The 121,896-nt window shown below is 40.3% G+C and overlaps 1 protein-coding gene across 1 annotated transcript; it reads left to right on the top strand.

Annotated features, from left to right (window-relative positions):
- Nucleotides 1-375: 375 nt before the first annotated feature.
- Nucleotides 376-56,809, top strand: LOC124606319 (transient receptor potential cation channel protein painless-like). Its single transcript, XM_047138301.1, has 5 exons — nucleotides 376-586; nucleotides 11,007-11,256; nucleotides 42,250-42,531; nucleotides 48,863-49,219; nucleotides 53,978-56,809. The coding sequence occupies exons 1-5, from the start codon at nucleotides 376-378 to the stop codon at nucleotides 56,349-56,351; spliced, it is 3,474 nt and encodes a 1,157-aa protein (XP_046994257.1). The 3' UTR covers nucleotides 56,352-56,809.
- The last annotated feature ends 65,087 nt before the right edge of the window (nucleotides 56,810-121,896 follow it).

Below are 121,896 nucleotides of genomic sequence, written 5' to 3'. Positions count from 1 at the left end.
CAAACACCACGTGTAAGCCACTAGAAGTACAATATGTGACTTATCAAACGCACAGCAGCACAAAAAGGATTGTTACGATTCTGACTAAAAAGTTGGATTTTACAATATGTTTAACTGTCAGTTTGTCTAGTTATTTACATTTCCAGGGATAAATCCATCTCTCGGATCACAGCCACTGCATTATTCCCACAGCAATAAAATCATGTTTTACATAGACAATTAATAATAATTATGGTTGATTAGTTTTAATGGCTGATTTTGTCAGTAAGCTGCAACTGCACTAATGGGTTTGATGTTTTTTACTTCCAGAACGCGGTCTATCTCTATATGATTTATGTAACAGCCTACAATTAAAAAGCATACTGACAGAAGAAAATGGTAGGGGGAGGAGAACAAGGAAGCAGTAATGCAGTCACTGAAGAGGGCGTTGCAGAGACGCCGCATGAAGACGCACAGCGGCAACCCGACAACCAGAAGACTCGCGCGGACCACAAGCGGGACAAGAAGCGGCGGGAACTCGCACGTTCCTCACATTCCGTGGACCAAGCCGTGAAGGGGGACCTGCCAGGCTATGGAGCGAGTCCAGGTACACAGTTGTTAAAAACTCCATTGAAAATTAACTATAGTTAAAATTGCTACCAACAATTTGTGCATATTCGTCAAAAATTTAACATACGTATCAAAAAAATTAAATTTGCGTAAGGCATATTTGGCCGAGAGTGTCCTACTGGGGAGTTTTGGTCGCCTTGGTGTTAAGTCATTTTATGTGACGCGACGTCTGCGACTTGCTTGTCGATGGTGATGAAATGATGATGAGGACGGCACTCACAAACCCAGTCACGAGTGAAGAAAATCGCGCCCCTGCCAGGAATCGAACCCGGGATCCCATGATCGAAAGTCAACAATGCTAATCACAAGACGATGAGCTACTGACTAACATATCAAAACTCTCAGAATAAAACAACTTTCAAAAACTATTATATTAACCTTCCTAGTACCACTGGTATCAATATGATCCCAAAAGCATTTTGGAAATATATTTCATCCTTTTTAATTTTTACAACACCATAAGACTTCGATATTGCAGTGTGCGTGTTGTTAAGAAGAACGATGGAATGTTCCTTCGGACATGAATGCATGTCCCAAAGAACAGGCACTGGGGCGACAGGATCCAATATGAAATACACTCCTGGAAATGGAAAAAAGAACACATTGACACCGGTGTGTCAGACCCACCATACTTGCTCTGGACACTGCGAGAGGGCTGTACAAGCAATGATCACACACACGGCACAGCGGACACACCAGGAACCGCGGTGTTGGCCGTCGAATGGCGCTAGCTGCGCAGCATTTGTGCACCGCCGCCGTCAGTGTCAGCCAGTTTGCCGTGGCATACGGAGCTCCATCGCAGTCTTTAACACTGGTAGCATGCCGCGACAGCGTGGACGTGAACCGTATGTGCAGTTGACGGACTTTGAGCGAGGGCGTATAGTGGGCATGCGGGAGGCCGGGTGAACGTACCGCCGAATTGCTCAACACGTGGGGCGTGAGGTCTCCACAGTACATCGATGTTGTCACCAGTGGTCGGCGGAAGGTGCACGTGCCGTCGACCTGGGACCGGACCGCAGCGACGCACGGATGCACGCCAAGACCGTAGGATCCTACGCAGTGCCGTAGGGGACCGCACCGCCACTTCCCAGCAAATTAGGGACACTGTTGCTCCTGGGGTATCGGCGAGGACCATTCGCAACCGTCTCCATGAAGCTGGGCTACGGTCCCGCACACCGTTAGGCCGTCTTCCGCTCACGCCCCAACATCGTGCAGCCCGCCTCCAGTGGTGTCGCGACAGGCGTGAATGGAGGGACGACTGGAGACGTGTCGTCTTCAGCGATGAGAGTCGCTTCTGCCTTGGTGCCAATGATGGTCGTATGCATCTTTGGCGCCGTGCAGGTGAGCGCCACAATCAGGACTGCATACGACCGAGGCACACAGGGCCAACACCCGGCATCATGGTGTGGGGAGCGATCTCCTACACTGGCCGTACACCACTGGTGATCGTCGAGGGGACACTGAATAGTGCACGGTACATCCAAACCGTCATCGAACCCATCGTTCTACCATTCCTAGACCGGCAAGGGAACTTGCTGTTCCAACAGGACAATGCACGTCCGCATGTATCCCGTGCCACCCAACGTGCTCTAGAAGGTGTAAGTCAACTACCCTGGCCAGCAAGATCTCCGGATCTGTCCCCCATTGAGCATGTTTGGGACTGGATGAAGCGTCGTCTCACGCGGTCTGCACGTCCAGCACGAACGCTGGTCCAACTGAGGCACCAGGTGGAAATGGCATGGCAAGCCGTTCCACAGGACTACATCCAGCATCTCTACGATCGTCTCCATGGGAGAATAGCAGCCTGCATTTCTGCGAAAGGTGGATATACACTGTACTAGTGCCGACATTGTGCATGCTCTGTTGCCTGTGTCTATGTGCCTGTGGTTCTGTCAGTGTGATCATGTAATGTATCTGATCCCAGGAATGTGTCATAAAGTTTCCCCTTCCTGTCACAACTAGTACTTGTAGACACGTTTGTGCACAGATAGCCGAAGCGGTTAAGGCTCGCGTGAAGCGAGAAATTCAGGTTCGAGGCCTGGTCCGGCACAATGTTGCCATTCCCTTATACAGCTGATGGTAGTTCGTATTTGTAACTGCATATACATTTCATGTACATTAAAAGTTATTCATGTTTTTGCACCGAGTACCGCTGGGGTCAATATGACTCCAGCTTAAACTCTTCGATTGTTTCTTGGATGTAACATTTATGAAAATAGAATGATAAATGTTATGTCGGACAGCTGCTAATTTCTGTAAACAGTTGTTAGGGTTTCTTGCATCAGCTGTTGTGATCTTCCTGATACCACCGGAGACATTATGAACCCGTAAGTACATTGGAAAATCATACCTCCCACCTTTTCAAAGCTGTTTTTTTTAATTATATGACTTTCTCTCTCTGAGTGAATTGTATCCAATGACGTTTTGTCCAGTTTTCTATTTACAACACTTTAAAATTTATTCGTGGTTTTTAGCAATGAGTACCACTGGCATCAATATCACCCCAATCTAATTTACTTTTTTTTTCTTGAACGTAGTACTTCTGAGAATAGAATAATTACTGTTATATTAACCAACTGTAATGTGTGTTCTTATGTTTGTTCACCAAAATACTGACAATATTTCCGGTGTAAATTACTTGGGGTCTGTATGACTCCAGCGGTACTCAGTGAGACAAAAAACAATCCTGATAGTAGGAAGGTTAAATAACTCTCCACTATTTTCTATTTTAAGCTAAAACTTTCATGACCTATTTAGCTTTTACTACTGAACAATTTGTTGTTTATGTCCATTTAGAATACATCCCTGCTTACAGTGAAATTTGCTACAGAAGATGGAGCAAAGAGCCATCGTAAGTTGTTCATTCAGTCCACAGAGTCATTTGATGCAGCTCTCCACCCTAGCCTATCATGTGCTAGCCCCTTCCTCTCTGCATCACTGCTCCACTCTACATCAATTTTGCACTTTACTACTGTTTGCGACTTAGAAATTTTTTCGCCGTCTATAATTTTACTTGTCTGTTTGTTGCTGAAAAACTCACTTCCGGTTGCACAATCGCACTGATAAGGACTTTTGGTACCCTTATCTTGCAGTTCTTAAAATAGATCTTATCTAATCTCCCATCTCTGCGCAACACAGACCTACTGTAGTCAAACCTCGGTCTCCGTCCTCTATTCCTCCCTCCATAACCAAACTGACCATTCCTTGACGCCATAGACTGTGTGCTATCAGCCGATTGTTTCTTTGGGTCAAACTGCACCATGTATTTCTTTTATCTCCCGAATTAGATTCATCACCTATTTGTTTGTTATCTTATCTACCCATACAATCTTTAGCATTCTCCTGTAACACATTTCAAAAGTTTCTGTTTTCTTCTTGTACTAAACTGTTTATTATCCACGACTCACTTCCGTACAAGGCTACACATCACACAAATAACTGCAGAAAGCATTTTCGCATACTTAAATTTACTTTGATGTTAAAACACATTTTCTTGTTGACATACTCTACCCTTGCTATTCACAGTCTGTATTTTACACGAACCGCTTCCTGCAGAAAGGCAACGTGTCCATATATCCTACTTCTACAGTATGGAGGGAAAACTGAGTAAAACCGGTTTAATGTAATTTATCTCCTGACTTATATTTCTGATTTCTAGATGCATGTATACTTGCTTATTATACACATGTTAAAGTCAAATATGACGTAAGAGAAAAAAGGAGGATGACTTCGTAGGTCGACATGTTCCCTTTCTGCAGTACGCTGTGTTTTCAAATTAATTTGAGGGTTAAGTTACTTGTTTTGAAACAGAATTGTGCTTATAAACGTCTTTGTTGTAATAAACATTGTTTGTTGCATGTATTTCAGAATAATATTCTTAGTTACCTTCAACGGTATCGCGAAATGCTGTTCTTGTCGGCCATGATGTGACTAAATCCCCAACACTGCACCTAGTCTTGAAGGATATAGATGAAAGACGTCTTGGTGTCGTCCATTTTCTTGTTCTTTATAGGCTACACAGATCGTAGGCTTTCTTTCAAGGGAGACCCTGAGAACCCTTTTCAGGTGTCTACGAACGACTCTATCACAAGGATCGTCGTTCAACCAAGAATTGTACTAAACAAAAGAATCCACTTTCATTTGAACAATAGAAAACTTGCCATCATTTCTTGAGGAATGTTTTATGAGTTCAACAACGGCATCCAACACCATGTTCCGAACTAGTTCCCTATCTGTAGTAACCGAAAAACTGACGCCATTCCTAGACTCTTCCTTTTTATGGTAAACAATACATTCATCCACTCACAACCATAATCGTCAAAAAACGGATATTTATAAATTTCGGACTAGTTGCCTTTCTGCAGTAAGCCATTCAATTATACTTCCTGTTTCTGACAGCGTCACTTCTTTCGCTGTCCATCGAAAACTTTTGTTAGTGTTTGTCTTATAACCTCTTTTTCAAGGCATTAAACATGGAGGTCCACTGTTCTTCCAAGCACTTTGCCGCCTATGATAGAACTTAATGTCATCTTCATACCTTAACGATTTATTTCGTCTTCCTAAAATTGAACTCTTTTTGCAAATTTCTCTTTGAATTCTTTCACTAGTTGCTCAGCAAACACATTGAATAACGTCGGGGATAGGCGACAACCCTGTCTCACAACATTCTCAAGCAATGGTTCCCTTCTACGTTCTTCGATTTTTACGACTGCAGTTTGGTTTCTCATCAAGTTGTAGATTCCCTTTCGCTCCCTGGGTTTTATCCTCTTCTAGCTTCAGATCTTCTAAAAGTAGATTGCAGTCAACACTGACAAAAACTTTCACTAAATCAGCAAGTGCTATAAACGGAAGTTTCCCTTTCCTTAGTCTGCTTCTAAGATAATTGGTAGATTCATTATTGACTCGTATGTTCCTCGCGTGTTTCTCTGGGACCCACACTGATCTCCGAGGTCGTCTTAGCCCTACACTGCAACACTAGGAGTGACACCGCTGAGCCTCAGCAAAACATTGGAAGAAGGGGACCTCTCCCCATGTCACGGTCATATTAGCTGACGATGATTGCTCAGGGCTCAGGGGAGTGCAGAACCACGATGCATCACTGAACGCAATGGAACGTCGTTCATCAGTAGTCCACGTTTCGTCGTCACGGCACCAATCCAAACACAGCTATCAGTTTTAAACACGACTGTCTCTCAGCAAGCGTATATAAATTTCAACATAGGAAACACACAGCTAACAGTTTGGAAATAACTGTCTGGTACATTAACCTAGGTTTAGATACCTCTAAGGATTTCTTCATCAGAATGAAATATTAAGAAATTTTACTGTTACATTGCAAGAAACAATGGTCAAAGATTCAAGTAGTTACGCTCAACTCAAAACTTAAAGTTGAACACGTTCCAGCCTTTGACACGTATGCCTTGCTGGAAGCATCAGGCAATTCTGATGAAGATATCCTTAGAGGTGTCGAAACCTAGGCCAATGTACCAAACAGTTATTTACAACCGGTCGGCTGTGTGATTCCTATGCTGAGACAGCTATCAGTGTTCTGGTGTTAACGATTGCCTACACATGGGATGGTAAATTCGCTAGCCCAGCTGCTACTGGACTAGGTGTGGGATGCGCAGAATGTTGCAGGAAGTGCATTAACTGTTTTCAGATGGCAGGCGCAGATGTGAAGGAATTATGATGTTCTTGGTGCACGTAGCGGCGATCCTCCCTTCTGGTGATAGGACGCGCTGGACCGGAACCTTGACGAAGAAAACAGCTGCCCTCAGATTCCCATATAGTTCAACATCGGGCCACTGTCATATCCGAATGCCGCTCAACTGTGGGTATTGCAAGTTTCGACCACCTGGTCAAATGGGGACCCTCAATGGGATAGTGAGGTGCTGATAACGTTGTCTCTTTCGAGTACGCAACGTACCCGTGCCCTTCAGAAGGTTCGCTTTACATCTGACGCTGTTCGAACCATTTCCTTATCTAGCCAACCCTGGTAAAAACATTAAACACTCTGGTGGTCGTCCTAGCAGTCACTTGCAAATCGAATAATTTACATACCGCCGAAGGCGTGTGTGTGTGTGTGTGTGTGTGTGTGTGTGTGTGTGTGAGATTACGTTAACATCCGACTGTGTCTTCTGGATGCTTTTTTTTTAAATTTTTTTTTCAGGCAGTTTAACTTCCTTTTGCAACTTTGCGAGTAACTTGCACCAGAATACAAAAATCCAATAGGAACCCATGACTAGGAGGCAAAGGTTCCCCAATCCTGAATGTAGTTCGTAGTCGACAGTCGATGTGACCTACTGCTTTCTGTTATAAAGGGAAGCCTCCACGAATTTGATCTTCCAAGTAGAATTTTATGACCCACATAATCCTAAGCCCTGAAACCGTCACAGAACAAAGCTGCGAAGAACGAGTCCATTTTCCATGGCAGACTACATTTCTGGAATTTCTGAAAAGGTTGTCATGAGTAAAATATTTCTTAAACTAGACGTAAAATACTTATCTCCATTTTTATAGTTGGACGTCAATGTCGCCTGTTTAAGTCTGTCACGAAGTATCCCTCGCGGCAGTGACTACAGTGGTAACTCAGCAGGAGTTTTATCGCGGCAACACAGGACTTTAATACTCTGCCAGACACACCTTCAAACCCAGAAGAGATTTCACTCTTCAGATACTTCTGTTGCCTCTCAAAGGGTGCATACTTTAAATCAATGTCTGCACATGGTTCAAAAAGAGTATGCCTATTTAATTCCAGATAATGTGTATTGGTTGCTCTTTAGCAACCGCAATGTCTGCCACTCTCGTCAATGAAATTGGTTGCTAGTGGTTTCAGTGCGCCAATATTTCTGTTGTAGTTATTAACTAAGACTTTAATTTTATTTTTGTCACTTCTTTTGTTTTTTCTTCTGCTTACTAGTATTCCCAATCATTTCTGCATTTTTCATGGCAAGCTTCAATTTTCTGTATATTGTGCATGAGTTTTTTTCTTTTTGATACCAAACAGAAGCATCTAACAAAACTAGTTATAATAGAGTTTTAATGGCCTTGTCACGCTGGATGCACTGGTTCTCGAAAGATCACGGACGTTAAGCAACGTCGCTTCCCGTTAGTACTTGGACGGGTGACCGCCTGGGAACATAGGGTGCCGTTGGCTGAGGGACACGCAAGTCGCCGAAGTAGCGTCCAATTGAAAGATGTTCACCATGCTATTGAGCAATACATTATTACTATTATTGTTATTGTTATTATTATTACTTGTACTGTAAATGTATAAAGGTTTCCGTTCTTCATACAATGATTTTAATCACACATAGCCATCACTCTCAGCCATTTTATACCCACTGACCTCCTCTAGATTTCACGACGAATTACAGGCCCCAACTATAAGCATCCACGTATCTCTTGTATATTTTCTAATGTCACCCCTTATCTCCTGGAATCAATCAGTAAAATTCATTGGCTCGCGTACTGTCCATTCACTTAACTGCATGTCACACCCTCCTTCACTTCATTGTCAGTGCATTCATAATTACGTCGTCTACTCCACTTGTTTCCCTTACCTCTTCATTGTTCACTGAATACTCCTGAGTTTTAAATGGTTTTCATATTAGAGGTCTATATTCACTCCCATGAATCAAATTACTGATTCTAGACCTTACGTTTCAAACATACTGCGTGGTTCACTTTGAAATCCTTTCTTATTCTTCCAACAGCAGTACCTGATCACTTTTACTCTGCTTCTTTCTTTTGGTGCCCATCCAGTTGTACTCTTTATTCGCCTCATCTGTCCTCTCCTGCTTCTAGTAAGTTTTACCCTCATCAGTCTTAGAAGAAAACTGGACACAAAGTGATGGAGGAATAAGTTTAAGAAACAACACTGTTTTTCAGATTTCTTACCAGATTTCTTCCAGTAATATTTATTTAAACACTATAGTAATTGGTTAAGTTTCTGTGATACTTCATTTTTTTAACTTCTTGTTGTGTTTTATCGTCATCACTTGATAATTTGCTTTTACATCTCATTCACTGAAGAAATTTGGGTCTATGAATAAAATGGCTCTTGCACTATATCCTTCGATCCTTGTTGGGAATTTAACTATAGGAAATAATCCAAAGCTACACATCAACAACGTTAAGTGTCCTCTGTCACTGCTAATAAAGAGAATATCAGTATTAACGAAGCCGCAAATAATGATTTTCCAGCTAAGCTGGTGTAATGTTATTAATACGCTCTGTAAACGTCCAATGAAATTCAAGGTGTTTCCGCTGGTGGCTTCTTATCTATTGATGTACCTTGACCACTGTTACGATACAGCATTCGAACATCTGTTGAACACAACATTTACTAATCTCTGGTGCCTGGATCTCGACACCAGTTTTTGTAAATGTATCCATTCCCTCTTTTCATTTATTCGTCTTAAAATAACGTTAGTATCCATATGGAAATATCCAGATTAATTGTTCTGCAGATGCACATGAGACTTCTGTTTACATTCCATTTGCGCTTTCATTTCCCAGGACTTATAAGAGAAATGCTCCTTTTTACGTATAATGGTCTTACGTTTTGTTGGAAGACACTACAAGTCTTCTCTCAGATCCACATATTCTGCCAAGCAGCAGAATTTTGCTTTGCAAATAGTTGTTTCAACTGTATCCATATTTTTTACTCTGCAGCTCTATGATTCGGGATAATTTATCCTGAAAAGCGACCAAATTAAAATGTGTGAATTCAGTGGGGTAGGATGAACACTCTCTGATAAATCTTTTCATGTTTCTAGCAATTAATAGCGTAAGCAAGTAGCCGTTTACGTAAATCATTCGAATGAAGATCAGGTGGCTTTTTTTTTTCGATCTCTGTGAGAGGTTGTTGAGTGTATCACTCAAAGAGTGATACACTCTTCGGAGATACGTATCTGGCACCTCGATTGTGTAATTCATGTTATGATCACAACTGCTGCCTGTATCTCCGAAGTCAGTTACATGATCGTCTACATAAATGCGTTTCCTTTAATCACAGCTTGAATCATCGAGTCTTGCACTTACCTTGAAAATACGACAAACCTGCTAATTTTCACGCGAGTTCTCTACTACATGGCCCAGACGCAATCATGTGACCATCAGCTACGTTCGATGTCAACGTGCAATAACCATTCTCACACGGCAGATCTAGCACTAGCAGTGGAGGGTGTATAAAGCGTGCCGGGGGGACGCGAAAAACAGTGCCATCGGCTGAAGACCATTAAAGCAATCAAATTAAATTTTTCTGCAGCCTATAATGCCATCGGCGTTGTAATGCAAAAACGGAGTGATTTACATGACGTCAAAAAGGGCATGATCATTGGCTTTTGGACCAAGGGTGGGAGCATTTACGAAACACCTTGCATGGCTAAATGACCCTATCCAAAACCGGCTTGAAGCAACTGTGGCGCACCATGGACCATAGATGATAGGGGTGAATGACGGCTGCAGAGACTAGTACGGGCGAATAGACATGCAACTGTTGAGCAACTGACGGCCCAGATGAACCAAAGAGCTACCAACAGTGTCTCCTCAACGATCGTTCAGCGAACATTGCTGTGTGCGGGCCTCGCAGCAGGCGCTTGGTTCATGCCCCCGTGCCGACTGCTGTTCATCAGTGATGAAGGCAGGGATTTGAGCTCCAAAATACAACTGGTCGTCCTCCTTGACCTTTTCAAGTGAATCACGTTTTATGCTCCACTGGACGCAAGACCATTGGTGTGTACAGCCCTGTAAGAATCGTCCAAGCTGTAGGAGGGGCTTCATGGATTGGGGAAAGTTATCGTCGCGTTCCCTGAGTGGTCTCGTCATTGAAGAAGGCGCAATGGATGATCGCATCTATACTTGGGGACCCATGTCGTTACCTACATGTAGTTTGTTTTTTCCTCGGCACGATGGCATCTACCAGAAGGACAACGCAAAGTGTCACACAACTCGCAGTGTATGTGAGTACTCGAAGAACACCAGGCTGAGTTCGGCGTACTTCCCTGGCCACCAAGCATCCCGAATTTAAACCCAGTCGATAATATATAGGACGACCTCGAACGCACTGTTTGCCCCACGGATCCTCAACCGAAAAACCTGGTGCAGCTAGACGAGGTATTGGAGGGGTCATGTCACACTCCTGTCAATACCCTCCAGAACGTTACTGACTCTCTTCCTCCACGTCCGCGCTGCTAAAGGTGGTTATTCAGGCTTTCCACAGGTAGTCACATTATCGCGACTGGACCGTCTAGTTCTAGTTCTGATATTCCGCTCTAGAGACTGCTCTCCAGTAACAAGATCTCCTTGTAGCTCTTAAGTCTTTATTTTCTAGCCTTTGCTTGCACCTTATATCCTCTGCTGTTACACTGTTTCTGAACAACTTGGATCGCCAGAAAATGACCAGCAACGGCGTCTCCTGGAGGCGCTAGAGACGGGGGACCTGCCGGCGTTCCAGGAGCTGCTGAAGTCTGGAACCGTGGACCCCATCTTCCGCTATAAGCCTCCTTTCTTCAAGAAATTCGGCACCTGCCTCGAGATAGCCTGCCGCACCGATGGCCGAGCAGCTTTCGTCCAGGCACTGCTGAATAATGGAGTGCGGCCCAACAACATCATTCTGCCAGAGCCCATACACTATGCAGCCAAGTGAGTCGCTACGTAATTGTATTTGGTTCTGTAACCATAAAAACACTTTCTGTATCATTTGTTTTAGTCATTTGCAGATGGGCACTGGGCATACGAAAATTGATTTACCGATATAATGTAATCGATGTAGTCTACATCGTCAGCACTGTGGCTGCGTTTGATGTGATAGATCACTTATCGTCAACCGAGGAAACGGCAGAACAATAGTGTCCACAACCCACCTTCGTCAGATACATGCAAAATACTAGTATATTAGAATACCTGAAAGTTCTATCACGCCAATTTAAGAAGCAGGAGATTTCTAGTTTTGCTTTGATTGGTGTGGTTTTGGAATCCTACATTGGTATGGTTGTGGAATCCTTCGTAATAGAGTTTCACATTCTTTTATATATTATCACTCTACAGTTTTGTCGAAGCGACTTCCGTCAAACAAAATATTGGAATATACTATTATCAGCAATGATAAGATCCGCTGCAGTTTTAATCCTTTTATTTTCTAAAAGAAAACCACAGTTCGGTTTCTGACCTGTATGTGTCCCATCATCAGATGCATTAAAAATGTGAGTCCATAAAAGTGGAAAAGTCGAATAACGGAAGTTAAATTATGTTACAACAGTGTATCCTTTGTAGATGACATAAAACTGGAGGCCTTCTCAATTACCAGGCCAGCTACAAACCTGCTCATAGTGTAGGACAAAAGTTCGGGCTTAAGGATGTGACAAGCAAGTATTAACATAAAGTTTTGTTGTTGATCTTCCAAACACAGTGCTGCACACCCACCCTTCAGGCCTGTGCCAAGCACACACCAAAAGTTGAAATGCCGGCGAGAATGGCCATGTAGCGATAACGTAAGTAATTGATTTTAACCGTCAGTTGGGGCCATCAGTGAACTCGCTTACGTTGTGGCTACAGGACCTCTCCCACAGGCGTTTCAACTTTTGGTGTGTGCTTGGCACGGGTGTGTGAGTGTGTATCCAGCACTGTGTTGGAAAGACAGGCTAACTTCATGCAGATCTTTTGTTTGGCACGCCCTTAAAGCTCAGACTTTTGTCCTGCGCCGGCCGTTGTGGCCGTGCGGTTCTAGGCGCTTCAGTCTGGAACCGCGTGACCGCTACTGTCGTAGGTTCGAATCCTGCCTCGGGCATGGATGTGTGTGATGTCCTTAGGTTAGTTAGGTTTAATTAGTTCTAAGTTCTAGGCGACTGATGACCTCGGAAGTTAAGTCGCATAGTGCTCAGAGCCTTTTGAACCTTTTTGTCCTGCTCTGCGAGAGGCTTTCCGGCTGGCCTAGGAATAGAGATGGTCTCGTGTTTTATGCCATGTACTAGGGATGCATTATTTTAACCTAATTTAACCTCTGTTATTCGACTTTTATGGACTCACATTTTATATGCACTAGAAAATGGGACACTGTTCCCGAAACCGAGTTATGCTTTGCTTTAAGAAAATAAAAATTTTTACGACTGTAGCGGATCTTATCATCGATGATGAATATCAACAGCTATGGATGTCCCTTAAAGGGAAATATATTATTAGTTTTTGCATGTCTACATATTTTACTTTCCAGTAGAATGCTTTTTAATTGAAGCTAGTTCGGTGGCTTGTGTGGCAGTTGTATTAAGCACGACTATCTCGAATAGGAGGTAATGATGAATGCACAGAGTAGTATCGTGTTTGTGTAGTTCCTGACTAGAGAAACGTGAGGATGAAACCGGATGCCGGCACATAGCATACTCTCCTCGAAAAGCGCCAAGATTATAGTTGCCATTCGTGATCACCACCTGCAGTGTCACGTACCATTTCTCTTTGAAAATCTGCGAAATCGTTTAGAATTTAACCTAGAACATCGATATACAGACTGGCGATCATAAATGTGCATTTAACTTCTACTCTTTTTGCCAGCCAAATATCGATAAGAAAATTTTATCATCTGGATCCAAACAGTCTATTACCACAAAATGATACCGATCTTGGTTACGAGGAGATTAAATTCCACGGCATGCATTACACTATTCTACCACATATGTCCATCGACAACCGTAAGAAGAATTAACATGCGGCCAGTGTGTGTGGATTTCTGATTCTGATATCAGTCGCCTTCTATTAAGTCATTGAGATAGTCGGTTCGGAAAGGTCACCGATAAGATAGTTCATTTCATCCTTCGGTAGTAATCCCAGTGAGTCAACGTTCATTCGAACATTGGTCCGAAGTTTTCATGCCAAGCATCAACGATTTCTCGATGTGTTCAGTGATTGTCGTGGCTATGATATTCCGTTCGATTGCGTTTTTTTATGGTGGGGTAATGCGGTGGTTACTAGAAAGACTCGCGAATCTTGCTTTGCTAGTTCCGTCTGAACGAAAGTTGCGCACGAAAGACACGACTCCCTGTTAGAGTTGCTGTTAGAAGTTGTTGTTAGAAGTAATTTATCTTGTCGCGAAATTGAAGTAGATAGTCCCTGTGAGTTAGTGTGGGCAGAGATCATTGAAACCAACCGGAATAAAATAATAATTGGATCCTTTTATTGACCTCCCAATTCAGATGATGCAGTTGCTGAAAGGTTCAAAGAAAACTTGAGTTTGATTTCAAACGCGTACCCCACTCATACGATTATAGTTGGTGGTGACTTTAATTTACCCTCCATATGTTGGCGAAATACATGTTTAATTCCAGAGGTACGCATAAAATATCATCTACATCTACATCCACACTCCGCAAGCCACCTGACGGTGTGTGCCGGAAATTGTGCCAAACGCATTCTCTGAAAATTATTTCGAGCAGTTAGTTCATGAGCCCACGCGAATAGTAAATGGTTGTGAAAACACACTTGACCTCTTAGCAACAAATAATCCTGAGCTAATAACGGGCATCGAAACGGATACAGAGATTAGTGAACACAGGTTTGTCGAAGCGAGACTGTATATTGTACCCTCCAAATCCTCCAAATATAAACGAAAAATATACAAATTCAAAATATCAGATAAAAATTCACTTGATTCCTTCCTGAGAGACAATCTCCACTCCTTCCAAATTAATAATATGTGTGTAGACTAGATGTGGCTTGAATTCAGAGAAATAGCATCGGTAGCAATTGAGAGATTTATACCAAATAAATTAACAAACGACGGAGCTGATCCTCCTTGGTACACAAAAAGGGGCCGGAACACTGTTGCAGAAACAACGAAACATACACGCCAAATTTAAACAGACGCAAAATCCCCAAGATTGGCGACCTTTTACAGAAGCTCGAAATTTAGCGCGGACTTCAAAGCGAGATGCTTATAACAGTTTTCAAAACGAAGTTTTGTCTCGAAACCTGGCAGAAAATCCAAAGAGATTCTGGTCGTATGTGAAGTATGTTAGCGGCAAGAAACAATCAATGCCTTCTCTGCGCGATAGCAATGGAGATACTATCGAAGACAGTGTTGTAAAAGCAGAGTTACTAAACATAGCTTTCCGAAATGCCTTCACAAAAGAAGACGAAGTAAATATTCCAGAATTCGAACCAAGAACAGCTGCCAACATGAGTAACGTAGATCTAAATATCCTCTGAGTAATGAAGCAACTTCAGTCACTTTATAAAAGCAAGTCTTCTGGTCCAGACTGTGTACCAATTAGATTCCTTTCAGAGTATGCTGATGCATTATCTCTGTGCTTAACAATCATATACAACCTTCGCTCGATGAAAGATCCATACCCAAAGACTGGAAAGTTGCGCAAGTCACACCAGTATTCAAGAAAGGTAGTAGGAGTAATCCACTTAATTAGAGGCCCATATCATTAACATCGATATGCAGCAGGATTTTAGAATATATATTGTGTTAGAATATTATGAATTACCTCGAAGAAAACGGTCTATTGACACACAGTCAACATGGGTTTAGAAAACATCGTTCTTGTGAAACACAGCTAGCTCTTTATTCGCATGAAGTGTTGATTCCCATTGACAAGGTATTTCACATAGATTCCGTATTTCTGGATTTCCGGAAGACTTTTAACACTGTATCACACAATCGGCTTGTAGCGAAAATGTGTGCTTAAGGAATTTTGTCTCAGTTATGTGACTAGATCTGTGATTTCCTGCCAGAGAGGTCACTGTTAGTAGTAATTGACGGAAAGTCCTCGAGTAAAACAGAAGCGATTTCTGGCGTTCCCCAAGATAGTGTTACAGACCCTTTGCTGTTCCTTATCTATATAAATGATTCAGGAGACAATCTGAGCAGCCGTCTTAGTTGTTGACACATGAAGCTCTCGTTTATCGACTAATTAAGTCTTCAGAAGATCAAAACAAACTGCAAAACGATTTAGAAAAGATATCTGAATGGTGCGAAAATTGGCAGTCGACCCTAAATAATGAAAAGCGTGAGGTCATTCACATAAGTGCTAAAAGAAATTTGGTAAACTTCGGTATCATGATAAATCAGTCAAATGCAAAGGCCGTAAATTCAACTAAATACCTAGGAATTACAATTACGAGCAACATAAATTGGAAGGAACACATAGAAAATGTTGCGAGGAAGGCTAACCGAAGACTGCGTTTTATTGGAAGGACATTTAGAAAATGTAACAGATCTAGTAAGGAGACTGCCTACACTACGCTTGTCCGTCCTCTTTTATAATACTACTGCGCGGTCTGGGATCCTTACCAAACAGGACTGATGGAGTACACCGAAAAAGTTCAAAGAAGGGCAGCACGTTTTGTATTATCGCCAAATATGGGAGAGAGTGTTTTTCTTTGACTGCTCCTAACCAGTTTAGGTGTCTTCCTTGCAATCCATCCCTAATATTACAACATGTCTGCGTTCTTTCTCTTATTACTTCATTTCTTGCGTGAAGCCGGGAATTTCTATATGTTCTTAAGTGGTCCATTTCTGAAGGTCTAAGTCTTTTCTTTTATTTCTTTCTCTGTGTTCGAAGCATTCACTCCCATAGGTTGCTACTGGTACCACGATGGATTTGCACAAACGCATTTTAATCTTTAAACTCATTTTTGATGACTGAAGTACAGGATGTGTAGTTCCTGGATAGTCGCCCTTCTCTGTTTGATCCGTTGTTGGTTATATGTCACATCTTCCATCACGTATGGGATTCTAAGCAAGTACTTAAACTCTTTACACACGTTAATATTATATACTCAAAACTCCAGGCTACTTCCCTCCTTACCGCAACATAGATATTCTGTCTTTTCAAAATTAATTTTCAAACCCCACTCTTCATACTCTCCAAACAACGTCCTAAGCACACATATATCCCGACCTTATCATCAACGACCTTATCATCATCATAGAGAAGTGTGTATATACCCTGGTTCTCTACTTCCGTCCCTATGACCAAGCAATTCCTTCGCAATAGATGCGGTGTCTTTTGCACATACATCTTAAAGAGTGTGAGAGACAGACAGAATCCTTGTTTCAGTACTTTAGTTATTCTGTAGGCCTCTCCAGAAATTTCTTTCCCCACTTTAATGAAACATCCTGCCGAGTTGTAGAGGTTTATGATACTTCTTACATAATTTTTTGTCAGTTCCTCTAACCACAGCACCTCGAACAATACCTTGAGTGGCACTGTGCCGTATGCTTTTTTTCAAAATCTATGTAGACTAGATGAAGGGTTAGATTCCTTTCCAATCTCTTCTCCATTTTCTGTCCTAGGTAAAGATGTTATCTACACATGACCTGCCTCTTTGTTCTTCCATTTCGTTTGTAGACTTCTCCACTCCTGATTTTAACATCCTCTCTGGCAGCATGCCAATTGAACTTGTGATACTTAAACCATGATAATTACTATATGTTTTCTTGCTTCTTTTTTATGTTTGGGGCTTTGAGTCGTTAATATCCACTCTGCTTGGATTTCCTCCCTGTAACATATACATTTATCAAATAACTTGTTTAGATATTTATACAGTATGCTTGGGCCATACCTAAATAATTCTACAGGAACATTTAGAGGACCTGGTAATTTCGCAATTTTCATTCGTGTATCCGTCTTCTGTATCTCTTTGGTGGTTATTTCCTCCACCATCCTAGTTCCCCCGTACTTCCCAGTTTATTTCCTTGTGCTGTGTCCTTTCTTCTGTTAGAGGCCTTTATAATGCTTCTCCAACTCTACAACAGACTTATAACCAGCAGATTTCTCTTCCTTTTACTTTTCTCCTCAGCCCTGCAGCCATTTTCCATGCTGCCGCCACTTTTGTCCTCCACATGCATCGATCGCCTTTGTGTTTCATTTTTCCTTTTGCTAATGTCCTTTTTATTTCTCTACTCATTTAACATACAAGACTCTATAGTGTTTGTCTCTTGATGTCAACCAATTATTATAGAACGTCTTTTTTAGGTTTAATTTTCTTTCATTGCTTTGGGTCCATCGTTGTGGGAGCTGATCTCTTTCTTCTTATTACGGCCGTAGTGCTTCAAATGCTGCTTCTTGAATGTATTGTTTTAATTCCTTTGTACTTATGGTCCACCGTACTTTCTTCTCAGTGTCTCACTTTGTCTAACAATCGTACTGTATAAAGAAAATGTACACTCTTGTTTGAAGCTATCTAAAAAAACTATGGGAAACGATTGGCTTTAAAGGATATGTATACAAGATTAGTTTCGTTGGAAGGCTACATGCTGGTCATTTACAAATACCCAAAAGACATATTTGTATAAATTTAACATTAATGAACAAATAATTCTCTAGTGCTACTGAGGCTCCTACACTTAAAATTACGATTTTTTACAGGCTACCAATATTTAAATAGAATTTCTTTCATAACATAGGAGATGTACAGAAGAAATGATTTTAGTTTATATTTAAAACTTGTTTTTTATATTATTGGGCAAATTTTTGTTGATGCATAATGAATCATTTCTGGGACCCTGATAGCTTTCATAATGACTAGCAAAGTTTATTTAACAGTATGGCAAAATAGTACCTTGTTATCATAGAGATTACCAAGTCCATGTCATGACGAGATGGACTGCGTCAAAAATTACGAAATAGATATACACAGAGTATGAAACAATAAAAATAAATTTTAAAATATTAACCAATTTCATATATATATATATATATATATATATATATATATATATATATATATATATAATGTACTACTGAAACCTGAGTTCCCTGAAAGACTCCCTAGTTTTGGAGAAAGGTCAGTAAACCCATTCACTTTCTTCAAAGTAAAAAATTCCTGGATGATCAAGAGCGGACGTAGTTTCAAATTTCTTGAAAATCTGTTCCACAACCTCTCCAGTGGCAAAACTTACATTTCTGGGTAGTGATCCGAACGTTCTCAGGGGAATGTCTGGAAAGCTATCTCTTGTTTTGGACAGTCAACGGGTTGGTATAATTATGGTCTCTTTCTTGCAGGTGTTGTGATCATGTATGTCATGCCTCTTCCTCTAGATTTTTCTTAATGTGAAAAAGGCACAAAAATACATAACTACTTTAAACAGCCATTATTCCCAATTTTGTGAATAATGGTCTGAAGTGCTCCTGTCTCCTATTTGATGATACGATCCTTATTGCCTTTCTTTTGGAGTAGTAATACTTTCTTGCAGCCTATAGAGTGACCCCACAGTAACAGGCCATAGCTGAAATGACTGTGATACAATAATAATATACTGTTAGGAGATACTGATCAATTATTATATGCTTCAGTTTTCTCAGGAGGTATATAACTCATAGCAGTTTGTCACACAGGTGTTGTGTGGTCTTGCCAAGTGAGTTTGCTGTCGACCTTGAACCTCAGAAATTTCAAAACCCCCACACTGTTTAGGCATCCTTTGTCACTGAGGCTACATATCAATTTCGCATTTTTTCTTTATTTATTTTCATTTTGTATATAGTAAACGATTCGTTTGTCACAACAAACAAGGCACCTGCTTCTTCTTAAGCCTTACTGATACTGATGTCTTTCGAGTACAAAGTTCTGTCTTCCACAAATCGCAAGAACTGTCCTTGAGAGCTTAAGTCATTTACAAAAAGAGGATGGGGTCAATCACCGATCCCTGTGACACGCTGTATTCCAACTTCCGCCTGCATGATAGCGCTCCTTTAGATTGGTGTGGTACGTTCTGCCTTCTGTTATCCAGGTAAAATTTGAGGGTTGCCAGAACAGTGCCTCGCACTCCATACTGATAACACTTATTTAGAAGGACCTTATGAGAAATGCAGTCAAACGCCTTCTAAGGTCGCTGAGTACCACAGCTAATGATTATTTTTCTTCAAAGCTGTGCTTTGTCCAAGTAACCAGATCTAGCGCTGCTGTTGTTTTAAATTTGCCATTCTGGAAACCATGAGAAAACTTCATTAATTTGACATTTCTTCTTTCATTACAATCTCAATGATTTTAGCAAAGATTGGTAGTGTAGAGATTGGTCTGAAGCTTTCTTTCATGCCTTTGTCACCCTTTTTATAAACTGGAACTGTCTGTGCAAGTTTCAGATAGTCTGGAAATACGTCATCAGAGGGACTCTTATTAATTACCATATCTAATGGTTCAGCAACATCATGTGAAACTTACATGAGGATATTAATGGATATCCTGACTGTCAGAAGGCTTATAAGATTTTGCAATCTTTATTATTTAATTTCTTATAATTTCCTGCACTTCATCATTGTGCATGTTTTTTTTCATTTCTTATAGCAGCTGCTATATTAAAATCGGGGTTTGCATTTTTAGTGTCTCTCACAACGTCGATAAAATAATTGCTCAAGTCATCTGAACTACACAAGCTTAATGGAGCGGTGGTTTTCTTCCCGTACTCGTTGATTAGGTCCCATACTGTCTTCCATGGGTTGTGAGCTCCTTCAATGAACCTATCATTGGGTTTCTTTTTGGCTTCTTCTACGTCCTTTCTATAAAGACTTTTTGCATGTAAATATTTGCTGTAAAACATTTCCTTTGGCCCGGGATCTGTTGTTGTTTTGAAGTCGTGTAGTAGCAGCACAATGCATCTCAATTTTTTATTTCACTAGTACATCAAGTTTTTTCTTTCTCCATATTTCGCCTATATTTTGGCATGTTCACGGGGTATTTTCTGGTCTTCTGTGGACAGATAGTCAAATTTGGTCTAGCTGGTCTGGAAGAACTCTTTAAATGCATCAGCCGCTGCTGTTTCTTGTAATTCTGGCTACCACTCTAATGCAGATAATGCTGTCTGAAAAGGACACAATTTTTCCTTATTTATGGCTATTTTGTGAGTACATAATTAGAATGCCATTAACCTGTTCGTTGATTATTAGCTCTTTTTTAATTTCTATGACCAGAGCTCTGTAGTTAAAGATCATATGCTCAACTACACTCATCTCACGTTCCCAAGTAATCAGGTTTGTGATCACAGTGTCAAGGCAGACATCAGCTCTGGGTGATAACTTTTTTGCTACAAATAGTCCATCATGGCTACTAGGTTCATAAATTCTCTCTCTGTAGTACTCCCTTTACCAAAATGTACACCGATATCACCGCATAATGCAGTTTTCGATTTCAAGTGCATTAAGTAGCACAGGCAAGATTGCATCTGGATGAGAAAATTTTCTAATTTGCCATTTGGAGAAGGATGACAGTCATGTCACAATCCCAAGTAATCAGATTCGTGGTCACAGTGTCACAGCAGGCATCACAGCTGGTTGGTGATTGGTTTGCTACAAATAGTTCATAATTGGCTACTAGGTTCATAAATTCTCAGTCTGTAGTACTCTCTTTACCGAAGTGTACATTGAAATCACCACACAAAGCAATTTTTGATTTCAAGCACAATAAGCAGTACAAACAAGATCCCAACAAGATGAGAAAATTTTCAAAGTTGCCATTTGAACAATGGTAACTGAGACAACAATTGTATTAAGATTCAATACCTCCAAAACAGCCAATTCTAAATCTAGGTCCACAGAGAAGCTTTTTAAGTCAATTTCCTTCGCACTGAATGTTCTGTTGGTATATATCGATACACCACCAAAGGAAGCAGTTGTTCTGTATCATACACTTACCAAATTTAAGTATTAAATGTACTTTTAATACTCTGCTCCTTGTATTGCCAACCAATGTTCACACATATATTCACTTCTTCTATAAAGAATTATAACAAATCAAATTTAGTTCTGATACATTGTACACTAGCACTACTTATGACTATGGGCGTGAAATTCTGAGCAGTATGTGATCCGTTTAAACTTAGTTGCTCTTGAGGTCTGCCTGTAACAGAAGAGTTTATTTCACGGGAATACTGGCCACCCTCCGGAATAAAAAACGCTTTATCACAATATTTTTTGGCCATAGTGTCATCCATTACCTTATCTCTAAGGTGAAAGTCAACAGTGTCTTTGGAACTCTTATCAAGACCTTTTGCTTCAAGATTTTCAGCTGTAAAGTTGTTATGATAAGGAAAGATCTTTTTCAGTAAGTTAATGACATTTTCAGGAGTTCTTCCATTTTTGACTCTGCTCATGTGGAGCCACACCCTTTTTTCATCATACAGCATTCCTCGTTCGTCTCCTGTACCAACTATTGTTTTGACCCTGCTTTTAGATTTGCCATATCCAGATGCAACAGAATTCTGGTCTAGTGAGCCTACATTCTGTTTGGCACTTAGTAGTGCACTTTTGTACGAATTCTTGTGTTCTTGAGCCGCAGTCTCAACATATTTTTCTCCTCAGTAGCCGGCCAGTGTGGCCGAGTGGTTCTAGGCACTTCAGTCTGGAACCGCGCGACCTCTACGGTCGCAGGTTCGAATTCTGCCCCGGGCATGGATGTGTGTGATGTCCTTAAGTTAGTTAGGTTTCAGTAGTTCTAAGTTCTAGGGGACTGATGACCTCAGATGTTATGTCCCATAGTGCTCAGAGCCATTTGAACCATTTTTCTCCTCAGTACTCAAGAAAGTTTTTGCTTCAGGAACAACAAGTACATTTCTGCTTGCAAATCTGCCTCTGCATTTTTTGCAGAGTTTTCGCCTAAGGTATCTGCAGATTGTTGGTATTTCTTGGACCGTAACACTGTTTTGTTTCAGTTTCATTCAATTCTTTGCTGTTTGCATTTCGTGCAGATGTAATTGTAATGGCGTGTTCTTCTTTACTTTAGCAGCGAATTGTACGTACTGAATCGCTACACACATTTGTTTCAATTTCATTGGATTGTTTCCAACTTATATTTTAACCGCAACCTCCTGTAGCGTTTTGTTGTCGGCTATCAGTTAAATTTTTGAAGAAATCACTTGCACTATGTAATGAACTGTTATCTTTATCTTATTGATGCTGTAAGACCTCCGATGTACAACATTTCATTTGTTTACTGTTTACACTTTGGTTGAGCGTGTTCCGTGTCGTTGACTTGTTCATAAATTAGTGTTTTTCGTTTTGTAGAATCACTTTCCACACACTCATCGTGTTTCCAGTGGTTTCTTCACTTCGGTTTTCAAAGCACTTCCAAGGCGAGATTGGAATGAGACTTGGCTAGCTTGCAGTTTACCTAAATGGTGTTTACTGTAGCAGTAGTAAAACGCTCTGGCTGGCCAATTCCCAGAAAAAAAGTTTCGAAATTTTACCCGTGCTGTATATGCTAGTTTAATGAATATCTCGACTTCTGCAAAAACAGATGAAAGGCTAACGGGAAACGTCTGATGTTTATAAAGGAAGATCTTGAACGTCATACGGATGCTGTTAGAAGTCTGACGCTGACAAGAATGACAAGACAGTGAAGAACTTCGTGACGCTGCTGTTCGAGACTGCTCTTCTGTCCCATAATTTACTTCAGAGGAGACTCACGAGCATACATCAAGTTTTGCTGAATGATTAAGCTGGGTCTGGGCACTGATGAAGAGGAACCTCAGGTTGCAGAAGAGGAAAATACGGACGTTGAGCTGCCACCTGTTGAAGGTGACAGTGAACATGCGTCTTGAATGGAGGACCTTATTAAATTTGTGGAATCGGAAATAAATGTACCCTTTTTCAAAAAAAGAAAAAGCACACTTCATTTTTAACCTAGTGATCTGGGTTCAATCCCATCTTCTGCCAAATATTTTCCCTTTAGCAATAACTAAAAGGATTTTTAAATAAAATTAGAAACCAAAACTATCATAAATGAAATAATTAATGATTTAATTTTAATTATGATGCAACTGCTTGAGACCTAATCCAATTCGTTAAAATTAATATTGTATTTTAAAATAGTTAAATAAGACTTTTATTGCAATTATAACAATTCATCTACTGTATGGAAGAATTGTTTTAGATTTTATAACATACAACAGCTTGAATGATAATTATCATAAAATCACTGAAAACAAAAACTACCTCAACATCTGACAATTTATGAAAGATCGATTTTCACGTGAACATTGTTTTTATAGAAGGTCATTGGGAAAACAAATTTCACTGACATTCACATAAATTCCTCTTTCAACTGATAATTTGGAAGCACACCAGGCACACCACAACAGTTTTTTAAAATTTGGCTATAACAGTTGCTGATGTACTATTGATAGTATTTTCGTAGTCTTGATGAGAATTTATTTCTCGGTAATTTACAATAAGTGCAATTATGTATATGCTTTATTAGATTTCTTACTTTCCGATAAAAGTAAACGTCACAAGGCTGAACAAGAAGAGTACACTTTGGGTGAATCACTTTAATTGTGGAAGTTCGTGACTTTTCCTCATCTTGAAATACCTCATCATATTGTTCAGGTTTTGTTTGACCACTCAAAGAGTCGATAATCAACAGAAACTTCTTTTCCCATATTAGGCACCAGACAACTTTTAAGAAAGTCGATGTAGAATTCTGCTGTTAGCTTTCGAAAACATTTGTATAGTTTTGAGAACATTCGTTTACTGTTTGCTGAACTCGAGGACCAAATTTACCAGATGGTTCTTGCGAACAAACAAATACTTTGGGTAGTAATATCCCAGACTGAGTTAAAGGATATTATGTGTTTTATGTATGTGTAACTTCACTTGTTTCGTGCATTTGTATGAAGATCGTTGTCGTCCCTTTTTTTCGTAAGAGTTCCATTGTAGACAGACTGATACTGACATCATGAAAAGGGAAAACTAGACAAATTAAAATGTACTGTATGGAGGTTGAAAAAACTAGAACGAAAATTTTTAAAATAATTTATGATAATCTACCTGATGGTCAATGTTAGTAACTAAATCTTTACATCTATGTTGACTTGGCCTTTCGCGCACACACTTCAAAACAAAACAAAAATCTTCACTCCCTAACAGTTACACTAACACTTCATTCACTGGTGTGGGATACTGTGGGGATTTTCAGTCGTGCATTAGCGTGTGAAACCCAGTCGAACATATACATATATGGTTGCCCTTAGTAAAGAGGTACAAAACATGTACAGATAAATAAATTTCCGTACAAATAAACTGTTCATGAAGAACACCATTACACTGAACTTGATGATAACGTCGTATATGTACACAAGACAAGACATGCACAAATAAATGAAGATCAGAACACGTAAACAGTACATGAGTAACACAAATAACATTGAACACAATGAACGTTATGATAACGTCACAGACGTACGCAAGATGTATGCAAAATAAACATGTATTCAAGACGAATGTAAATCAAAATAAACCGCTGACAATAATACCGTTCATTAAATCGCAGATGGGAATGCTATACATCTATCTGACACATTGACTTAAGAGCTGTGAAACAGAAATGCAGTTTACACAGCAATAATTGTTTATAAATGGCTTATTTGTTAGAAATGCCAACAGGGAAAATATATTAGTCAGAATTACGGCAAAACACACTACTGGAGTGATAAGGATATGGTAGATAGGATGGGACAGGTACCACCGTCACGTTTTCGTCAAACATGCATATGTTTTGTTACCTTATAAGTTGTACCAAAAATAAGATTTGTACGTTTTCTTCTTCCACAAAACCCACATGAATATGTATAAAGTATTCATCACTGATCTTTGGAAGGCGCCCTTTTTATTTATTAGGCCGGCTGTTGTGCCCGAGCGGTTCTAGGCGCTTCATCCCGGAACCGCGCTGCTGCTACCGTCGCAGGTTCGAATCCTGCCTCGGGCATGGATGTGTGTGATGTCCTTAGGTTAGTTAGGTTTAAGTAGTTCCATTTCTAGGGGACTGATGACCTCAGATGTTAAGTCATATAGTGCACAGAGCCATTTCAACCATTTTTCTTATTTATTAGATTACACAGTGCCAGCTGTGCGAGCCGCGTTGACGGATTCGAATATAAAGAAAAGAAATTGTTCGTGTACTTAACTTTCTATTCCCGTAACTTAAGCATGCAATTTAAAAAAAAAAAAAACTAAATTCAATAGTGTCAGCTGTGTGAGACGTGTCAACGCCAGTAGAATGTCAGTAACCTAAAAACAAATCTGTATACCTTACTTTGTACATTTGCGATGTTTCACCCAATCCTTAAATTCTAACATGCAAAATAATCCTAATGTGCTTCGATCAACGTTTCATGCACTACTCTGCAAAGATAAAATGTCTTCTCTACCAACTGCAAAGTACTTATTGGATGTCTCTGAATGCTGCAACAGAAATCTCATCAAATATTGGTGCGTGTCTGGTTTTCAACTTTCACGCTAGAGTCATTTCACTGGACACCTCGCATGGTAATACAATAAAACATGGATTCATCGCACTGAATTACTATTAAATACATACAACAAATAAACAAACAAAAATTGAGTGACATGGAAATGGCAATGTGCTGGCGTGAGCTACATGATACTCCCGCGCTATAGGAAGTATCATTCTGTCAAATGCGAGCGGCTCCTCTCAGCCTCGCGATGCTCGTCGCGACGGCGCACGGAACCCAGGCACACACACGTGCAAGCATTATATCATCTCTCCATATTCACACCAACAGGCTCGCAGTCTAGACACACTCAAAGATAACTATATAAGCTCAGAAACTACGTATTGATTATTACAACAGAAAGTCTGTTCACAAGATACAGCGTACTGTCAACAGACATCTACAATTTTCTACACCACTACTGCCGTACAATACTCTATTGATCACGCACATAAACATTTGTTGTCTGCAGTCTCCCCTGCTTCCGATTCAGACGTCAGTTGTTCTCGCCACTTGGAAGCATGGAAACACCTGCGATCTTCTGAAAACCGCCTTACTTTTGCAAATTTTGCGACCGTGGAGCGAATATCATCGTCTTCTACTGCCGGCGAGTGGACATTAGTGCTTCTGTGACACACGTCACAGTGCTTCTGCGCCACTCTGCAATCGCTTTAGCATTTCGCACTCCACATGAGGATCTCTGTGGCTGTGGGGGCTTCAGTTTCAACTTTTTTTTTATTGTCTCGGCGCTCTTGCCGTCACGACATTTCACTGTGGTCTCTCTCTGTATCTCATTATGTTCCGTTTTGGGCGTGTCATCTATATTCGCATGGGCGGCTTTGGGTTTCACTAGAGCGTACTCATTAACGGCCTCTGGCCCTCTAAAGCCTAATAGTACATGTTCGAGGGTCCTTAACCTACGATCCGTCGCATCATGTTCGTCAGGTGCACTTCCGTCGGCTGTGTGCGTGGAATTCTCATCACGACTTGCGGACGGCAAACGCACTTCATCTGGAACCCCTGTTCCCTCTAATAAGTCACCTTTTATCTCCCGTGGCCCATCTATGAAAATTTCCTCGTTCTCCTTTCATTTCACCCAATTAACTGTGCCCTTTGTGCCCTTTGCACCCAATGCGATCGGATCTTCGAACAAACTGACCACGGTTTTAGTCGTCCAATCCATGACCACCGCTGTACTCGAGAGTATGTCGTTCCCGGTTATAAAATCGAGTGACAACCCAGAGATGACAACTGTATGCACCTGGAAGGTATTTCTTCCGTCGCTTAACGACACCAAGACCTGTTTCTCTACCTTCTTTCTTTTCGCCCCAAAAGCAGGAATTAGTGAGATTCCTTTTACGGGTATCTCAGCTAATTAACTACCACTTTCTGCCAGCTTTGAGTAAAAAGACGTTGAAAGTGCAGTCACTTCCGACCCATAATCCAGACATGTCCTCGTCTTAATTCCGTCCACAGTTATTTCAATGAGGGGACACCGATTGTCCGTTTTTTTCCGGCAACTCTGGATCTTCACAGTACTGGTTATGTCGTCTTGCGCTTGTGATTGCCAGTACCGCACATTGCGTATGTGATGGCCCTTCTCCACCGTGGCGTCCCCTGCAATATCTCATTTTCTCTTATCATTCATTTGTGTGACCTCACGCTCCTGTGCCTGAGGTGGGATCGGAGGAGGTGAGCCTGCATTATTCTTACGGTCTCTCCCATAATGCGACGCTTGACGCAATTCACGTGGCGTCTTTGGTTTGGCACCTCGTTCCTGCCTTGTTCTCCATAGTGTGGACCATAACGTCTATCTAGCTCTCGCCTATTCCTCTCTGCTCTGCTTTGTCCGTTATTGCATCAATTTCGTCTGTCATTGCGGAGCGCAAACCCTTGCGGCGCCCGATTTTCTATCCTAATTGTGTTTCCATTTGCTGTACTTTGCTTCTCCTGCTTTTCGATTTCGTCCGAGGATCTTAAAAATCGAGGAACTGTTCTCTCGACAGTGCCCCGACGAGTTAACGTTGTACATGAGCAGGAAAATGTGAGCGCGTCGCGCTGCACCATTCCTCATCTGACATTTTGTCATCAAAGTATCACGCCAGGACGACAAAGTGAGCAGCACAGGTTCCCATGGATTGGAGTGACAGTGGCGCATACTGTCCCCGATCTTTACTCACCTTTGCACTCGCCTGTGCGGCCAGGTTCCAATTTGTGGCCAGAAACTTAGTGCAGATATCCTCGTAACTACTGTTCTCGCAAATTGTAACGTCAAATCAGGCAGCCTCCTCCCGATCGAGCGTCTGGCGCGCAACGAGTTAAAGCGTTACATTCCGCCACTGCTTTCGAATGCAGATACTCGTCTAAATTCATTAGGTATGCCTCCGAGTGAGTGCTACGGGTTCGGCTGAACTTGGGCAGTGGTATGTCCACATCAGGCATCGGTAGTGCGGCTTGCCAATTCATTGAGGTGACCTGCGGTACAAGGCCATTACCTTGTCGCATTGCAGACACTTCTTGTTCGAGGACTGACACTTGTGTTTGTGTTTCCTTGGATATTTTACTTTCCTCATCTAGGCGCACAGAGATATCAGTCATCTTTGCGTTTACCCACATTTCCAAGTTGTCAACCTTCGTTTCACACTTATTCCTCACTTCGTTTAGGTTGTTGATGACCTCCGTCCCTGTCTTTTCGGTTTCGGTCTCCAGTTCGTGCCTAACTTCAGTAATTAAGCTTTTGACTGCAAAGTTTTAGCTCCGTTTCGAATCTTTAAACCGCGTTTTATTCTCCTACCTTGTGACTGTTAACTGTGATGTGTGGTTTTCTAATATCGCGAGAATCCGATATAGTGGACTCCGACTTAGCGTATCCCCCAATAAACGTGCTTTGTGTTTCCTCGCACGCTCCCCAACTTTCCTCAACTAGCTTGACGGTTTCCATATTTATCAGTGTCCCAGACCTTAGTTGCAAAGAGAAACTAAACTAAAAACTAAAAGCACTTTACAGAACGAACAGAGTCAGTACAACGCTGATGACAACGCTGGTAACAGAAACAGAACAATGGAAACCGTGGAACAGAATATTCACAACAACAAACTACACATTCTAAAACTACATCAAAAATTACGAAGAGGCTATGGGAACCAAAACTGACTACACTAGCTACCGCTATGTCTAATTTATATGCTGATTTGCAACGCACTTAGCACACACAAACACACCATCCGTGCGCCTGACATCTCACGCAATGAGGTTAACATATGCCAATAATGGAATGGGGATTCTTTCTGAGTCGTGTCTCGAAACTTTGAAGTTCTCACACTAACAACAACGTGAGAATGAAGTCAAATCGTGCCCCACGCTGGGCGCCAAAAATGTAGTGATCAACTCGGGAAATTCTTTTGTGGCATCAGATACCATGTAAATTACAAGCAGGCCGGAGTTGCCGAGCGGTTCTAGGCGCTACACTCTGGAACCGCGCGACCACTACGGTCGTAGGTTCGAATCCTGCCTCGGGCATGGATGTCTGTGATATCCTTAGCTTAGTTAGGTTTAAGTAGTTATAAGTTCTAGGGAACTGATGACCTCAGAAGTTAAGTCCCATAGTGCTCAGAGCCATTTGAACCATTTTTTGAAAATTACTAATGAAGTCGGCACATGTCAGGAGCCAACAATTGATATCAATGATTAAATCAAATCAAACACAAATGGTACGACTTCAGGGTGTTCATTTATGAATCTAAAAGATTGCTTATATGATCACAACATGAAAGAAATGCATTTATTTTTGTGCTGTTTGCACAAAACGAAACAAAATTACAAATCTCAGGGACGATTTGACTGGGCGCAGACACGACTCAGTTATTAAGAGGAAGGAAGAGAGAACGAATCGTCTCACCATTCTTTGTTATCGTTCGTCGTATACTGCTGTCGGCGACAGGCGCTGCGTCGGTGCGGCGCGTAGCCTCGAAGCCGTGCTGCACGGGTTGGCTGCCCCCACCAGCAATCGCGACTTTGCGATGGGGCCCCGGTACGATCTCCGCGTTGTCTGCCCATTGTCGGTTGCGTGGCCGAAGCTGTGCTGTCAAGGTGTCGGAAGGCGAATGTTCTAGCTGGGTGGAAGAGCGCCCATGTCCTCTCGCTTCGGCGGTGTTTTCACGACTCCCTTTTTTTCGCTTCTCATCCATCTCTCAGCTCAACTCCTCTTCGAAACATTATTGCATTCGGCGTTGTCATTGGCGGACGAAATTTTCATTGTAGCCCAATGACAGATCACTGTTTCATCGCCATGCCTCTCCGTGCAGGCTGCAAATTTTCTATCTGGCGTGGGCTGGCGTGTGCCTCGTTAATTGGCATCTTTCTCACGATTTCACATTCTTAATATGTTTTCTTGCATTCCGAGGCTGTTGGGAGGGCACAACACTTACTTATAACCGCTCTCTCAGCATGAGCCCTGGAGAGACTTATGTTTGGGCTCCTTCTCAAAATCTGCCAGCATCCGTCATTTACAAGGAACGTCCACACTGTCAAGGGAAACATCTTGAGAATGCTGGCTTCTTCCACACGCCTCCCTGCACCGATTCCCCACGTTTTTTGCACGCTTCTCCCTCTGCGCGTGGGGTGCTGGAATTGTCGGCATAACCTTGTTTTCTAAGGCAGGTAAAATGACTGCCGCAAAGCCAGAAGTACTCAGATGCTATCGCACGTACATTCTTGGCGTTCTGTCCTAATGGCTGCAGGTGTGCATCAGCTCTCGGCACGCTTCTCGTTGTCAGACGGACCATTTACATCATGTCCCTTCTTGAGCGAGATGAAGACATCAGCCCGTCTTCCGCTGTGTGCTTGCAGAATGACTGCACCCAGGTGCTCGCCTCAGGGAGTCCGACCCCTTCCTCCTCCACAACTGCTTGCAGCGACTTGACAAAAGTGGCTGCGGTATAACAATACATAGTGACTGAATTTCCCCATAAAACAACAATCAGAAAGTCCCACATCAAAATAAGTGGTAACTGCATCAGCTCTTGTAAGCAACCACATATTGTGGAACACAAACGAAAGTCTGTGATCTCACTATGTGTGGTTGCTTAAAAGAGCTAAGGCAGACACCAGTTAGTTCCACGTGGGACTTTCTGAATGATGTCTTTCGGGGAACTTCAGTCACTATGTATTTAGAGGGCCTGATGATGACAAAGTGTATCGTCAAAACTGGTTGTCAATAAATTAATTATGGAATTACAGCTGACAGTGATGTTGAAATTTGTTATAGTTCTATCGACTGTGGTCTTGTCTTCCTATTTGACAAGGATGGATACGCCAAAATTGAATGGGGGTGATCTGTTTGCCCGACAACCAGTATGTTGTGTTTCTCTGAGACACATAGACAGTGGCATGGTTTGTGATGGTGCCAAGAACATAGGGACTGGACCAACAAGGGGCAGGGTCACATAATCTTCTCGAATAAGAGCAGATTCTATCTGATTAATCCTTTTGGATCTATCGGATATGGCGAGAGGTGAAAACAAGTAATGCACCCAGGACACTGACGAATGAAATATGAAAATACGAGTTCTTAATACGGCCAGGTAGGTCTGAATACTTTAAATCAAATTGAAAATTTAATGAAACAACAATTAATTTGAATACTGAACAATAATAAATCTATCTATTTATCTATCTATCTATCTATATCCGAATCCCGCTCCAGCTACTGCCGGGTCTGGGTGCTGACGAGTCCTCTCCATTTGGCTCGGTCCTCCCACCACTTTTCTTCCTCCACTTGCTGCCAGGTCACACCTCTTCTTTCAACAGATATTCTCACTCCCATTTTCCACCGTGTTCTTGGGCGCCCTGTAGGTCTTTTCCCATCCATCTTTAGTTCTTCCATAATTTTGGGGAGTCTCTGCCTATGCATCCTCTTAACATGCCCATACCATCTTAATTTCTTTCTTTCAATTTCTTCTCTCATACTTTCTTGTTTGAGGTCCTTTCTAATCTCTACATTCCTTACTCTGTCCATTCTTGTTTTTCCCTTAACTGCTCTGAGAAATTTCATTTCCCCTGCTTGCAGTCTGCTCCAGTCCCTTTCTGTCATTGTCCATGTTTCTCCACCATAGGTGACAATAGGGATGTAATAATTCTTATACATAAGGAGTTTTGCTCTTTCTGAAACTTCATTATTCCAAATCAGATGTTTTATTGTTTGGTAGAAATTGCCTCCCTTCTGTAACCTCCTATTAATTTCGTTAGTTATTCTTCCATCCCTAGATATTTCACTCCCTGAATAAGTGAAACTTTCTACCACTTTGAGGGGTTCTCCATTCAAGGTAATATTTCCGTTGATTCCTTTCTCTCTTCCAAATACCATTACCTCACTCTTATCTTTATTTATTTTTAATCCATACCTTTTCATTATTTCCTTCCACGCATCAAGCTGTAACTGTACATCTACCTCTTTATCACCCCATATTACCATATCATCTGCAAAAATCATCTTTTTGTCTTTTTCTTTTACTATATCTTTAACTGCCCTATTCATTCCCTCCATCACAACATTAAAAAGCGCAGGAGATAGAATACTTCCTTGCTTAAGTCCTTGTCTTATTTTGAAGTATTCAGAGTTCCCCAATGGTGTTCTAATTCTACAATTGTGGCCTCTGTACATTGTCTTTATAACATTAATGTATCCATCTTCTATATCTATCTCCTTCAGTTCTTCCCAGAGTCTTTCCCTGTCAACTGAGTCATATGCCTTTTCTATGTCTATAAAAGCCATTATCACCCTTTTGTTATACTCCCAAATTTTTTCCATCAGTTGACGGATAGAAAATATCAGGTCGATCGTGCTCCTTCCTTTCCTAAACACATTCTGTTCTTCACTCAGTTCCTTTTCTATCTTTTCACTTATTCGATTTAGTAAAATTCTTTCAAAAATCTTGGCTGTATGACTCATGAGGGTTATTCCTCTGTAGTTTTTACAAAGTCTTTTATTGCCTTTCTTGAAGATGGGAACAATGTCTCCTGTTCTCCAGTCGTCAGGTATTTTACTATTTCTCCACACGCTTGATAGTACTCTATACAGCCACTGCATTCCCAATGGAATAATAAATGATGACAGAAAATGTCAGTTATAGCCCGCACGCAATCACAATTGGAACCAGAGGTATCAATTACGCTAAAATGCACAATGCAAGTATCCAAAATTGAATTGGGGTCGGTAAAGAGCAATCAGAAAGAAGTACACAATTGAAACAATTGCATAGCTCAACAGTGGATGATTAGTCCTTTTCGTTAGATCGGACATCATGCATTTCTGCTTCAATCAAGCCTGACAGGTCGTGGCTGAGTCTACGAAAAATTAGGAGAGACGGAGACGACCGCAGTTCTGCGTGTCAACTGAATGGCGTAGTGCGAGTGTGTGTGTTTGTCTTTGGTCAGTGGAGGCAGTGGCAGCTGTTGGCGCGAGCTGTGAACCTGAGAAACTATTCTAAATCTCTTTAAACTGTTAAACGCCAGTCAGATACATTTCCTGAATCTTTGGTGAGACAGACTCCTGGTTATTCCTTAGCTAATTTAATTGGCACGGTACACCCTATTTGGCTGGAATAGCGCGTACATCGTTGCCATCAAATTGCTCGCAAGTGTTAACTGTCAGTGCTCGGTACGATTCTCCATACTAGGAGACTTTGCAGCTTAACTCCTTACGAGTTAAGACGAGCCCATGAACAAGTGTTTACATAATGTCTCTCTCAATAGTCCCAGCATGGCTCGAGTCACCTTGCTCAAACACTCGACAATTTCCTTCAAGAGAAGAAGAGAATTACTCTTTCTGCAATTTGCCTGTATGAAAGCTGGTTCCTGTGTGTTTTCTTTTTGGCCAATCAGAGGGTTTGTACTTGTTATAGCTCCATCCACCAAAGTTTTTTCATGCCTATCACAGGCGTTGTTTCTTTCGCAGGGCAGAGTTTAACTTCTGCTACTTAATACTGAGATAAACAGCTTTCCCTTTCATTTGAGTTTTATCTCAGGTGGCTACAGTGAGTCACCAGTGTTTTGAGTAGGCTTTCTCCAGAAGTTTATCCGGCATCTCCCACCGTATTCCTGTAGAAGGGCTTTCTGAACGGTCACCATTAAAAGCAGGGACAAGAGCTGCTTTTGCTGGCAGCCTACGCAGTGGCTCCAGTGTCTCTCTGTGACCGCTAGGTGTCCTGCTTTGAGGTTTCAGCCGCGTGGGATGGCCATGCAGCCATAAAATTCTCCTTCGCTCAGAACTGTGTCTCAACGCACGAGTCAAGGAAAATAGTTGTGCAGTTACTAGTATGAGTGTTAGTGGTTTACATTCACGAAATGCTGGCTTATTTATTAGATTTGCGTATAAATGAAATTCGTGCAATTTCGTGTAACTATGTCATGCGACACAACGATTTAACCGAAATTGTTTCAGGAATTAAGTGGTAAGGTGTGTTACCTGCTTTGACACCTTATGTACCACCACCCTTCCATGATAATGTTTTTACTGAAGTTGGACAATGGTTGAGGAGTTGCCTAAGTCACTCAAAAATTATACTTTTTCTCAAGCATTGAATATTGGTCAGCCACTTAGCATAGTCCTTATTCTATTTAATTCTACTGGTTTGTATCCTTTTTTAACATGGTTAATTCTGTTAATGGTTTAATTGTCTCCCTTAAGTGAAGACTATAATTTTTTAGCACTGATATCAGTTTCTTTTTCTTATTTATTTAAATGTGTTGTGTGTATTTTAGATTTTACATCGAAGATGAGGAATCTCTCTCATCGATCTTTTAATGCAATTTTCTCAACCACTTACATTTTAAATCAGCTCAAAAGTTAAATGACTTTATACATAATCCGAAAATACAGCGTTTAGTTACGCTCTTTATAGTACAAAAATTATGATTCTAACACTAATATAATCATCAATATAATTCTCTAACAAATCCTACTCATGTCAAAATTTTGATTCATGCATAATTCAGAAGCATTTTAGTTGTAAACAACATTCATACCCCTATACTATTCTTAAAAAAAATATTATTCGTGGTTTTAAGAAATGATGCATTGTTAATCATGCACGAATAGAATTTCAAAATAATACACTTATAGACAGTAAATCAACTTTACAAAAATGTTATCTTTAGGACACAATATACATGAACTGGCTTTCTCTTAACACATTATTCTAATTAATATTAGAAGTACATAAAACATTTCAATACAAAAGCAATACAAAAGGTTTCTCCTGCAATACTCATGACAACTATTGTGATAAGAATGTTATATAGCTCCTATTCAGACATTTACACACATTGTGTAGAGAGATTTAAATTGTATCAGTACGTCTAAGTCCTATGTTAATTTTTATGATTTTTGCAGCTTTTTCACTGTCTGTCTCTGATCTTTACCTAAGTTAGACCACTATTTTCACACGATGTCTACTAATGTTCTTGAGTGAGGTTGGCAATGAATGTCTTTGCATGAAGCTGACGGGCCTGTATGAGACTTTTGTCAACAAACCTTTGGGGTGGGGGGGGGGGGGGGGGGGGAGGGCAGTGTTGTTCTTCATAGAATTTTGCTACAGGATGTTGTTGTAGTTTGGTGTGGCTCTCATAATAATGTGGAACTTGTAGTGTGGAGCCTCGTGGTGTATTTTTCTTCTCAAGACATTGCTGAAGGTATTCATATTTTTGTAGCACTTTGTAGACAACTAGTTTACAATAGGGTGGGTATTTGGAAAGGTGTATCTTGAAATATTTTCATCCATCTTCTCTCTTCAACATCAGTCTTGGGACTCCTCATCTTCTGTTATTCCAAGCATCTTCCTTTCTTCAGACTTGAATCTTGACTCTTCTCTGGGCAGGATATAGGAAGTTCTTGTTTACTAGTTCCTTTGAAGTTTTACATTCGTTAGTGTTTCAATCGTTGATTAGGACTTGTAGTTCAGCATTGACTGACTGATTTTCCTTGAGCTCTGTAGTTCAGTGTATCACAGTCTGGAGGTGACAGTGCGATTCCATACGTAATCTATTTTTTTTTTTTGCCAAATTGTGTCACATCCAAAGCTGGGATTTTGGCGAGGTGTTTTGTTTTTTACTCTGCACGCTGGTTGCTGTTTCTTTTTTTTGTGTCCCCTCGTTCCCTGTAGTCCTTCCGACTCTAGAATCAGTGAAAGTGAATTTTTGCAAGGCCTGGACCCAACGTCGATCTTCTGTTACTCATCCACCCTCTTTGTACTTTCTTTATCACGGCAAGGTTGCTACCGCAGTTGGGTGCAAGGGTTGCTTTGGTTACAAATCGCCCTCCTTCTCATGCCCTTGACAGCGCCTCAACATCGTAGAAAATCGTTGATCTCGTCCATTCATGTCTGATATACATTTTCAGTTGTTGTCTGCCGTATCATCGTGGGAAGTTGATGATTGTTTCTTGCAGGAGGTCTGAGTACAAAAATCTTTCCTTATAATATACCTTATGCCTATTTACATCTCTTAAGAAATTCTTTACGTGGTTCGACGTCCTACCATTGTGTCACAATTCTAGTTTCTCTATAAAGTTCCAATTTGTTCCTGATATCTTAAGCTAATGAGACTTCTTATGTTCATGTTAGTATATCACACTATTAGATCTGTTTCACCTTTGCAAACTCTACACGTCATTATTAGTTGTTACATATAAAAATTTAAGCTACTTCTCATTTTTCCTCCTCTGTCTCTTATTTTCTTCAGACTCTTGATCACGTCATATCTGAAACATACTTGACGGTTTCTTTGATATTATTTACTGATATCTATAAGTGATTATGCAAAATATCTTTTAATATACCTACATGATGAGGTCCCAAAATTTTGCCTGTATTTGGATTCATTAGTTCTATGACGCTGTTGTGAGCAATCCTAGTTGTTACTACAGGTCCTTTGTATGCAGCAAAAAGCTTATGGCTCATTTGTTTGTGTTTACTGGAAAAATGGTGAGTTTTCACAAACACCTTCTGCCCTACTGTGAATGTCCCTTTCACTGCTGTCTTATCCTCCCTTTCCTTTCTTTTTATGGATGCCCTTTTAATGTCTGTTAATGTTGTGGCTGTAGTCTGTTTGTGTTGTCTGCATGGTACCATGGGAAATCTTATTGTTTCTTTGGTTTTATCAAAAGCTTAACTGTTTTTAAGTACTGTGATGGGTGGAAGTAGGATATGATGTTGGGCATTTGGTTTATAATATCTTGGAAATCTCTCAGTATACATTCCAAGTGTTATGTTTTTTGCTGGCATACAATCGATATCAAGTACCTACGTCTTTCATTGACTGTTCCACTGGATTTGCACTGTGTTTATACTTTGATGTAAAAGTAAGTTTAATTTTGTACTGTTTCAACATGTTCTGTCATTGTGCTCATTTGTATTGTGGTCTGTTATCTGAAAGGATTCATTCCAGCCTGCCAACTTCGAGAAAATACTGTTTGAATGCTTTGCTTATTGTAAATGCTGTTGCCCGGTTTACAGGCGTTAAAGTGGCATTTTAAAGTTAATTTCAGTACCACAAAGAGGAAAGTGTAGCTCTTCTTTGTGCGTGGAAGAGGTCCCATTAAATCTGTTGCCGCTATCTGTCTTAAACTGTCAGGGATTATTGGAAACATAGGTGGTTTGGTCTTAATAGTGACATGCATTTTTTGCACTTTAATAAAACTTTCCCTATTCGTCTTTCCATAACAGCAGAGCGCTTTGTTTTTTTTTTTAGTTTTAGGAAGCATTTTTCGGTCCAAAGTGGCCATTACTCAAGTGCATGTACCATATGCATTTATTAATTATTTCAGCTGGGATACAAACTAACCATTCGCTGGTGGCAATATTTCGTCTGAAAAAAATAAGATATTATTTTTCAGGAGATAATGTTGCCTGATCTCTGGGAAATCTCTGCTTTTCCATTTTTGTTTGATCTTGAGTACATCTGGATCTTTGTCCTTTTTTTACCTATATTTCACAATGCAGTATTATGTAGTATTCGAAGAGTACGTTTTTTATGTAATACATTGTGTACTGATCTTCTTCCACTTTGCCGGCCGGTGTGGCCGAGCGGTTCTAGGCGCTTCAGTTTGGAACCGCGTGACCGCTATGGTCGCAGGTTCGAACCCTGCCTCGGGCATGGATGTGTGTGATGTCCTTAGGTTCGTTAGGTTTAAGTAGTTCTAAGTCTAGGGGACTGATGACCTCAGATGTTAAGTCTCATAGTGCTCAGAGCCATTTGAACCATTTTTTAACTTCTTCCACTTTCAAACCTATACTCTTAGATGCTCCCTGTGGACATCGTGATAAGGCATCTGTTAATATATTGGCTGGTCCTGCAATGTATGTGATTCTGAAATAAAACTCTTCTAAAGTTATCATCCACCTAGCTAGACTTCCATGAGTTAATCTGGTGGATAATAGTAACTCTAAAGCCTTGTGGTCTGTGAATCTTTTTGTTTTTTTTCTGAACAGGAAATATCTAAAACGCTGGAAGCCCCAAACAACGGTCAACGCTTCCAACTCTCTGATCGAATAATTTTTCTCACTTTTTGTGATTACTCGACTGGCAAATGCAATTATATTGTAATTCATCTGCCTTTCCTGTTCGTATTCCTGGAACAAAACAATTCCTGACCCTGTTTTCGCACTGTCTGTGGCCATAAAAAAATTTTGTGTCAAGTCAGGGTGAACTAGTACTGGTGCTGTTGCTAATGCATTTTTCAGTTTTAAAAATTCTTCATTATCTTGCTCATCCCATACACATGTCGTATTTTTTCCAGAAAGTGCACTTGGGTGTGGTGTTGCACGAGTGTCAATCCATATTATTTTTAAAAGCCCTAAAAATCCCCTTAGTCTTTTTATTATATGGGGTGCATAATTCTTTAATTGCTATTAATTTAGATACGTCTGGCATCACTCCCTTTTCTGATGCTGTATGTCCTAAGAATTTAACTTCTAGCATTCCAAATTTGGACTTTGTTATGTTGACTGTTACATTATGACCTTGGCTTAGTGTGTTGTTGTGCTGCTCCTATGAGGGTTCTGCCATAATGACATCATCAACATAAAACATGATTTTCTGTAAGATTTCACGACTCGGTCTGGTGTTAAACCCCCTAATGAATGCTGCTGATGATATATTCAGGCCAAATGGTAATCATTTAAATTGGTAACATCAGCCAAAAACGATAAATGCTGTACATATTCAGGCGCCAGTTCAGTCTGCCAGAAGCTAGGACGTAAGTCAGTGGACGAGAAAACCTTTGCGCTATGAAAATTTTGAATTAGCACTTCTAACATTTCAGGACCATCTGTCTCTGTGATAATGATGGCGTTTATCTATCAGGACTCAAGCACTAGCCTGATACTGCCATCTTTTTTATTCACAATATGGAGATGGCTATTATATGTTGAGGAGGCTGGTTCACTGAAGTCATCGTCTAACATTTTGGATATATCCCTAAATACTCTATCCCTGTAACTTAACAGCATTGTATAAGGTGATACTCTAAATGGTTTGTGTTCCTTGACTTCAAATTTGTATTGGAAGAGTTTAATACTGCCTGGTTTGGGTAAAAACACCTCTACCTTATCCTACAAAATATTTTCTAATTCCCTTTTACTTTCATGCAGAACGTCTTTTACCTCTAGTATTTTCTCGCCGATTTCTAACAGGTGTTCTCTAGTTACATGAGGTGATTCCCCCCTTCGTACTTATCGTTCTGGTTCGTCCTCGTTCTTGTCTAACGTCATTCTTAATGGTTATTCAGTACTGGTATTTCTTATAATTTCAGCCTTTGCTCATAGAAAAGTGTAATGCTCCCAAACGTCACGCTACCCTTTCCCATGTCTATCACAGCTCGTCTTTCATTCAAAAAACTCACTGCTATTATCAAATCCATCGATAATTTCTGTTTGATAACGAAATTGGTTTCGATCTTTTGACCTTGGTGCGAAAGAGTTAATCTTGTTTGTTTGTTGACATTCGCAGCATGATTTTTGGTGGGACCCTTCATTTCAATCTTCTTCGTTTTCAAAATCGGTAATTCTTCATTAGCATTGCATTGGCTAAATAAGTTCTCCGAAATCGCGGTTGGCTCGCTTCGACTGTCTATGACTACATTAATTGGGATTTTTGCTACAGTGGCCTCCACAGTTGGTTGCATCTCGACCGGTTTGGTCTGTTCTTCCTCATCTCCCTGCATTAAAGCATCCTCTATTGAATCACATGTGAGTCATTTGAAGATTTTTACCTATGAATTCGAACCTTCTGTCGGGTATTCCTCGACCACTATCTCTCTCTCGGTTCTACAACTTCTTCTTCACATTTAACTTCGTCTTCCCTCAACTCAACTACATCTGCCTCTTCTTTCTTCGCCGAAACTCCCAAATAACTGCATCTAAGTGCCCTTATTATATCTCTGTAACCTGGGACCTGTGCCCAATTGTAATTTATGTTCAACTTCCGTCGACTGCGCATTATTCTCTTGAGTTCGTTTTCCCTGGTCTTAACCTCAAATAACTGTGCAGTACTAATTACATTGTCCCTGTTCTCTTTTCACATTGTGCCTGCCTCTGGCAGTTCGATTTCTTCGTCGGTATCGTCCCAATTAATTTCTCCCCAGCATGATGTTCTTGATATCCTGCCTTCGTTTTGATCCCTGCGATCCTATTTCCTGATTTATTACCTGTCGTGACAAAATATTTATATCTCTCGACGCTACGTTATCCTCTTGGAATCGTCTCTCCCTAGTTTCACTACTAAATAACTGTGCAATGCTAATTACTTTGCCTTTTGACTGGACTTCGGTTCTGTCTGCTTCATTTTGTTGCGGTAGTCCGTTTTTTTGCGAAATCCTCCCAACTAATTCCTGTCCAACCTGATGTTTGCCGTATCTCGACTTTTTTCGGTTTCTGTTTGTTGATCTTACACCTCTCGTGATAGGGTACATATTTCTTTCGTTACGTTGTTGCTGCTTGCATGGGTAGGTGCGCTGTTCTCCTTGACTTCGCCACTCTCTCGTCAGTTCGAATGTTTATTGAGGTTTGGTGGTCTTATCTCCAGGTCTTCTTTCGGTCTTTCCTGTCTTTGTTCGACTGGGTGATACGGTTTTTGTTACTGGTAATTTGTCGGCCTGCGATTACCGTCATTCTCTCTGTAATAATTATTGCCATTCCTGGGTCGATAACCGTTGCCATTACTTGTTCTGTACCCATAACCTTTCGTTTGTTGGAATCTATTGCCACTTCTCTGTGCGAAGTTATCACGCGGTTAATAATAGCTTACATTGCTTCGTGCGGTCTCCGGCGCATTTCGCGGTCTTTCATTCACGTTCTCATGCGGATTTGCTTTTTTCTTGCCTCATCTCCCGAGAATATGAATTCTAATTCTCTCAAAATTCCTTTGAAGGCTTCAACGTCATTGTCTCCACGCCCTACCAATGACTTGGTATTTTAGTGGCGGCTTCATGGTACACAATTTGATCAATTCTCCATCGCTGCATGGCACATGCAAACATTGGTTTTTCTCGGCTACTGCTTCGAAAAATTTTACAGGGCTCTTCTCTCCGGAATTCTCGAAGTATGGATTTTATAGTAGTTTATAGGTCACTGTATTTTGCACTTCAATCGACCAATAGCGTGAGAGAAACTTATCTCTGAAATCTTCATATGATCTACACGTAGCTGCTACGTTTTGCATCGTTTCTATTACTGTTCCAGACGGTTGGACACTTATAAAGTCGATTTTGTGTGCTAATGTCCAATATTTTGGTAGTCCTACTCTAAATTGATCAATGAAGGTTCGTGGATGCCGTGAGTTTCCTTCACGGAAATGCTGAAAGTTCCTTACAGTGAGGAAATGATCGTTATCGTACCTCGTCATGGTACCGTACGAAATTCGAGAGTCCTCGCCACTTCTGTTCCCGATCATTTCACGTGCCAGTCTTTCAGGTTGCGGTAAATCCATTGGATATTGCCCACTGTAAGTTTCGCCTAGTTTTGGATGATATCGTTGTAATGGAACGCAATGACTTTCTTCCATAGGCTCTGCGCGAGTGTTGGTAAGCTTTAAGCTATAACCTTCGCGCCTTGCATTTCCCTGTTACGTATTTGCCGCTTCATCATGTGGTCCGCATTGTAAATTTGACTCGAGTTTGTTGCTGAATTAACATCATATACTATCTCAACCCCTGAAGTTTCATTTCCTTTCCTCTTCCGCTTCCAATTGTTTCAATTTTTTGTCGGGCAGCACATAAGTGACAGAAGTGCGCCCCAAATTAAACCTTGTTGGACTCCCTTCGTGATTTCCGCCCAGTCACTAAAATCTTCTCTCCTTTCATAGGTATTTTACGTCACTCTGTGTAATTCTTTTTTTTTTTGCGGCCGGTTACTGTCTTCAGACACGGACAGGCAGACTCTCTGGAGGCGCTGCTCGGACACAGCAAGACGCGCGTTAACGCGACCGACGCGGCTGAGCGCACGGCGCTGCACCTCGTGGCCGAGCACTTCCACGACTCCTGCGAGGCAGAGCGCGCCGAGGGCTACCGCCGGTGCGTGGAGCTGCTGATGGCGCTCCCGGACTTCCACGTCAACGGCGTCGACAGCCGCGGCTTCACGGCCGCGCACGCTGCAGCCCACTACAAAAACCGACTCGCCTTCACTGCCATCCTCGACAAGTGCCGGTACTCACCACGCCTTCAAGCAGTGCACGCGCATACACTACTATACTGTGGGGGTGGCGTCGGCAAAGTTTTTCCTGTTTGTTCAGGAGATTGAAAGTCAAATATATTCAGTAGATGCACATCCTAACCACATCCAATTTCTTTTACGCACATAATTCTACTTAATATTCACTCACCGCTACCTAAACTTTATTTGCCGCCATGACAAGAATTGCATATCACTGAAACAGATAACCTAAAAATTCTCTAAACGATTATCTGTAATCTTCAGTCCACTTGTTGTCATCTCGGGTCTGTTTGCTTAGAAACATTGTCTGAAATATGACAGAGGATAGTGAGGTACGCTTTTCGAGAAATAAGGTAAGGCTGAATTTAATAAAACTGAACTATATTTAATCTTCAAAATTAACACTGTAAGCAAGCTCTTTTACGATACAAACAAGCTGCAACCGGCTCGTTTCCGATTTGAAAGTCCGAGAATATTTCAATGTTTGCTTCTTGTGACTGAAATAATTATTGGCCTGTTAGTTTTATTGCACTCACCACGCCATATTTTATGCAGGCGGCGCACAAAAACTTTTACGTAATATGAGATATGTAAATCAGCAAGTCGCTTTCATCTTATTATAAACATTTCAATCAAAAGAGCCAGTTTTGTAAGCATTAATATAACCATTCGCATTGTTCTGTTCACAAAATTACGTTTACTGAGAGCGGTCATTCAAGGTGCACGATTATAATTTGTGTAACAACTTCACGCAGTCTAGTAGAGACAGGAACATCACTCGACATGAACTCTTTGACGTCTCCAGAACGAATTGAGTATGGTTTGTGTGCGTGGACGTCCGAGAGGACACTCAAGTTGAAACTTCCTGGCAGATTAAAACTGTGTGCCGGACCGAGACTCGAACTCGGGACCTTTGCCTTTCGCGGGCAAGCGCTCTACCGAAGCTCGACTCACGCCCCGTCCTCACGGCTTTAATTCCGCCAGTACCTCGTCTCCTACCTTCCACTTGCCCGCGAAAGGCGAAGGTCCCGAGTTCGAGTCTCGATCCGGCACACAGTTTTAATCTGCCAGGAAGTTTCATATCAGCGCACACTCCGCTGTAGAGTGAAAATTTCATTCTAGAAACATCCCCCAAGCAGTGGCTAAGCCAAGTCTCCGCAGTATCCTTTCTTCCGGGAGTGCTAGTTCTGCAAGGTTCGCAGGAGAGCTTCTGTGAAGTTTGGAAGGTAGGAGACGAGATACTGGCAGAAGTACAGCTGTGTGGACCGGCCGTGAGTCGTGCTTCGGTAGCTCAGATGGTAGAGCACTTGCCCGCGAAAGGCAAAGGTCCCGAGTTCGAGTCTCGGTCCGGCACACAGTTTTAATCTGCTAGGAAGTTTCATATCAGCGTACACTCCGCTGTAGAGTGAAAATTTCATTCTAGAAACACTCAAGTTTCTCGCAGTGTGAATTGGAGTCTAAGCAAGACTCTTAGCGTCCTGGTTGTGAATTTAAGTTAGCGCCAAATTTTTACATATTATAGTCAGTTTTTCCTCTTACGACAGAGTTAAATAGTATCCTCTGCTCTCATAAACACGAAAACTATAATTTTTCATATAGTAACACTGCAGACTCCTCCTCCCCCCCCCCCCGAAAGTGTCGATTCAAAACTCTATGTACATTGAAAAACATAAAAACAGGTGAAGCGTTATCATAATACGTGATAAAAATTTTGCTGAAACTTCTAACTATAAGATAAGTTAAAATGGTTGATAATGTCTAAAGTTTTCTAGTTTTTCATTACAAAAACACAAAATACTTAAAGATTGTCAAAAGGATGTTTTCTCCTACGAAGACTTGTAGCTTTTGTATTTTGGTGTAATTCAGTGTTGCAAAAGAACTTGACTTTTCCATAAAATATTAACTCAGCTGGCGCCAAAATTAGAATACCCTACATTTCTATACATCTGAACAAATTACACAACTGTTTTATATAGATATTAAGGAACAATAATTTTAAATGACGTGATATTGCACTATAGTTGACAGGTGCGCCCGCGCTCCATTCACAAGCAAGCTCCAGAAAATGTGGGGGAAGAAAGCCCGGTGATTATCACGTTACTAGCACGCTTGTTCCTTCACAATACTACACGTTATTTTGCTGATATTGGATAATTTTGTGCTTACATGACAAAGTATTAGCCATCTCTATAAAAAGAGCATACTGGTCGCTTTGGAATGCTGTAGATGATCAGCTGGTCCTCCATCGCTGGTCTTGACAGAGACGTAGTGTGCGATTTGATTGACAACTGCTATGTTCACAGGGCTGCACGCATATATATTCATGTTCAAAGAGCACTCAAGTACTCTACCGTGCCTCAGTTGGTCTGCTAAATCACCCAACCTAACTCCCATAGAAATTGTGGTTGGAACGTAACACTCGTCATGCTCACACTTCGGCTGCCATTATTAATGAACGGCTTCAAGTGGATATGGCATTCCTAAATGAATTTTTGGACTCTCGCTGTCGCCGCACTGAGATCCTTATCAAAGCTAGAGGCGATGTCACACAGCATTAGCGTGATCTCTCCAAGGAATGACTAAATTGTTGTTCTGTGCGTTTATCACTGACTCCATAGCAGAAAAAATAGCTCAACAGGATGTTTCATGATAAATAACAATTACTGTAACAACTGACAGTACGTTGATATAAACATACGTCAAATTTTCGGTAGGTGCAATTGTTGAATTTTCTGTATAGAAGAAATACCACGGCAATGATCAAGTCCACACAATGACTCACTGAAGCCATTTATTTCTGCAGAACTAAAAGTTTACCAACCTTCAAATGGTATTTTCTTAACTTAAACAACTCCCTCACCTTCAACATTGTGTGACCAGAAGCGTTATCCCCACACTGCATTCCGTGTTTACCACAGAGCTGACGCAGTCATTTTAGCATTTGAAAGAAAAAATGAGTAGTTGTTAATTTTGTTACCGCGGAGAAAAACCTCATGATGGGAGAAACCGTTTTCATCGAAAACTTATTGTTATCACGTTGTTTCTCACCTGTTTTGCTTTCTTCAGTCGAGTTGATGAACTATTCCTCCATTAGATTGATTGTTGCTTGGTATTTGGGTCGTATGCATTCGGTTTCAGCGACTGGCTTCCCATTCAGGTATTATAATTTGGTGTTACTATGTTTTTCTGTCAAGTCTGCAACAGCAGAAAAGACAAACACAAGAAATACCTTATATGAAAACAAACACTCGTACCTAAGGCATTTCCTTGTTCTCTGAAATATTTTGGAACCACCGTAAGATTCTGGTGTTGCATTCTGATTATAGTTTAGCACTACTTCCGACCAATGTTTGACACGTCTAAGTTGTAGTTCTATGAAGAGGGTGACACTAATAAATCCTTGTAACGTGTTATTTAGATGGGTTCGAAATTAAAAATAGTGACAACGAAAAACTTTAACTCATAAAGTGCAAGTCTTGATGAGAATCAAAAAGTATCTGGCTCAAAACACTGAATACTTTCAAATTTCGTATTGAAATTTAGAGATTCCATAGAGTAGTTATCTCCTAATCTACTTCTACATCAGCATACGTATTCTGCACACCATTGTACAGTGCATGGCGGAGGGTTCTCTGTACCACTACTAGTCATTTTCTCTCGTGTTCCACTAGCAAATAGAGTGATGGGAAAACTACTAAAAGTACGAACCCTAATTTCTCACATGTATGGTCAATATCGCGGAAATGCTCGGGTCATGCATTATTAGTTGTTGGTGACTTTAACCTACCGAGCGTAGACTGAAAGGTCTGTGGATTCACTATTTAACAGTCCTGTTTCATGGTTAAAATCACGGAAATATGTTAATGATGACATTATTTCAATCCGTAAGATACAGCAGACAATTTTTTGATTTAATGCAGAACTTCAACGTGGGAAGTACACTTCAAGCTCTGTTTCGATGTCGAGTAACTATTTGATAGCAAATTTCCTGCAATAGAAGCCTTAGAATTTGTTACCTTTACATCTATTTACCATTATTTGATGACCTCGGGTCACGGAGTCCGTCTTAGTACGTTGCTCACTAATTATATATGTTGTCTCAGGAGCCATTTTACAACTATCACACGCATCCACAAGACGTGCAGTTGGTATGGAAGAATAAAGTTTCCTGATTTGATGTACCAACACTTCTGTGCACTTCAACACGTGCATCTCTCACAATATGTATACTATCTTACCTCTGTTCTAGATGAATTCATGTTGGTCCAAACAAGTCGTTATCGACAGACTTAACTGTATCATTATTTCCGGCCACCATGTCGCTGATGTCTTTTGGCAGGGTAACCAGAATGAGCGAGCCCAACTCAAGGTACGAAAAACCGCCCTAAAATATCAGTTAACCACCTATTAGTTACGTCCTGCGCGTCAAATGCCTCATTTGGCTGTCAGTCCACTCTAAGACTTGCATTATTTTAAAGGGGCAAGGCAACTCTTCTCGTCAGCCCATTCTACAAGCCTCCAATGAGCCACTATGGGTAACGGTCTTTTACTAGGTACCGACTCCAGATTTCCTCTGCCCACAGTTCTCTTCACAGTGTTAGCTGGGAAACTGTTTGATATGGATCTACATTCACTGACAGCAGCTATTCCTGTTACGTATCAAATCGATTATCATTGACAAGGCGTGGCACTTATCTTCGGTCGCTGTCAGTTACGATCTTTTCACTAACACTATTCTACATCGAATTTCATGGCTGTGTCTGGTACCCCTTTCCTTGTGTACACATTGGGCGCTCTTCATCCATACACCAATAAAGATGGCGACTTCATTTACAGTGTGGCGCGGGGGTACTTACAATGACTTTAGCTCCTTTCTGCCACTATGACTTGCCTCCACTTCCACCCATCTAATTGTGCTGATTCCCGACATCTGACTCGCACATACGTACTGTCCAATCACGTAAATGGAATAACCACCTTTTTCAGCGGGTACCGCTGCGAGACGTGCAGGAGAGGAGTCAGTGCGGTTCTGGCAGGCACTGACAGGGACGTGGAGCTACGATGACTCCAATGCCGTGACCAGCTGCGCTCGTTTTTTCTGTTGAGAATCCATGCCACGAACAGCGCAATCGAGATGGTCCCATAGATTCTCGAATGGGTTTAAATTCGGGAAGCTTAGTGGTGAAGAGAGTACGGTAATCTCACCCCAGTGCTCTTTGAAGCGCGCACACACACTGTGAGCTGTGTGAAACGTTGCATTCGCCATCGCGCCAAGGTAAAGCCAACTGCATGTGGGGATGTACATGGCCCTCAAGGATAGATGCATATTTCTGTTGATCCACTGTGCTTCTAGAATGACGAGATTACCGAGGGAATGCCATGAAAACATTCCCCAGACTTTAAGACTCCCTCCTCCTGTCTGGTCCCTTCCAACAATTGTTGTGAGAATGTCTTCTTTCAGATCTTTCACGCCAATGGAGCATAAAACAACACTGATCTGGAAAGGCCTCCTGTTACCACTCGGTGGACGTCAAGTTGCGGTACTGGTGTGCAAATTGCAGACTTCGTCGCTGACGACGAGCAGTCACCATAGGTGCATGAACAAGGCACCTGTTGCAGGGACCCATACAAAGTAACGTTCGCTGAATGTTCGTTGAGGAGACATTGTTGGTAGCCCCTTGCTTCATCTGGTCTGTCATTTGCCCAACAGTTGTACGTCTATTCGCCCGTACACATCTTCACAGCTGTCTTTCATCCCTGTCACCTGTGGTGCATCGCTGTTGCCTCAGCGCCGGCTTTGAATAGCGTCATTTTGTAATTCAGGGGTATACTTTAATCACAGGAACACACAAAGAGTTAACAAACTTAGCCGTTTCGGAAATGATTTAACCCTTGCCCCAAAAGTCAATGATCATGTGCTATTGGACGTCAGATACACTCAATTTCCACATTTAACAACAGCTGCATTGTTTCCTGCATCTCCCATACATGTTTTATACACCTTCAACTGCTAGTGCTGCCATCTGCCGTCTGAGGTGACTATTGCACGTTGACTTTGAACATTGGTTGTGGTCACATTAATGTGACTGGACCATGTATATTACTTCACTGGCATCACGTCACTAGAGTGAACGCCTAGTACTAGTTCTACATCACCTACAGGGCTCCAAAGCGACCAGCGTGCTCTTGTAAAGGGATGATTAATATTCTGTCCAGTGAGCTTAACACATCAGTTCATTCACTGTGTTTGTTTTCTCCTTGTGCGAGCGACATTACACTCAGCGAATATGAAATATTTAAGACAATAGGTACGTGTGTTTGCAGAGAGGCTGGTCGGACACTGGACCTGGACAAGGCGACTCCAGGTGGGCACACAGCTCGCCAGCTCGCTCAGAAGGTGTTCCCGGACGTTAGCCTCCCAGGTGCAGGGCTGCCACAAGACGACGCGGTGGAAGAGCTGCTGTCTGCGCTGAGTGAGGGCGAGTCGGCGCGCTGCAGACAGCTGTTGGTGGCAGCTGCCGCATGGGGGTTCGACGCCAACCTTTGGCTGGACGAGCCCCTGGGCATGCGCCTGTTGGAAGCCGCCTGCCGACTGCCCACTCACCGTTCCACGCCAGACTTCGTGCGCGTTACACTTGCCGCTGGCGCCGATCCCAACGCCATCAACCTTAAGACTCACAGGTACTCCACTGTCTATTGTTGCCCCGTAACGACATCAGGAATCACCCCCGCAAGCTACAATTTTCTGTCTGTACCGCACCTTCTTGTGACAGTATAATACAGTCTGGTTGGTCTACCTCTTGTAGGATATTTACATAGATTTCCGCCATCTGAGCAAAAGTATCCAGATACCAATTAGAAGACATTAACACGGACTGTATCAACCCTTCATATTTATGACGGTTTGAACTCTTCTAAAAGACAATCTGAGTGAGTTATTTGAATGACTGTGGAGGAATGGCAGCCCATTCTTCCTAAGGAGTCGAAACCAAGAAGTTAGTGATGTCGGACGTTGAGTTCTGGAGCGAAGTCGATGTTGTGACTCATCCAAAAGGTTCCGTTGGGTTCATGTCGAGACTCTGAGCAGGCTAATAAATTTCATAAAATGTTATTGTCCACAAACCATTGGTCACAGACTCCACTTTATGACAGGGTACATTGTTTGTTGATACAGTCATTGTCTTCGAACTGTTCCTCTACTGTATGCAGTATTTGATAGTGTAAAATTTGTTCATAGCCTTCTGCATTTAGCGTTTTCTTAAGTGCAATAAGGGGACCACACCCTAAACACGAAAAATACCCCATATTCTAACACTAACTCCTCCCTACTTCACTGACGGTACTACACGTGTGGCAGATAATGTTCTCCAAGCATTCACCAAACCAAAACCATTCCATCGGGTTTCAACAGGGTACAACGCGATTAATCTTTCCAAATCATTAGTTTCCAGTCATTCGCTGTCCAGTGGCGCCGCTCTTTGGCTAACCTCAAGCGTCGCATAGCAATGACTACAGAAGTGTGACTTATGAGGAGCTGTTCGAACATTGTATACCATTCTTTTTAACTTCCAACACATTGCCTTTGCTCTGACTGGGCTGTTGGTAGCACTTTGGAACTCACGAGTGATTTCTTCCGCCAGTTTCGTGCGATATTCTACAGTCACCCTCCGTAATGCTCGGAAGTCCCTGTCTGTCAAATCATGTGCTCTGCCTCGTCTTATCATTCTTCCAAATTTTCTCTTCACAATCATCTTGGGACGCTTTCGAATGGTCGAAATGTCCCTGATGGATATTTCACTCAGGCGACAGCCAACGACTAGACCACATTCGAACTTACTGAACTCTCCCGGCCAACCCACATACTCTCTGGCTCTTTTTATATTGACAATTCTTCTTCTCGTGACATCTAGTGGTCAATTCTATATTACATAGGCATATTAAATTAGACACATCAAGGAATTTTTCCCGAAGAGCTTGTTGAAAATAATATAGACTGGACTTAAGCGGAATTTCAAGATATTTAGCACGAGGCACATGCTTAGAAAAGTTCTAATATCGAAATTACCTATTTTTTAGAAAAAGAGTAATAAAACCGCAACAGCAAACAAATAAGTGAGAAACATATTTTACAGAATCCGAATTCAACTGCCTCGCTAGCCTGTCAATATTCCTTACCTTCGAGAAATTCGTCTGTCGGAGCAATATTATACACGTGGACACTGTTGCCCATAAAAAAGATGTTTCGACCGAAAACAGCTATGGAAAGTCACGTATGTGACTGCACGTATTGCTGGGCGTTAAAAGTATTCATCCAATCACTGGCGAAGACATGGAGCTACGTAGGGCAGTCTATCACGATGCTTCCCAAGACTAGGAGCCCACCGACGTCAAATTTCTCTTGAAATTGTATCTGATCCTTTTATTAGTGGAGATTTTTCTATATTACTTACTCCACTATAAACGGCTCGTCTATGAAGTGCCGTGACCAGAACACACATACTTTGTTATAAAAGTGCGATCTTTTTCGGTCTCTTATTTTTATTACTCCCGTTTATGAACGCTATTCCCATGCTGATCATGATTTCAAACATGTTATTCCATCCAATACTGTCGAGTGTTTTTTCTTCGTCTGCGACTGCAGTACAGACAACCTGACTTCTCCTCATTCTTCCTGTTCTAAGCTGAAATTCAGAAATTGTTTCTCTGGTGCCTATTTGACACCTATTTGCATTTTATCGATCTTCCCTTTTTCAACTCTCGTTTGTCCCGGCTCATCACGCCGTGGGGCTCCTCGTGATAACCTTGATGCCTTCTGAAATGAAATGTCTTAGCTCCTTATTGAAGTATACGCTGCCCTTAGTGTTCTTAACATATTAAGGCCGTATCGGATCGGACTTTTAACACTTCATTTATCGAGCGGTATATTGCAATCGCATTACCCTAGATCGCCCCACGGACGGATTCCATGCATTAAATTGCCACAGGTTTCTCTACATGGCTTCCAAACTTCGTACTGCCCCAACTTGTTGAAGAACTGACACGCCGCTTAAGGACGTACACTGACGAGACGGTGTTACACCATGAATCTCCAGTTCGATATTTATCGAACTTACATCTAACTAACATGGAGACGTTCATGATGTAACCAGTATTAAATGATTAAACTTCCGCTCCATTTGGACTGATCATCATCACCAACCTCAGTATGAGGCGTAACGCCCACAAGTACGAACAGATTTTTTTCGTTGTGGCATCAAAGCAAACAGCCCACAAATGACGTATTGAGGATTTTCTTGCCATACTGTCCTTTCATGAAGAGTGCTTGCTGAGGGCTGGTATGAAGGTATCATCTTCCTGTCGCATCCCAAACGCGCTCTACCGTTCTACAGCTAAAACTCAAGCGATCATAGAGGCCAGTCAGCGATCTCTACATTCCTCAAGGCGTCTATCGTGTGAAACGCAGTGTTGGGTCTTGAATGATTCTGCTGGAATGTGCCGTTCGGTAACGTGGTCATGAATGGTATGACCACAGGGTTTACCTTTGTTGCCATATACTGGCCAGCATTCAGTCTCCCTTCAACAGCTATCACATCAGTCCTCTCGTCGTATCAAATATCTCCCCAAATTTTCATTGCATGAGTTAGAAACATATGGGTCTTTAGAAACGTTGGTTCCTGTAACCTTGCAGCAAGTCGTCTACAAAGACGATGGAGTCGATCTGCCTACTAGAAACAGAGGTGAGAATCATCGCTGAACACTACAGAATGCCACTTACTGTCCCAGGTGACTCTGGCTATAAATCACGCTAGTATCTGTTTTCTGGTAAACGACACCTGGTAACTTTAGATCTCAACCGAGCTTGCAGTAATCCGGTCCCGACAGTTTGTGATGATGGTGCCTACAAGTTTCGGATGGATTTAATTTTTTGTCATCTATCCACTCAGACTGTATGCTCATTAACAAAAAGCAGAGTACGATCTTGACATTTGCAGACTCTGATGAAGATTTCGTACCTCGAGTGAAATGAGATGTTTTGAATTCTGAAATGGATGCTTTTACACCGAAAAACAGATTAAGTAGTTACTTAAAGAGAGTGATGTAGAATCTCTTTTCACCCTGTGACCATCTCCACATTTATTTTAATCCTCATCGCTGCTTATACAGTTCATTCCTTTTTTTAGATCAACATGAATTTACAATTAAGGCGAAGATAAACATCTCAATAATTCGTTTTTTGTATAATACAATTCAAAACATGGATCAACACGAAGTCCAAAGACGCATCGTTTGCCATTCAATATAAAGCCGTAGCAAGCATAAAACAACAAACGCAAAGTATGCTCTTCAGACTACCGTTGCTTTGACTCACCAGGCATAACGACAATGGCTCCATGTAGTAGTCGGAAGCAAGAAAGAAACGTCTCGCAGCAACTGGGAGGTAGTTGTTATGGAAATATTGCTCATGACAGTCCAAGCCGAATCGCCTCACGACTTACATTCATATACCTTCACTTCATCCCATACTATAGCCCCTCAATCCTTCCTCTTTTTGACCTCGCTAGGTTGGCCGAGAGCGCTAATGCGCTGCTTCCTGGACTCGGGTAGGCGCGCTGGCCCCGGATTGAATCCGCCCGGTGGATTCACGACGGAGGCCAGAGTGCCGGCCAGCCTGAATGTGGTTTTTAGGCGTTTTCCACATCCCCTAGGTTAATATCGGGCTGGTCCCCACGTTCCGCCTCAGTTACACGGCTCACAGACATCTGAACACATTCACACTATTCCATGGATTACACTAGACGCAGACAGTTGAGGTACACTAATTCCGTCCCGGGGGGTATGGGGTGGCAGCAGGAAGGGCATCCGGCCGCCCCTTAAATTAACCTTACCAATTCCGATTAACCATGCCGACCCCGTGTCACTGCGGGAAAAGCCACAAGCAAAAGAAAGAAACGAAGAAAGAATCCTTCCTCTTCTTCTTCCCCATACTTCGCCCTCCCTCTGTCCCTACACTTTTGCCCTTCTTTATTTTCTTCGCCTGTCCTGAAACTGCACACACACGGGAAAGACGGTAGTACAGTGTGCCGGCTGCCACACCCTAGTTGCGCCACAACATAGGCCCATACAATCGGTAACTCCAACCTCACACAATCAATAACTGCAACGCCACTTTCCTCCTTGCTCTCGTCCTCCAGGCTGTACACGAGTTACACGACACAATAAGTGTAGGAAGACATAGCATTGTATACGTGTAGAGCTGTACGACCGCTGCATCAGCAATAGACGCTGTCGCCTTGGCAAAGCTGTTATAAGCTAATTATAACGCGCCTATCCAAGAGACTTCTACTCTCACATGTTTATCGGAAGATTTAATATCCACTATGAATCGTATAGCTCTCAGATTCTTAGGAAGACCTAAAAATGTTTTTCTTCTCTAAACAGAACGGCTCTCCATGTGGCAGCAGAAGAGGGGAACGTGGCCGTTCTGGACTGCCTTCTGGAAGACGAGTCGGTGGACATCAACGCGCAAGACCGTGATGGCGTAACGCCGCTGATGCTGGCCGTGGAGGCGGCGGAGCTGGACTGCGTCGAGAGACTGCTGGCGCGTAGCGACCTGGAGGCCGGCAAAGTGGACGCGCGCGGTCGCACCGTGCTGCACTATGCAGCGCTCGCCGCACCCACCGACGACGGCGTCGACTGCCTGCGTCAGCTGCTGGAGAGGCGTGACCTGCACCCGGCAGTCCCTGACGCAGAGGGCCACAAACCGGCAGACGTGGCCGCCGATCTCCAGGTGCGCCAAATGCTGGAGGAGGCGTGTTCTCGACGGTCGCCGCCTCTCCTTGTCCGCCAGAAACGATCCATGCTGATTTCACAGCAAACTTCCCCGTGGCAGCGCTATTTCGATCTCCTGGTCATTGGTGACTACGAATCATTCATAAAAGACATCGACGAGCTAGGCGAAGAGGGGAGAGAGATTTTGGATAACAAGAGCGGGCAGTACACACTACTGCAATTCGCTGTTATCAGAGGACAGTGCGAGGTGGTCAAAGCTTTGCTCGATAAGGGTGCTGACCCCAACTGTATCGGCGTCTCCGACAAGCACGCTAGCCCGCCCCTGGTGATGGCCTCGTTTATAGCGTCTAAAGGAAAAGACAGCGTCGCTAAAAAAATTATAACACTGCTGCTACAGACAGAAAGGACCGACGTCAACGCCAGCAACGTCCGAGGGTACACAGCGCTGCATTTCGCGTCCAGGAACGCCGATCTGAATACGGTTGTTGAACTCCTAAACCGCGGTGCCAATATGAGAGCAAAGAGCTCCTTTGGCGAGTATCCGCTCAGTGCTGCGAACGTCGATGCGCTACTCAACAACAGTCTCAGTTCTACCGACAACTGCTTGCCGACTCATCTCCAGTACGTCATAAAATTCGACTTCAGTCTGCTGCTCACCGATGTCAGGTCATCAGTTCCTCCGCCATTTGCTAAAATATTTCACAGGGACACTAAAGATCCAGAGAAAGCGCTTCTTGAGTCTGAGAAACGCATAGGTGCCCCAACACGTCGCTTGTATTCTGAAATGCGTTTCCTGCGTTTCTTAAGCCACTCAGAAGAACATGAAGAAGTTCTACACCACCCAGTAATCAAAGCATTCCTACACTTGAAGTATAAGCGAATAACGTGGCTATTGAGGCTGAACTTCATCTTGTACTTCACATACGTGCTTGCCTTTAGTTCATTCATATGGGTGCAGTATAGTAACACGGAGAAGCGCGGCACCACTGCATGGATCGTCTTGAATGTGTTAACGTATGTTAGCTTGGTACCAATCGCAGTAAGAGAAATCTTTCAAATGTTTCACCCGAAATCGTACTTCAGAAACGTTCAAAACTACAAAGATATGTTAATGCTCTCTGGCACAGTATTCACCCTAATTTTCACTCCCCAGAATGGCATTGGTATGTGGTGGACAACCCTAACGATAATTCTCTCGTGGTTTGAACTGTTATGGCTTTGTGGCCGTTTCCAAAGACACGCAATGTATGTCGAGATGTTCAGAACAGTTTTGCGAAATTATACTTACTTCTTCACCATATTTTCTTTGATCATCTTAGGATTCTCGTTCTCTTTCTACGTGGTATTCTCCTCAGACAGAACTACAATTCCCAGCAACGACACGACGGTCGACACTGTACATTACTTCTCCCACCCCCTGTTCGCTTTATTCAAAATAGTCAATATGATGGCTGGAGACATGGCCCCAGACATCACTCTCAATTTAGACGTCGTCCTTGCATGCTTCGTTGTCACTCTTTTCATGTTCTTTCTACCAATCGTTCTTTTAAATCTGCTGACAGCACTCGCGGTATCTGATGAACAAAAGATAAGAGAAAACGCCGAGATACTCAGCCTGAAGTCACAGATCGACTGTCTCTACGAAATGGAAAAAATTGCATCACGTCACTACGAGATCACTAAAGCACTGAAACTCAAGTTTCTCTATGATCGATTGAGAAAAGTGTGGCTCTTCCAAAAAGGATCAGAAAAAACGCGGCTGGAAGTCTGGCCTAACAAAGGACAATTTGGTAAACTGGTAAGTGAGCTGAGCGGTGAAAAAAGAAACACACCTGTGTCCGGCACGATAGACATGAGTCTGATAGAAGAAGCCAAGCAACTACTGGCAGAACGGCCGATATTGTCAGAGAAAGAGGGCTTCGAACAACTCCATAAACTCGTCGAACAGTTGAAAATTGTTCAGATGCAGATGGAAAACTACAAAGTGGAGCTGGAAAATGCGAAGAAGCCAAAACGTCTGTAAAATCTCTCTGAGTGCGTCTAGACATATTACTTGTTAATGCCTAGCGTCCTTCTGGAACAGCATAGGAAACTAGACTACGACATCAAGAGTTTCATGATGTATAAGATGTATAAACTGGCGACCTTTGTGAACCCAGCCAACGGAAGAAAGTTCGTAAGAGGAAATGATAATCTTCCGTAATATTACTTACGGGCCAGTAATCCTTGTGCATCTTTCTTCCCTGGAGAGGAAAATAAACGTAAACCTCAAAATACTTTGTCCCATTTCTCATCTGCCCAGAATAGTCGATTAACTTCATCTCTTTCTCTCCAATTACACAGTGATGCCCACGTTGCTCAGTACAAACTCACTTGGTTGAACTACACTTTCTACATACGAGCAACGTCATTCCCAGAGAACAGTTAGACAGTAAAAAGCAAGCAAAATGTGCTGGATTTGTACGTTATGTAACTGAAGAATCAGAGGTTAGTAGACATGATCAAATAATAAAGTGAAATTTCTCTATAACTGAGTGTTTTATTGTCTTTAGTATAGATTATTCGCTTTTAAGTTTCAAACTAGGAATTTAATTCACAAGTGTAAATCTGATAGTACTATGAAAGAGACCACTGTAACTTTGAGTACCATTTACATTTAGTTCATTAGCTATGCCTGTCCAGTTATTATTCTCCAGAAAGACTGCACATACAGGGTGGTCTATTGATCGCGACCGGGCCAAATATCTCACAAAATAAGCGCCAAACGAAAAAACTACAAAGATCGAAACTTGTCTAGCTCGAAGGGGGAAGCGAGATGGCGCTATGGTTGGCCCGCTAGATGGCGCTACCATAGGCCAAACGGATATCAACTGCGTTTTTTTTAAACAGCAACCCTCATTTTTTATTACATATTCGTGTAGTACATAAACAAATATGAATGTTTTAGTTGGACCACTTTTTTCGCTTTGTGATGATGGCGCTGTAATAGTCACAAACATACGGCTCAATTTTAGACGAACAGTTGGTAACAGGTAGGTTTTTTAAATTAAAATACAGACAGAACGTAAGTAGGGCAAGGTGTCGGAATCAGAAGCGGTGCGGATTTTCTTGGAAAAAGTAGCACAATTGACAGCAGACATTACGCAATTGAGAAATGAATTAACATCTAGAAGTGAGTGGGAAACCGCATCTGATCAGCCGTTGTTGCCTCGGGTGCCGGAGATTGATCCAGCTGCTGCGAGTCTGATTACTCCGTTTTCTGGCAAGGCGTCTGAGGATGTGCGTTCATTTGCGGAGGACTTGGAAATTTCAGCTACGATGAATGGCTGGTCTGATGAACAGTTGTTACATGTAGCCAAGATTAGATTAACGGGTGAAGCGAAAACATATGTAAGGTGTTCTGAGGCCTTAAGGAAGGCAGGACAGTTTAAGCAGTTAAAGGAAGGGCTTTTACAAAGGTGCAAGAAACAGAATAGTGCTCGGTACTTTAGGGAGAGGTAGAGTACAATGACAAAGAGACAGAGGGAGACGGTGGAGAAATTTGCGAACAGGATAAGGGAAATTAATGAGTATACCTTCGAGTTGGGTCAGAGCGATGAAGCGAATAGTGTTCTGTTGCAGGAGGACGAGCAAAGGGCACTTGATGTATCTTTGTGGGGGTTACCGGCTCATATGCCACGGAAAGTGCGTGAAAGGAATCCTAAAGATTTGTATTCGGTCATTCAGCTGGCAATTCAATGTGAGGAAATAGACGTGGCAACAGGGGTACAAGAGAGGCAAACAGTACTTGCAGCGGGTACAAAATGTTTTAAGTGTTGTCGTGGGAGACACGTGCAGAGGCAATGTACCCTGTCACCGAAGAACAGAGAAAGGGGTGGAAATCAGCTGCGTGGAGGATGGAGAAGTGGAGATAGGAGAGGTGGACAAGCGTTAAACGACAGAGGGGGCCTAGACCTGCCTAAGGGAGCTCCCGTTTAATTTCAATGCTACGAATACGTATGCAGAGGTGGAATGTTCAGTGGTGGGATCCGTAGGAACTACAAAGGTTTAATATTTTGTTGGACACAGGGCCGTAATTGTCAGTGGCTACTAAGAATATAATGGGACGAAGGAAGTTTGACCCACCACGTTATAGGTTGTGTGGAGTGGGGGATAAGGAGGTCACGCCTTTGGGGTCGGTGACAGTTGACTTTCGAATAGAGAAAGTCCGATTTAATGCATGCATGGAAGTAGTACCATGGATGAGCGAGGGCTACGACATGATCCTAGGAGTAGATTTCTTGCATCAACATCATGCCAAAATTGACCTTGGACAACGAACTGTGGAACTTGGTGGAATGTTATTTCCCTTACCAGCAGTTAAGATTCTTGTCTCTTTTTCTCAGACAGGTTACATTGTGCCATTAACTTCGCAGCTCACATTACCCTGAAACCTAGCGGCCCTGTGCAGAGCTGTCACAAGGGGCGTTCAACATAATAAACAAACCAATTGAACCGCGCACATTAGCATTAAGGCTTAATTCGCATGAGTGTGTGTCTAGTGGCACCGGGAAGTCGCTTTGGGTAAGTGTGGAACCGAATCTACCTGTGGTTATGGTATGTGTTATTAAACCATTGGAGGATAATGAAGATTATGGTTCACTGGGTAGTTTTGTGAAATGTAGTGTTGTACGCGTACAGGAGGGGAACGACGGGCTAGTAGTTCCCGTGAACATGGATAATTTTAGCGCTGTAGACGCGAATTTGAGGAAAAGAGTTTTAGTAGCAAATTTGGATGTGCCAGATGACGAAGACTGGTGTTGGAGAGGCAGGCGAAGCGATCAACTACTAACTGTGTTGATGTTTTCAATGTTTTGGTTTTCCAGTTTGGATACAGAGCCCCTCATTTCCAGCCAGATCCCTTACCAGCAGTTAAGATTCTTGTCTCTTTGTCTCAGACAGGTTACATTGTGCCATTAACTTCGCAGCTCACATTACCCTGAAACCTATGGCATAGCAGCAGCTTTTCTGTGTGCTCCCTATTCCAGTGGCCCTGCATGATCAAGTAAAATCACAATTGGTCAGGCTCATAGAACCTATTACATCAATTGGGTCTCATACAACCTATTACATTAAGTAACTGATCTACACCTTGCCCCTCCCCTTCCCCCATGATTGTGAAGAAACTGCCTGGTCAGTTTCATCTCTGTGGAAACTTTAACGTATCAGTTAATGCTCTGTCTATCATTGACACCTGTCCTTTGCCCCATCACAATGAGTTATTGGCTGAACTTGTGGGTGGCCAGTTTTTCTCCAAAACAGGTTTATCTGAAACCTATTTAGAGATTCAGTTTGATGAGTGTTCTAAACTCCTTGTGATTAACAAGCCCTTCATGTTGTATCGGTGTCAGCACTTGATGTTACTATCACCCCAGTGACTTTTCAGCATTTTTTGGAACAATTGACATCTGGGGTGCATCAACTATCTCAATGGCTTAGTTATGACAGGTGCATCACAGGAGAACATTAACATAATTTATACATCTTGTTGATGGTCTTATATACTGCAGCACTGAAACTTTGCCCAGTCATAATTTTTCAGACATCTATTGGAATATGTGGTTTGAAGTTTCTCGGGATGGTGTTAAGCCTCTATATCAGCATATTGCTGCTGTCAGAGCTCTGCTCCACTCTACAAATGTCAAAGAACTCCAACTATTTTAGGTAAAGTTGCTTAATATTACAAATTTATTCCAAGGTGACCCCACTGGTCATTCCCTCCACGAATTCCCCATAAGGACATTCCTTTTCAGTGGTCACCAGCCTGTGGTCACAAGTTAATGTTTTTGAAATCTAAATTACATTTTGCTCCTTGTTTGGCTACTTTCCATCCTATCCACCACCTAGTTTTGACAACAGATGCCTGTCAGTATGGCCTCAGTGCCATTCTCACACATTAATATGGCAATGGTTCCAAACATCTGATAGCTTACACACCAAAAACACTTAACTCTGATTATCAGTACTACTTACAGGTTGAAAAAAAAAGCACTTGCTTTCAACTACATCCTAAAAAAGTTTCAAGTGCTCTTCTATGGATCTTAGTTCGCCTCATTACTGACCACATTACTACCCCACCAATGCCCTCCTCAAGGTTTGTTCCTGGGCTCAGGAGTTCGACTGTTGACTGAAGTGGATTCTGTCCATGGTCCACAGCTGCTGAGGCCACAGCCTCTGCATGGTGCATGCCAGTGGTGGGCTGGTTGCATGTCACCATGACCATCTACGTGCTTGTGCCACGGTGAGGGCCACAGGTCTGCAGCATGGCATCAGCCTTCTACCTCAGCAGGTGTCCCAGCCTCACAGGGCACCCCTGCTGTGGGGACAGACCCATTCTCCTTGTGGATAATGCCACCTCCTGCCTCTTCTCTGGGGTCCTACCACACAGCACCTGTTACTGGGCCTTCCCATGATGCTTTGCTGCCACTGACAATTCCACCATCAGCTGAGCTAGCACTTTAGGTCCTTCAGCACTGGCATACCTGGTGCCCCCCAACTAAGTGGCCAGAGCCTTCACAGTCGGTCACTTTTACCAGATCAAGGAACTGGCCATCGAGATACATCCAAAGCCATTGTTACTGGTCTTCTTTTATGGTACTTTGTGGGGGAGCAGCTGCCACACATGTACATGACCATTCCACTTTTGCCTCTACTCACTGATTACAGTCCGGAATGTCCTCCTGACACCAATGACATCACTTGTGGCATCTGCCGCAAAGGCCACGGATGATTCAAAAGTCACACCAATGCCCACATTAGTGGAGTATCATTTCCTCAAGGGCGGAAGGGTGTGATAATCCTTTATATAATATTTAGATGCATGCCACAGCACCAAGCTCCCAGTGTGCTGTACTTCGAATACTTCATCAATGGAATATTTGCAGGCTGTGCCCCTTCTCATTGGTTCCCGCCCAGAATCTCCTTCTGCCAATAATGTCATCAGTTGCGGCATCTGCTGCAGAGGCCATGGATGATTCAACAGTCACCCTAATGCCCACGTCGGTGGAGTGTCCTTTCCTCAAGGGTGGAGGGGTGCTATAATCCTGTATATAATAATCAGATGCATAACACAGTGCCAAGCCACCAGTGTGCTGTACTTGAAATATTTCATCAATGGCATCTTTGCGAGCTGGCCAATGGAGGCCTCCTGGAGTGGGCCATATGATTTGAGCCACGGCATGGCATCCAATGTACCATCTACGAAAGACCTCTTCTTTATAAGCCCAGTGCAGCAAGCACTTGCTTTCGTATTGTGTTCATACTTATCGTTAGCAGCTACTTGTAACAATACCTGGCTTGTTTCCATGTTTGTGTCTATATTCTCAACTGGTGTTCCCTTGTATGTGGAAGTACAATAAACCTCGGTTTGTTAGGGCTATGCAGTTGTTTGTGTTTTACAGTAGAACTCTTTCTTCAAATAACTTTGAAATATGCAGAGTTCATATTTGCTTTTAGCAGTGTTGTGACATCATCAACACGGAGGATGAAATTAATTTCACTGGAAAATTTGTACTTCACAAATAGATATGAATTAACATCTCTTCTATGGCATCCCATTTCAGTTTTGTAGTTACTGAATTTTGTCTTCTTGCAATGAGATAATTACTTTAGACCACAAAGATTTTTATACCAATGCTTTGTCAGAGCCATTATTATATCTTTAGGTTGCTTTACACAAATAGTACCCTCTAAGTTACCATACAGAAATGTGGAGTGTAGTTAAGTATCTGAGCAAGTTTCCTATTTATATTTGCAGCTACACTTAATAATGTTCAAATAGAGACTGTAGGTACCATAGGGCTAAAAGGCTAGTTACAATATACACCTGTAAGATCAGTAATTACCAGTCTTGATTTTAATTTGTCTGCTTATCCATCTGCATTCATTTTTATTTTGAAAACCTATTTACAAGGAATCTCTGTTTTTCCTGAAACATGATCTTTTAAACAATAGTCAGTTTGTCTGGCAGTGCTCTTACCAAAATCTGCTAAAACAAAAGCCATTCAATCTTCATATTTTCTCAAACTTTGGAGTCTTGATGATCATGTTGTGATGAAGCAAGCTGGGATATTTTTACTTCCCCTCTTGTTTTGCCATCTGCCTCCTTAAATTCATTTTTTCACTTTTATCTAATTACCATTAACATACTTGAGTATAATATGCATTTTCATAAAAGAGAAAGGCTGGCCTTCAGTTTAAAAAATATAACACCAGATCTAATTTTGTGCTTAGTTTTATGTACGTAATTGATTTTCTAATTTATTTTGACTATTCCTACTTAGTACCTTTTCTTATAGGGTGAAATCAGTAATTGTGTCTTAACTTAAATTCTATTGATGATGTACAAACAAATATAAATCCTGTACTAATTATAAAAATTTGGATGAACAACTAATAGTATCCTTGTAGGATCTATTTGGAAACATGTTAGCAAAGCCAGCCCTTAATTAATTTCAAAGTAATTAACAGTTTTGTCAAAAGTATTGTTTGCATAATGATATATGTTAATTTCATCATTCAAACAAATAATTCAGTCTAAACCTTGCAGTAGTAGAAACTTTTTTGATGTATTCAGTTAACTTAATGAGCTAAGTTTTAATTGTAATTTCTATCAATTTGACTTCGAACAATGTGTAGTTTCAGTACCTATTATTGTGAAGATATACAGGCTGAATTAGGCAGAAAAGTACATGCTTTGAGGGGTGATAGTATTAGTGATTCTGAAAAAAGAACTTCAATGGACGTATGCCCTATTCCAAATGGTGTCCAAGGTAGAACACATTTAATATCACTTTTGTACGTTTTTCTTGAATAACTCTAAAACCGCACCCTCCAGCAAAAACGTGTTGCAGTACAAAATTAAACTATATTAAATTTCCTACAAAAATGGTCCTATTCATTTTTTTCTCTAGAACTAATGGTTTGTGTGAAGAGAGTGCAAGAATGTTGACAAACTCGTTTGACGCACATGCACTGTAGCTTATGTAGTTTTTGTAGGTGAATCTGAGGTAGCAAATTGAAACGAACAGTCTGATATGAGACACATATGATCTACCAAGTCATTAAACTACCACAAATTGGCCTACAAAAGCTACATACGCTACACCACATGCGCGTCGACCGAGTTTTTCAACATTCTCACACTGTCTTCACACAAACCATTAGTTCCAGGGAAAAAAATTCATAGGACCTTTTATGTAGGAAATTTAATGTAGTTTAATTTTGGACTGCAACACGTGTTCATTGGAGGGTGCAGTTTTCGAGTAGTCAAGAAAAATGTACAAAAGTGATATTGAATGTGTTCTATCTCAGAAACCATTTGGAATAGGCCATACGCCCATATGAAGTTTTTTGTTCAGGATCACTAATACTATCACCCCTCAAAGCATGTACCTTTCCTCCTGACACACCCTGTATAAGGGTCCAGTTTTTGATCCCGAGACAGTCAGTCCACAGCCGAGTTTCAGACCAGAAACTTGTGTTAGTTAGAACAACAACAGTGCTTCAACTTAATAATGAAATAAATGTTACACAATTAGGCTGCGTGTTAAAACAATGACAGTGTCTGTTCCATATGTACCATTTTATTCTTCAAGAAATGTGAACTATGTGGTTAGGTTTTTACTGCTCGTAGATGTCCAACAGGAAACTATTGTAGCAGTATATGGATGTTTGCCTGCAACCTATTAATGAGGCTTATTGAAAGGTAAACAACAGTGCACTGGCCATATAACTGCGTATTATTGGAGGGGGGGATTGCGAACAGTGAAAGTAAAGTACTGTGAAATGAAAATGTGCACCTGTTGGCTACATGATTTAAAGTAGTCAGTGTTGTACTTGCAGAAACCATTTTTCAACCAGTGTAGCAACATAGTACGTTGGCACCAAGGACAATAAATGAAGAAACAAAGCAGGGAACGTCATCACAATGTAATTGACATCTAGTCATTTAATTTCCCAAGAAAATTTAATTTGCCATTCTGTTATCTTCACTCTAAATTCCTACATAAGACTTTTCAGTTTGTGACACATTTGAACTGATTGTAAACCAGAACTTTTCCTTTTTCAAAGTTCAGTTATTGGTTGCTGGGAGTTTTGAATAGTTTTTAATTAATTTTACACAACATTCTCAATGTAGATTTCCATTTTATACCCACTTATTTTCACAGCTCAAATCAATAATGAACAGCTTTTATATAGAATACTTCATACATGCCAGGTCAGCAGACCACTTTGACTTTGAGGAGCCTAACAAAATATAACATGTGGCTCTAATACATTGTCCATATTCAATAAATGTTTCATTAGAAATTTACACTACTGCCTGTGAGCAATGCTGTCACAAAACTTTACTCAATAACTAACAAATTAAAACTGACTGACACTGACTGGACATGATTCTAGTTGTGCAGTGACAGTCTGTAGAAAATTTACTCTATGAAAATGCTACCAGGACTGACTACAGCTTTGTTCAAGGGGCCTGTATGCAGAGGACAGGCATTGATAAAGCTCCAACAGAGGGAATGCACTTTCAACAGTATCTTAAAAAAAGCGATAATAGTTAATACACACTTACAGCAGAAAATAAATAAATACTGTTCTGCTTAATGTAGTGGAATTTTGGATGTGCAGTTTTACCCGTAGGGTTTAATGAAGTCCACCAAGATTGTTCTGGAAACTTAAACTGTCTATCTGAAAAATGTAACTAACTAATATGTTATGCTATTGAAATTATGCATTTTTGGAAGCAGAAGGATCAGGTATTCAGTACTATAAGACAATTATGGAAAGGTCTACATTCCCTACCTCAAACATTTTGAATAGTGGTTAACATTTGTGGTTCTCAGTTGCCAGGAAATATAAGATGTTAGTTGGAAAGAAGAATATAAGTGATTTAAAATAAGGAATGTCAGTATTAGAGCAAATATTTATTAACAGAGATGAATTTTTAAGTGCATACAACTGTCAATTTTTAATATTTATTGAAATAAAATGTTTCTAAATAAAATCTTTATGTTGTTACCTGCATCATGTAAGCCATAGATTGAATAATGAGATTCAGAAATCAGAGCTTCAGAAAGTGTCTGGTTATTTTCTATATGTGTGGTGTATGTATTATCCATGTGAAAGAGAGTATTTATGTTAGAAATAATCAAATAGTGGAAAACCCAGGATGGATTAATGACAGTATTATTGAAAAGGTTAGATTGGTACTCGCCATACAGTTGAAACATTGAGTCACACACAGGCACAACAAAAAGACTGCTGTAAATTTAAGCCATAGGCCAAATGACCTCTTCCTAAAGTAGGAAACATACACACATTCCTACAAGCATAGTTCACACACACAATGTACCTTCAACAGACAGAATGTGGACTACTGCCAATAAATAAATACAAAACTAAAAGAGGCACAATATCTAGATTTTGGAACTAATACACTGAAGAGAGAGAAAAAAGAAAAAAAAAAACTGGTACAACTGCCTAATATTGTGTAGACCCCTGTGAGCACACAGAATTGCTGCAACACAATGTTTCATGTACTCGACTAATGTCTGAGGTAGTGCTGGAGGGAACTGACACCATGAATCCTGCAGGTCTGTCCATTAATTCATAAGGGTATGAGGGACTGGAGATCTCTTCTGAACAGCACGTTTCAAGGCATCCATCAATAATGTTCATTCCTGGGGAGTTTGGTAGCCAGCAGAAGTGTTTAAATTCAGAAGGCTGATCCAGGAGCCATTCTGTAACAATTCTGGACATGTGGGGTGTTGCATTGTCCTTCTGGAATTGCCCAAGTCTGTCGGAATGCACAATGGACATGAATATATTCAAACGATCAAACTGTTTGCTTACGTACATGTATCTAGACATATCAGGGGTCCCATATCACTCCAACTCCACATGCCCCATACCACTACAGAGCCTACAAGAGCTTGAACAGTCCCCTGGCGACATGCAGGGTCCACAGATTCATGATGTTGTCTCCATACCCACACATTTCCATCTGCTTGATTTAATTTGAAATGAGAGTCATTCAACCAGGCAACATGTTTACAGTCATCAACAGTCCAATGTCAGTGTTGTCGGGCCCAGGCGAGGCAAAAAGATTTGTGTCATGCAGACATCAAGGGTACACAAGTGGGCCTTCAGCTCCAAAAGCCAATATTGATGGTGTTTCATAGAATGGTTTACACACTGACACTTGTTGATGGCCCAGCATTGAAATCTGCAGCAATTTGCAGAAGGGTTGCACTTCTGTCACTTTGAACGATTCTCTTCAGTCATCATTCATTCCGTTCTTGCAGGATCTTCTTCCTGCCACAGCGATATCGGAGATTTGCTGTTTTAACAGATTCCTGATATTCACAGTATGCTCATGGAATGGTTGTATGGGAAAATCCCCACTTCATCACTACCTTGAATATGCTGTGTCCTACCGCTCGTGCGCTGACTATAACACTACATTCAAACTCACTTAAATCTTGATAAACTGCCTTTGTAGCAGCAGTAACTAATCTAACAACTGTGCAAGACACTTGTCTTATGTAGCCGCTGTTGACCACAGCACCATATTCTGCCTGTTTACGTATCTCTGTACTTGAATAAGCATGCCCCTTCCAGTTTCTTTGGTGCTTTAGTGTAGTTCTTCCATTGGAGAGGAGGGACATACAGAGAGAGAGAGAGAGAGAGAGAGAGAGAGAGTGTGTGTGAGTGTGTGTGTGTGTGTGTGTGTGTGTGTGTGTGTGTGTGTGTGTCAAACCTTCTCTGTTCCATCCCTCATTTCCCAATCACGGAACTCTATGAAGTGATATGTGTCATCAACTGTAAGTGTCTATCAGAGTTACCCATGTGAAAGAATACTTCCGAGAATGTGAGTATGAGAAAGAATATCTATAAATAATATTGAGAATGATGTCGAGAACGACAGATGTGATGTGATGTGTGATGTACACCTATTGCGTGTTTTGTATGTAAATGCTGTTTGAACTAATACAATTTTCCCTGAGTAGAAAGACAAGTAACTGATATTCTTTAATGATAACTGGAGGGTTAATGAACAGTTCCAACCATAACCTCAACTACACAATTGAGGATGATACCAAGCACATTGGCGAGATGCTCCTAAGATTAATGTGATGATTGTGTAACTTTTTTGAGCAATGTGAGAAGGCCTGGATGAAGCTTTATGTCAATTAGGATTTGCCCAACAGAATAGGTTGGTAACATGGGTGTGTTTAATGCATTGTGGTTGTACTACACATGGCATAGTCTAAATATGTTTCCAGGAAGATGTTACTTTCATGACCTATATTCAGATCTGATCACAGGGGCACCACCCAGAGTTGCCCTTGACAACATGCCATTGTTGCCCTTTTTAAGGTGAAAAGTTTTCACGACACAGAGTTGCAATATAAATATAGACACAGTTGAAACAGTCAGTGAAGAAGCAAAAAATGCTCGCTTTGGCACTATGAGGGTGATAAACATAGTATACTGAAGCTTGTTAAATAACTAAGATGATCTTCTCATATCACTGGAATCAGACGAAAAATCAAAAGATGTGTCAACATTTTAGTTATACATTATGTAAAAAGTTTGACATGATCATGGAAATATTCTCCCATTATTTCAATATTTTTTTCCAGTTAAAAACCAGACATTAAAAACTAGAAAAAGAAATGTTACATGGCTGACAAAAGGCATTAAAATATGTGCTGCAAAGAGGAGACTTTATGAAATCTCAAAAACACAAAATGTTACAGAAGAATTTCTGGTGTATTTCAAGAATTATAAGAGAGTGCTTCACAAAGTCATAAAAGAAGCTAAAAAAACCACAAATGATCACCATATAAAAATGGCCAGGAACAAAATAAAAGCCATGTGGAAGATAGTAAGAGAACAAGTAGGAAATGAGATCTCCCAAAATGTAAATCTCCAGGTAATCCAAGATGGCAAAAAAATTACAAATCCAGAAGAAGTAGCCAATGCTTTTAATACATACTTTGCAAATATTAGTGAAAAATTACTCTCTGACATAAAATCTTCAAATAAAAATCCTGCTACAACACCATCAAATCAAAATAGAAACTGCAACTCCCTATTTCTTACTCCAACCAACCCTAAGGAAGTTATACTATCAATTAGAGCGTTAAAAACAAAATTTTCAACAGGTGTAGATGAGATTCCAGTTTATGTCATTAAAAATGTGGGTGACCTCATTGCAATACCATTAGCCCACATTTTCAACAGTTCATTAACAAATGGAGTCTTTCCTTCCTGCTTAAAGACAGTGAAACTGAAACCACTGTTCAAAAAGGGTAAGAAAGAAGACATAGCCAATTATAGACCTATTGCCTTGCTATCTATATTTTCGAAAATTCTAGAAAAAATTTTCATAAGAGGTTGCTAGATTTTCTAGAAAAGTGCAAAATATCATCCACAACCCAACATGGCTTCCGGAAAGGCCGATCAACAGAAACAGCAATATATGAATTTCTGGGTGAAGTACTCGAAAAAATGCCTTGATCTGTCTAAGGCTTTCGACATCATAGACCACGCCCTATTGCTGCAGAAGCTTGAAAGAATTGGTATCAGAGGTATGCCTAACAACTGGCTTAGATCATATCTTACTGACCGCAAGCAAGTAGTAGAAATACATTTTCACAAAGAAAATAAATCAACAAGACACTATTCTGATTATAAAGCAGTAAAATATGGAGTATGCAGGGCTTGGTACTGGGCCCCATCCTATTTTTCATATATATATAAATGACCTAACATCAACCAACCAGTACCATAGCACTATACAGTTTGCAGATGACACAAGAATGTTAGTTAGTGGGAAGACTGCAGAGATACTACAGACAAGACTGTCTGAGGCATTAACAAATGTTGTAAACTGGTTCAACCAAAACAAACTAATAATAAATAAAAGTAAAACAGTAGCATTAAATTTTCATAATGTCAAGAGAAACACTGAAGAGGATATAAGAATTCAGATGTCAGACACAGATATTGCAAGTGTGCCTAATACAAAATTTCTGGGGGTCTGGCTACAGGATAATCTTAGATGGGAAACTCACATTGACAACATATTAAAGAAGCTAAGTACCATGTGTTATTTAATGAGAGTGCTAGAAAACTGCTGTCATAAGGACTGTCTAATGACAGTTTAGTATTCTAAAATACATTCTGTCCTAAAATATGGGATCACTTTCTGGGGTAACTCGCCATCCTGCCTACAACTCTTCAGGATGCAAAAAAGAATAGTGAGAATCATGGTTGGAATAAAAAGGAACAAACCATATAGAGCATTATTTAAAAGGATGGGGATTCTTCCCCTTCCAAGTATTTTCCTATTTGAAAGTGCAATGTTTATAAAGAAATATACAATAACAAATCCTAGTATCCTCCCCAAAAATGAAAATGTTCGTCATCATAATACAAGACAGAAAACTGAGTTTCATGTACTCCATACAAAAACCAGTTTGTGCCGAAAAGGAACATTACACCATGGAAAAATTATCTACAATAAATTGCCAAGAGAAATTAAAGTAAAGACTGATGTAAAAATTTTTAAAGCAGCATTAAAAGAATATCTGTTGACGCATTGCTTTTATAGAGTGGAAGAGTTCCTCCAAAATCCTCGAGAGTCTAAGTGATGATTATGCAAATACTGTAACCATTAATACTTGCCTATAAATACATTAAAATGTAATTCTCAAGTTTCTAATGGGGATCAAGTATACGTTGTCTACCGACTTGCCCAGTATATGAAGTAAAATTCTGTGAATGTAATTCTCTAGTGTACATGTCAATTCATAGTGTAGAAGAGTTCCTCAAAAATCCTTAGAGCTTAAGTGAGGATCATGCAAATACTGTAATCGTTAATATTGGCTTATACATGTATTCAGTTGTAAACTTCAAGTTTCTAATGTGGTTTAATTATAACTTACACATTGACTTGCCCAGTATATGAAGTGCTGTAAAATTTTGTGAACATAATTTTCTAGTTTCTAAAGTGTTTTAATTGTAAGATTTACTTTGACCTGTCCAATATCTGATGTGCTGTACTGTACATGTAAGATTTACTGGGTCAATAAATGCAATACAATACAATAGAATGTAATTTCAACCAGTAGAAAATGTGTGATGGAATAACAGCAGTATGAATTAGAATATACTGTTGCTCTGCAAACACAGGAGATGTAACGAAACAGACAGGCTCTTTTAAAAGTACACTATTGGATACTATTAGCCTATTAGACTATGTCCTTTTTCAGATGTAGAAGCACACACACACAGATGTATGCTTACCCATCTCAAACACACATGGCCACTGTCAGCTTCAGTTGCTAAGGCATGATTGTTGTGAGCTGTGATGCCATCTAGAGCCTGTAAAGGAGAGTGCTGAAGAGATGTGGGACAGGAAGGGGAAAATATAGTGATAAATTTTCAGTTTCTCACTATTAAATAACATTCACATGACTCATGCTAAAGTACACTGAAGTGCCAAAGAAACTGGTATAGCCATGGGTAATCAAATACAGACATCTGTAAATGGGCAGAATATGACACTGCAGTTAGCAATCCTATGTAAGACAACAAGTGTCTGGCACAAGTGTCTGCTAAAATGGCAGGTTATAAAATTTTAGATGAGTTTGAATGTGGTGTTGTGGTTGGCACATGAGCAATGAGACACAGCATCTCTGAAGTAGTGACGAAGTGAGATTTTCTCGTACGACCATTCCATGAGTGTACTGTGAATATCTGGAATCTGGGAGAACATCAAACCTCCAACGTCGCTATGGCTGGAAAAAGACCCTGCAAGAACAGAACTAATGGCGACTGAAAGGAATCACTCAGCATGACAGAAGTGCAACCATTTTTCAAACTGCTGCAGACTTCAATGCTGGATAATCAGCAAGTGTCAGTGTGTGAACCATTCAATGAAACATCATTGATATGTGCTTTTGAAGCCAAACGCCCACTTCTGTACCCTTGATGACTGCATAACACAAAGCTTTACACTGTGATAAAGGAAGCTGGGATATTTTTACTTCCCCTCTTGTTTTGCCATCTGCCTCCTTAAAATTCATTTTTTTCATTTTTGAATTAAGTACCATTAACATATGTGAATGTAATCTGCATTTTCATAGAAGAGAACGGTTGGACCTCAGTTTTAAGGAATATAACACAGATCTAATTTTGTGCTTAGTTTTGGGTAAGCAATTGATTTTCTAATTTATTTTGACTATTCCTAGTTAGTATCTTTCATTATAGGGTGAAACCAGTAATTGTTTTGTAACTTAAATTCTATTGTTGACATATAAATAAATATAAAAACTGTAATAATTTAAAATGTTTGGAAGATGAAATGCTAGTAATCTTAAAGTATTTATTTGGCTCTATTTGAAAACATGTTAGTAAAGCCAGCCAGCAATTAATTCCAAAGTAATTAACAGTTTTGTCAAAGGTTTTGTTTCCATAATGATTTATGTTAATTTCGTCATTTAAACAAATAATTCTCCTTAACCCTTGTAGTAGAAGAAACTGTTTGAAAAAAGGAATTTTTTGATGTATTCAGTTAATTTAATGAGTCAAGCTTTAATTGTAATTTCTGTAAACTTAACTTCATAGTTTCAGTACCTATTATTGTGATGATATAGAAGGGCCTGATTTTTGGTCATGAGACAGTCAGTCCATGGCCGAGTTTCAGACAAGTAACCTGTGTTGGTTAAAAAGACAACAATGCATCAACTTAACAGTGAAATAAGTGTTACATCAATAGGCCATGTGTTAAAGCAATGACAGTGACTGTTCAATTTATTTGAAAGACTGTGAACTTTGTGGTTATGCTTTTCTGCTTGTAGATGTACAACAGTAAACTATTGTAGCAGTATGTGGATGTTCACCTGCTAACTATTAATGAAGCTTATGGAAAGTTAAATGATAGAGCACTGGCCACGTAACTGTGTATTACTGGGAGCGGGGGTTGTGAAAAGTGAAATTAAAAGATTGTGAAATGCAACTGTGCATCTGTCGGCTACATCATTTACAGTAGACAGTACTGCACGTCCATCCCTATTTTTTCAGCCAGTACGCTGAGACTGAGGACAATCAACAAAGAATAAAACTAGGTGACCCGCTACAACACCTTGCCTGGGTCCATCAACACTGACATTGGACTGTTGATGACCGAAAACATGTTGCCTACTTGGTTAGGTCTCATTTCAAATTGCATTGAGCGGATGGACTTGTATGGTTATGGAGACAACCTCATGAATCCATGGACCCTGCATGTCAGCAGGGGACTGTTCAAGCTGTTGGAAGCTCTGTAATGGAATGGAGCATCTGGAGTTGGTGTGATATGGGACCCCTGATATGTCTAGATATGACTCTGGCAGGTGACATGTACATAAGCATCCTGTCTGATCACCTGCATCCATTCATGTCCACGATGGATTCCGATGGTCTTGGGCAATCCCAGTAGAATGTTGCAACACCTCACATGTCCAGAATTGCTACAGAGGGGTTCCAGGAACAGAGTTTAAACACTTCTGCTGGCCACCAAACTCCCCAGACATGAACATTATTGAGCATATCTGGGATGCCATACAACATGCTGTTCATAAGAGATCTTCAGCCCCTCGTACTCTTGCAGATTTATGGACGGCCCTGCAGGTTTCATAGTGTCAGTTCCCTGCAGCACTACTTCAGATATTAGTCAAGTCCATGCCATGTCATGTTGCGGCACTTCCATGTGCTCATGGGGGTCCTACACGATGTTAGGCATGTGTACTAGTTTCTTTGGCTCTTCAGTGTAAAACTCACACAATAAATTTTCAATTTCTCACCCTTAAATAACATTCACAAAATGTATTATTAGTTTGTTTTATTAAGTTGAAAAATAACTGAAGACAACTGAGCACAGAACAACAATGGTAGCAAAGGTTTTTATCTATGAAAATGTTTTATGTAAATCACAGACATAGTATAAACGTTGAAATAGCACTCTCAACATCCCCTCCTCAATTCAATGTTTTTTTACATTTAACATGAACAAACATTAAAATAAACCCAATAAGCTTCTTAAAGTGCTGGATCTATGAGCTGGTAAGCCTTTGGTAAAAATATCTGCAATCTGGTCCTCTGAACATACACGCTCGGTGGTGATTACTTTGCGGTGGTGAAGCAAATGCATGAAATTATGTTTAATGTTGATGTGCCTCAACTGACAATGTTCCCATAACTTCAGTCCATAAACAGGACTGATTATCCTTGAATACATGAACTGGTAGCTGGAGTGTAATTTCAATGCCGACCAGCAAGTATTTCAGCCAGAGTACCTCAGCGGCAGATGTTGCCAGAGCTACACATTCTGGCTCTGTAGAAGACAAAGCAACACTATTTGCAAACAATTGTAGCAGATAACCGGAGGCAGACCTTGCATCTTCCTTTTTGCTCCAGTTTGCATCAACATAGGCCTCAAGAGCTTCTTGATTCCCTTCTCGATAATTTAGTTTCATGCAGATGGTTCCTTTGATAAATCTCAAAACCCTTCCCAAGCATCCCCAGAGCTCTTCCGATGGATTGATTTGGTATCTGCTTAAGAAGTTGACTGCAGCCTACAAATCAGGCTTTGTTGCTGTCATTGCATATGTCATGCATCCAATCAACTCTCTGCGTGGCTTATAGATCCTTTTTCCTTCTTTGATTTCCAGTTAACTTCCACAGGTGTCTCGACAAAGTTACAGTCTTGCATGTTTGGCTCAGATACATTTCTTCTTTGTTCCTTGAAATCTGAATTCCCAAGTATGATTGTGGCTCTTCCAGTTCCCTTATTTTAAACTTCATCTGTAACTTAAATTTTCCTCTGTCCGTTTCTTCACTATTATTTCCTGCCATCAGAATGTCACCAACTTAGAACACTATGCAAGTGACAACTTCCTTTAAAAATCAAATAGTAAAGACATTTATCTGCTTCTGACTGAGTGAATCTTAAAGAGATAAGAAACATATGAATTGAATGATTCCCTGATGGTGGTGCTTGCTTTGAGCCATATAAAGACTTCTGTATTCTGCAGACCAATCCAGTTGTGTCTTTCAGTCTTTAGCAATAGCCACTCCTTCAGTAATAAGTAAGTATATTTCCTGCTTGAGTTATCTATGAAGAGAAGCACTGGAAACATCAAATCATTCCAGAATCAGCCCTTGTTGGATTGCAATAGTAAGCACTAACCTAACAGTTGCAAGTCAAGCCAGTGGTGCAATATTTCTTTGTAGTCAAATCCTGTTGTCTGTGAATACCCTTTAGCCACAAGTCTAGCCTAGTGTCTTATGATATTTCCATTGATGTCCTCCTTCAATTTCAATAACCACTTACTGCCAATGGCCTTCTTTCAAGGGGGTAATTTAACAAAGATCCAGGACTTGCTTTCCTCTGTAGAGTCAGTTTCATCCAGTATAGCTTTATACCAGTATTCCTTACCTTCATGAGTTACAATTTCCTTGTACCTTTTTGGTACATCATCAGCAAATGATTCAGCGTTCAGTGCAAGAACAGCATAGTCATCTAGGTACCTGTGAGTGTTCCTCTTTCTGGTAGAATTTCAAACAGCTTCATTTTCAGTTTTTCTTCATCACTGTTTAGCTCTGGTATGAGAATTCTTTCATGACCTCCATAATTTGATTTAACATAGTCTTTGGTGAGTTAACTAACATTATCGTCTTTGTGTTCCTTCTCTGATGATTCCTGTACAGATTCCAGAACCCAGTCCTCAACTTGTATACATTCAAATTCGAATCTTACTTCATAGAAAACAATGTTCCTTCTGTGACTATTTTTCCTTCCTCTGGGCATCAAAGTCTGTAGCGATTAGGACAGTAGCCAGTGAAGTAGCACTTCAGAGATTTGCAGTCAAACATCTTGTTCTCAATTCCTTTGGTAGATGAGCAATACACCCAAATACTCTCACCTTACTCAAGTTAGGTTTCTCGTTGTACCACAAAGCTGCAGGAACCTTCCCTTTCAAAGCCACAGTAGAAATTCTGTTAGTAGATATACAGCAATATGAATAGTTTCTGACCAAAATATCTTACTTAATTTAGATTGAAGTATCAAATAGTGACTATTATCAATAAGAGTTCCGTTCATGTACTCCAAGACACCATTTTGCTGATTGTAAACACGAACTGTATCCCTTATTCTTCAAAATATCATTTAACATGTATTCACAATCATAGTCACGCTGCAACTTGCTGATCTTCAAATTGAAATGAGCTGTAGCCATAATTGTGATAGACCTCTGTGAAATGTGTAAAGTTTTCGATGAATGTGAGCACATAATTCTTACCATCAAACACCTCTGGTAAGATTGGCCCACACAAGTCACTGTAGATCAACTCAAGAGGTCTGCTGGCACATTTTCTAATGTGATTGTATGAAAGTTCTGACTGTTTTCCTTTGACACAATCATTCCATGGGGATTATTGAAGTGTCCAGTTACATACCATCAACTTGTGACCAAAGGTGTCTAATGCTATCATAGCTCAACCGGCCGAATCTGTGGTGCCACAGTTTTACATTGGTTCAGTTGGAGCAGCTGACAAGGTGCTATGTTGCAAAAAATTTAAAACATATAGTTGAGATTCTTTTCTATTTGCAACAGCAATGATTTCTTTCCAGCTTTTAATTAAACCTTGAGCTTTTTCAAACATGATACCAAAACCATATATTTACAATTTTATACCTGACAGCCAATCATAATTAACATAGAACATAATCAAAATATCCACGGGTGTACTGCCGGTCAAGAGTGTCCAACGGGCACAATATTTCAGCGATCATACATGTCGCCATCATTAGGTGAACTGATGGACTGAGCTCCTGTGAACGTGCCGGCACGGAGATCCGTACGCTATGGCTGGTCAGAGGGAACTGGGCTCGGTCGCCGCGTGACTCACGTGCAGTTCACTGCACGGTTTGTAGCAGGTTAAGCAGATCAACTGCTGTTCCTGCATCATGGTTTCACTAGCTGCTTTATGGTCCTCTCTTCATGGTTTGTCATCTCGTTGTCACGAATGCTGGTCATCCTCTCTGGCTGCACGCAAAATTATTCCAGCAACCGGTCCGGCTATCTGGTCGCTGGACGCCAGTGGAGTTGGTTTCCCAGTCCACTGACCAGCGGGCTTCTGGACGTCCTCGCCGACTCGTAAAAGTTCCTTGCGAGCGTGTGGAAGCGGCGCTTCAGCATTGGAACTCCCGCGATGTCGTGGAGCATACGAGCGTCGTAGTCCCTTGGTAGGTGGAGCGCCAGCCGAAGGGCTTTGTTCTGCACTCGTTGCAGCATCTGGATGTGTGTGTCTGCGGCATTTCCCCACACCACGGCCGTGTACTCCAGCACTGGCCTGATTAGTGCTAGATAGAGCGTGAGACCGCAGTGGGGGGGGGGGCAGTGTCGTCGTGGGGTTGAGGAGGGGGTAGAGCGAACGCATCCGTCCAAGCGCCCGGACCCTCAGCTCCCTGATGTGTGGACCCCAGGTCAGGCGTCTATCCATGGTGACGCCGAGGTACTTTCCAGTACGTGACCACGTGATGGGGCCTCCCATGATCCGTACTTGCGGCAGCGCATCGGGTATGCGGCGGCGCGTAAACACCACTGCCTGGCACTTCTCGGTGTTGAACTTGAGCCGCCATTTGGTGGCCCAGGCTCCAATCTTGTTGCAGGCGAGCTGCAGGTGGCGGCGCATCAGCTGTGCGCTCATGCTGCGCGTGTACAGCGCGGTGTCATCAGCGCAGAGCGCCAGATGAACCCTCGGGGTCGTCTTTGGGACGTCTGCAGTGAAGAGGGAGTACAGCAGGGGGCCAAGGACGGACCTCTGCGGTACTCCAGCACGTATGTGGTGCGCCGTTGACACGCCGCTGTCGGCACGCACATGGAACGTGCACCCTCGCAGGTAGGACTGGAGAAGGCAGACGTGCGACACGGGTACCCCCTGTACCAGCAGCTTATACAGGAGGCCGTCGTGCCACACTCTATCAAAGGCCTTGGAGACGTTGAGCAGTACCGCCCCAAGGTACTCGCGACACTCCAGGGCCCCCATCGCTTGCTCCACCAGTCGCAGAAGTTGGTGCTGCGTTGAATGCCCACTGCGGAAACCAAACTGCTCGTCAGGAAGCAGGCCTTCTTCTCTGACGTGGCGCTGTAGCCGTTTGGCGAATAAACTGGGCTCGGTCGCGGCGGCGGCCGATTTAAATACCCTCCACCCGCGGCGCGCTCCCTCCGCCGTCCGCGCCCCACGCCAAGGTCGCGCGGTGGAACACATTGCGAGGGCATCTGAGATGACGTCGGTGTGATGGCTCTGTCCGCCGTGGTCGTCACAACTATATGTTTGCTCGATTTACTCTTGATTAACCCCATCGTTGGTTCCCAAGCCTTTAGGAACTGACTTTGTTCGTGTATCAGCAACATGATTCTTACTTTTCCAATGTTGGGCTGGTAGTCTTCTCTCTTCCAATAATTCTCTGATAATATGAAATTACAACATATATTAAAATAAACTGGTTTTTCCCAGTTTACTGTACTTATATTAATGTATTACAAAGTAAGCATATCTTTGAGTGTAATAAAGCCACAGAACATGTTTAACTGAGCTGAAGGCAGTACGAATGGTCACTGGTTTGCTTAATCTATGGGAGAGTATCACCAAGATACTGCAGGAACTGAACTGGAAGAATCTTGAAGATAGACATAAACTATCCCAAGAAAACCTAATAATGATGTTCCAAAAAAAGCTTTAAATGATCACTCTAGGAATACAGGGTGTTACAAAAAGGTACGGCCAAACTTTCAGGAAACATTCCTCACACACAAAGAAAGAAAATATGTTATGTGGACATGTGTCCGGAAACGCTTACTTTCCATGTTAGAGCTCATTTTATTACTTCTCTTCAAATCACATTAATCATGGAATGGAAACACACAGCAACAGAACGTACCAGCGTGACTTCAAACACTTTGTTACAGGAAATGTTCAAAATGTCCTCCGTTAGTGAGGATACATGCATCCACCCTCCATTGCATGGAATCCCTGATGTGCTGATACAGCCCTGGAGAATGGCGTATTATATCACAGCCGTCCACAATACGAGCATAAAGAGTCTCTACATTTGGTACCAGAGTTGCTTTCAAATGCCCCCATAAATGAAAGTCAAGAGGGTTGAGGTCAGGAGAGCATGGAGGCCATGGAATTGGTCCACCTCTATCAATCCATCGGTCACCGAATCTGTTGTTGAGAAGAGTACGAACACTTTGACTGAAATGTGCAGGAGCTCCATCGTGCATGAACCACATGTTGTGTCGTACTTGTAAAGGCACATGTTCTAGCAGCACAGGTAGAGGATCCCGTACGAAATCATGATAACGTGCTCCATTAAGCGTAGGTGGAAGAACATACTGACGAAACTAAAATGAGCTCTAACATGGAAATTAAGCGTTTCCGGACACATGTCCACATAACATCTTTTCTTTATTTGTGTGTAAGGAATGTTTCCTGAAAGTTTGGCTGTACCTTTTTGTAACACCCTGTATACTACAAACCCCATGTATCATTGGAGATCATGAGGATAAGATTAGAATAATTACTGCATGCACAGAGCCATTCAAACAGTCATTCTTCCTGTGCTCCATACATAAATGATTCACAAAAAATCCCTAACAACTGGTACAATGGGATGTAGCTTTTGCCATGCACATCATGATGGTTTGAAGAATACAGATGTAGATGCAGATGTCTTTGAAGTCTCATAACATTTCTTCTTTGGTCATCCTCCTGCTATCAATGGACATAATGAACATTTCTTAAATAAAGTAGACAATGATGCAGCAATTGATGGTTAATGTCTTCCTATTTATTGGCACCAAATGATCCGTTTTTGATGATCAGCTTTGCAAACCACAGGAGCTGCAAAATTTACGTATATTAATAAGCTAAATGAACTAACAAAATATTACAAGTTAACTTGTGGAAGAGTAACTTATTACTTTACACAACTCTGAATAGTAACTATACTGTAGTACCAGCAGAACATGAATTTTGTATGAATTCACAGCCTGTGTGGCTCCCATAGGTGGTTAGATATTGAGTACGGCACATAAACTAAATGATTATATGATGTTTACACATGGACTACATATCCACATGTACGCCCATTTATAGATGTCTACAGTACAGACAACAACAAAAAAAAAATTGCTGAAATACAGAGCCATTACATTTCACTTATCTTCTCAAAAGACAGCAAAAGTATAGGAGATAAAAGATACAGCAGCTAAAGAAGTATGTTTGTTTAACTAATGGCCGTATAATTACAAAACAACAAAATTATGGGTACTATTTTATGATGGCACAGCTCATTGTGAAAGGGGATTACCAGAGCTTGCCAGAATATCTCAAGAGAGTGAAATTTTCTATCCGGAATAATTAAGAAACTGACAAGTTATTTTAGTCAAAGGATGTATTTTTGGGAAACAGAAACATCAGAGTTACAAAACTATGGTACTGATTTTTTAAAATAATTATGTTTTAAGACTGGAACACTTTAGAACACCAAAATTTTAAATATCAATAATGTATAAAATATGAAGCTTTGAAAATCATAAATTATTTGTTGAAAAGATGACAATGATGGCTCTCAAATGATCTATGCTAATCAAAAAACAAATAACTTTTAGCTCATCAAAATTTTGAACTTCCCGTGGTTTCCATACATACCAAATCTCAAATATTTTTAGAATAAAATATTTCTAGGTGAAATAACTATAGTATTGACACCAGTAATACAGAAATTACACAATGAATAAAAAATACATCATCCAGTATGGTGGAAGCTTGAATCAACAAATGTAGGTGACATGTGCATTCAACCTCTCAGTTGTGAGCAGGTAGTATTAAGTAATGGACAACCATATTGTGTCAATGCTTTGTTACAAATTGCAATGAACCATTATCTCTAAGCAGCAGTTCAGGGCATTGTCCAGAACGTAGTTAAGAAGTAGCTCATATCCGGAAAAAAAATCATCACAGGTGATGAACTGTGTTATTGATACAAACCTACTATGAAATGGCCTTGTACTGTAATTCATGTGAAGAGTCAATTCTTTTATGACATAACAGATATTCAGGTCAGTGTGATGCACAGTTTGAACTACATCCCAAAGAAAGACTTTTCGGATAGTTTCACAGGGCTGGATCAATGTTCTGCACATTTTATTCAAGTGCAGGAAACTCAGTAGAACCACAATCATACCTTTTGTCTACTTTTTGAGTCTCAAAATTTTTTGGACTTTCAAATTAAAGTGTTATTAATCCCTGCTTGAATAATAAGTTGGATATTTCAAGTAACTACTGTATATCTATTATTAATGAAGTAGGATCATAAAAGGACTGGAGTATTATTCAAGTCAGGAAAGGTAAAAGAACAAGGAGGATAATCCCACTCTTACTCTATTACAAATACTCTTAAAAACTGAACTACTTCCTTAGCAGCTTCATCACTGCTACAGAATGTATAGCCACGAATGAGGAGCAATAGACCTCCCTGACACTTACTGATCCATGTAACTGCTGCTTCACTCTACATTGATGATTGATTTTGATGTAGGTTCTTAAACAAGGTTAGCATCACCAAATTGCTGAAATTAGATTTATATAAAATATACAACAGTGGTGAACCTGTTAGGTACTCTTAAATGTGAGACATTATCTTCCTATGCCTCTCTCATGATTTTTCTGGAAATGAGATGGGTAATTCACTGCACACACAACAGACACGAAGTAACTGGTGAAATTGTAAATGATGTTTTTCAGAAAATCATTAAGTGGTTCTCTGCAAATGGGCTCTCATTAAAGTTTGACAAAACACTGTACACACATTTCCACACAGTAAATGGAATGACACCATTAATACGTATAGACTTTGATCAGAAATTGGTAGCTAAGGTGGAATATTCAAAATTTCTAGGTGTATGCATTGATGAGGGGTTGAACTGGAAAAAATACACTGAAGATCTGCTGAAACGTTTGAATTCAGCTACTTATGCTATTAGGGTCATTGCAAATTTTGGTGATATACATCTCAGTAAATTAGCTTACCATGCCTATTTTCATTCTCAGCTTTTGTATGGCATCATATTTTGGGGTAACTCATCATTGAGTAAAAGAGTGTTAATTGCACAAAAGCATGTAATCAGAATAATTACTGGAGCTCATCCAAGATCATCCTGCAGACACTTATTTAAAGAGCTAGAGATCTTCACTGTAGCCTCACAATATATGTATTCACTTATGAAATTTATTATTAACAATCCAAACGAATTCAAAAGTAATAGCAGTGTACATGGCTACAACACTAGGAGAAATGATGATCATCACTACTCAAGGTTAAATCTAACTTTAGCACAGAAATTATGCTGCCACAAAAGTCTTTGGTCACTTACCTAATAGCATCAAAAGTCTGACAGATAGCCATATAGCATTCAAAAGGAAATTAAAAGAATTTATTAATGGCAACTCCTTCTACTCATACGATGAATTTTTGGACATAGTAAGTGGGTAATTTCCCCAACCCCCACCAAAAAAAGTGTCATGTAATATTTTGTGTAATGTAATATCTTGTATAGACACCTTTCTTTAACCTGACATGTTCCACATCATTACGAAGTGTCATACTCATGATCTATGGAATAAGTACTAATCTAATCTAATCTAATCTAATCTGCACAGTTCAGAATAGTAATTACAGTCAAACCATTAGACAGCCTTTTAATATGATTTTCTAGATAACTGAGTTTTTTCAACTTCTCCTTCCCATGCACATTTCCCAATTGGACTGCAAACTATGTTTTTATTTTCGCTGTAGAATATTTCCAAAAAGTCTTCTACTGAATGTTCTGAATTTATGAATAGCCTACTGACTCACCTTGATATTAAAAGTGCTCACTTAGAAACATATTCAACTGGTTCAGCAATTATATTGAAAGTTCACACTATGCCATGCACAAACCTACCTACTAAGCCTTTATCTACATATTCAGTCACAAACAGCTTGAGTGTGTATGTAGTCTCACAAAACAAGTGTTGGTCATCCTTGCTTTCTTCAAAATCAAACTTTACCAAAACACTCTTGAAACACTTGTTCCAGCAATGTAGCCTCTGTTTTAATCCATACAGACAAACACCTTTCCACAGTGTTAACACCAGTTCCCATCAGATCACTGATGTTAAGTGCTGTCGGGCTCGGCTAGCAATTGGACATTTGGATGAGAAACCATCTGGACTGCTGAGTACTGTTGGCAAGGAAGGTGCAATCAGTCCTTGTGGGTCTATTGAGGAGCTACTTGTCTGAGAAGCAGCAGCTCCAGTTATGCTAAAGTGATGCACAAAGTTTCAACATAAGCAAGTTATTAAAGCATTTTATAAAATTATTACTGTTATTAAACCCTAGTAAACCACAGTACTTTAAAAATTGGGGTGGCAAAATTATATTTGGGAGACAGGGAGGACACAGTAAGAAGTTATAATCCCCAGAGCTCAACCATAGAACTGTGCCCGACTCCATCCAGTGAGAGGCATTCTGTGGAACCACACAGATCTGCATAGGTAACAATTCTTGTTCCTTACCTCTTAAAGAGCATAGGAGGAACTTGCTCCTTAGTTGCTTTCCTTCAGCATATTCTCCACAAAATTCAGTATTTGCAATGACTGTCAAACCATTTTGTTTCAAATTTGTCTATCATAACATTGATCAATACAGAAAAATTTTTATGCTAGTAGTCCAGACATTTTCTGGAACTATATTTGATTCAATCTCTCATATCCTGATAGAAATTAGCATCCTAAACAGCTGCCCACGTTTATAAAACCACTTGTCTTCACAGCTCAACATGGAGCCAGAAGATCGAAATTAAATATAATGTAAGTTTCATCTATTCTAGATACATAAATGACACTTTCTGTCACATGTGTTTCCTGTATGTCAAATATTTATTGAGCGTTTTCTGACAGAATGCATTAAATATTTTGAGCGATTCTGCAAATTGTTCCAAGCAAGAAAGCCAAGCTCTAGAATAATACAAATGATTTACAATCCAAAAGTTGCCTTCATTATCTCCCATTAAAATTTTTTATGCCAAAAGCATTGTAACAAGTGGTCAACAGATAGACAGCTACAGCTTTTTTATTTTGTGAACAATACAAATTTTGGCCAAAATAGGCCAACTTCAAATTTAAATTGAATGATGGTCTATTTCATCAGAATGTAATAAAAATAAATAAAAATGGAATGTAGACCATTTTATGAATAAATAAATAAGACAAAATCACTGCTGTCTCCTATGACATAATCCCACCACAACGAAATTACAATTAAATCAATACAATTAAATGAATACCCTTAGCTGCATACAGGCGGGAACAGTTGAAAATATGTGCACCGACCAGGACTCGAACCCAGGATCTCCTGCTTACATGGTAGACGCTCCATCCATCTGAGCCACCAAGGACACAGAGGATGGTGTGACTGGAGGGACGTATCTCTGGCATGCCTCTCGTGAGACCCACATTCCCACCACAATGCACTCACAAAATTTTTGTTCGATTGGTTCATGCTGAGGAGATCCTCAAGAACTGACAAGTCTTGGTGCCATCTTTAGCTGACAGCTGATGAGTGAATGGTTACTCCATTGGTGTGTCACCCCACTCCCAGCAGTGATCACCAAGGCAGAAGTGAGTGAAGGGGAGTGGAAAGGGGCATTCTTGTGATTAAGCTGCTGCCCTTTCAACACTGGGTTCACATCCCGTCTCAAGTTCTGCTCCCAATATGCTGAGTGACGGATCATAAGTCTTGCTAAGACAGAATCCATTTATGTATTTATCGAGTTGTGACTGAGCCAGATTTCTGTGTCTTATTTAATCACACAACCCAGAATGAAGAAGTTTATTGTAGTATATTCATTCATTCACATTCCATGCCATGGCCAGTTTAGAGATAGTGTTCTTCTCTTGCCAATGTGGTGGCCTGGTGCAGTTCTGTTTCTTGTTTATGCTCATGTCATTTTTCTTCAAACATGCAGTTTGTCTCCAAATATATACTATGCCACATTAGAAAAGGTTATGGTAGACTCAGAGGTTGCTGAGATCTAAGTCATACTTGACTGACTGTAATTGAGCTGAGGGTTTGGGAGACTTTATGTTATGCCTTCCTCGGATCGTGATGAAATGAGAAGATAAGAGTGGAAAGCAAACTAAACAGGTCATTACCATAACTCTTACTTCACTGATGGATAGCCACTGCCCAAATTCCAAAACTTTTACAAGAATATAATGGATCTCTTTTTATTGTAGACTAGTACACTAACTACATCACACGAACCATTCCAAATTAGATCAAGACCAAGATAATCACAATGTTAGAAATGTGAACAAAGTAGTAACCTCCACCTAGTGGATAATGTAGAAGGTAAATAGTTTTGAAGTACCATCATATCAATTGGTATGAACATCTGAAATTGTCATTCTGTTTTAATTAACATGTAATGAAAACACATTATACCACATTGCTAATGTTTGTTTATCACCCAAAATATGTAAATCAGTGTTCAGAATATTAAAAGAACTGCTATTATCCATCTTTATAAGCAATGTATGTATCAAAGTTTACATGTTCCCAAAGTAATTATGTGACATTAACAAAATAACAGAAACTAATATGTGTAAAAAAATTGTCAAAAGTTACTTTCATTATATTAAAATGCAGTATTATATAAATGTTAACTGATAGCTCAGTTAAAATGTATGACAAAAACATGGAACACTGTACTTAATTTTGCCATTTGTATTTGTTTCTCTATGTTTATCTGTTACCTTTCTTACTAGCAATCAGCATCCTATCATTCAAAGGCCTCTCCTGAATTCATGCAATGATGTGTGGCCCATGCTATAATACTAATGATAATAATAACAATAATAATAATAATATTTAACACTAACAGTACTCTAAAATAAGAAATTTATTACTAGATATTTAATGGCATCGTCCCATTTCAGAACTGTAAAAGGATCTACCCATTTGGTCACATGACATATATGTCTCAAATTTTTACTTTATCAACATCACTGACAATACAAGTCTCATCTCTATCAAAGTCACTTACCTCACCTACATCCATCTGCAATAAGCCACCAGTCTCAGACTTACCAACCTCAGTTACTTCACAGCCTCATTCACATCTATGTAATACTGTTGTATGAACCTGCAGATATAGCGTATATTCTCTTCCAGACTAGGGGTCACTAAGCATCCATGTTCAAAGGTCTTGTCTTCTATACAAAAGTTAAAAGTAGCTGAGATTTTACCAATCTGCTTTGCTTACCTGAAGCTCCTCTTATCTCCCCACTTACAATGGACATTTCCACAAAATTTTTGCTATCTTTTATTTTGTCTCTAAATTGTTCAGATATACTACAAATCGGACTACCTATATCAATCAAAGAGTTGTCTTCTCACTGATCAATATTAATTTTAATCTAATGACACCCAAAATCTGAATCATCCTCTCTGTTGTCAGACACTTCAAGCAAAAGATCACTTTCAATTTCTTCAACTGCGACATCCATGCTGTTTTCACAAGGTTTCATCCACTTTACAGGTATAATAATCTTAGTTTGACTACTCATGTTGTCAGGTAAAGACTGAACACAATGAATAGATTCCCATGGCACAACTAACATCACTAGTTACAGAAGGAACACAAAACACATTACTGTCAACATTACACTTCCTGCTTAGATCATCTTTCACTTCATTCCACCAATGGGATACAAATTCTGACTAACTGCAGCTAAGTTATTCCAGACTGCACCTTTATCTATGTTATCATCAATCTGCTCCCAAACAAACTTCAAAAAGTTTTCCCCTTTATTCCCCAGGCTCACAAATACCTCACCTTTACTGTTTGGACCTTTACTCTGCATGACATTAAGGAAAAACTGTTTTGACTGGGCTCGTATTCCATGACCCTCACTTACAACATCTCATACATCATTTACCTCACCTGTATTGTCAACATCATTTACAAATAACTCTGAAACTTCATTATTCTTAAACTTCACAAATACCTGATACTCATTATCATCCTATTTCTCGAAAATTACTTCATCAACAACATCACTGACAATACAAGTATCATCTTCATCAAAGACACTTACCTCACCTAAATCCACCAGTCTCTGACTTGCAAACCTCTATTACTTCAAAGCTCTCATTCACATCTACATAAAAAAATACCACCTACTTTAGATCCAACACAGTCATCACCTGATTTACATACATCTATAACACTGTTTTCTACCCAAGAGAAGAAATCATTAGCACATAGTACGTCACATTCTGGTTTGTGATTAGCAGTTACATTACCATAATTAAACATAGTATCCCAAAACTTTTGATCAAAACATAAATGAGAAATCTGATATTCTCTCTGTTCAATTTCTGAAACGTGTGCCATATCATTAACACTGTTATTATTGTCTAATTGCAAGTGGAACTTGGGGGTCCTGTATTTATTATGTTTCCTCATCCCAAAACTGTGGACGTTTATTGAGGCAAACTGTCATTTCCTGGGTAGTTACTTCTGTGATTGTTTCTTCTATTAAAATGGCCAAGATTGTCCCCATTATTCCTATCCTGCTGATGTTCAGAATTTCTCTCTCTATGGACATTTTGATCCTGATAGAAAATACCATTATCTCTGTTTCAGCGATTACTACCATTGCGATTTCTATCATTCCAATAACACACATCAAAAAAAGTTTTGCATGACCTTAGTTCCCAGAACTCCTGAAGACAGACATTGACTGTGGCTATTGTATCACAGACAAAGTCCCTTTGACTGTACAGAGATGTCACTAAACCTGAAAAAAGATGTAAACAACCATGCACGAGCAGCGATTATTAGACGGAGGAGGTCTGACAATGGATCAATTCCAGTCATTCCACTAGGAAGGGGGTACATGGCTTGTGGTGTCTGTAGTTCAACCATGCCTAGACGGTCAATACCATGGTTTTATGATGTCCACACTATTACTTTGTGCCAGGAAAGGCTCTCAACAAGGCAAGTGTCCGGGAGTCTTGGAGTGAACCAAAGCGATGTTGTTCAGACATGTAGGGGACACAGAGAGACAGGAACTGTTGATGACATTCCATAGTCAGGCTGCCCAAGGGCTACTATTGCAGCAGATGACCACTACCTACTAATTATGTCTCAGAGGAACCCTGACAGCTATGACTCCATGTTGAATAATGCTTTTCATGCAGCCACACGATGTCATGTTACAACTCAAACTGTGCGCAATAGGCTGCATGATGTGCAACTTCACTCCTGATGTCCATGGTGTGGTCCATCTTTGCAACAATGACACCATGCAGCATGGTATAGCTGGGCTCAAAAACATGCCAAATAGACCCTCAGAATTGGCATTACATTCTCTTCACCAATGAGTGCTACATATGCCTTCAACCAGACAATCATCGGAGACACGTTTGGAGGCAACACGATCAGGCTGAATGCCTTAGATACACTGTCCAGCGAGTGCAGCAAGGTGGAGGTTCCCTGCTGTCTTGGGATGGCATTATGTGTAGCCGATGTACCCCACTGGTGGTCATGGAAGGGGCCGTAACGGCTGTACGATACGTGAATGCCATCCTCCGACCGATAGTGCAACCATATTGGCAGCGTATTGGTGAGGCTTCATGGATGACAATTTGAGCCCCCATCGTGCATATCTTGTGAATGACTTCCTTCAGGATAATGACATCACTTGACCAGACTGGCCAGAATGTTCTCCAGACATAAACCCTATTGAAAATGCCTGGAATAGATTGAAAAGAGCTGTTTATGGATGATGAGACCCACCAACTACTCTTAGGGATCTAAGCTGAATCACCATTGAGGAATGGGATAGTCTGGACAAACAGTGCCTTGATCAACTTGTAGATAGTACGGCATGATGAAGACAGGCACGCATGAGTGCAAGAGGATGTGCTACAGGGTATTAGCGATACCAGTGTGTACAGAAATCTGGACTACCACCTCTGAAGGTCTCACTGTATGGTGGTAAAACACACAATGTGTAGTTTTTGTGAGCAACAAAAAGGGTGGAAATGACATTTATGTTGATCTCTATTCCAATTTTCTGTACAGGTTCTGGAACTCTCGGAACCAAGGTGACGCAAAAATCTTTTTGATATATGTATTATAGTACATACTTCTTTCTACTGCTCTATCCAGCATGTCAACATATAGTGAAAACTGGTCAAGACAATCATCAGGTCTGTGTACTAAATCCCACTGCAATCTTTCTGGTAATCTCCTTTTAAGTGCATCAATCAAGGTCATGTCATCAAATGGTTTGTCAAGACATGCTAATTTTTTAAGTTGGTTCTTACAAAATTCTTTCAAAGTGCCATGCCTATTTCTATAATTGGGACCATTCAAAAATTCACTTTTGATTCTAACCTGATCTGCTTCTGACCAAAATTTATTTTAAAAACTTTTTTCGAAACTCTGGTACATTCCCCACTGACCTAAATTTACATTTACCCATGACAGAGCTTCACCTTCAAGAAATCTTTTAAAAAATTTAATTTTTTGATTTTCATTCATGTGTGACATGAAGCTATCTCTGCACTGGTGCAGAACATCCACTGGATGTAAACTAGCTAATGGAAATCTTTTGGGCCACGCGGAGTGGCGGAGCGGTTTAAGGCGCTGTGTCACAGATAGTATGGCCCCTCCCGTCGGAAGTTTGAGTCCTCTCTCTGGCGCGTGCGTGTGCGTGTCCGTGTGTGTGTGTGTGTGTGTGTGTGTGTGTGTGTGTGTGTGTGTGTGTGTGTGTGTGTGTGTGTTGTTCTTAGCATAAGTTAGTTTAAGTAGTTTGTAAGTCTATGGACTGATGACCTCAGCAGTTTGGCCCCTTGGGAATTCACACACATTTTTTTGAAAACTTTTGATAGCTGTGTTGTAACATGCAATACCATTGTTTGCACAAAGATTTTTTGTGAATGCAAATTTCCTGAACTGCTGAAATTTTTTATCTAAAACAGTTACATTAAGTTGGATAATGTTTTCTACAAAAAATTTTTTTGGTTTAAACTGGCAATATTTTGTTGTTTTTTTTGCCCACTGTGGCCTTCTGTTCAGCTTTGATGTCATCAAAATTCTTTGATTGTTCTGCTGACTCAGCTACAAAATCTTTTTCCAAAACAATAAATTTATTTTTTAAAACATCAACTTTTTCATTCACACTTTTTAACCATTCTGAAAATCCATTTTTTAACTCTGAAACTTGATTACTAAGTTGATCTATCTGATCTTGTACTCTATCCATTTTGCTATTGTTTTCAGGTCTTATTTCAGTTAACTGATCATTAACTGGCCAAAATTTCCTGTTGTTGTCTGTCTTCATTTCCTTTAGTTTTGCCAAAATTAACTGTTTCTCTACTGACTACAATTTCACTTGGCTCAAACACGTCCTGACTGGATCCAGCAGCTTTCATTTCTATCTCACCTTTGATTTTGTCCCTATTCATTTTGTTAACAAGCATATGAGTCCACAAACAAATTAACTTCACAAATAGTTTTACTTATCTTTCCTTTTTGATGTCCCTGGTCCATCATTATTGGTAGTACAGCGTCACTGTCAGTGTAAGTATCCTACATTGGGCAGCCATCAATTTTTGCGTCATGTGATCGAAAATTTATTCATGATTAAATTTCAAAAATCAACTAAATAAAGCAGTTTCTGCAACAGACAAAACTTCATTATTAGTCAATTAATCATGGATGACGCCCCCACTTGCAAACCCCCCGCCCATTCCTGATTCCTGCTGTTCTCCATTATAAGCGAAGTCTTTTGTGAAAAATTTGAGAGGAGTAAAGATTACAATAAACTTTCTAGTTCACTTAGCTTTTCGTGTAGAAGCCAGTTCTTCTTATCATCAAATCTCATTCTTGAAGCTGAAATTCTCACATTTTAGGTCCTCATGGTTGAATTGATCTAAATAAATTTTCACAACAGAAGCAATCAAATAATGACAAAATTATTTAATTGGACAGATAAAAAATTTACTCACCAAACAGCACCAGAACAAACACATAAATGACTGTTGTAATTGGTGAGCTATTGGAGCCAGTGGCTCCTCCTTCCTTCTCTTCCCATATGGAAAGTCTCCTCTGACCTGTGGTTCTGGATGACTTTCCCAAAATCTACCCCTTTTCCTAGACCTCTCCAGTCCTTTTCCTTCACCCTTCTCCTTCGCCTTCAACCCTTCTGCCTGAAGAAGGAGCCACTGGCTCCAAAAGCAGGCCAATTACAACAGTCCTATGTGTGTGTTCAACCACCAATTGGTGAGTATTTTTTTTATCTCTCCAACTAAATAAATAAATCTTAAGTTTGTAGTTGCAGAATTTTTGTTATTATGTTAATATATTTTGTCACATTTTAGTATATCATACAGTCTTTTGAGTTTTCACATTAACAAAGCCAAAAGTACATTGTTTGCCCAAAATACGTAAATATGTCCAATCACATCAGAGGGATGCTTACTACTCTCCCTCACTCAGTGGAAATAACAATGTTCCAAAGGATTTACAAATGTTCTTGAGAAATGAATTTCTATTAGGCTAGTTTCTATTATTTCATAAATGAATACAGAAACAAACATAGTAAACAGTAATAGAGTGCATAATTAATAAAAGAAATTTTAAGTGTGCCAAATAATTTGTAATTTCAAATGTTTCAAAAAAAAAATTAACTGTACTTATCAATTGTAACATAAAAAATAAAGTAAGTCCTTTTCATAAATTTAGCTTGAAATACACTATATTATGTATAAAATTACATGAAAGTTTTCAGAAAAGCAGCCGAGATAATACCAACCCGTCCAAAATTTGAAAAATAATACTGGTATTGACAACTACTATTGAGGAAAAGTAATGCTAGAGAAGGATATCACATTACAAGTTCCACTTAAATTTACTATCCAGATGATTAAACTGAATATTCAGATTCCATTAAGTCACATAGTTTTCAGTAAAACATCATTAATTAAAAGATTAGCTAATTTAACCCTTAACTTCTCTAGTGGGGTCCTGGAGAATCCCAGGCAATAGATTACAATACATAGTATATGAACTGAACAACAGATGGTACCTGTGTTCTTGGTAGTCCTCAGTGAAGTGATGCTGGTTAACACGGAGTGTTGGATGCTGTGTTTCCAGTAATATTTTGTGAGATAAAGAAAAAGAGGTCTCAGAATACCCCACCAGAGTATTAACATAAGTTGCTTTTCATTATCTCAATTAGCGTTTTATGCAACTGAAGTGTTAAGAGTACTTCAAAAAGAGCAAAATTTAAATGATAACATCTATTTTTAAGGTCATGTGCGTATGTATGCATCACTTGACAAGTTGGAAAGAATAATGAATGATCCTGCATTTGTGCAATCTGATGAGGAGAGCACAGCAGATGAGGATGAATTTATACTAAGTGATCATGATTCCACCTCTGAAGTTACATAAGAAACTAGTTGTGAAGAGTCAGATGAAGAGACCTTCCACTGACAAATATGTTTCTGGAAAAAAGCAGTGCTACAAGTGGTCAAAAGAAGCTCCGCCTACAACTCGTATCCATGCTCACAATATAGTTAGTTGCCTTCCAAGCACTAGACATGAAGCAAAAATGATCATTGCATCTGACATATTATCCGCTTGGGAATTGTTCATTACTGAAGATTTATTACAACTAATACTCACCAATACAAACATCAAGATACATGACATGTCAAACAAATACAGAGCCCCTCAACCAATATTTATAAAGCCACTAGATATAATAGAACTGAGAGCATTTTTAGGTCTGCTTTATTTATCTGGAGGAATGAAATCTAATCACAAAAATGTTGCTGGACTTCTTGCTAATGAAGGAACTGGTCGCGATGTGTTTTGAGCCACTACGAGTGTTCATAGATTTTTATTCATTTTGTCTTATTTGCATTTCAATTGTGCTACTACAAGAGATACTAGGATGGTTGATAACAGACTTGCAGCTATTAGAGATGTCTGGGAACTCTTTATACACAAATTTCCAAAGTACTGTACACCAGGAGTGAATGTGACAATTGATGAAATGTTGGTACCTTTTCGTGGTAGGTGCAAATTTCGCATGTACACTCCTGGAAATGGAAAAAAGAACACATTGACACCGGCGTGTCAGACCCACCATACTTGCTCCGGACGCTGCGAGAGGGCTGTACAAGCAATGATCACACGCACGGCACAGCGGACACACCAGGAACCGCGGTGTTGGCCGTCGAATGGCGCTAGCTGCGCAGCATTTGTGCACCGCTGCCGTCAGTGTCAGCCAGTTTTCCGTGGCATACGGAGCTCCATCGCAGTCTTTAACACTGGTAGCATGCCGCGACAGCGTGGATGTGAACCGTATGTGCAGTTGACGGACTTTGAGCGAGGGCGTATAGTGGGCATGCGGAAGGCCGGGTGGACGTACCGCCGAATTGCTCAACACATGGGGCGTGAGGTCTCCACAGTACATCGATGTTGTCACCAGTGGTCGGCGGAAGGTGCACGTGCCCGTCGACCTGGGACCGGACCGCAGCGGCGCACGGATGCACGCCAAGACCATAGGATCCTACGCAGTGCCGTAGGGGACCGCACCGCCACTTCCCAGCACATTAGGGACACTGTTGCTCCTGGGGTATCGGCGAGGACCATTCGCAACCGTCTCCATGAAGCTGGGCTATGGTCCCGCACACCGTTAGGCCATCTTCCACTCACGCCCCAACATCGTGCAGCCTGCCTCCAGTGGTGTCGCGACAGGCGGGAATGGAGGGACGAATGGAGACGTGTCATCTTCAGCGATGAGAGTCGCTTCTGCCTTGGTGCCAATGATGGTCGTATGCGTGCTTGGCGCCGTGCAGGTGAGCGCCACAATCAGGACTGCATACGACCGAGGCACACAGGGCCAACACCCGGCATCATGGTGTGGGGAGCGATCTCCTACACCGGCCGTACACCACTGGTGATCGTCGAGGGGACACTGAATAGTGCACGGTACATCCAAACCGTCATCGAACCCATTGTTCTACCATTCCTAGACCGGCAAGGGAACTTGCTGTTCCAACAGGACAATGCACGTCCGCATGTATCCCGTGCCACCCAACGTGCTCTAGAAGGTGTAAGTCATCTACCCTGGCCAGCAAGATCTCCGGATCTGTCCCCCATTGAGCATGTTTGGGACTGGATGAAGTGTCGTCTCACGCGGTCTGCACGTCCAGCACGAACGCTGGTCCAACTGAGGCGCCAGGTGGAAATGGCATGGCAAGCCATTCCACAGGACAACATCCAGCATCTCTACGATCGTCTCCATGGGAGAATAGCAGCCTGCATTGCTGCGAAAGGTGGATATACACTGTACTAGTGCCGACATTGTGCATGCTCTTTTGCCTGTGTCTATGTGCCTGTGGTTCTGTCAGTGTGATCATGTGATGTATCTGACCCCAGGAATGTGTCAATAAAGTTTCCCCTTCCTGGGACAATGAATTCACGGTGTTCTTATTTCAATTTCCAGGAGTGTATATGCCAAAGAAGCCAGCCAAATATGGCCTCAAAGTTATGTGCCTTTGTGATTCAAGAACATTCTATTTATGCAGTAAATTTGTCTACAAAGGCAAAGGTACAAATAAAAGTATATTATCGGTTCCAACACAGGATGTTTTGAAATTGATAACACCAATTGAGGGAAGCAATGGAAATGTGACAGTAGACAATTGGTTCATGTCACTTGAAGCTGTGATCAACTGGAAGCCAAAAAGTTGACTGTTTTAGGCACTCTAAAGCTAAATAAACTACAGATCCCAGAAGAATTCAAATCAAACAGAAAGTGCACAGTAGAATCTGCATTATCTGGGGATAATGAAGGAAAGACGATTTGTTCTTATGTGCCTCGGAAAGGTCGAGCTGTTGTGTTGCTTTCATCTATGCACCATGATCAGAAAATAAGAACTCAAAAGAGAAAACCTGAAATGATCATTGATTGCAATGCCACAAAAGGAGGAGTGGATGCACTGGGCCAAATGTGGGCCAACTATCTGATATCACGGTGAACATGCAGATGGCCGATGTCTGTATTTTATGCAATTTTAAACATAGTAGGAGTCAACTCTGATGTCAGTGCACCAAACAACTTGATCAAACTGATGATTTAAAAAGAAGAGAATTGTGACAGAGGCTTGGAATAGATTTAGTAAAACCCCATATACAACGTCGAGATGTCCTACCCCTTTCTCGTGAACTGAGGGACGTTGTTGTTAAACTTGGTGGTATTCCTCTTGCCTCAACATCTCCAGAGCCAGAACACATGAGGAAAACAAGATGCTACATGTGTGCAAGAAATGTGGACAAGAAAACTGAAATAGTGTGTGAAAAATGCTCAAAACATATTTGTCCTGATCACAGATTTCCTTTGTGCCAAAATTGTTTGTAATTATATCTGAAATGTGTAAAAATGTTTATATTATTCAGAGACAAAAGTGAATTTCAAAATAAAATTTCTTTAAATTACAGTTTCAGTTAACTTATTGGGGTACTCCGAGACCCCACTAGAGTATTAGTGTATGAGCATTTCACTAGAGTAGTTAAGGGTTAAGTTATGACAACATCTAGTGGAAAAACATTTTAGCTAATTGGCTGAGTCTGAGGTGTTGCTACCATTCCTCCAAAAGCAATTATTCCACTCTTTCTCAGAACATATTGAAAATTATCTTAAATTAATTAACTTATGAGGTAATTAACATTGAAAGTTCCATACCTTCATAATGACTACAGCCAATTTTGCCCCTGTGGTTGTTAGATTCTTAACACATATTTGTACTAGTTGCTGTCAATGTCAGTAATCGATGCCACCACAGGTAGCATAAAGAAATGGTAAGAAGTAAATAAGTTGGTCATGTCCTTTGAACTGAAAAAGAATGGACTCGAGTCGGTAACAGTTGGTGTGCATGTACCAATTGGTGATTCTGGTAACATAGTCAAAAATGCTTTTATGAGGACTTGAAGAATGTTGTAAGTGACATTAATACAGGGAAAGAGATAAACCTTGTGGAAGGCTTTAATGCCTGGGCAGAAAAGACTAAAAAAGTGAGATTATGGAAAATTGGGAAAGGAAACAAAAGAAAAGTGAATATAGTGGTCAATTTTTGTGAGGTACACTCATTGAGAAAACAGGAAGTTACTTCCCTCACAAATATAATGAAGGAAAATCCAGGCTGGAATAATGATAACATTATGAAAAGTATTCATTGCTACTCTGCATATAATGGAGATAATGAGCTGCAGATAGGCACAGCAAAAATACCATCAAACAAACAAGCTTATGGCCAAAAAGGTCTTCATCAGAATTGGACAACATACACACACAACTCACACAAATGCAACATGTGTGCAAATTGCATTTGAGAGAGGGTTTTTTGTGTGTGTGCATGTGTGTATGTGCCTGCGTGTTTAGTTATGACAAAGGCATTTTTGGGTAAAAGGTTATTTGTTTGACAGTTGTTTTGTTGTGCCTATTTGCAACTCAGCATCTCCACTATATGGTAGCAATGTATCCTTTTCAGAATTTCCTCATAAAGTAATATATAAATATACCTGGATGCAACCTGCAAGGAATTAAAGACCTGTAATAGATTAGATGATACAGCTGCAAAATTTAGCATTAAAAATGCTAGACATTAGAGTCCACAGAGAAGCAGAATATGGTTTAGCCAATTTTATAATAAAAGCAAAAGTTCTAGTAAACTTTGAGAAAATCAGCACCCATGGTAAGAATGAAGAGAACAAAGTAGCTGAGGCATCTAGATATAATCTGGGAAGTTTACAAGACCATGAAATTCATTTACAAGAAAAGATTGACCTACAAATTAAGTAACATTAGAGACGTCATTGAATCAATGGCAGCAATGCTGTACAGTGAGATGAAAGAGTGCATTCATACTGCAACAAGAAAGGCCTTAACAACAAAGGATAGTTCTAGGAATACAATTCTGGAATGGTGGACAAAGGGTATTGAGGAAATTGTGGAACAGAAAAGACAACTGTACCAGAAATAGTTAAGTACACAGGACAATCAGGATAGCAAGTACTATGTGAGATGCAACAGAAAGGTTAAAAAAAGAAATTTCAAGAACAAAACAGGTGATCTGGGACAAAAGGTGAGAGGAGATCAATAGGTATATATGTGGTAACAACCAAAAAATGCTGGGGGGGGGGGGGGGGGGGGGACTTAGAGCAGGTAGAGTAGAAACATCTGAAGAGTACAGGAGTGAGAGGAGCATTACAGAACACTATTGAGATTGGAAATCAGCATGAACAGCTAGTGCATCAGCTGAAAGATATACATAATGTGGATGTGGAGCCAGTGATGTAAAATGAAGTAGAAAAGACTGTGAAGTGGATGAAACATAATAAATCTGCTGGACTGAGAGACATTCCTATTGAGTTATTGAAATACGGACCAAGTATTTTAAGAGAAATACTGGCATGCTTTGTTAATAAACTGATGAGGAATGATAAAATGCTATCAGAGAAATTTAATATTTGTATAATATGTTCCATTTACAAAAAAGTAAACAAACAGGACTGTGATAATTATAGAGTCATCAGTGTAACTAGCTTGTGAAGATTGTTGTATGGTTGTGTTTTGAGAAACATAATCAAAGCAGAAATTGTAGATATATACTAACAGAGTGGATTTAGAGCAGATTGATAATATATTGGTAATATATATTCCCTATGACAGTAGACAGAGAAAAAGCTGAAAGAAATTTGGAAACACATTTAGCATTCATAAATTATAAAAGCAAATGACCATGTCCCACTGACAACCAGTTCAAACCACTGGAACTATATGGCACTGACCTGTTGAATGTAAAGACGTACACAGAAGAATAAGGGTGAGACCTATCACCTCTAAATATTTTCAAATAAATGAAGAACTGAAACAAGGCTGCTGTTTATCTCCAACATTACTCAAAATTTGAGTATATCTACACACCCCCTTGTAGAACTGGGAAAATAAATGCAATAAAATTGGAATTCAGTTACACCACCACATTGTATACATCCTTTTATCTGCAGGTGACCAGATAGTGGTTGCAGCTAATTAAGAAGATACCTCCTGTATGGGGAGGCGAGAAAAAATACCTAACTATATATTTATCTAAAAACACAGATGATGTGACTTACCGAACGAAAGTGCTGGCAGGTCGATAGACACACAAATAAACACAAACATACACACAAAATTGAAGCTTTCGCAACAAACTGTTGCCTCATCAGGAAAGAGGGAAGGAGAGAGAAGGACGAAAGGATGTGGGTTTTAAGGGAGAGGGTAAGGAGTCATTCCAATCCCGCTGCTTGTGTCTGTGTATGTGCGGATGGATGTGTGTGTGTGTGTGTGTGTGTGTGTGCGAGTGTATGCCTGTCCTTTTTTCCCCCTAGGGTGGGTCTTTCCACTCCCGGGAATTGGAATGACTCCTTACCCTCTCCCTTAAAACCCACATCCTTTCGTCCTTTCCTCTCCTTCCCTCTTTCCTGATGAGGCAACAGTTTGTTGCGAAAGCTTGAATTTTGTGTGTATGTTTGTGTTTGTTTGTGTGTCTATCGACCTGCCAGCACTTTTGTTCGGTAAGTCACATTATCTGTGTTTTTAGATATATTTTTCCCACATGGAATGTTTCCCTCTATTATATTCATAAGTATATATTTAAATATAGACCAAAAAACACGGGGCATAGAGGAAGACCAGAATTTAATGGATTTGAGTGATAGAAAGGACTATGGGAATAGAAATTTGACCATTAAAGATATATAAAATAGTTTATTATGGAGGCTGAGATGAGGGATGCAGCACAAGCTGTAGGATCCTGCCAATATTATTCAAGTCCTCCCTCAATTTATAGTACATGAACAGCTGCCCCAAGCAAAACAGTGCTTGCTTAGATAATATTTACTTAATTTTTCAAGGTGTATATATGATGTCACACATACTGGTGAAAGTCTTGCAGATCAGATCATGAACCTTGTCTTTAACATTCCATTGTTAACAATGATCAGAGTCATGCTTAGCAATCCACACAAAGCCTAGTGCTACATGGATAAGAGGGCAGAAAGATGATTATATTAATATACTTACTAACAAATTAGTGGGACAACACACAAACTGGAAACAGTGCTATTGTAAGGCTTACTGATACTTACTTTTTCTGATTTTTTATTTTAAGGAACTGAGTTATGAGACTCAATTAACCAAAAGTAGCTCTAAGCATAAAAATGTTTAAAATGGTATATGGGTGAGCTGGCTTGAATTATGGAGGACATGCTTATCTTGTAAACAAGGGCCCATGTTGAATGGATTACTTATAGAATTTATTTAAAAAGTAGAAAACCTGTAAATAAATACTGATCCCAACAAAAAACTTGCTTGTGAACAGTACACAGACCTTTCTACCAACAACTGCAAAGCAGAAAGGGGGTTTAACAAAGAAAATTCCAAAATCCACATACAAGACATCCCAGTGGATTCAAAAGAACAAAAGAAGTGAATTATTACTACCTAACCTCAGTAAGCAAAAAAAAAAAAAAAAAAAAAAAAAAAAAAAAAAAAAAAAAAAAAAAAAAAAAAAAAAAAAAAATCAGAATGGTGCATATGCATTAGACCTGTTTGTGCTGAGCCAGATTTGAGGGATTCTGTTCATGGAATGTTATCACTTTCAAGGACATTGAAATTTATGCCAAAGATTTCTAACCTGAGAAATGTGAATTATTATTATGCCTCAAATTATATAATTAGAAACATGTTTATCAGTAAATTATTTACTTTCATTATTAATAAATGTTAGAATCTGGAGTTTTCCCCAATGCACTCAAAACTGCTGAAGCTGTCTTCAAAAAGGAAGGTAAACATGAATTTCAAAACTACCATCCAGTTTCTAGTATTCGAGTTTTCTACAAAGTTTTCAAGTGTCTTACGTACAAAAAGCTAAATAACTATTTCACAAGTCACTATCTACTCTCCAACAGGAAGTTTGTAATCAAACATGGTACAAATACTACTACTGTTATTACTGGAATCAGTAACCAGGTGTTTAAAAATAAGGATCTGGTAGTTATTGTACTGCAAGGTGGAATACATGATCTTTACTGAAGAAAGTTCAGACTAGTGTAAGTTGTCTGTTTTACAGTTACATGGAAATCTGTATGTCTGTAGTGCAGAAAAGTGTGTAGCATGTGATAGAGTCTCAAAGTTAAGTGAAATAAATAATAAGAAACTCGACAAATGTAAAAACAGTGTGCTACTGCATAGAGGCATAGTATATGTGGCATGTAAAAGAGGGTACCACTAAAGTTGCTTGAATATGGAGCCTAATCAAAAAAATCTGAATTTGCTGTGAATGTGATGATGAAGATTTAGGCCCAAAACTTGCCTAAAACTTCGCAACACAGATGACAGATCTGAAATTTATCAGCAGTAGTTCAAGAGATACATGCTTTAAAGTTATTGGGTTGTTATTGCAACAGAAACACCAAAACATGGCTGATGTACAAGATGAGTGCTTCAACTTACAAAATACATCAGTTAATCATTGTAAGCAAAACACAGAACTTGGTGTTGGAGGAAGAAAGGGTAAACAGCAGCAGTAAAATAATACTATTGTTAGGAAGCCATGGTCATGGGCTAGGGGAAATTTTCAGTCAGTCAACACAACTAAAAGTAAGTGTTACTAAACCAAATGCCCCATTATCAGAAGTCGAAAACCTAGTACAGTCTGCCAATTGTACCGATATTAATCAAAATGATTTTGTTGTGTTGTTAGGACACTCAAATCACATCTGTTAAAGTTAAACTCAAAAGGCCCTACACAATCTGAAAAGGTGCTCAAGTCAACTTAATCACACAAATGTGTGGCAGTATGCAATATGCCACATAGGTATGACATACTCTGAGTGAACAAAGAAATTGTGAGACAAATAAATGTTTCTTGGGTGCTTCTAAGCACTTCAGAAATGTACAGACTATAGAAATTAGCAATACGGGTTGAAGATTTCATATTGTCCATTGTCTACAATTTCAGAAAACAGGTGATAGCTGAACAAGTAGCCAATATTGTGTCAGAAAGGCAGAACATATCCTGTGACAAAAAATTGACCCTTTGTTGGCATTACCCTCTCAATTCAGACAGACAGCAAAACTTAACAGACACCAAACCAAAACTAAAAAATTGTTCTTCATTGGAGAAAACAAAAGAAGTAGAACACAATACAGCAGATGCAAACCTGTCATTAGAAACACCAAAAAATCTTCTGCAGGACAGGAAGAAGACAACATCAAAATCATCATCTAATGACCAGCAAAAGAGGAGGAAGATAGTGGTTCCAGTGCAGAGAGGGAAGATTACAGTCTTACCAAATGTGAAGTGCTCAGCATCAAACGAGCCACCTATGGTTCATTTACAGAAGAGAAAGATAGTAGCTCCAGCCTCATTTAAGTGACTTTTTTCAGATGGGAGCCAGAAAAAGGAGAAAAGTGAAGTACAGGAGGTATAACTCACTTAATTTGCAAATAATTACACATCAAAACCTACAGTCCATTAACAATAAGCTCATAAACTTAACAAGTAGCTATACAAAGCAGTGGTATAGAATTAAAATCTACTTTTGTTAAATGTAACTGAACAGTGGCTCAAAGACAATGAAATAATTTGTAGAAACTTAGGCAACTAAGTTAATATCATACTTCTGCAGAAAGAATAATGGTGGTAAGTGCATGTTTGTTATAGAAAGCATCAAGCATCACCTGTCCTATAACTGCAATTCCAATGGAAAGGTATGCAATTGAAAAACATTTTGAGTGTATTGGTATAAAAACTGAAGTGAAAAAAAAACCTTCACTGGCTTTTGTCATAATTTCGTAAGAACTAGTTGATTTTATGTGGAGACTTAACATTGACTCCCTATCTGAATCAAAACATAAAATACAACTAAAAAGCTTACTCACAACATATGGTTCACGTAGCACAATTTAGAATTATATTAGAATATGCATTAACACTCAAAGTGCCACTGATTACATAATTACAGATATACAGTCTAGTAGATATGAATGTCTTGTAAAAGACAAAAATAATAACAAAAAGTACGGAAATTAGGTACTATAAGCCTTCTCATTTACTGAGATATTAGCAGTTCTAACATAAGAGATCTAAAAATAAAACTATAAAATAAAAATTGGCCATTAATGTATCTATGTGATAGAGTTAACAATAAAGATAACAATTTCCTAGATATCTGTGTTAGAGTCATTGAAGAGTGTGAAGCAAGACTGAACAATTAAGGAAAAAAGGGAAGAAAAATGGAGGAAACCTGCATGGCTAACAAAAGGACTATTAGTGTCTTGTGAAGAGCTGAAATTTCTTCATACAATTTGGAAAGGTCCAGATAACCCTGTCATTTTGTTGGATATTATGGAGTCCATAAAAATGATTTACGGTAAAAACTTTAACAGCTGCAAATGTTATTGCACAAGCTCTCAATAATGACAGAAGCACATGGAAGATAATAAACAGAGAAATAGGAAAGTAACCAGAAAATAACAATAAAATCTTAAACCTAAAAGTCAATGTATGTAAATGGTTACTTTGCTTCATTATAATACCATTTGTGGATCACAAAATTTATTTGTTGGTAATGACCGTCTTCAGACCTGAGCAGAAACATGATGGTGCAGTCAAAATCATTAGCCATTTCAGCATCGTCTAACAAATATGATTGTGCTATATGTAAGGAGCACCATTGAAGCATACATACTGCACATGAAGAGAGACAGTTACACAGCATAACCATGTGCATTATATATGCTTCAATGGTGCACTTTACATACAACATTATTTGTTTGACAAACCTGAAATTCTTACTGCACCCTCACTGTATTGATGTGATATGTATAATACAATATGTTTCTACTTAGGTCTGAAGATGGTCACAAATGGTCAAAATTAATTATGTGGTTACAGATAAACATTGTGATTAAAAGACTGCAATAATAATAAATCAAATCTTTTCATGGGTCACTGAAAACTTTTTCATGACTATGTCACAACTTGTAAATTATTTTCCCTTCCAACACAAAAAGTGAAATGATATTCTTTGTAGATTACTCTAAGACCAAGCTTAGAGGAGGTCATAACTAAAAGTAATCAAACATTTGAAATGATCACTCACTGGTTTGAAGTGAATAGGATAATTCTCAATTATGAGAAAACTAATGTGCTGCTGTTTAGAAACAACAGAAGAAAAAAAAAACTGACCAAACTGCAAGAGCTAGATGTAAGAATATTTGAAAGTACAAATTTTTTAGGGATCACTGTACACATTTATTTAGGACGGAGAGATCACATTGCCAAAATAAGCAATAAGCTTAGCAGCATTGTTTTTGCCTTCAGACAAATTAAGCCACTAATAAAAGGAGATGATCTGTGCATGTTGTATTTTTTTATACTTCAGTGCTATAATGAGCTGTAGTATAGAAATCTGGAGCACTCATCTGATGCAATTAAAATATTCAAATTACAAAAGAGATAAATCAGCATAATAGGAAAAATAATAAGAAGAGACAGTTGCAAGCATCAATCAAAAACATATAAGACTGTAACATTCTACAGTTTATATGTGTACAAAATTCTGCTCCTTGCTTGGGATTGGAAAGACAAGTCCAAAAAAATAAAGATATGCACCACCAACGTACTAGAAACTGAATAAAATGAAGAATTCCACAGCTTAACACACTCAACATGAAAGGGGCAGTGGTCACATGGGAGTGAAGTTGTACAGCTGTTTACCACCACATATGACTAATGTCAAATCAGAAATTAAATTTAAGCATTTCACCAAACAGCTGTTATTAAAAAACCCCTTTACATTCACTCAGAGATTTTCTTTCACATGAAAATTAGTGAAGTAAACAAGCATAGGAAGAGAGAAAGTGGAAAAGTAAAATGAGGTACCTTCTTAACAGCATTATTATATCTAAATGTTGTAACTTTGGTACAGTGTTGTTGCTTTTAAATTTTTTTATTAATGTAAACAAAACTACAGCTAGAATATATATGGCATATGTGACTGTCTTATCCTTATAATTAAAATTATGAAACTGTGGTAAAGAATTATTGCAATTAAATTTTCTTTCATTTACATACATAGAATATATATGTATCAAAAATTCTGTTTGGCTTACTGTACCTAAAATTGTGTATCTATTGTGTAAATTTACATTAAAGTATTGTGGCTAAAATTTATTAGTTATCTAAGCAAATCTTCAGTCTGAATCATTAAGAGAAGTGTACTTAGATGTAAAATTGACTAAACAAATATAAGTAAACAGACTAATGTGCCACAAGGCTCAGACTTTGTTCCATTTCTTTTCAGTGCTGCAGCTAATGATTTGCCTTTAGTTGTATATTTTGCAGATGACACAAAACTGCTCAATATGCACCATGACGCCTGGTGTCTAGCGCTACCCTTCATTTCTAACCATCCTCATCTTATCTCTCTCTTCTTCTTAACATTAAGAACTATTACTTCTGAAAGCTTGGTAGCATGTCACTTTTACTTTTATCTGTGTTTATCAAACTCCTCTGTGATCATGATAAAGTGAAAGAACAATTGTGGGATCAACTAGAGATGTAAAAATTTAAATCAATAAAACTGTTATGCTTTAAAACTGTTATGTTTTAACACTGATTCCAAATTAAATCAATTAAACCAGAACGAATACACTTGCCATGTCTGCAAGAGAATAACATGTAAAATGTAAAATGTGTAAAATGTGATTTATTAGTCTCATTACACACACTGTACAGATCATATGATCTGTTATTTGGGAGACACATCAAGTTTTCGCATGTTGAAGCTGTGCGGTACAGTCACTAATGAGTACCTGAAGATGATGTACTTGGGCTTTTTCCAGAAGCACATATACGGTATGCTGACTCAGACAAAAAAAAATCCTTAGAAACACATCCAGTATTACTTTTTGTCAGAAGCAACTTAAGTATGATTATATGATAGCGGAACAAACACTGGTAGCAGTTACTTGTGTAAAATATCTGGGAGTATGCGTGCGGAACGATCTGAAGTGGAATTATCATATAAAATTAATTGTTGGTAAGGCGGGGTACCAGGTTGAGATTCATTGGGAGAGTGCTTAGAAAATGTAGTCCATCAACAAAGGAGGTGGCTTACAAAACACTCATTCGACCTATACTTGAGTATTGCTCATCAGTGTGGGATCCGTACCAGATCGGGTTGACGGAGGAGATAGAGAAGATCCAAAGAAGAGCGGCGCGTTTCGTCACAGGGTTATTTGGTAACCGTGATAGCGTTACAGAGATGTTTCATAAACTCAAGTGGCAGACTCTGCAAGAGAGACACTCTGCATCGTGGTGTAGCTTGCTCGCCAGGTTTCAAGAGGGTGCGTTTCTGGATGAGGTATCGAATGTATTGCTTCCCCCTACTTATACCTCCCGAGGAGAGATTAGAGCGCGCACGGAGGCTTTCAGACAGTCGTTCTTCCCACGAACCATACGCGACTGGAACAGGAAAGGGAGGTAATGACAGTGGCACGTAAAGTGCCCTCCGCCACACACCGTTGGGTGGCTTGCGGAGTATAAATGTAGATGTAGATGTAGAAGTAGTTCGATGCTGGAGAGAGTACACACCATGACAATATCATAGATAAACTGGTTTCAGTATGCTGACACAGACTGATAAATACTGGAAACACACACAAAATAACATGTTCATAATTGTTTGATAAAGTTACAAAATATTCTTGGTCCTTGGCCTATAATTCAATTAAGGTTCAGATTTATGCCTAGATATCCATTCTACAGTGTAACAAATATTTATTTTATTTATGTATTCATTAATTTAGCATGCTTTAAGAAAATAGGACAGTTGGTTGGCTGTGGCCTAAATAAAGGAACCATCATGCCATTTGCCTAAAGTGACTTAGGAAGACCACAGAAAATCTAAATCAGTAAGTCCAGTTAGAGCAAGCTCCATCCTTCCAAATGAGCTCAACATATTAACAACTGCACTGACACATTCAGCTGGTTTCTATTGTACAATGTTCTTTGATACAAATTTAGTTTTACTCTCCATCACTGCATACTGATGACTCCAGAATCACAAACTTTCTGCTATAGTCCCTGCACTAGCTCCTGGCCGGTAAACATGCCACTATTCATCATTTCTCCTATGGTGAGTAAGATGTTGAATTCAGGAGAATGACAAGACATTACTGTCACAAATTATAGATCTTGGCACATGATTTTCTTGTAAAATCATTACAGTTTTGTAGTGTGGTAAGATGGTATTGTTATCTCCTCTTGTTACTAACAGCTACTCTAAATCCCTAAGTAAACTTTGATTGTGTAGTAGGTATTACCTACAAATAATGTTTTACCTGCCTCTGTAAACAGATGTATTTAGTAATCTTTATGAACTTTAGCAATTTATTATAAAATTTTATTCCCAATAGAAAATGTTGTTTAGAGTTTTTTTTCTTTTTGGTAAGTTCAAACTGGCTATGTTCCAAGATTATGTATGGAAAAAACCACTAATGAAATACTTAGTAATCTTGTCCCTAATATGCACAACAGATTATCTGTAGTAAGCATACTCAGTTTTTCAAATAGTTCTTTACAATGAGTCTGACTGTCAGTGATAGTTATTATTCTTATAACCTTCTACTACAGTTTGAAAACTGTATTCCTGTTTTGTGCCTTTGATCCCCAGAAAAGAATCCCATAGCTAAAACTGACTGTATATAACAATAGTATGCCATCACAAGAGATTGGCTGTCACAAATAGATGATAGATGCCTAAGAGACAACCATGCAAGTGACACTGTTTTTGTCAGCATCTCTGTATGTTCATTCCATGTTAGTTGTCAATCACTTTACATCCATAAAATCTTTGTTATTGCTCCAACATCTATAAATTTATCACCTATGATTAATGCTGAAGTGTGTACTGTTTGTTTACTTTATATTTAATGTTAATTTATTACATACTGCCCAATCATAAACATCCCTGAGAGTTCCATTTGCTACCTCTAATAGGAGTTCTGTTATTTTATGTGTGACTATTCTGTTGCTGTCTTTTGTGAAGAGAACTGTTTCTCCATGCTTCACTATCTGGAAATTCACTGGCATATATTAACTCTTTTGTGAACATGTCCACTGCACTGGACAGATGTTAATGGTGGCTTCTTTGGTGATTTTAATCAGTCCTGAGGCTGTAAATGCATGTAGGGTACAGGGAGTGTCCACTAGAGCAGACTGCATACATTTTCAGCCTCAGGACGGATTAAAAATTTCAAATAAATGACCATTAACAGATGTCCACTGCAGTGGACATGTGTACCACAGGGTTAAGAACAGAACTGGACCCAATATACTCTCCTGAGGAACACCTACGTTTATATGTTTCTTGTCTGACAATTTTTTAGTAAAAATTTATCATCAGTGTTTTGTAGATAACACAGAAGCCACTAGTTTGTTACTCTTCTTGCTCTTAGTGCTTCTAGCTTGTTTAATAGTATTTTATGCTCAACAGCTTCAAAAGTGTAAGACATGTCTATGAAAATCCTTGTGACAGTCATCTTTGTCAAGAAATTCAAGTATCATTTTTATGAAATCTGTAATGGCTGCTATTGTAATTCTCCCACTTCAGAAAGTAAACTGTGAAGACAGATGGGAAATGTTAGCAGGAACAGAGGCAGCAGAAAGAGAACTATATCTGACAGTTTCATCATAGGCACCAACAGAAGCTTTGCCATCCTACCTCATTTAGCTAAGCAATAGGCTCAGATAGATATAAGTACAGTTAATACTCAGTTTCATAAGGAAACCAACGGTATCAAAAATAAATAAATAAATAAATAAATAAAATAAATAAATAGATAAAGTAGGAGGAAAGTTCTGTTGTTAGTTTGTATTCATTGAAGAGGTGTGGCCCAGATCTTGCAGGAAAAATTATGTGACAGGTACTAGGTCTCAAGCTTTTTCAAGGCTAGTGCATGTCTTAGCCAAGTGATGGAGGATATAGGATCATTGTGCAAGGGTTTCACAAAGCGGGATCATGTTGTGATAGTGGGTGGGGCAGGAAACAGTACTGATAGGGATCGTGGTTACATTATTGAGTGTGAGGTGGTAAAAATAACATTTGCAATGAAAAATGCAAATGTTGACTTGGTTTGCTCTTTCATGTGGTATGATTTGGTCTCAATTGAATAACTCTGTCAAGAGGGTCAATATGGAGTTAGATCAGCTGCTTCAGGCAGCTAATTTGTCAGACATGGGTTAGGTTCCTGTTGATGCTATTGGTAGGTGGTACTTCACAGGGTGTGACCTGCATCTCAGTAGGAAAAGGAAGGGTAAATTGGCCAGGATGATGGTAAAATCTTTAAGGGAGGGGGGCACTGAAACTCATGGGAGCACCTCTTTCTTAGGCTAAGATCAATATCTCATGATTCAACAATGAATGAAATTAAGTTTAATGAGAAGCTCAGACACACAGGTACTGTTGTTGTTGTTGTGGTCTTCAGTCCTGAGACTGGTTTGATGCAGCTCTCCATGCTACTCTATCCTGTGCAAGCTTTTTCATCTCCCAGTACCTAATGCAACCTACATCCTTCTGAATCTGCTTAGTGTATTCATCTCTTGGTCTCCCTCTACGATTTTTACCCTCCACGCTGCACTCCAATACCAAATTGGTCATCCCTTGATGCCTCAGAACATGTCCTACCAACCGATCCCTTCTTCTGGTCAAATTGTGCCACAAACTTCTCTTCTCCCCAATCCTATTCAATACTTCCTCATTAGTTATGTGATCTACCCATCTAATCTTCAGCATTCTTCTGTAGCACCACATTTCGAAAGCTTCTATTCTCTTCTTATCCAAACTATTTATCGTCCATATTTCACTTCCATACATGGCTACACTCCATACAAGAGATGTTAAATTATCACAAGATTCTCATAAAAGTACATTAAAAAAATAATGGTAGTATATTGCATCAGAGTATAAGGGGATTAAAAAAACAAAGTGGATGAGCTTCTTGTTTGGTTAGAAGATTTAGAAACTGAGGGTGGAATAGATGTAGTATGCTTGTCTCAACATCATATAGTTACAGACATGGAAAAGGTAAATGCAGGTTGATATAAGCTTTCAGCACATGTAAGCAGAGATACTGTGGAGGAAGGAGGACTTGCCATATACTTTAAAATTTTTCATAGTGCGTAAAACTTAGAAACTACAAAATTCTGGGTCGAGCAACACACAGAAGCATGTGCTTGTAAGCTTAAACTAAACAATGTACTTTTATAATTGTAGCTGTGTATAGGTCCTCATTTTCAGTTGTTTCTGAAAAACTTGGATTCTTTGTTGTACTATCTGTCAGACAGGGGGAAGCAGATTATTGTTTGTGGGGACTAGAATGTATACATTCTGATAGAGTCTGATAGGAAGTGTGACTTGAAGGATTACTTGGTTCTTTCAATTTGACATCAGTTATTGATTTTCCTACTTGGGTTCTACAGGAAAGCAGCACACAGGTAGATGATGTTATTACACACCAATACAAATTTAATCAAATAAAAAATTTTCCTGTTAAGAATGGTCTTCCTGATGATGCACAGATGGTTGCAGTATATGACACAGCTCCATACAGTAATGCAAAACAGTCCTCCAAAATAGTGCATTCAGTTAATGATTTAACAATTGCAAATTTTAGGAAAAGCTCAAAATAGTTACACTGGGATAAGTTGTACAGGGGACTTGATGTTAATTTAAAATTTATTTATATTTGACAATGGTTACATTAAGAAAACAGTGAAACATAATTGTAATTTATTTATTTTTTCATGTTCCATAGATCCTTGATGCAAGTGTATCACTCGGATGTAGAACATGTCAGGTTATTACAGTAATAACCATATCTAAATGATCTTTAGGCTTACAAACTACATCATATGTAAACAGACTCATGAGGTTCGAGTGTTTAAACCACAACATAGATTATAGTAGTAATAATGATTAAACAAACAAATTATAAGTTTTATATTCTGATACATATAAAAGCATTCTGTCATCTATTAATGTGTCAATGCTACATAGTCAGTTCTATTATGCACTGTCAAAAAATTCCTGTAGAGAACAGAAAGAACTATTCAAAAGATAAAGTTTCAGTTGTTTTTGAATTAAGTTGTATCTCCAACGATGATTTAATGAGAAATGGAAGTTTATTGTGTACTTTTATGCTTGAGTAATACACTCCTGTCTGTTCTGTGCTGATATTTTTTATGTCTTTGTGGAGACCATATTTACTTCCTGTATCATGAACATGATATTTAATGTTTGTTTTGTAAATTATGCAATTATTGGCCACAAAGCAATTTAGTGAAGAAATGTGCTGAGGTGACATGGTGAGGATCATGGGCTGTTCGAATAAGTTCCTGCAAGAGCATTTGGGGTGGCATAATTATGACTTTTCCATGCAATAAAGATTTTGTTTGCTCATGACTGGTTCCCCAAAAACACGATGTCATTAGTGAATGGAAATATCCTAGGTATCCAGCTTTAATTGTTCCCAATTCACAAACAGATGAAATTGAGCAAATGGCAAATGTGGCTTAATTCAGTCTTTCAATAGGTCATTGATGTGAACTGACCAGTCCGCAGCTCATGGTCGTGCGTAGTGCTCTCGCTTCCCGCGCCCGCGTTCGATTCCCGCCGGGGTCAGGGATTTTCTCTGCCTCGTGATGACTGGGTGTTGGGTGATGTCCTCAGGTTAGTTAGGTTTAGGTAGTTCTAAGTTCTAGGGGATTGATGACCACAGATGTTAAGTCCCATAGTGCTCAGAGCCATTTGAACCATTTTAGATTGTTGTTTATGTGTAGTCTCAGGAATCTGAAGGTCAACTACTCTCAATATTTCTTTGTCACCACATTTTATTTAAATAGTTTCCTTCTTCTTCTTCTTCTTCTTCTTCTTCTTCTCCTTTTTTTTTTTTTTTTTTTTTTTTTTTTGCTGTTTAAAACTGAATGAACTGAGTCTCGTTAGCATTGAGTGCAGCCCATTTGAAGCGAACCAATATAGAGTTCCTCTGAATACAGTGGTCACAGTGTTCTCTAGACTGTGGTAGGGTGTTTTGTCAATCGTAATGATTGTGTCATAAGCAAACAGGGCGAAGTGTGCTTTTTGTGTCATACAGCACGGCAGATCATTGATAAAGACAAGGGAAAATAAGGGACCGAGCACTGACCCCTTTGGCACTTCGAATTTTACTGTGCCCAATCAGGTGCCATTGCAGAATTGTTCAATACTACCTTCTGCCTTTTGTTGTCTAAATATGACTTGAGCCACGTCCTTACTTTACCATTTAATTCAAAGCGCTAAGACTTCCTATGTAGAATTTTGTGTTCTACACTCTCAAAGGCTTTAGACAGATCACAAAATATTCCAACTGGTAATGTTTTATTGTTTATGGATTCAAGGAGTTCATTGACAAATGAGAAAATTGTATGTTTGGTTGAAGTACCTTTTTGGAATCCTAACTGATTTCATTAAGAATTTTATGAATATGAACCATGAACCTTGCCATTGGTGGGGAGGCTGGTGTGCCTCAACGATACAGGTAGCTGTACCGTAGGTGCAACCACAACGGAGGGGTATCTGTTGAGAGGCCAGACAAACATGTGGTTCCTGAAGAGGGGCAGCAGCCTTTTCAGTTGTTGCAGGGGCGACAGTCTGGTAACACTAACCAAAACAGCCTTGCTGTGCTGGTACTGTGAACGGCTGAAAGCAAGGGGAAACTATGGCCGTAATTTTTCCTGAGGGCATGCAGCTTTACTGTACAGTTAAATGATGATGGCGTCCTCTTGGGTAAACTATTCTGGAGGTGAAATAGTCCCCCATTTGGATCTCCGGGAGGGGTCTACTAGGAGGACATCATTATCAGGAGAAAGAAAACTGGCGTTCTATGGGCCGGAGCATGGAATATCAGATCCCTTAATTGGGCAGGTAGGTCAAAATTTAAAAAGGTAAATAGATAGGTTAAAGTTATATATAGTGGGAATTAGCGAAGTTTGGTGGCAGGAGGAACAAGACTTCCGGTCAGATGAATCCAGGGTTATAAATACAAAATCAAATAGGGGTAATGCAGGAGTAGGCTTAATAATGAATAAAAAAATAGGAATGCAGGTAAGCTACTACAAACAGCATAGTGAACGCATTATTATGGCCAAGATAGATACGAAGCCCTTGCCTACCACAGTAGTACAAGTTTATATGCCAACTAGCTCTGCAGATGATGAAGAGATTGATGAAATGAATGATGAGATAAAAGACATTATTCAGGTAGTGAAGGGAGACGAAAATTTAATAGTCATGGGTGACTGGAATTTGGTAGTGGGAAAAGGAAGAGAAGGAAACATAGTAGGTGAATATGGAATGGGAGTAAGGAATGAAGGAGGAAGCCGCCTGGTAGAATTTTGCACAGAGCATAACCTAATCATAGCTAACACTTGGTTCAAGAATCATAAAAGAAGGTTGTATACATGGAAGAAGCCTGGATATACTGACAGGTTTCAGATAGATTATATAATGGTAAGACAGAGATTTAGGAACCACGTTTTAAATTGCAAGACATTTCCAGGGGCAGATGTGGACTCTGACCACAATCTGTTGGTTATGAACTGCAGATTAAAACTAAAGAAACTGCAAAAAGGTGGGGATTTAAAGAGATGGAACCTGGATAAACTGACAGAACCAGAAGTTGTAGAGAGTTTCAGGGAGAGCATTAGGGAACAATTGACAAGAATGGGGGAAAGAAATACAGTAGAAGAAAAATTGGTAGCTTTGAGAGATGAAATAGTGAAGGCAGCAGAGGATCAAGTAGGTAAAAAGACGAGGGCTAGTAGAAATTCTTGGGTAACAGAAGAGATACTGAAGTTGATTGATGAAAGGATAAAATACAAAAACGCAGTAAATGAAGCAGGCAAAAAGGAATACAGACGTCTCAAAAATGAGGTTGACAGGAAGTGCAAAATTGCTAAGCAGGGATGGCTAAAGGACAAATGTAAGGATGTAGAGACATGTATCACTAGGGGTAAGATAGATACTGCCTACAGGTAAATTAAAGAGACTTTCGGAGAAAAGAGAACCACTTGCATGAATATCAAGAGCTCAGATGGAAACCCAGTTCTAAGCAAAGAAGGGAAAGCAGAAAGGTGGAAGGAGTATATAGAGGGTCTATACAAGGGCTGTGTTCTGAAGGGCAATATTATGGAAATGGAAGAGGACGTAGATGAAGATGAAATGGGAGATATGATACTGCGTGAAGAGTTTGACGAAGCATTGCAAGACCTAAGTTGAAACAAGGCCCCGGGAGTAGATAACATTCCATTAGAACTACTGGTAGCCTTGGGAGAGCCAGCCCTGACAAAACTCTACCATCTGGTGAGCAAGATGTATGAGACAGTGAAATTCCCTCAGACTTCAAGAAGAATATAATAATTCCAATCCCAAAGACTGCAGTGGTTGACAGAAGTGAAAATTACCGAACTATCAGCCAGGGCTGCAAAATACTAACACAAATTTTTTACAGACGAATGGAAAAACTGGTAGAAACCAACCTCGGGGAAGATCAGTTTGGATTCCGTAGAAATGTTGGAACATGCAAGGCAATACTGACCCTACGACTTATCTTAGAAAATAGATAAAGGAAAGGCAAACCTACATTTCTAGCATTTGTAGACTTAGAGAAAGCTTTTGACAAAGTTCAATGGAATACTCTCTTTCAAATTCTGAAGGTGGCAGGGGTAAAATACAGGGAGCGAAAGGCCAATCACAATTTGTACAGAAACCAGATGGCAGTTAAAAGAGTTGAGGGACATGAAAGGGAAGCAGTGGTTGGGAAGGGAGTGAGACAGGGTTGTAGCCTATCCCCAATGTTATTCAATCTGTATATTGAGCAAGCAGTAAAGGAAACAAAAGAAAAATTCAGAGTAGGAATTAAAATCCATGGAGAAGAAATTAAAACTTAGAGGTTTGCTGATGACATTGTAATTCTGTCAGAGACAATAAAGGACCTGGAAGAGCAGCTGAATGGAATGGACAGTGTCTTGAAAGGATGATATAAGATGAACATCAACAAAAGCAAAATGAGGATAATGGAATGTAGTCGAATTGAATTGGGTGATGCTGAGGGTATTAGATTAGGAAATGAGATGCTTAAAGTAGTAAATGAGTTTTGCTATTTGGGGAGAAAATAACTTATGATGGTCGAAGTAGAGAGGCTATAAAATGTAGACTGGCAGTGGTAAGGAAAGCGTTTCTGAAGAAGAGAAATTTGTTAACATTGAGTATTGATTTAAGTGTCAGGAAATCTTTTCTGAAAGTATTTGTATGGGGTGTAGCCATGTATGGAAGTGAAATGTGGACAAAAAATAGTTTAGACAAAAAGAGAATAGAAGCTTTCAAAATGTGGTGCTACAGAAGGATGCTGAAGATTAGATGGTTAGATCACGTAACTGATGAAGAAGTACTGAATAGAATTGGGGAGAAGAGAAATTTGTGGCACAACTTGACTAGAAGAAGGGATTGATTGGTAGGACACATTCTGAGGCATCAAGGGATCACCAATTTAGTATTGGAGGGCAGTGTGGAGGGTAAAAATCGTAGAGGAAGACCAAGAGATGAATACACTAAACAGATTCAGAAGGCTTTAGTTTGCAGTAGGTACTGGGAGATGAAGAAGCTTGCACAGGATAGAGTAGCATGAAGAGCTGGACTGAAGACCACAACTACAACAAGATGATCCATGATTCTCTTGAACATTAGTTTCTCTAGGATTTTAGAGAGACTTGTTAACAAGTAAACAGTGGTTTCACAATTGTATATTTGAGTCTATTAGGGACAGTACCTAGATTTACAAACTCATTAAATATGTGACAGAGAACTTCAAGAATAAATTTGCAGCAGTGCATCGGTACTTTGATAGATATATTATCCACAACACAAGAATTTTTATTGTTCATTTGCCTCATTACCTTCTCAATCTCTTCAGTTGAAATGTAGGGTACATGCATCCGACTAATTTTGTTCTGCAGTGCTTTTTGTGTTAGACTCAGGGCTTCAACTATAGACCCTTTACAACCAATTTGATCTGCTACTGTCAAAGAATGGTTGTTGAAGATATTGACAACTATATCACCTTCATCTACCAAGCTTCCAATATGAAACACTTTGATACTGTCTGTGTCTGTTGACCACATTCCAAATAGTTTTTATTTTATTATTTGAGTTGTTAATTTCATATATAATAAACATGCTCCTGGATTTTTTAATGCCACTCTTTAGTATGCTACAGGATAACTTTTAGTGCTCCCTATCCTGGGGTTTGTTAGATTTATGAGTGAGACACAAGGCATTCTCTTTGACTTGCAGGATGTTTTCATCCCCTTAGTTAGCCATTGTCCCCTGTAAGAACTCAGACTGGTGTTTTTTAAAATTCTCCTGGGAAATACAGCTTCAAAAATCGTAATGCATTCATTCAGGAGTATGTTAAAATTTTAATTGACATCTTTAGTCTGATATACTGTGTCCCATTCCAACTGCTGCAAATGTCCGCTGAAGATTCCCAAATTATCACTATTGATTATTCTAAAGCTCTACTGGTAAAACTACTCTTGTTAGCCAGTCTTACATTACGCATTTTTAACAACTGTCCATCATGGTAAGAAAGCCCTTTTTAGATTTGTGTTACACATATGTTACGGTATCAATTATGTTGTTGTCTACAAAAATATTGTCAATCATACTCATGCACTTCTTAGTCACAGATTAAAAGAGCTCATTAAATTCTCAAAATCTGTTCTATCATTATTACACATAAAGAAATTTACATTAAAATTCCCAAACTTTTTTTGTTATGGGAACAGGCAAGTTAAAAGTGATTCTATTTGCTAGAGGTCTATAGTAAGCTTTCCTGAGGGTGCTCTATAAATGGTAATCACATAAACAGGCAGAGTATTAATGTGGAGTTCAATGCAAGAAGCCTCAAAATGTTCATCAACACAATAATCTTTTACATCTACAGACTTGCACACTATATTATTTTTAACATACAATATTGTATCACCCTTACATTTATATTGTATTGTATTGTATATTGTATACCCTTGTATTTATAGTACAATAAGTTGCTAGGTTGTACTTATACAGTTGGACCATTTCAATCCTTTCCATCATCAAACGATGTTCACTAAAACATAATATATAGGTACTGTTTATTGCATCAGTGTCATTAACGCAAATAGACAACTGGTCCACTTTGTTTCTTAGACCCATTATCTCCTGATGAAAAATACAAAGTTTGTAGTTTATAAAGTCCTTTTTCTGATGTCACTGTTTTGTTGTAAATTGAAATTAGAGATTATAGGCAAGGTACCTGCGGATTTTTGATGTAAATTAGTCCTGGAACTAAGGCTGGGTACCAAAAATCCTGTAGAGTTGCGCATTTCCTGGTTCTTGTGCTACTTCTACTTGCCTCAGTTACTGCTGATGATGGCAGAGATACATCAGGTGGAGCAAGGTCTTACACTGAAGTAGACTGTGGAGGAACTAAGACTGACAAAGTATCTTCAGCCACTGATGGAAGGTCAACAATAGATGAGATTTTTACCACTGCAGCTGGGGAATGCATGGAAAGCAGTTGCAGGTTTGATGGCTATGTTTCGGGATTCCACTGTTGCTGCAACTGAAGTTGGTGGTAGTGCTCCTGTTGAGTAATCTGTTGTTTGCATAGTTATGATCGGATCTTCAGTACTTTTCACTGCTGGCAGAGGAATTGGGATACTGTTGATAGAACAGCTTTCATTATTTCAGCACACATGCACCTTTATCCCTGCTATTCGAGTGCAGACCTAATAGCTAACTCATTTCTTTTTGAAGTCCAGAGATATCACTAGCCAGGGCATTAATGATTAACTGAAGGCTAGAAATATGCTCATTTAACTTCACAGTTTTGGTCCTACAATTCACATGCACTTACTTTTACTGTCATTCTTTTTGTTTTTTGCAGGAATACTATTCATTTGCATACACAATGAAATCATCTTGAAACAAGTATAAGCCATGGATTACTAAAGGGATAACAATATCTTGTAAATAGCTAGGAGGAGTAATGATCCAGAAACAGTCAAAAATTATAAAAACTGCTGCACTCTATTAAGAAAAGTTATTAAAAAGTACAGAAGTACATGCATTATGTTTGAGATTATCACTTCTGATAATAAAATTAAAACAATTTGGAATATTGTTAAAAGGAAAACAGAGCAACTGAGAGCTTGGGAAGACTACTTCCATCATACTCAATGAGAAGTTTGTTAAAAAGTCAAAAGTAGAAAATATTTTTAATAATCATTTTTTAAGTGTTGTAGAAAAAATAGGATCCAGCCGTTCATTAGAAAATGCAAGGATTTATATGGAAGAGGCAATACCCATGCAATTTGATAAAATTGAAATTCAACCCACCTCTCCTGCTGAAATTAGGAAAATAATAAATTAACTCAAAAGTAAAAGCTCACATGGACTTGATGGCATTTCCCACAGAGCACTAAAAGCTTGTTCCCAACAGATAAGTAGGATTCTCAGCTACATACATAGTATTTCACTGAAACAGCACGTGGTTATCATGTAATGCTGATCAGTAATAACACACTTCTTTAAATATCGCAAATGCATTTATTAGACACAAAGCAAGAAGAACAAAACATGACAGTACACAAGTTGCTGAGACAGAAATAGAACAAAGCAGTTCAAAGAGGTAAGAGTCAAAAATAGGGCACTCCACACCAGGGAAGCTTCATCACTCGAAATCATAATCCTCATGTCAGTGCAGCAGTTGTAGGTGATGCCCGATGCGAAAAGTAGGCATGTCGGAAATTGCACTGCAAGAGTCCCGTGTGGCCAACTGCTGTGAATGCGAAGAGGCATATGTCGAGGGCAAGTCGGTGGCATCGGGAGGTGGGGCAGCATCGACAGAAGGCAGATCGGTAACATCTGAAGGCGGGTCAGAGATGACCACACCAGTTTCAGGCGATTAACAGACATGGTCTGTGATCATCCATGTAGATGAATTACAAATGTGTTCATCCCTCGATGTAACACTCAGTGAGGCCTCGAATAAGGTGGTTGCAAGGCTGCTCGAATGGAGTCATCGCACAGCATAACAAATTCACAAGATGCAAGGTCCTTGTGGACGAACACAGGTGGGGTGGAATGAGGATGAGGCAGTGGGGTGCAGAGGCTTGCGACGTGTGCATGAACACATTCAACCAGAGCCGGAAGGTCCATAGTATCAACTGACGGTGAGTCCTCCATGAACTCTGCTGGAAGGAGGAGGGGCTCACTGTATAGAATCTCAGTGAGTGATGCTTTCAAGTCTTAATAATGTGCCAAGCTGATGCCCAGCAGGACCAAAGGGAGGGCCTCAGACCACAGGCCGCCATGGCACACAAGTGCAGCCTTGAGGGTGCAGTGCCACTGTTCGACCAGGCCATTCCCCTGCAGGTGGTAGGCCCTGGTGTGGAATTTAGCAACATCACAGAGTTCCCACAGAAGTGCAAAGAGGACAGACTTGAAATGTCATCCCTGGTCAGTTGTAAGGGAAAGAGGACAACTGAATCCTGCAACCCATGTGGATACGAAAGAACGAGCGATGGTCTCGGCTGTGATGTCGAGAAGAGGGACCACCTCAACCCAATGGGTTAAGCGGTTGACGATTGATAAGATGGATCTGTACTCCTCGGAAGGGGGGAGTGGGGCAACAATGTGGATGTGCTGAAGGCTTTCTCTTGGAACGTCAAACTTGCCTAATGGAAGTTGAGTGTGCTTACTGACTTTGCAATGCTGGCAAGGTACACATGTGTGGGACCAAATGCAGCAGTCGTGCTTCAAGCCGAGCTAGACGAAGCACTCAGTAACCAGCCACGTCTTGGCCCACATTCCGAGGTGGGCCAAGCTGTGCAAAGCAGTAAAGACCCTGTGTTGATGAGCAGTAGAGACCAGGGTATGGGGAGTGCACGTAGAGATGTTGCATTGGACTGCATCATCGACCTGTGTAGGATGTGAGGTTGGACAGACAGCAATGATTTGTCATCCAAAATTAATCGCTGTATATCGTCATCTTCAGCCTGAAGTCCAGAAAGCTCTCCCAAGTTCAATGGCATGGTTAGCATGCAGATATGGGATAGGTAGTGTGCCACAACATTCTCCACACCACAGAGATAGCATGTGTCCGAAGAGTGCTGACAGATGTAGTCCATATGATGGAAATGCCTCGGTGGAAGGTCCTAAGATGGATTACAAATAGCGTCCATGACAGTCTTGTGATCTGAGTAGAACATGAAAGGTCGCTCCTTGAGGTCACTACGGAATTGTTTAATCACCTCGTACACATTGAGGGGCTCACGATTGAAAGCCGACTACTTACACTGGCTGTTAGTCAGTTTCTTGGAAAAGAACCGGAGCAGTTGGGTTGAGTTGGCAGTGTAATGTTGTGAAACAGTGCACACAACTGAGTCACTGGCATCAGTCATGATCGAAACACAGCTCAGGGTCAGTGTGAGTGAGTGTAACGGCTTTGTTGAGGGCAATTTTAAGGTTACTAAATGCGTCGAGCATGGGTTTGGTCCAGTCCAACTTCCATTTCCCTGTGGTGTTTTTGCTGAAGAGGGCGCCAGTGAGGGCCAATTGGATGGAGGCAGCCCGAGGAATATGGTGGCGGCAAAAGTTTGCCATACCCAGAAAATGACAGAGCTGAGCGTAATCTTCAGGAAGAGGGAGATCAAGTATGGTTTGACATGAGAACTCGTCGGTCAGAGGCCATTGGCAGAGACAGTATGGCCTACTAATGTAACAGATGTGGAACAGAGTTGATATTTACTATGGCTGATCACCACGCCATTGGCAGCAAGGGTTGAATGGACTGTATCAAGGTGAACTTGATGTTTCTCAGCAGAGGAGGAAAATATCAATATATCATCTAAGTAAGTGTAAGCAAATGGCAAAGGTAGCAAAATGGAATCAATGAACCGCTGCCACATCGGCACAGCATTTTTCTATCCATAAGGCATATAATAGTATTCAAACGAGTTGAAGAGTGTGATGATGGCTGTCTTCAGAACATCTGGAGAATGCATAGGAATTTGATGGTACTCCTTTGAACAATCTAAAGCGGAGAAAAACTTAGAAACATGTAGTAATTGCGGGAAATCCTGGATATGAGGAATGGGGTGGTTATCGATAATTGTGCAAGCATTAAGAGACCTGCAGTCCCCGCACATGAAAAAGAAGCCATCCTTTTCAGGAACATGGTGGATAGGTAAAGACCAGTTGCTGTAGGAAGGGTGGAGGTGGAGCACATCTGAAGCTAACAAATTCAGAATGATTTCTTCTGTGAGCAGGAGTTTATAAGCATTAAGGTGCCTGGCATTATAATGTGGGCTCTCTGTGGTGGGAATCCTATGAAAAGTGACATTACTGATGGCCGATACTCACAAACTGAGGTCGGCAAGAGGGATCGAGAGAGGGTCCAGAAGCAACGTCAGTTCACTGACCTTGCCAGATCGGGACAGCGTAGGTGGGGCATCGGCTGTAGTCGATGAAGGAAGGCATGATGCAATAGCCACGAGGTATGAGGAATCCAGAGTAGCACGAGCAGGTGCAGCCTGGAGTTTCATCCGTGGCAATGCGAAAACAGCAGCAGGCGATGGAATGCTCGACACACAAGCACATTCAGGAGAACATGCTGTGGAGGCATGTGATTTGTCACCTCATTGTGATTCTGCATGTAGTCGACATATGATATGCCGTGCATGTGACAATTTAGCAGAGGCAGAGGCAATGCGGGGGCGTAACACACAATTCTGGGTGCGGAGTTCATCGATGTGTGTGCGCATGTCCGACAAATTGGAAAGCTGTGTAGCAATACAGTAGAGCAGAGATGCACACGAGGAAAGCATAGCCAAGGAGGCAGAAAGTGAAATCATGCTGAACTCATCTGAGCACAGAACAGTAGAACCAGACACATGGTGGAGCGTGGCGGCCTGCAGGTCTGGTGAAAATTCGTAATGGTGTAGAAAGTCCAACCTGATCACAGGTTCATTCACGTCGGCAACATGGAAATTTCAAGGGAAGGTGTAGACTGTTGACAGGCGAAGTAATACTTTGATGGAGCCCAGGACCAAAATAGGAGAATGGTTTGCAGTGACCAAGGTGTGGTTAGCAGGTGAAATTATGTTGCCTGCTTGCTTGGCTGGAATAACGCTGATGTCAGCACCAGTGTTGACGAGAAAGTGAGTGCCTGATGACAAGTCAGTGGTGTAGAGGCGTCACACCGCAGAAGCAAATGTTGCTGTCTCGGACAGAAGGCGCCGTGAAGAAACATGGAGGGACACGGAGCCTAAAAATGTGCCCCGCAGAATCATTTGGGTAAGCGCAAGCCATGAGACAGTTGTGTGCAGCATCCCCATAAGTAGCATGGTGCCAGCACAGAGGGTAGGCTGGGAGGCGAGGTGGTGTGGAGAGAGAGGGGACCACAGCTGGCTGCGTCGTTGCTGGTAGCTGCTCTGGCTGCTGTTCGGGCAATGTTAGCTGCTGTCGGGCGGCTGCAGGCAGTACCCCTTGTAGGTCACTAGGTGGCATATCTTGACTGGCAGCTGAGGTGCTGAGGTGAGCACGCTGACCTATGCTGGCAGGGTGCGGAACTGAAGATGCAGGTGTGCTAAATGACAGTGATGGATGTGTCATCCATGACAGGTGGTGTTGGTGACGAATGATATCATAAGCTCAGTCAGCCATGCGTAAGAGAACCTCAAGTGGGTTGGTGACATTAGACAGTAGATGAAGTTTCAGATTTAAGACCATTTTGACCACCCACAACATCAACAGTGCGGCGTCAGGTAATGCTTGATTGTCGATTAATGCATGTAGGTGCCGCCAAAGTTGTGAAGAGGTGTGGTCGTCAAGATACTACTCATGAGTAATTTGACGAATAGCCTCCGTTGGAGAGCGGGAAAGGCGCTCGATAAGCAGTGATTTGGCCATCAAATGTTTGTGCGAGGCAGGTGGTGAGAGGAACAAGCCACTGATGAGGTCCATATGTGTGTGGAGATGGCTCATCAGGCAGACAAAATGAATGCTATCGTCAGAAATGCCGTGGATGTCCAGGAGGAGATCCACTAAGACGAGCCAAGTCTCTGGGTTATC

Source organism: Schistocerca americana, chromosome 3 (genome assembly GCF_021461395.2).
Source record: "Schistocerca americana isolate TAMUIC-IGC-003095 chromosome 3, iqSchAmer2.1, whole genome shotgun sequence".
Taxonomy (NCBI): Eukaryota; Metazoa; Arthropoda; class Insecta; order Orthoptera; family Acrididae; genus Schistocerca; species Schistocerca americana.
This window is presented reverse-complemented; position numbering and strand designations above follow the sequence as displayed.

Bases quoted from the DNA above. Each gene is read 5' to 3' on its own strand.
- LOC124606319 (XM_047138301.1), top strand. From the start codon at position 376: ATGGTAGGGGGAGGAGAACAAGGAAGCAGTAATGCAGTCACTGAAGAG. The intron at 11,257-42,249 runs GTGAGTCGCTAC...TACTGTCTTCAG, and splicing joins CCCATACACTATGCAGCCAA to ACACGGACAGGCAGACTCTC. The intron at 49,220-53,977 runs GTACTCCACTGT...TTCTCTAAACAG, and splicing joins ATCAACCTTAAGACTCACAG to AACGGCTCTCCATGTGGCAG.